Genomic DNA, 144179 nt, shown 5'->3' with positions numbered 1-144179 from the left:
TGCAAAAATAAAATAATAAGTCATTAACATATATGTACAAACAGGGTGGATAACTAAATTTACTGACTTTGGATCAGTATTTTAAACTGATCCAAAGATTTAACACGAAAGGTTTTTGTGGAAGGGAATTCCAGAGTACAACTGTGTATGAAAAAAAAACTGTACTTAAAGTAGTCTGTTCTGGTGCTGAAAGTTTGATATTGTAACGAGTTGGTGAATCTGGTGTTCTTGACTGACTGTGGTGAGAGGTAAAGGTTTAGATCGACTGCTATAAGTTGGTGTGTGATCTTATACACCATTGTTACTCGATTGATGTTTCTGCGAGTTTCCAGTGACTGCCATTTAAGATGGTCAATCATGGAAGTGTCATTGCTGGTGTTATGATACTTGTTGGTGACGTAACGTGCTGCCCTTCTTTTTACCTTTTCAATATTATTATTTTTTGTTTTTGGGTGTTAGGGGACCAAACTGAAGAGCAGTATTCGAGGTTTGATCGTACCATTGATCTATAAGCCAAACTTTTTGTTTCTTCCTGATTAATTTTTTTAAGATCTCGTTTGCTTTAGCTGTGGTGTTGTTGATATTGGTATCCCATGACATATTGTTGGATAAGGTGATACCAATGTATTATGCTGTGTTGACTGATTCTAGAATGTGGCCTTTAGGTACATAATTATGTTTGTATGGTGACTGAGATCTTGTTACAGTTAGTGAGTTGCATTTTTCGTGGTGGAATTGCATACCCCAAGTTTGTTCCCATTTAGCTAGGCAGTCTAAGCCAGTTTGTAAGATGGTAAGATGGTACAATCTTGTTGATTTTTAATTGTTCTGTATAAGATACAGTCATCTGCGAACAAGCGTGTTTTTGATGTTGCTGTTGCAGGGAGGTCATTTAAAAACGCGTTTTGCAGAATCTCGATATTGACGACTTCAAGCCTAAACCTCCTGATTGCACTTGCGCTAGTTCCCAATTCACATATAGTCCTGCTGGCCACGTTATTACCGGTGACCTTAACATTGTTAATAACACTTCTCTACGAAATGTGTTATCGAAAGGTCCGAAATATCGTGAGCTTAAATCCATCAATTGGAAATACAACTTTAAAAATTTTTGATGGATTCTGTCGAGGATTATGCCAGGCAATGGGCTAAACGTGAAAAGGAAGACGTAGACACTCTATCCGAAAGGATTAAGGCAGTGAGGTCGTTAATACAAATCAGAATTAAGAAACTGAATGGGTCCATCAATGCCCATACTACGTCAATCTTTAAAGACCCAAATGTTGATAAACACTTATCCGACCTCCATGATAAATATGTTGTTGTCCCTGCAGACAAAGCCCCAAATAACATCGTTTTTGTCTGTAAAAGTCACTACATTAATTGCTTGATAAACGAATTAGGTATAGATAATTCACTTGGAAACTCAACATATACCCTCACGACACTTACCAAAGAGGAAATCTTGGATAATCATAGGTCTGTTTTTTGTTCCTTTGGTATTTCAACCAAAGATGAAGAACTGGATCTTCCATCACTGTATTGGATACCTAAACTACATAAGTGTCCTTACAAACAACGGTATATTGCTGGGTCTTCCAAGTGCTCCACGAAACCTCTTTCTAAATTATTAATATCTATTTTATCAGCAATCAAAGACGGGCTTCAAAGTTATTGTGAAACTGTCTATTCTAGAGGTGGCGTGAATCAGATGTGGATACTTAAAAATTCCAAAGATCTTTTAGAGTATATACAATCTAACTCTCTTTCATCTTGTAACAGTATTAAAACATTTGACTTTTCTACTCTTTACACAAGTATTCCACATTCCAAACTAAGACAAATTGAAAGAGTTGGTATTACTTTGCTTCATAAAAAAGAATGGCCAACGTAGATACAAGTATCTTGTCTTAGGGAGGGATAAATCATACTTTGTAAAGAATCACTCTGATTCAAACAAAAAATTCTCTGAAACCGATATTATCAAGATGCTTGATTTCTTGATTGACAACATATTTGTAACGTTCGGAGGACGTGTTTTTCAACAGACTGTCGGCATCCCAATGGGAAAAAATTGTGCCCCTCTACTTGCCGACTTGTTTCTTTATTATTATGAGGCTGACTTCATGCAGGAACTTCTTAGGAAGAAAGATAAGAAGTTAGCAATATCCTTTAACTCTACTTTCCGCTATATAGATGACGTTCTTTCACTAAACAATTCAAAATTTGGTGACTATGTGGAACGCATCTATCCCATCGAATTGGAGATAAAGGATACTACAAATATTGACGACTTCAAGTCTAAACCTCCTGATTGCACTTGCGCTAGTTCCCAATTCACATATAGTCCTGCTGGCCACGTTATTACCGGTGACCTTAACATTGTTAATAACACTTCTCTACGAAATGTGTTATCGAAAGGTCCGAAATATCGTGAGCCTAAATCCATCAATTGGAAATACAACTTTAAAATTTTTTGATGGATTCTGTCGAGGATTATGCCAGGCAATGGGCTAAACGTGAAAAGGAAGACGTAGACACTCTATCCGAAAGGATTAAGGCAGTGAGGTCGTTAATACAAATCAGAATTAAGAAACTGAATGGGTCCATCAATGCCCATACTACGTCAATCTTTAAAGACCCAAATGTTGATAAACACTTATCCGACCTCCATGATAAATATGTTGTTGTCCCTGCAGACAAAGCCCCAAATAACATCGTTTTTGTCTGTAAAAGTCACTACATTAATTGCTTGATAAACGAATTAGGTATAGATAATTCACTTGGAAACTCAACATATACCCTCACGACACTTACCAAAGAGGAAATCTTGGATAATCATAGGTCTGTTTTTTGTTCCTTTGGTATTTCAACCAAAGATGAAGAACTGGATCTTCCATCACTGTATTGGATACCTAAACTACATAAGTGTCCTTACAAACAACGGTATATTGCTGGGTCTTCCAAGTGCTCCACGAAACCTCTTTCTAAATTATTAATATCTATTTTATCAGCAATCAAAGACGGGCTTCAAAGTTATTGTGAAACTGTCTATTCTAGAGGTGGCGTGAATCAGATGTGGATACTTAAAAATTCCAAAGATCTTTTAGAGTACATACAATCTAACTCTCTTTCATCTTGTAACAGTATTAAAACATTTGACTTTTCTACTCTTTACACAAGTATTCCACATTCCAAACTAAGACAAATTGAAAGAGTTGGTATTACTTTGCTTCATAAAAAAGAATGGCCAACGTAGATACAAGTATCTTGTCTTAGGGAGGGATAAATCATACTTTGTAAAGAATCACTCTGATTCAAACAAAAAATTCTCTGAAACCGATATTATCAAGATGCTTGATTTCTTGATTGACAACATATTTGTAACGTTCGGAGGACGTGTTTTTCAACAGACTGTCGGCATCCCAATGGGAACAAATTGTGCCCCTCTACTTGCCGACTTGTTTCTTTATTATTATGAGGCTGACTTCATGCAGGAACTTCTTAGGAAGAAAGATAAGAAGTTAGCAATATCCTTTAACTCTACTTTCCGCTATATAGATGACGTTCTTTCACTAAACAATTCAAAATTTGGTGACTATGTGGAACGCATCTATCCCATCGAATTGGAGATAAAGGATACTACAAATACAGTTAAGTCGGCTTCATATCTTGACTTACATCTAGAAATTGACAATGAGGGTCGGTTGAAAACAAAACTTTACGACAAAAGAGATGATTTCAGCTTTCCAATTGTGAACTTTCCATTTCTAAGTAGCAACATTCCAGCAGCACCTGCATACGGGGTATATATCTCCCAATTGATACGATATTCCCGTGCTTGCATTTCCTATCATGATTTTCTTGATAGAGGGTTACTGCTCACAAGGAAGCTATTAAACCTTGAGTTCCAAATGGTGAAGTTGAAATCATCCCTTCGTAAATTTTACGGACGCCATCACGAGTTGGTTGACCGTTATGGAATAACCGTTTCACAAATGATATCGGATATGTTCCTTACGTCGTAACTACAATCCCCTTCCCTTTCATGAATGTGACCTACCGAATTAGACTATTTACCGGATTTGTAATCACATAAGCAACACGACGGGTGCCACATGTGGAGCAGGATCTGCTTACCCTTCCGGAGCACCTGAGATCACCCCTAGTTTTTGGTGGGGTTCGTGTTGTTTATTCTTTAGTTTTCTATGTTGTGCCATGTGTACTATTGTTTTTCTGTTTGTCTTTTTCATTTTTAGCCATGGCGTTGTCAGTTTGTTTTAGATTTATGAGTTTGACTGTCCCTTTGGTATCTTTCGTCCCTCTTTTATGAATATAAGAAAAAGAAGGGGCCACATATCGAGCCTTGAGGCATCCCACTGACCACAGGCATTTGACCATATACCTCCCCATCTTGCATTCAATTATTAAGGAAGGCTGGTACCCAATTCCAGGTATTTTCCCTTATGTCATAATTATCCATCTTCCTTAATAATTTCTTATGAGTTACCTTGTCAAATTCCTGGGAAAAGTCTAATATAATATAATTTGTTTGAATGCCAATATAGAGATAACCGAATAATTCATCACTTAATGTCAGAAGTTGTGTCCACTAGTAAGTTGTGTGCTTTCAGATGTTTTAGTAAGTTACTAACTACAATGTGTTCTAGTTATTTGCAGCATGTTCATGTTAGGGAGACAGTCCTGTAGTTACTGGCTAAGTATTTTTCGCCTTTCTTAAAAATAGGAATTACATTTGCCTGTCTGCAATCTGATGGTACGTCTCCTTTCAAAAAAGATGTATTAAAACTGAAAGTGAGATTTGGTGCTAATTCAGGTGCAAATTGTTTTAGTATTCGTGCTAGTATTTCATCTGGACCTGTGGCTTTAGATGAATCACAATCTAATTAAAATATTGATCTCTGATTACGTTATACTACATATGAGTATAACGTAATCAGAGATCAATATTTTAATTAGATTGGATGAATCACGATTGTTTTTAACGTTTTTATATAATACCATTTGATGGTACGTGTATTTCTGACATGGATGGATAGTTGTGTAAAAGAGGTGGTATTTGTTCTTTGTCATTTTCAGGTGTAAAAACAGAGTGATATTGTTTGTTGAGTATTTCGGCTTTTTGTTTTGTGTCATTTATTAACATGCCCCCAGATCTTAACGGTGCAACCTCTGAACTGTTTGATTTTGTGTACCTTATGTAATTCCATTTTTTTCTGTTTTTGTGATGTTCCTAGGCTTTCGTCATAGCAAACGATGTTTTATAAATATATTTAGTAGGCTTTTCTCGTTTTTTTCTGAAGTATTTTGTTTTGTTTCTCTGTACTGTTTACAAATTTTATTGTGTAAGTCTGTTTTCATTTTTTAAATAGTTTATTCCTTTTTTTTTAATAAGTGATTTTACCTCTTTATTAATCCATGGCAATTTCTGTTTTGTGTTGTTTATCATTTTAGTTGGAATTGACTCTTCCATGGTTTTCAATACCATTGTTTTAAAATTATCCCAAAGTTGATTCATTGTGAGTTCTTCTAGGTTTGCGTTATTGTTAAGAATTATGTTATTTATCTTTTCTTAAATTTGCTCAGTATTTAACTCTAGATAGTTGTCTTGGCATATGTCTAAAGATTGCTGATACTGTTTTGAGTTGTATGCCTTTTGTTTTATGGAGTAATTATTCCAATCGATTCTACCCAGATTAAAGTCACCACCTAACCAGAGGTGACAATTTTCGCTGTGCCTTATTCTGGAGATAGATTTTTCTAAGTGTGTCAAATAGTCCTCCCTAGTTTTATTTGGAGGTTTATAAAAACTACCTATCATAATGTATAAATCAGGTGACCCTATAATCTGAACCTTAAACCATAGTTGTTCACTAGTATCATCAGATTTTAAATCAGGTGGTTCTGAGCTGAAATATTGTATTATTGTTTGATTGTTCAGATGATTTTTGAATAGGGGGAGAAACTGCTGATGGACTCCCTTTATTAGTTAACTTCACAAAAGGATGAATTAGAAGATAAATCAAAGTTACATGTGTTTGTATTCATAATTATTGATGTATCAAATAGACATCCTGAGAAGTTTGGTAAGCCACATTGGCCACATTCCCATAGTACATTATTTAAACCCTTATAAACAAAAGTGACCATACCTATGCATTCTTTATGATACAAAAGGAATCAAAACAAACAGCAGCAGCTTTTCAAGTTACTGCTCCGTTACAATATCGTGAGCGATATCATTAGTTCAATGGTTAATGACGTCTATCTAGTTACAAAATCCTTCTTGTTTTATGGTGGGTTTTTTTATCTAACAAACTATGCAAATGAACAGAGATAAATGATATCTATACTTAACAGGAGTGTTAACTACTGGGCTGGTAATACTTCGTGACCGAACGTCCGAAAACTTGTCAGTCAGCGTTTTTCTTAGATATGTATTTTATTATGTTCCCGTCGTAGGAAAACAAGTGAAAACAAAGATAGGCCATGTAGTTTCTGTTCATGGTCTATGCTTCAAATAAAGCAGTACTGAAAAAAGCCGCTGATTTATTGATAACGTCATTTATGCACAACACTGATATTAACCTGCCCCTGCCGGGAGAAATCCGTTTGCGCCAAAAATGCGTCCTTTTGCTCCACTTGTTTTAAAATTACATAGTATCATTTGCGTCAAAAAAACTATACGATTGGGCCTATTAATAGGAAAATGACTTAACTCTCCCTTCATTTTAAGTCATTAAACAGAATACTTAAAAAAACTATTAACAGTCGGACAACATATATATAGTATTTACATTAAAGGCTGGAATTTGCAACTCATTGCACACACAACGTCTTTGCATATGAGTTCTCCTGCATATTTTAATACTTTTGAACGGCAAATATTTCCTTTACTGAAACGTCCTCTTTTAAAGCGGCTATTCTAGAAATAGTCTCCCCCCCTTATGGAAGACATTCACTGTAAATAATAACATTGGAATTCCAGATTTTTCTTCTTTGTTTTTTATAAAATTCCTACTGGTGCACAAGAATTTCCATGTATTTTCTAAAGGGACGAATAATTTCCATATACGTTTTACTGGTAGTAATTAAAATTTGAAAGCTTTAACTACAGAGTGAATGTAATAATAACTTACAGAAAAACTAAGTCAAATTATAAGTAAAATATAAAAATATTTTTTTTTCTTCTTCTTCAAAATTAACTTCTACATGTGTAGATACCATCTTCTGATCATAAACAAGCTTTTGTCCAAGTGTGGTAGAAATAGTTTCAGAAATTTGTCCATTCAGGTCATTTCATTTCTCCGTTCAGGTACAAGTTTTGGAATTTTGTTTAAAACATTTTATTTTTTATAAATATTGGATTTTTTTATCTTATTTTTAATAAATCGAAAAGTATATCTTCATGTCTATTCATGTCTAATCATGTCCACTTTCAGGTTTTTTAAGTGTAGAAAACGATTGTGTAGGGTGCGAAAGTGTATCCAGCGCAAACGAACCTGATACCAAAATATAGAAACGCCTCAAGCGTTGGTACAACACCTTGAATGGCGCATCCTCTCTGACAGAAGATACAAAATAGAACACAAAAAGGTTGCAATACCTAAAATTAATAAATTAATCCCATAAAAAAGACAAAATAGACATTCAATTTCGAACAGCTTCAATGTTCTACCATGCACATCACAGTACTTACAGAAATTTAATTTGATTAAAGAATCTTTTCCCAAAGAACTATAACTGATTGTAACAAACTACCTGATACCATTATAAATTGGACATCACTAGACTTTCAAAGCACCTATTTCAAAGCATTAATACAAACTAAACTATTACATCAAACTTATTAAACATACAGTTTTTTTTCATTTTTCCTGTAATCTTTTTAATTCTATATATATATATATAAATCTATCATGTCTATGTCTTGTTGTAAGTTTCCTCCTGTAACACAATCTTCAATTTGTTGTAGGCGGTCACTTCATGGTAGAAGTAGAACAAGAAGACTGAAGACCATGATGACAAGATAACTTCAATTTACCTGCTTGAGTATAAGATACTAAGAAAAGAATAAATGATCATGATGATATACCTCTGTGAACTGAACATTTGTCAAATGTAAGTTGTCAGTTAAAATCCAGGAATGAATTTATTGCTTTTATATAAAATGAGGAAAAGTAAAATGAAATTTTGATTTTTTTATTTCAAATTCCTTTTTTGTTTTGTTTTCCTTTATGCTTAGGAGTGTGGATGGATGTGATGAGACACATACTGATTCCTGTGGGAATGCTGTGCAAAGCTAACGCACAATACTCCCTAACAATTGTTATAGAAAAATGGTTTTGAACGTGTGATATATATATATATTCATATATACAAGTCTAAATTGAAAACTACGTTCAAACCTTTGATTGAGTTGGATAAAAACTTCAATTTTTATACGTGTGCATGTAAAACAAATTTGGTTGCAAAAGGGTCTAAATATAGCACAAACAACATTTTCTAAAAGACCAAAAAGGTGAAAAAGTATATTTAAACAAAACGCATTTGACTAACAGGTTGAACAACTGATGTTCTTTAACCCTGCTGACTGCCATTGGTGATTGCCAGATAAAATTGATCACGAGATGTAACTAAATGGATCTTAATATAAATTAAATACTAAACAGAAAACAATAAACTTGGGGCCCAGTAGTATGCCACAAACATAAGGTGTCAATATGTGTTTTGTACACCAGATCTAGATTTCGACAAAATATGTCTCTTCAGTGATGTTAGGGATCAAAACGGTATTTGGAAGACCATGCAATTTACCTTCAATTTCAGATAGACTCTTGAATTTTAAGAGTCAATATAGGATGAACGGATCATATAAACCGGAGGGAAAATATGATACAAGCCCAAAAGAAAAAATATAAAAAAGTCTAAATTGAGAACTACGTTCAAACCTATGATTGTGTTGGATAAAAACCGCAATTTGTATACGTGTGCATGTAAAACAAATTTCGTTGTAGAAGGGTCTGACATCAAAACAACATTTTCTAAAAGACCAAAAAATTGAAAAAAGGATGTTTAAACAAAACGCATTTGACTAACAGATTGAACAACTGCTGTTTTTTTAACGCTGCTGACTGCCATTTGCCATTGCCAAATAAATTTGATCACGAGATGTAACAAAATGGATCTTAATGTAAATTTAATACTAAACAGAAAACAATAAACTTGTGGCCCAGATGTTATGCCACAAACATAAGGTGTCAATATGTGTTTTGTACACCAGATCTAGATTTCGACAAAATATGTCTCTTCAGTGATGTTAGGGATCAAAACGGTATTTGGAAGACCATGCAATTTACCTTCAATTTCAGATAGACTCTTGAATTTTAAGAGTCAATATAGGATGAACGGATCATATAAACCGGAGGGAAAATATGATACAAGCCCAAAAGAAAAATTATAAAAAAGTCTAAATTGAGAACTACGTTCAAACCTATGATTGTGTTGGATAAAAACCGCAATTTGTATACGTGTGCATGTAAAACAAATTTCGTTGTAGAAGGGTCTGACATCAAAACAACATTTTCTAAAAGACCAAAAAATTGAAAAAAGGATGTTTAAAAAAAACGCATTTGACTAACAGGTTGAACAACTGCTGTTTTTTTAACGCTGCTGACTGCCATTTGCCATTGCCAAATAAAATTGATCACGAGATGTAACAAAATGGATCTTAATGTAAATTTAATACTAAACAGAAAACAATAAACTTGTGGCACAGATGTTATGCCACAAACATAAGGTGTCAATATGTTTTTTCTACACCAGATCTAGATTTCGACATATATGTCTCTTCAGTGATGTTAGGGATCGAAACGGTATTTGGAAGGCCATATAATTTACTCTCAATTTAAGATAGACTCTTGAATTTTATGATTCAATATAGGATGAACGGATCATATAAACCGGAGGGAAAATATGATACAAGCCCAAACGAAAAAATATTAACAAGTCTAAATTGAAAACTACGTTCAAACCTATGATTGCGTTGGATAAAAACCGCAATATTATTCGTGTGGATGTTAAACAATAGTTTATGTGAAAGATTTTAACTGATTTAGTCATTAAAAACGCTCCGATTCAAGCTTAAATATGAAAAAGTCTATCAAATATGCCAAAATTCGTCACTTTTCAGATGGATTTTGTCAAAAATGAAAGTGGCTGCATCCGTGTTCATCCTCAACCTTTATATATATTATGTATTATCATCAAATACAACTTACATTTCAATATAATGAATGAACACGAATGCGGCCACTTTCATTTAAGACGGAAACCGTTTAAAATATAACTAAAATGCTAAACTTGTGAAGATTTCAGTAATTTAGCACGATTAATGATGCTAGTACCCGATGTATGTGCATTGTACTGTCAAAGAACAGCCCATATTTGTGTAGCAGAATCATTCTACTTTTCAATAAATATCTTAACGATTACATTTTTGAACAATTTTCTAAAACTGCTATATTTTGCAGCCAAAAAGGGATCTTACCGAACCTACTCCTTTCGTTTTAGAAGGGTCTAACATCAAAATAACATTTTCTAAAAGTCCAAAAAAGTTAAAAATAATATTTAAACAAAACAAAACGCATTTGACTAACAGGTTGAACGACTGATGTTTTTTTTAACCCTGCTGACTGCCATTGGCCATTGCCAAATAAAATTGATCACGAGATGTAACAAAATGGATCTTAATATAAATGTTATACTAAACAGAAAACAATAAACTTGTGGCCCAGATGTTATGCCACAAACATAAGGTGTCAATATGTTTTTTTGTACACCAGATCTACATTTCGACAATATATGTCTCTTCAGTGATGTTTGGGATGGAAACGGTATTTGGAAGGCCATATAATTTGCCCTGAATTCAAGATAGACTCTAGTATTTAAAGAGTCAATATAGGATGAACGGATCATATATATATATATATATAGCAAGTCAAAAAGGGTACAACATCACCATTTAAAAACTATAAAATGAACAAATATTAGATATTTCAGATAACAGATATCCTTCTTCAATAATAGCACGATGTTAAATGAATCATGTAAATATATTCAAACTGAGAAACTTTTTCTAAATCTTTAAATTTATACAATTTTAGCGAACACCACAGACTCTGATACAATTTTAAAATTTCCAAACACGGCGCAAAGATAACAAAGATATGCCAAATGAAAAAAGTTATTTTCGATGTGAACTGGCACCACTCTAAATTTTCAAAGGTTGTGACAGTTTAGATGTTATAACTGCATCAAGGGCAGTCCTCAAACAAAACATTTCAAATTACATATTTAAGCCTCCCAAACGAATAGCAGTCTAATAATGATTAGAAAAATAAGTTTTATCTAATGAGGTAAAATAATTGAACGTGGCTACGTACTTATACATCCACCCGAATGAATAATTTAAACTGGTATTTAAAAAAAAATCGAACTGTAAAGCCAGTACTAAAGCCGGAGTTACTGGAAACAAGTGATGATAGGAAAATGAGGGACTTATTCTATGTTTTTTCATTTATGCCCTCTGCGGAAACTATCCGTAACTTTCTTATCCAATATATTTCCCAAGCGACTCTGTCGACCTTCGACCAACCCTCGTTGTGGTCTATGATTGTGATGGTAAGGTTTTTGAGATCAGCTTGTGTGTGCCCAGGTGATATCAAATGACAACTTACGGGTAGGTCGGGCTTGCAAGTGTAGTCACTTTGATGACCATTCATGCGTTTGTTGAATGGCTGCTCTGTCTCGCCAACATACTGCATGCCACACCGACACTGAAGGAGGTATACAACATTCTGGGTTTTGCAAGTTACATTGCAAAATATAGTGTACACAGACCCAGTCAGACAACGTCTGTTACCACATGACTTGTACCATCCTGCAATTGAACAGCTTTTATTTGAGGAGACGTCAGCTCTAACAAATAAGTCTTCCAGACTTGCTGGTCTCCGAAAAACTAAGACAGGAGGATTGGGAAAGATCTTGGATAATTTAGAGTGTTTGGCAATAGTTTGCCAATTGGCACGGATCAAACGTGAGAGGTTAGTAAAGGCTGAATTGTATGTTAGAACAAACAGGACTATTTTGCTGCGCCTCTTCCGTTTGTACTGTAAGAGGTCATTGCGGCTGTTATTGTTAGCGCGCGCAAACCCCTTAAATATGTCCAATTTCTTATAACCTCGTTTTGTCAAAAATCCGCGAAGTTCCTGTAACCGTTTCGTGACAGCCTCCTCAGAGGAGCAAACCCGCTTGACATTGAGAGCTTGACTGTACGGGATACTTTTTTGTACAGTGTTTGGGGTGACAGCTTTGGGGAGAAAGGTATTGATGTTTATCTGTGGGTTTACAGTAGAGGTCTGTTGATATGACACCGTCCTTTATAGATGTGGATGTGTCTTAGAAAGATATCTAAGAGTCGGAAATTTCATACGTAAATTTAAGTGAATGGTGGGCGTTGTTTGCATGTCTGATGAAATCATCCAGTTTTTGTTGGGATTCAATCCATTTCATGTCAACATCATCAATGAAACGGAACCAAGACAAAGGTTTGGATAAAGATGCTGCAATAATTTGTTTTTTCTAATTTGCCCATGAACAGATTGGCGTAAGACGGTGCCATTTTCGTCCCCATCGCTGTTCCGTTTATTTGAAGATAATGATCACCATTAAAGGTGAAATTGTTGCATTTCAGGACCAGAGTAAGCAGCTGGACTAAACATTCAGTAGGTGGTTCTAAAATGTTGCGCGAGTCCCATATTTCCCTACAAGATTGTATGCCGTCGTCATGAGGTATGTTGGTATATAATGAGGTGACATCTAAAGTGACAAGGAGGGTTTCCGGAGGAAGAGGGTTCATGGATTCCATTTTACGAAGATAATCTGTAGTGTCTTGAATGTGGGAAGGCAGATTTTCTACATGAGATCTTAAATGAAAATCGACTAATTCCGAGATTTTCTCAGTCGGATGGCCGTTTGCGGATACAATGGGTCTACCAGGGTTGTTAACCTTGTGTATTTTGGGAAGATACATTCGACCAGGCTTGGCATTCTCTGGTTTTAAATAACCAATTGTATCCTCATCTATGTGACCGTCATTGTACATGGTTTGTAACGCAGTGATAATTTTGGAGCTAAACTCGGAAGTAGGGTCATAGTCTAGCTTCTTATAAAATCTCTCATCAGAGAGCTGACACACTGCTTCCGCGATGTAGTTAGCTTTGTCCATTATCACAACGGCACTGCCCTTGTCTGCTGGTTTTATCACAATATCATCTCGGTTTCTCAGCGATTGTATGTTTTTTTTCTTGTCAGGAGAGGTGTTATAAAATGACGAGTACTTGTTGCTAGATAGATGAACAACATCCGATTTGATTTTGTCGATAACATCTTCCAGTGTAGCAGATTTACTAGGTTTTGGAATCCATGAACTCTTCTTTTTCAAATGCGGAATTATGATTTCTTTCTCCGAGTCAGACGTGCCTGAGTCTTTCTCATTATCCACCTCTTTATCCTTGTTACCAAAATATTCTTTGAGTCTGAGAGTTCTGGCAAAGTTATCAAGGTCATATCCCAGTTTCATATTATCTATGTTTTTGGGAGTAGGGCAAATATTCAAACCCTTAGACAAGACTTTAGTTTCGTTCTCAGATAAAGAGACTGAGGATAAATTGACAACCGTGTTGTTGGGATTGGTCGGAACTCGAATTTTTCTTTGAAATCTACGATTTCGAGGCTTTTTATTGGATTTTTTTAGAGGGTCTGATTAAAGAGTGGTTAATTTGCACACCATCACGTTGAAATTTGTTAATCTGTTTGACGTTGAGCTTATGTGATTGAATATGGTTGATATCACCAAGACGTACTTGAATTTCGTCAAGTTCAGGATCAGACAATTGTTCACGAGATCGGCAGTGCAAATTATCACGCAGTTTATATAAATAGTTTACTTACTGAATTGCTTCTTGGCGTAAAAGATCCATCAGACTAAAAGAACTGTGGTATAGAATGTTATTCCATCTGTGGAAAAATCTGTTAGACTTTTCTCCTGTTGTAAGTGGGGAGGCTTTTAAAACAAATCCTTTCGGAATAATTCCTTGATCAATGTAGGTTTCTAAATTTGAAATGTGATGTTCTGTTTTGATAATTTTGATAGTAGAAGATCTTAATTTCTTAAAATAAAATTGCAAATGCATGATGGAAAATGCAGTAAGAAAATCGGATCGGGTGAACACACTCGATGCAGACTATCAAAAAGGTAAAAATATAAAATGACTGAATAAATAGTTAACGATCAATCTTACAGGGCGATGGATCATGTAATATGATTCTGTACACTAATAATTATAATATATAACAAGTCAAAAAGGGTACAACATCACCATTAAATAACTATAAAATGAACAAATATTAGATAATTCGGATGACAGATATCCTTCTTCAATAATAGCACGATGTCAAATGAATCATGTAAATATATTCAAACTGAGAAACTTTTTCTAAATCTTTAAATTTATACAATTTAAGCGAACACCACACGCTGATACAATTTTAAAATTTCCAAACACGGCGCAAAGATTACAAAAGTTATGCCAAATGAAAAAAGTTATTTTCGACGTGAACTGGCACAACTCTAAATTTCCAAAGGTTGTGACAGTTTATATGTTATAACTGCATCGAGAGCAGTCCTCAAACAAAAAAATCAAAAATGTTCTAACCGATCCAAGTTGGTATAATATTTCAAATTTGACAACGGTAGGGTAATTGCATCAGAAACTACATATTTAAGCCTCCCAAACGAATAGAAGTCTAATAATGATTAGAAAAATAAGTTTTATCTAATGAGGTAAAATAATTGAACGTGGCTATTGAACTATATGGTTTCACATCCTTGAGTAAAAGAATAAAAATATATTGTTCTTTGCAAAAGAGGGACGAAAGATACCAGAGGGACATTCAAACTCATAAATCGAAATAAACTGACAACGCCATGGCTAAAAATGAAAAATACAAACAGACACAATAGAACACACGACACAACATAGAAAACAAAAGAATAAGCAACACGAACTCCACCAACAACTAGGGGGTAATCTCAGGTGGTCCGGAAGAGTAAGCAGATCCTGCTCCACATGTGGCACCCGTCGTGTTGCTTATATAATAACAAATCCGGTAAATATTCTTATTCCGTAGATCACATTCATGAAAGGGAAGGGGATTGTAGTTACGACGTAAGGAACATATCCGATATCATTTGTGAAACGGTTATTCCATAACGGTCAACCAACTCTTGATGGCGCCCGTAAAATTTATGTGCAAAGATACATCGCCACCTGTTTGTGTTTTTCTTTTGTTGAATGGTATTTTTTTTATGCTGTAAATTCAAAACTTATGCTTTTGTTATTGCAATTTTCAAAAGAGATGGTATAAGGACACAGTTATTGTCCTTTGGTTTTCGTTGTCTACGAATATAGTCCATAGTGTGAACAGTGTTTAACTTGCATTTTTTATTTGATACACTTTCCCAATTTATTTCTCGATATTTAATGCATGAAATATTAAGTTGGAGAATGTAATTACATTTAAAAAAAAATTGAGTGCTGAATCTTAATGTTAAGTAGTGATTTGGTCCAGTTAAAATGGTTAAATTTTATTACGTCTGAAGCTGTCAAACTGAATTTTACACCTTCTAAACACAGAATTGTCAATATTTTGAGTTAAAGCTGGTAGAAGTTTCTATAAATCTGATATTATTTGTCCAACTAGTAGTACACTACACTGCAGTAACAATCTTTTTGAGATAGAGCAGATGCGATTTTTAAATTTGAATTTATTGTCTAAAGACGGAAAGGAAATGTACGACGAAATAAATGTGTTCTCAGGCCAGATGACAAAATGCACTTTGTTTACTATTGCCATTTCAGAAAAAAATTATCTATAAATTTATGTACATAGCATACCAAAATGCATGTTCTGTCTATTGCAAAACTCACTCAGTCTTTATATTCTCTTAGATAATCACAATAACTTCTTAATCTAGTAAATTTCATTGTTCTTTTCTCTATCAAGCTGAAGCAGTTTTAATATGCATCAAATAATAAAATTGAGAATGGAAATGGGGAATGTGTCAAAGAGACAACAACCCGACCAAATAAAAAACAACAGCAGAGGGTCACCAACAGGTCTTCAATGTAGCGAGAAATTCCCGCACCCGGAGGCGTCCCTCAGCTGGCCCCTAAACAAATATATACTAGTCCAGTGATAATGAACGCCATACTAATTTCCAAATTGTACACAAGAAACTAAAATTAAAATAATACAAGACTAACAAAGGCCAGAGGCTCCTGACTTGGGACAGGCGCAAAAATGCGGCGGGGTTAAACATGTTTGTGAGATCTCAACCCTCCCCCTATACCTCTAACCAATGTAGTAAAGTAAACGCATAACAATACGCACATTAAAATTCAGTTCAAGAGAAATCCGAGTCTGATGTCAGAAGATGTAACCAAAGAAAATAAACAAAATGACAATAACACATAAATAACAACAGACTACTAGCAGTTAACTGACATGCAAGCTCCAGACTTCAATTAAACTGACTGAAAGATTATGATTTCATCATATGAACATCAGGCACAATCCTTCCCGTTAGGGGTTTAGTATCATACCATCATAACATATATGAGAAGAACATAACCCGTGTCATGCCAACAACTGTTTTTTAAAAAAATAATTTGTTTAGTTCCGATGCAAAGACCTTATCAGTGACTCAATATTAACGCCAAAATATGCAATCTTTAATGACTTGAAAACAGTATCGTAATTATATCCCTTCTTAATAAGTCTATTCAAAGGTTTTGTAAGTTTCTGAGGTGAATACTGACACCTTTGTGCTTTATAAAGAATATTACCATAAAAAATTGGATGTGAAATACCTGAACGTATTAGAAGTCTGCATGTTGAGTTATATTTACGAATGATGTCTTTATACCGATGATAAAATTTAGTAAATGTTTTGACTAGTTTGTGATATCGAAAACCCTGGTGTAATAATTTTTCAGTAATACATACATTTCTCTCGTTAAAATCTAAAACATTGTTACATACATGAGCGAATCGTACAAGTTGAGATATATAAACACCGTAAGATGGTGACAAGGGAACGTCACCATCTAAAAACGGATAATTAACGATAGGAAATGAAAAATCATCCCTTTTATCATAAATTTTAGTATTCAGCTTTCCATTAGTGATATAGATATCAAGATCGAGAAAAGGGCAGTGGCCATTGTTAGTATTAGCTTTATTTAAAGTAAGTTCAACAGGATAAATTTCATTAATATACATACTGAAGTCGTCATTATTGAGAGCCAAAATATCATCCAAATATCTGAAAGTATTATTAAATTTGTTTATCAGATGTTGTTTCGATGGGTCTTTGCTTATTTTTGTCATAAATTGTAACTCATAACAATACAATAATAGGTCCGCAATAAGTGATGCACAGTTAGTCCCCATTGGAATTCCGATAATCTGACGATATACGGAATCCCCAAAGCGAACAAAAATGTTATCTAGTAAAAATTCAAGGGCATATATAGTATCAAAGCATGTCCAATTAACATAGTTTTTTTGTTTATTGCTACTAAAAAATGACCTAAAAGAGTTTGAACATATATATTCACATTCTGATTTTTTGAATGCCCATTTAATTAGGTGTGTGAATTTTTTCTTAATGAGAATGTGAGGCAATGTGGTATACAGGGTAGAAAAATCAAAACTTTGAACAGATTCAAAATCACCAATATAAGCATGCAATTTATCAAGTACTTCCAACGAGTTCTTGACACTCCAAAAGTAATTTATTCCACTATTTTCGAAGGCCTTATTTGAACAATTTATTATCAGGTTTTTAATTGTACCAAGTGTGCTGGTAAGAAGAATAGACAATTTAGTAGTTGAACAATGGCTTGAAGACGAAATAAATCTATATTTGTAAGGGGTTTTGTGTAGCTTCGGAAGCCAATACATAGTTGGGACTTTCATTGTATTTGGCTCTGCTTGTAAAGCGGTGGCTAAAAGTTTATGTTTGTTACAGATTTCGTTTTCTGAAAATGGAGTCAGTTGGAATGTTGGTGAATTGGTGATTTCCTTTTTCAGAACCTCAATGTAAAATTTACGTCAAACAATAATAATATTATTAGCAGCTTTATCTGCCGGGACAAAAACAAATTCCTTGGCTAGTTCTTTTAGTTTATGTTTGATACGAGAAATAGGTTTATTGTGGTTATTGTTTATAGTAAAATGTTCTTTAAAATGTTGAATACGTATATCAACTATCTTCATTACTGAATTAAAAAAAGAGTCCAAAGACTTTTTGTCAGCTTTTTCCCGTTTTATCCATTTCATACAGTAAGTATGGAGTGAGTCGTGGATGATATTACGACACTCATTCCAATTAATAATTGACGGGGGACGATATTTAGGTCCTTTACTGAGGAATGATTTTAACTCTCGGTCTTGAACGATGTTAAGATCTCCTGTTATAACATGGGAAATGGGTCCATAAATATATTCGGAATTACTGCAATTACATGAAGTAAGTGTATTTTCACTGATATTAACATCTTTACACAATTGACTATAATTAAACACAAATTTTCGGGTAGATTTTTTGTAAATATAACAAATAAGAGGTAGCTCAGTATTGTCAAAATATCCAGGAATTTGTTCTTTAACAGAATGGTCGTTAAATATACCGGCAATATTTACAAAATCAAAGCCTTTATTGACATACTTAATTTTAATAAAATGTTTTTTATGATCTTCAGGGCGATCAATTTTGGGAAATAATTTAGAATAACAATATGCCATAATAATTTGAACAATTTCATACTTAGGACTGCTATATGAAATTGTGTTGCAATCCTCCAAAATTTTATTTAACTTATTAACCGGTAACGAACAGAGTTTTGTTAACAGATAATGTCTGCCGTTGTTTTTTGAAATAGAAATTAGGTCCGAAATATTGGTATGATTGGCCCGAAATTTTCTTTGATTGCGATTTGTTCTACGACCGTGAGAACGTTTTTTACGAACAGTTTTAGAAACTATATCCAAAATGTTAACGGAATTGGTTCTAGATATATTACCAATTCCCATGATATTATCATTTAGACCGAGAGGGTAAACTGTCTGTAATTTTTTAATCCAATTTAATTCAATTATTTTCCGTGATCGTACAAACTTTGAATGCGATTCACCAGGCTGCTTATTTACTACTTCTAAAGGTTGAACTGCTAAATATTTAAAAGGATGGTTGTGCTTCTTAAGGTGTTGGTAAATGATACTTTTGAATTTATTGGGTCTTTTAAAACGATACAGATGTTCTTGAGTGCGTTTAGATAAATATCGTCCAGTTTCTCCTACGTACTGAATACCACACCCCGGTTTGTTTCATGTGAGTAAATAAATAATACTGTTTGTTTTTCAAGTTATATCAGTTTCAAAATTTAAAGAAAATGTGCGACCATTAAACGTGGACCTTACCGTATTGTTGGTGGAAAGACGGGGACATGTAAGTCATTTTTTGGCATGACACTTATCGATAGAAGGGTAACCACGATTTTTATTGTTAAAAATGTTAGCGATGGTAGTATTTTTAGATAACCGATTTTGAAGATTGAGACGTGTGGATACCCTTTGAACAAGTTTAGTATTTAGTAATTTTCCATTTCTAAGCTTCATAATTGTTTTGTTAGTGAATTATATAATAAAGGAGCAAAGATTGGCGTCCAGAATATGAACCAGCATACAATAATTGAAGTTATATAAAATGGATAAATTTGTTCGGCTAAAAATGTCAAACGCTATCAGTATTAAATAGTAGAATGGGGCTGAATATTGAAATACTACTTTTTGATAAATATTCCTAAAGTAATGCATTAGAGCAGTTCTCGCTCGGACACACACTCCATAATCTAGTATATTATAAGAGCATAAACCTGAAGCACGGGGAGGCACTCTACTGCCTCCACACGGCACTAAAGACAAACTCTGTAAAAAATAAAATTGAGAATGGAAATGGGGAATGTGTCAAAGAGACAACAACCCGACCAAATAAAAAACAACAGCAGAGGGTCACCAACAGGTCTTCAATGTAGCGAGAAATTCCCGCACCCGGAGGCGTCCCTCAGCTGGCCCCTAAACAAATATATAATCTACATCAAATAGTGTATAAAGTATTTGGTTTAAAATCACAAAATTAAAATAAATTGAATTTTTTATATAGTTCATAGTGAAGAAAGACAAGGCATTCATAAAAGCATATACATATTTAAAAAACAATCTTTTATATATATGTATGACATTTGTCAGTACATACGGGGCGCCGAATGGGACTCTTGTGGTTTTGTACAAAATTCAATTCTGTCACAACAATATCATTTTTGTCTTACAAAACTATGTGATACAGACTTGTTTTATGACAACTTCAATTTTGTGATGACAAAATTCATTTTTGTAGACAAAATTAATTTTTGTCATGACAAAAGTCAATTTTGTCTAAAAGGTATGCAAATATAAACTTATTTGCATACAAAATTAACTTTTGTTACCTGATATGGAAATTAAAACACAAAAGTCAATTGTGAGAGACAAAATTGACTTTTGTGAGACAAAATTGACTTTTGTGGACAAAATTGACAAAATTAAATTTTGTCTCACAAAATTGAGTTTTGTCTCACAAAATTGAGTTTTGTCTCACGAAAGTCAATTTTGTATGCAAATTTGTTCAGGTTGGATTCTGTGAACTAATTTGCATACGAAGTCGACTTTTGTGACACAAAATTGACTTTTGTGACACAAAATTGACTTTTGTGACACAAAATTGACTTTTGTGAGACAAAATTGAAGCATTTTCTAAAGAAAAAATTAAAATTTCAAAAAGTAATTATAAAACAGTATTTTAATAATATGTCAATATAACATGTATAACAGGCTATTATTCCAACCTGGATTTTTTTAAATTATGGAATTTGCATGATATCATATGCTTGAAAGTTTTAATAAATTTCATGTTTATTTTGTATTTTAATGTTCTGTGTAGCGCATTACACTTTCTATTACAAAGAAAGTAGCATTTGTTCAATATATTTTTTTATGTGGCGCTCAACACCATCTATACAAAATACATTGTATGGAAAGTGTTATCCACTGCTCAAAATATAATACAGAATAAACATAGAATTGATTTAAAATTTCAAGCACAAGAAGATAAGCAAATTCTATAATTAAAAATAATTCCAAGTTTAAATAATAGCCTGTTATATTAAAAATTAATTTATAAATTTGGAGCAATTTCCCTATTCAATTTTTTGGACAACTTCCGCATACCAATTGTCTTGAGATAGCTAAACATCTTTGATAATAGGTAAATATGTTAGATGGAACACTTGATTGATGGAACATATGCATGCAACACATTACATTATCAGCGACATTTTCTTCAGTAAGCATATTACTCAATTTATTTCACTTGACTGGGCGGAGTTTATCCAGTTCGCTCATAATAAACCAGTCCATCTATAGATAGGTGTTTTAGGATACACTCACCAATGCATTGTCCAGTCAATCTTTTGTAAATTCCTTTGAGGTCACTGATAGGTGATTAGAAATCAGTAATACCTATAACGGCAATCATCATAATCACACACATTTTTACATCGACTGTCCTCATGCAAATTAAAACGTAAGCTCCGCCCGATCAGTTGAAATAACATTGGTAATACAAACTTGACATATGGATGTATTATCATTTTAATTATTATTTCTACATTAAAAACAATGGGCAATCACTGTCAACAATAAGACAATTCAAATTTAGAAAGTATCAAGCTTGACTATTGTGTCCAAACTTACACAAACTGTTCAGAGTTTTGACCTCTGCGCTCTGCGAAGCATGTTATTAAGTATGTGATTACTTGATTACCAGACCAAATATTTCATGATTATTTTATCATCTAGGAATGTAGTTTTGATTATTTTGTTTGAAAAAGTAATTAATGATTATGTGAGTGATTATATTGGTAAAACATTTGTGATTATGAGAATACTTGGACACCTTCATTTAGCCATAAGTAACGATATGTATTTATCTAGGTCATGCTATGTTGTTCCGGATGCACAGGTTTGTTTTGAAGTGCATGCTGGACAGTGGTGCTTTGCTTATCGATCATGTTTTGTTTTGCGCCAATTGGCATTTTATTTGAGCCAATTAGCATTTCATTTGCGCAACAACTCACATTTAATTTTGCAGCAATAATACACATCAGTTGAAAACATATGTATCTGTAAGATACTTGTAAAATCGTTGTGTGGCTCATATGGAAGGATACTATCCTTTTTAGCCCACATTATTTTGGTACAATTTGAAATCTGATACAAACATCAATCCTGAATGGTTTGGTGCAATATTTCACAACTATTTGTGTCCTCAACAATTACCTAACTGATACATTACTGACTCCCAATGGCGGTCTATACTAATTTAAAAGCTTCCTTTTTTTGTTGAAAAAAATCACTTTATTTGGTAGGTTATTCCAATAACTTTTAATATGTTGTGAAAAATGTCTTAATTGCAAAGAAGTGTTACATCTAGGTTTCGCTAATTTCCAATTATGCTCATGGGTATTTGTCTGGATAACAGTAAAAAATCTTTTGTAAGATATATCTATATTCCTTTTATAATTTGAAAAGCTTGACAATGTATTATATATCACCTTTTCGCCTTCTGTGAGTTAGAGAAGGAAGTTTAAGTACTTTTGATCTTTCTTTATAAACCAAATGTCTTATATCAGGAATTTATGTAGTTGCTCTCATTTGCACTTTTTCTACTGCATAAAATATCTTTCCTCACATGCAGGTACCATATTGTGTTTCCTTATTCCACGTGCGGTCGTACCAAAGCGATGTAAAGTCCTAAAAATGTATATTGATTTTTAAAAAGCTAAGAGTTCGGTTAATAAGCCAAAGTATACTATTGGCTTTATTTATTTTAGTTAAAATGTGTTGTGAAAACATGGAAAATTTAAGATCATTGTGAAAAAATAATTTCAAGATCCTTTTCAGTCAGGGATATAACTATATAGGGTTATTACAGAAAATATCATTCATTTGCTATTACAGATACTTTAAGGAGTTATATCCATTCTTTTTTTCTTCATTTTGTTTAAAATCTGTAGTAACATATATATGTATGGTTTTTATTTGTTAAATAAATCAAAAATATTTTAATTTTCAGTGGGCACTTGGGAAATCTTAAAACTTAGCTCAGAAACTAAATACATAGTCTTGATACCTAATTTTCAATAAATTAATACATTTTTTCATCAACCATTTGTAAATCAATGAGACAAGACTTTAAACATGTTGTTAAAGGGATAAACTAAGCTGTAATAACAAGGCTTAAGTTATTAAAAGCATGAAAATTATTGTATGAAACACTTGGGAATTACTGGGAAAGCTTGCCCAGAACCTCATTACATGCTCTGATCATTATTTATTACAATTAATAAATTAAAGAACATTGTGATTAAGCATAATGTATGTCTGAGCAAAGGCTTTTAACTGATATAGAGAAGCTGTAATAACACCCTTTAGTCATTTAGTTATTTCATGCATATATTTCTGTAATAACATAGGTGTACTTCGCATGATTGGCAAATTATAAATTGTTCTTTCTTTCCATAGTTTTGTATACATAAAGACAACAATGATATCAATAGAACTTGAATACATTTTAACAAAACAAATGATGTATATTTGCCTTGTTTGCCGTTTGAAACATGTAACATACATAATTATGTTATCACAGTTTATTGATTTTTAGCTCACCTGGCCCAAAGAGCCAAGTGAGCTTTTCTCATCACTTTGCGTCCGGCGTCCGTCGTCGTCCGTCGTCGTTAACTTTTACAAAAATCTTCTCCTCTGAAACTACCGGGCCAAATTTAATCAAACTTGGCCACAATCATCATTGGGGTATCTAGTTTAAAAATTGTGTCCGGTGACCCGGTCAACCAACCAAGATGGCCGCCATGGCTAAAAATAGAACATAGGGGTAAAATGCAGTTTTTGGCTTATAACTCAAAAACCAAAGCATTTAGAGCAAATCTGACATGTGGTTAAACTGTTTATCAGGTTAAGATCTATCTGCCCTGAAAATTTCAGATGAATTGAACAACCCGTTGTTGGGTTGCTGCCCCTGAATTGGTAATATTAAGGAAATTTTGCTGTTTTTGGTTATTATCTTGAATAATATTATAGATAGAGATAAACTGTAAACAGCAATAATGTTCAGCAAAGTAAGATTTACAAATAAGTTAACACGACGGAAATGGTCAGTTGACTCCTTTATGAGTAATTGCCCTTTATAGTCAATTTTTAACCATTTTTCGTAAATCTTAGTAATCTTTTACAAAAATCTTCTCCTCTGAAACTACTGGGCCAAATTGAACCAAACTTGGTCTCAATCATCATTGGGGTAGTTAATTTAAAAATTGTGTCCGGTGACGTGGTCAACCAACCAAGATAGCCGCCATGGCTAAAAATAGAACATAGGGGTAAAATGCAGTTTTTGGCTTATAACTCAAAAACCAAAGCATTAAGAGCAAATCTGACATGGAATTAAATTGTTTATCAGGTCAAGATCTATCTGCCCTGAAAATTTCAGATGAATCGAACAACTGTTGTTGGGTTGCTGCCCCTAAATTGGTAATATTAAGGAAATTTTGCTGTTTTTGGTTATTATCTTGAATAATATTATAGATAGAGATAAACAGTAAACAGCAATAATGTTCAGCAAAGTAATATTTACAAATAAGTAAACACGACCGATATGGTCAGTTGACCCCTTTAGGTGTAACTGCCCTTTATAGTCAATTTTTAACATTTTTCATAAATTTTTGTAGATTTTTCGAAAATATTTTCCACTGTAATTACTGGGCCAAGTTCATTATAGATAGAGATAATTGTAGCAACAAGAAATTTCAGTAAAGTAAGATGTACAAACACATCACCATCATCAAAACACAATTTTGTTATGAATTTATCTGTGTCCATTGTTTAATATGCACATAGACCAAGGTGAGCGACACAGGCTCTTGAGAGCCTCTAGTTGGTTATTATCTTGAATACTATTATTATAATCCTGGTACCTTTGATAACTATATAGATAGAGATAACCTGTTCACAGCAATAATGTTCAGAAAAGTAAGATTTACAAATAAGTCAACATGACTGAAATGGTCAATTGATCCCCTAAGGAGTTATTGTCCTTTATAGTCAATTTTTAACAATTTTCATAAAATTTGTAAATTTTTACTATTATTTTCCACTGAAACTACTGGGCCAAGTTCATTATAGATAGAGATAATTGTAAGCCTCAAGAATGTTCAGTAAAGTAAGATGTACAAACCCATCACCATCACCAAAACACAATTTTGTCATGAATCTATCTGCTTCTTTTGTTTAATATACACATATATACCAAGGTGAGCGACACAGGCTCTTTAGAGCCTCTAGTTAGTCCCTAATAACATATATGCATGTTTTTTGTCTCTCTAAAAACCCTATAGAGTTATATCCCTGACTGATAACTTGGACCAATTGTAGAGTGCGTCTAGATCATTTTCTAAGACATCAGATTAAGAAGTTGGTGCATAAATTTTGGTATCGTCTGCGAAAATTTTATAATTTTATAAACATAGCTTTATTCAAAAGAGACGTTCAATAAAAACTTTAAAACACATTTTTGATTGCATTAAAAAAATTGTTCCTCGTAAATCAGTCATCTTAACCATAATGAAAGAACTTTACACTGGAACGTTCTTAATTAGAGACTTTTCATAATGTTAAAACACAGTTCTAGCCGTTATAAATTAACAAGACTGAGATTGTAAAATCTAATTCCAGGAGTTGAACCGAAAGTTTATTCTGAAACCAGACATGTAAGCAATTGCTCGGATGTACTCATGTACAAAATGTACACTAGCTAACTTGATATGTGTGGTCTTACAAAATTACAGTCTTATTTCCTCTATATTTATAGAAATCAGGCGATGTGGTGTGATTGATAAAGGCAAGTATAGACAACATTTTAAAATAAGAAAACCCCATACCATATAAATGCCTGTAATAACCTAGACATGAAAAATATAAAACAATCCCATAGAGAAAAATATCGGCCTGTTTGTCTCAGAACTGACACTGTCCATCTTGACACACCCAAAAAATGTGAACACTATATAGTCGGAACTCTAAGTTTTTATGCTAGAAAAGAGTATGAGTTCACTTTTAAAATACCCAAGGGGGGGGGGGACTTAAAAAAATATATTCGAATGTAGCAATTAGTATTTCAAACTGTCCCGTTATATGTCACCTGTGACATTGCACAAATGTAGTTTTTATACGAATGCAAAAATTGTTGCGGTTGTATACTGGAATCATGTCGTTGTCAGTGCGTCCGAAGATATTTGGTTTCCGGACAATGACTCTAGTATAAGTAAATAGAGCCTTTGACATTTAAATACAAGGTAAAAACCTGGTTTATAACCACAAAAGGACGGTAGGGATTGATTTAAGGGGTTATGGTCCCAACAGTTTAGGAATTAGGGGCCAAATGGGGTCAAAATAAGTATTTTTCAAGTTTCCAGACAATAACTTGTGGAACAGTGTATGGAAATGAGACTATACGTTTCTTTAACAGAAGGGATTGGTTATGATTGGCTTTGTGGGCTTATGGCTCAAACCGTTTAGGAACTAGGAGCAAAAAGGGGTAAAACAAGGGTTTCCTGGTTAATGGACAATTACTTAAAAGTGCAATGTTGTGTTTGAATTACCTCCCTTACACTGCTTTTAAATTATGTATAATGAAATGTTGTCTTGAGGTGATCAGCTGTCAATTTATTTTTAGAAGTTTTAAATAAAAATGCTGATGTAGGTTTTTTAATTTTAGCCATAATTATGTATGTCACTTTTATGATGTATTAAAATGGGTAATTATGGTTTCGGAAAACAAGGAGAGGGGAGTTAAAAAAATGGGGAGGGGGTAAAAAAGAAAAAATTTTGCGGGCATTTTTACTCCTCAAGACTTCAGAAATTAAAAAGAAAATTTCCCCAAATATATTTTTTTTGTAAAATAGCCAATTATAATCTCTTTGACTACAGTTACATTTTAAGTTCATTAGACCTAATTCATTCTGTGTCAGAAACCTATTAAACGGCAATCATTTTGTTTTTATAGTGTGGAAACCCCCCGAAAAATTCTAGTGAGATTGATGAGAAGGAGGCACACAAATGAATAGATTGACTTTAAACACTTTTATACACATTTCCCTTCTATTTCTACTGAAATTATCGTATCTTGAGCTCTCCCTTACATTATTTACGTTTCTTCACAATCCGTAAAAATCAGTTTTTCGAAATATTCTAATTTAAAACATATCCAATCTCTATTGTAATGACGTCATTGTTGGATTGCCACACTACGTAGAAGCAGGGATATCCTTTACTTATTATTAAAATCATTTAGAATTCGTGTACTAATTTAAAATTGGTATTTGTTTAATTTAAACATAATTATGTTTGCTGTAGATGATTCACACATCAACATGCAATGCTTTAATTTGTAGGTCAACTTGCAACTTAATCCCATTCTTATTGTTTTGTTTGATCTACCGTACTTATTTTTACCTTTTTCCCTTTGATTTTATCATTTTTCTTTCACATTTAAATCCTTTTTTTTTAAATCTATAAACATATGATAGTAACGTCTCATAAAAAGGGATCAAAACTGTTTTAAAATCATAAACTCCAACCTAGGTAAAATCAATTCATAAATGATGTAAATAGCACATAATTTTAAACAATTGTTCTTAAAATTCACAGTTTTACCTGTATATAAGGTTTTTTAAACTTGAGCACCACACCACACTGTAAATATCTGTAAATATTTTAAAACCATATATCCCCAAGTGGGAGTGCTCCGATATATAACGGAGGAATCTACCTGAACAGAACAGAACAGAACAGAATGGGGAAGCAAAAACAGCCCATATTAATGTAGCAGAAGACCGGAAAATTTGTGCGGTCGTATATTGGTATTACGTTGGCGTCGTCGTCGTCAGCGTTCTCCGAAGAAAGATTGTTTCCGGATAATAAATTTAGTATAAGTTAATAGAAATGAATAAAATTTTAACACAATGTTGATAACCACAAAAGGAAGCTTGTGAACGATTTTTGGGGTTATGGTCCCTAAGGTTTAGGAATTAGGGCCCACAACAAGCGTTTATCTAGTTTCAGGACAATAAGTTGTGTACACAGGCACTTGTCTCAGAATTTATTTTCCTAAAGATCTTAATATATCTCTCTGACATTGTACCTCAAAGGTTTAGGAATTAGGGGCCAAAAAAGGGGCCTAAAAAGGATTTTTTGTAGTTGTCAGTCAATAAGTTGTGTATATGTATTTTAGTTGCTCTGTAATTGTACCACAATGTTTAATATCATAAGTAGAATGTTGGGATTTATTTTAAGGGTTATGGGGTAAACAGTCTAGCATTTAGGGACAAAAAGGGGCCAAAACAAGCATTTTCTAGTTTAAGGACAATGACTTGAATGTAGCTGTATGGATCTCTCTGCCATTGTTTCACATAGGTCCATATAACAAAGGGGATTCTTGGCATGATTATGGGGGTTGTGGTCCAAAAGTTTAGGAATACGGGGCCAAAAAGGGGGCCTAAATAAGCATTTTTGTAGTTTCCAGTCAATGTAAGGGAGGTAATACAATATAAATTCCATATATGTTTACACTGCTTGAAAATAATATATTAAGAAATGATGATTGTCTTGAGATAATTAGCTATAAATTTATTTTTAAAAGTTACTTTAAATCAATATTTATTTTAACCATGACTGTATGTCATTTTATATTTCGATATTTTATGATGTATTTAAATGAGTAGTTATTGTTGCAAGCTCCATTAGAAATTTTAATTGAGAGTTTTTTTTGGAATAAGGGGAAGTGGTAGGTAAAACGAAATGGGGGATGGGGTGGGGATGGGAGGGGTACATTTTTTCTCATTTCAGATTTCAGAAATTAAAAAGAATTCAAATGTTTTTTTTTTAGGGAATTAAATAATATAAAGGCATCGTGTAATGCTCAAAAGTAAAAATAAATAAAGTTTAAGTTCATTTGACCACATTTATTCTTTGTCAGAAACTTAATGGGCACGTTGTATATACGTCTCAAGATCGTTTTTTCTTTAATTGGACGTATGAGGGGCGTGTATTTTCCATAGTTTCTGCGCTTCGTGAACGTATAAAAACCACCCTTGGCTAATCAAAAAAGTATTTTGCTATTGAACAAAACTTGTTCTGCTCCTTTCCAAATATCCTAAATGTTATGAAAATTGTTCACAATTGTAATTACCACAATGTTCAGATCAATTACAAATTTAAATAGCCTAATTGTTACCATTTTTATACGCCCGTCAAAAATTTGACGGGACGGATTATGGTATACAAATGTCCGGCGTCCGTCTGTCTGTCTGTCTGTCTTTCTGTCCGTTTGTCTGTTCGGCGTCCACATGACGCACCGTAACTAAAGTACCTCTTATCCAAATTTTATGAAACTTAACATAGTTGTTTTTTATTATGGTCAAACGATCTGTATACTTTTGGTGAAAATAGGATTTAAACTTTTTGAGTTACGGGACTTTATAACTAAAACAGGGTTGTGTATTTTACACATGTCGCGCTGTATCTCAAAAACTAATTCTGATTATTGCTTTGAACTAAACACACTTCTTAATTATATTAATCCAAAGATCTGTATACTGATTCAAAATTTTATTTTAGAGTTATTGAGTTTTTTGTAAGAAAAGGTTTTTTTTCACATGTCGCGCCGTATCTCAGAATCTATTTATGATTATTGCTAAAACTTCTCACACAAGACGAAGGGCGTATCATGCGCTCATGGTGCAGCTGTTTATTCAGTTATGTTTTGTCCCTTTATAACTAATTATATATGATAGACCAGCAGGAGCATCATCTGTGTCCCATGGACACATTCCCCATTTATATTTTTTTTCATTCTCTATAACGTTAGTTTGCCTGAACAAAATGTTAGGAATCTTACACACAAAACACAGATCAAGTTTTAATATGGATGCCTTTTTCAGTTCTTGAAGTCTGCGCCTCTTTATAAATGGACAAATTGCTAAATATTTGGTTTCTAGCTGTTCTCTCATTTAGTTTGTCTCAACCAAATGTAATAAAACTTCAGTAGCCTGTAATTCAGTGGTTGTCGTTTGTTTATGTGTTACATATTTGTTTTTCGTTCAATTTTTATATAAATAAAGCCGTTAGTTTTCTCGTTTGAATTGTTTTACATTGTCTTATCGGGGCCTTTTATAGTTGACTATGCGGTATGGGCTTTGTTCATTGTTTAAGGCCGTACGGTGACTTATAGTTGTTAATGTCTGTGTCATTTTGGTCTCTTGTGGACAGTTGTCTAATTGGCAATCATACCACATCTTCTTTTTTTATATTTTACACAATGCTTATTATCACAAAATGGTCGTAACTAGGTGAATACTGCATCTGTATGTGGAAGTTGACTTGTGCATATTTACAAATGAGGGAATCTGTGGCACATTCTCAATATTTAAAATTTTGAATTTTACTGATAAATGGACTCACTTTTGCCCTTACATCAGCAATTTCAGGTGAAACTCTATGTCACTTGAAACCCATAATGCCATTATGAATTGTTTTACATAATTTATATGATCTCAATCATTTTACCGTAGATACAAGCTTCATATCATGTTTCTTGTGTCAACCCCTGAGGATTCACGCATATTATATTAGTTGAAACTATGGTCTCTCGCAGGAATATTTCGGAAGCTAAATTATAGTTTATTCGAAACATTTATTCTTATTATGTGTATCAGCTTCCTGCAAATAAGAGCACCCCCATAAAGGGTATTTAAGATATTTTAAACGTGGCAATAAAGAGCTTTTCACAGATAGCTATTTCACTTATGATATCTTCTATATGATAATAAAAGATAAAGTTTTCATAAACAGTCAGAGAAAAACATGTATCTGATGTTCAGTATACGTATATCAGTGTCATTTGTTGATGTTGCTCCTAAGTGTTTCTTGTTTTTAATATAGATTAGACTGTTGATTTTCCCGTTTGAATGGTTATACACTCGTCATTTTGAGACCCTTTATAGCCTGCTGTTCGATGTGAGCCAAGTCTCCGTATTGAAGACTGTACTTTGACCTATAATGGTTTACTTCTAAGAATTGTGACTTGGATTGAGAGTTGTCTCATTGTCACGCATACCACATCTTCTTATACCTATATAAGCAGCAAATTAGATGTATAAGCTGGATCAAAACCCATTTATAATGTGGAACAGGGTTTTACTGCACAAACAATGATTAGCAAGTAGCTTTTAGTCGAAGTTTCATGTTCACCAAAAGGTAGCACTCTATTTGGCTAACTTGAATCTGACTCATTTTATTTAGCCTTGTTTGGTAGGAATAAACCTTCCACATTCCATAAAATAAAACTTTGCTCTGAAATATTTTGTTTTTAAAAAGAACCTTGTACCTTGGTTTCTGTTTGCTTCATAACAGCACGAACAGCCAAATATGACAATAATTTTTATAACTAATAGGAAATTTCTATAATCGAGGAACTATACAATGCTAGATATATAGTGAAGGTTACTGGTCCTCGTACCATAAAAATTTGAGCAAAAAATGGGTGCACTAGGGAGCAGATTTTAGCTGTGTATATATATATATATATATATTAAATGACTGAATAAATAGTCAACGATCAATCTTACAGGGCGATGGATCATGTAATATGATTCTGTACACTACAAAATATAATATATAACAAGTCAAAAAGGGTACAACATCACCATTAAATAACTATAAAATACACAAATATTAGATATTTCGGATAACAGATATCCTTCTTCGGTAATTGCACAATGACAAATGAATCATGTCAATTCAAATTGAGACTCTATCAAAATCTTGATTTATACAATTTAAGCGAACGCTGGAACAATTTTAAAATTTCCAAACACACCGCAAAGACTACACAAATATGCCAAAAATAAAAATAGTTATTTACGATGTGAAATGGCACAACTCTAGATTTCCAAAGGTTGTGACAGTTGAGATGTTATAACTGCATTGAGGGCAGTCCTCAAACAAAAAAATCAAAAATGTCCTAACCGATCAAGAATGGTATAAATTAGACAACGGTAGGGCAATTACAACAGAAACTACATATTTAAGCCTCCCAAACGAATATCAGTATAATACTGATTGAAAAAATACTTTTTGTACAGTGTTTGGGGTGACAGCTTTGGGGAGAAAGGTATTGATGTTTATCTGTGGGTTTACAGTAAAGGTCTGTTGATATGACACCGTCCTTTATAGATGTGGTTGTGTCTAAGAAAGATATCTTAGAGTCGGAAATTTCATACGTAAATTTAATTGAATGGTGGGCGTTGTTTATATATATATATATATATACAACTCGTCTAAACATCAACCCAACAATGTTAGATCTGTAAATTTGCTTTCGCAAATTTTTGGTTCTTCCCTCGCCGGGATTCGAACCCATGCTACTGTGATATCGTGACACCAAATCGCCTGCACTGCAGCCGTCCCGCTAATATATATATATATATGTATATTTCAGAGGTACATGTATTTAAAAAGTCCTAGACCAAACTTTCGGTATTTTCACGATAATATTTCGAATAGTAATTGCTGTTTGTATTAATGGATATTTAAGAAAAACAGAATTTCTGGCAGTAACTGGTGTTGGACCAGGCCAGTACATTATATATTTATATACATGCAGTTTTTCTTTTAATTTGGTTTGTGTTAAGATGCAGGAATCTGAAATTTTATCAATAATAAGGTTATGGTTACCCTACAATCTTTAAGATGCCCCTATACTTTATTATTGACAATATTTCTGATTTCTGTGATTTGAGGCAGTCAAATAAGAAATCAAAATCAGATCAAGACAAAAGCTTTTTTTATAATTTTGGCATGTTTTAAAAAATTCAACAACATATCTTCAACAATTATAGTTAACACTGTAAGTACACACATTTGAACTTAATTGTTTTTTCCTTCGATATATCCATTTTTGTTTTATCCATTTCAGGTGGAATAAAGTGCTATTGTCTATCCTGTTTTCCTGTGTACTTGGTGTAAGTATAATTATATTATAACTACTTATCATGCTTAATACTCATGATGGGATTGGAGTGATACATGGTACTGTTAGTTTTTTTTATTCTTAATTCTATTTCATTGATTTAAATCAGTTTTTAGCTCACCTGGCCCTTCTCAGCGTGCAATTCGTCACTGGTCCGTCGTCGTTGTAAACTTTTTACATTTTGAACTTCTCAATGGAATGAAACCAAACATTGCATATATAGGTGCTGACAAGGGTTGTTACTTTTTAAGCTGTTACATTAACCAAGATCTATATGGGACCTTGTAAGAAATACATATTTATGTCTTTTTTTAGGGAACCACTGAATGGAATAAAAGGAAACATAGCATGAATAATGTGCTGTCCAAGTGTTGTTACTTTAAAGCTGATCCATCATTCAAGATGGCCGCCAGCGGGGGACTTAGTTTTACATGGGACCCTATGGACAATACATTCAAATGTCTTCTTTTGGAGAACCACCGAATGGAATGAAACCTAACATGGCATAAATGTTCCTTATGAGGTGCTGACCAAGTATTGGTTAAAGTTTTAAAACAATAAAACATTTTTTTTAGTTATTGACCTTAAACACATAAAATATGTGCTACTCAGGGGACTTTGAAACTCTGTACTTTTATACACTTGACCTTGATATGACTGCTTACTCCAACCACAGTCTTTACCCTTTTTATACGACCGCAAAAATTTGTTTGCGTCGTATAATGCTTCCATGTTGTCGTCGTCGACGCATTGTTTCCGGATAATAACTTTAGTATAAGTAGATAGAAATCAATAAAATTTTGACACAATGTTTATAACCGCAAAAGAAAGATTGGGGAAGATTTTTGGGGTTATGGTCCCAAAGGTTTAGGAATTATGGGCCAAAAAAGGGGCCCATATAAACATTTTTGTAGTTTCCAGTCAATTACTTGTGTTTAAGTGTATAGATCTCTCTGAAATTATACCACAAGTTTCCATACTACGAAAGAATGGTTAAGGGGGGCTCAAATCATTTAGCAATTAGGGGCAAAGAAGGGAAAAAACAAGGGTTTTTCTGGTTAAAGGACACTTTTGACAATTTAAAAAGCAGTGTAAGGGAGGTTAATCCAATTCTATTTAAAGAATTCTATTATAAATGTTTTTTTTTTACCTCCCTTACACTGTTTGAAAATTTTGTACTAAGAAATGATGATTGGCTTGAGATGATTAGCTGTAAAATTATTTTTAGAAGTTACTATTAATTAATATTAATTTTAACAATTTATCTATATCTATATTTATATTATAATATTTTATGATGTATTTAAATGAGTAGTTATTGTTGAAAGCTCTATTAGAAATTTTAATTGAGATTATTTTTGGAATAAAAGAAAGGGGAGGGTAACAAAATTTGGGTGGAGGGGTAAATAACAATTTGTCGTGAGGAGGGATACAATTTTTCTCATTTCAGATTTCAGAAATTAAAATGAAAATTTCCAACAGCATAGTCTATTGCTCAAAAGCAAACATTTTGTTATAAGTTCATTAGACAACATTCATTCTGTGTCAGAAACCTATGATGTGTCAACTATTTAATCACAATCCAAATTCAGAGCTGTATCAAGCTTGAATGTTGTGTCCATACCTGAACCAACTGTTCAGGGTTCGACCTCTGCGACAAATACTAATCCTTGTCTCGTGTAGTCAAAAAGCAGGACTTACAAAAAAGTGTAGGTATGCTGTTTCTGGCGTCGGCGGCAGTTTGTATCAGTTTATGGAGAACCACTAGCGACAGGTCAATGATAGTTGGTATGCAGTTGTATAATCATTGGCACATCTACTTTCAATGAAGATTAATTGGATCCGCCCCATCAGTTCTGGTCTATTTATTGACTTTAAATGTTTTGCATAGTTAAGATGTTAAGGTTTGTGATTAGAACAGTTTCAGAGTAACTACAAATGTAATTATGTTCAGTCAACTATATTTTGTATGCATTTGTATTTGCATCTGCAATTCTCTTTTTCATGGAGAAAATATGGCCCCATCTCTTCATCATGGTTCATTGACTATGAAACTTTTACATAGTTTACAAGTTGAAGTTTGTGTTTTGGTTGATGTAAAGCCACCACTTATGACAAGTCAATGATATTTGGTTTGAAGTTTTATTAGCATTGATCTTTCTCATTTCCATGGAGGTTATTTGGTCCTGATGATTTATCCATGGTTCATTGACCTTTGAATATTTTGCAAAGTTTTCATGTTTAAATATTGCCATTTGGATTTAGTATTTGCTTTATAGCTTTATACCACCAAAATTACAAAAGGTGAGACATATCTATGAATATTCAAGATATCCCCAAAAAAGGCGTGTTTTGAGAAACAGCTGTATTTACAAAGTGCAACCTATACAAACATTTATTCAAATAGAAAACTCTCTAAAATCAGTTTTTCTCACATCAATACTCATTTATCAAAATTATAGCCTTAAAGAAATCACTGTGTATACTCTAAGTTTTTCTTTACTGTACATTTTATACCCCCTCCCCTGTTTCAATTTTTTAAAGAATTTGAAAACAAGATTTTAATTATTGCCAGCTTACCCTATTTGCATATTTTCTGATAAAAAACATGCCTAGAACCTGTTCAAAACTGTTTTGATAACATATTGAAAGCATATCAGAATACTATAAATGTAATGTTTAGCATTCAATCATTACATCATTCAAGATTATATAAAGTATCCAATCCATCCTCTGTATCCTGTCCACATCTTACTATATGCCTATTTGTCAATTAAAGTACACATTTTCTGCCTTTAATGGTCAATTTAGAATTCTTGTCACAACAATATCATCTGTAACCATATATCTGACACAATTTAGTTAATATATATACTAGAAGTGTTCAAACAAAGCCATATTTGCAATAGTTGTATGTATGCAGATACCAGTCTGAGATATAAATTCACTTAAAATGTTATAGAGATGACTGCTAACATCTGATTTTTGCATAACTTCCAAGCATAGTTATTGTTTTCTATATCAAGAACTTTAAATCATAACATCATAGCATTTACAAGTTAAATTATTTGTTTTATGACCCAGGGGGTAGGCAATTTTCTATGATTTTTGCCCCTAGGGCCTCAAATTTCCTAAATCATTCTGCTGTTTCTAGCAATTTAGAATATTTAGTTCATATTCGGGATAGAACACACTATTGTAATTAGTTTTGTTGAGATATTTTTGTTTTTCTAGCTTGTTTTTATTATGCCGTGGTGACAAAAAAGCAGATTTAGGTGTTGCGGCTTACTTTTGGGTTATCAAAAAGGACACAAACACCCAATACAAAATATTCAGGAAGGATCTATGAGTTTCAATGACTGCGAAGAGTAAATATAAGCACTTCTTAACAATTTAAATTACAAATATGCAAAAATTATGAATTAATTTTGTATCCAGGACTTTAAGTAGACTTAATAATGCATACTGTAAACTGTGATTCTATCAATCTTCATTAAATATTTATAAAACTTCATATTTGTGTTAATTTCTTTAAAATCTGTAAAATAAAGCAAATTTGGTTAAATTCTGAATGTTCCCTTTTTTCACCCTATTCAGTCATATATGATGGAGTACAATTTGGAAAGGAGAAAAATTATCATAACATGCTTTATAGCTATATAGCCTACATTTCTTTGTCTAAGCATTATTTAATGATATCAGTAATGTTTTCATGTAACAACTACATATAGGAACAATGTATGAATGTATGTACTAATTTCTGTTTTGATATGTTGTCATTATTGTAGTCATGTAATTATTGGTATTTGTATATCTTCATAATTGCTTGTAATGACATAACATCTAATTTCATGTCTAGTTTTTAAACACACAATTAATGTAACTTAATTAGATACTGATGTTGCAAACTGTTTTGTTTTAACATGTGTAACATAGCTTTTATTCATTTATTTTCAGGAAAAACTGGAAAGCAGATCATTAGTTGAAGTATTTGGAATTATTCATTATTGTCCAGAGAGAATATTATGGGAAGCAGTTGCAAAACTGAAATGTCCAAACAAATCAATTAATTACCAATGCTTACAGCGTTCTGAAGAGGATGAATATAGGGATACATGCAAAGAAAGGAAAGTTACAGGGCCAGGTACACAGATTTCTTACATTTTTATGCCCAACCATGAGTACGATAGAATGGGTCATAATGTTGTCTGGTCTATCTGCATCCATCTTTTCATCTGTACGTCTGTACGTCTGACTTGTATCAGATTACAGTTTTTAAATTAAGGTAATTTATCATCAGACTATAGCCACATCAGTTTGAAATAATAGTATTCATTTTAATTATGATCTGAACTTTTTACAATACTATTTCATTCAAAATTACCATTTTTATACGACCGCAAAAAAATGAAAATATTTTGGTCGTATATTGGTATCACGTTGGCGTCGTCATCTGCATCGTCGTCGTCGTCCGAAGACATTTGGTTTTCGCACTATTTCTTTAGTATAAGTAAATAGAAATCTATGAAATTTTAACACAAGGTTTATGACCACAAAAGAAAGGTTGGGATTGATTTAGGGATTTTTGGTTCCAACAGTTTAGGAATTAGGGGCCAAAAAAGGGCCCAAATAAGCATTATTCTTGGTTTTCGCACAATAACTTTAGTATAAGTAAATAGAAATCAATGAAATTTAAACACAAGGTTCATGACCACAAAAGAAAGGTTGGGATTGATTTTTGGAGCTGATGTCCCAATAGTTTAGGAATAAGGGGCCAAAAAGGGGCGCAAATAAGCATTTTTCTTGGTTTTCGCACCATAACTTTAGTATAAGTAAATAGAAATCTATGAAATTTAAACACAAGGTTTATGACCATAAAAGGAAGGTTGGGATTGATTTTGGGAGTTTTGGTCCCAACAGTTTAGAAAAAAGGGGCCCAAAGGGTCCAAAATTAAACTTTGTTTGATTTCATCAAAAATGGAATAATTGGGGTTCTTTGATATGCCGAATCTAACTGTGTATTAAGATTCTTAATTTTTGGTCCCGTTTTCAAATTGGTCTACATTAAAGTCCAAAGGGTCCAAAATTAAACTAAGTTTGATTTTAACAAAAATTGAACTTGGGCTTCTTTGATATGCTGAATCTAAACATGTACTTAGATTTTTGATTATGGGCCCAGTTTTCAAGTTGGTCCAAATCAGGATCCAAAATTATTATATTAAGTATTGTGCAATAGCAAGAAATTTTTAATTGCACAGTATTCAGCAAGAGCAAGAAATCTTCAATTGCACAGTATTGTGCAATAGCAAGAAATTTTCAATTGCACAGTATTGTGCATTAGCAAGAAATCTTCAATTGCACAATACTGTGCAATAGCAAGTATTTTCAATTGCACAGTATTGCGCAATAGCAAGAAATATCTAATTGCACAATATTGTGCAATAGCAAGAAATTTTCAATTGGAGTTATCTTTCTTTGTCCAGATTGTAGTTGAATCAACTTAAATCATTGTTTTATACAATATACAATGTATATTCACTTTTACTACCAACTGATAAATTAAAACAATCTTTACCATTCATTGATAACAAGCACTTTTTTACATTTTAATATTTTATGATGTATTTAAATGAGTAGTTATTGTTGCAAACTCCATTAGAAATTTGAATTGAGATCAGTTTTGGAATAAGGGAAAGGGGGATGTGAAAAAAAAATTTGGGGGGGGGGGGGGGGGGTTCAATTTTTCTCCTTTCAGATTTCATAAATAAAAAGAAAATTTCTTCAAACATTTTTTTGAGAGGATTAATATTCAACAGCATAGTGAATTGCTCAAAGGCAAAACAAAAAATTTAAGTTCGTTAGACCACATTCATTCTGTGTCAGAAACCTATGCTGTGTCAACTATTTAATCACAATCCAAATTTATAGCTGAATCCAGCTTGAATGTTGTGTCCATACTTGCCCCAACCGTTCAGGGTTCAAGCTCTGCGGGCGTATAAAGCTGTGCCCTGCGGAGCATCTGGTTTCTACATGTTGAAAAAGGATAGTGAATTGGTAAAAAACATACTTTTATGCATAAACATGGATCAACAAGAGCAATTTATGTATCTCCAAGCTAGACAACTTGCTAAAATGGTTATAAAATGCATTTCAAGTGAGATTTTAGAATTCCTATATAAGTATACCACAATTTTTCTTGAAATAAATAATTTACTAAGAAACACAATAATACATGAACACCAAACAATATTTATACTATAACCTAGTCATAATATACAAGTTTCATTGGTTTCAGTGATAGATAATGCAAAAAATAAAGTGTCAGGTAGAATCTTAACTGTGTGCATGCTAAATGACAAAAAAAGGCTAACATACCTTATTGTAGCAATTTGAGGGCTGTAATTTGACACTAACATAATTGCATGTAACATAAAAAAAAATAATGTAACATGATTTCTGACAACATATGTGACCAATTGTCACTGTAAAGGGTTGCATTTATGGCTACTTTGTCTTAAGTTCAAATAAAGTGGCAGTTATTTCATGTCAAAACTGTATCTTATCCTGACTTGTGCTGAAAGAATCAACATACCTTTAATTGCATATTAGAGCGTACTGGTTCCCCGAAGTTTTATAGTACAAAAACAGGAACTTCTGATCTGAACAACAGGCCAAATGTGCCCTCCTATTAAAATTTCATATACTTCTTTATTATTGAAGTAAAACTTTCAACAAGGGTTCTGCAGTGATCCCAAGTCCCCAAGCTTTCATTTGATACAAAAACTACCCAAATATTCCCACTATTGACAAAGATACAGCTATGCGTAGGAACTATTTTGTTTAAAATATGTACTACTTTCTTGTATGTTCTTTCCGACCGGGCTTGAAATTCTTCAGAAATGCCATCAGAATTCAATAAATGTCCCAGATTCTATAGTAACTGGGGTTGATTAATTATAAAACATATATTATACTTATATACTTAAGCCACTTAGTAACATTACCTACTTTTTGGGCCTTTGGTTTGAAACCACAAATAAAAAAAGAAATAGCTGATTAATCAGCTCTCTTCACTTATTAAAACGTAGGTATGGTTAAACATTCAATTTTACAGCATAAGAAAATGAAACAGATGCATTAATGTTTTATGATAGCTGATGCTCAGATCAAATTAATTAAACAAAATCTTTTAATTGTAGGGTCTTATGCTGTCCTGGACTCAATCACGGGTAATGTGGATTCAAAAAAATGTCCTCCTGATAGATACCAACCAAGGCCTATGTTTTCTAATGTTGGAAACAAATGTGTTTATGAAAAGTCAGTTTGCAATGAGGAGGGCCAAGTAGTTTACACAAACGGGTCAAGATCAGAAGACAGAACATGTAGATGTGATTACAATAGAGGCTACACGTTTGAATCATCACCTATGGACAGCTGTCATTGTAAACCGACACAAGAAGACTGTTCCTGTTATCTGAATACATGTAATAACACTTCTAAGCTTAATCAAGGTAATTAAAATTATCAGGTGAGAAACACACGACCCTTGGAGCCTTTAGTTTTTCTCTCTTGAAAATATATTATATTGGTGATTTTTTTTTACCATTATAGATTATACTTGCTTAGAAGAGGATTCAATTCTATCAAAGATTACCTACAGCTGTCCTGTTATACAGTAAGTTAGCAGCCATATATACAATAACTTTTTATCAAAAATTGAGAATGGAAATGGGGAATATGTCAAAGAGACAACAACCCGACCAAAGAGCAGACAACAGTGGAAGGCCACAAATGGGTCTTCAACGCAGTGAGAAAATCCCACACCTGGATGTGTCAACGTATATTTGTTCCGATTAAGATTTGTTCCTGAGGGAAACAATATTATAATAATATTTGTTCTGCGGAAATTATGTCATGGAATAATTTTTCCATATGTATTATATTTGTTCCACTGATATTAGGAACTTATCTTATATGTTGATGAGTATAACAAATGTTCCAATTATGCTGAAGTTTAGTTTACACCTGATTGATTATTATATAAATAAAAAGAGTTTTTAAATGCTGATTATATTCTAAATCAAAACAGATTTTAAATGCTAATTATATGATTATTGATATTGAAATACCCCGGCGGCGTTAAAAATGAACGATATTCATTTGATAACAGTAAATTGGTGAAAAATACACTGGCTATTAACCAATCAAAACCCCGGATTCTTACATAAGGTGTAATTATATGTAAAATGAAAAGTGTTAATGAGTTAGATATATTCACCTGAATGTATACTGAAAAATGGAAGCTGATGAGTATGAGAAAATATTTATGTTCTTAAAGTAAGTAATTATGATAAAAAGTTCAGCTGTGAAATATAAATGATTATTATACTGATGTAATGAGAAAATATCATTTTAAGGTAAAATATGCATACCAGTAATTGTGGATAATTTAGAAATGATTCTTTAATGTCTACAACATTGAGAACAATTATTTCCCATATTCACAATACCTGTTCTGATGATAATTATAAATAGCCAATGTAGAATAAAGAAAGAGGAAGCAATTCACACAGTCAATCTCAGTTTAAAAGACACCCAAGTCCGATGTCAGTAATAAACTCCATAACATATATATGATAAAGATCAACTGCACATTTTACTAAACATCTTATGAAAAAAATACTGGTAAGTCATGAATAATTTAGTATAACTAACAATAATGTTTTGTTGTAAAATATTTTAAGAAAAGAATTCTAGTTTTGTTTATTTCTCAATAGACAATTTCTGTTGAGAATTTACTGTTGAGACTTATACTCTCAAAATCTAAACACTTATATGTTTTAATCTTGATAATGTATACAATGTTCTAATTCACTTCTGCATCTATTATCTGTAAAAAGTGAATATTTAGATAGACATCACATTTTGAAGAAAATATCTACTATTTCAGACCTGTTTTTGATAAAGGAAATTTTGAAAAAGACCAAGACTTTTACTTCAATATTAATGATACACATTATAATATACCAAAGCGTGGTAAGTACAAACTGTTTGGATATGTCAGGGAGGGGAAACATATTCGAGGAACATTCAAAATCATATGCCGAAAACAAAATGACAATGCCATGGCTGAGCAAAACAAACTCACCAAAAACTAGGAGTGATTTCATGTGCTTATGAAGAATTAGCAGATCCACATGTGGCATTTGTTGTGTTGCTAATGATCATGTATGTACAAACCCGGTGAAAATTCAAATCTGTAGGTGGCATTCAAGAGGACACAATTGTGGTTACGACATTTGGAACAAATATTCATCTGTGAAACAGATATTCTGTAACCGTCAACTTACTTATGTCTATTGCTTATAAATACCCCTCTATTGCAATTACTGTTTAGCTGCATCTTTTGTGACAGTGCATCCTTTGAGACCAAGATCAGCAGCAGACTCAAATAAGTTTGTGTTATATCCCTGCTGATAAAATTACTTTTATTTTGAAAAGCACTCCTTTTAATTTATAAAAGCATGTTGGCTCTACATCGATAAGGAACAGAACAGAGAAGGAACACTCTGGATTCATTATTAGTCCCCACCTGACGAAGTCAAAAGGGAGTCTAACTTAAGGTTTGCACTCCCTCCGTCTGTCTGTCTGTCCATCCATCATTTTAGAAAATCAGTTTTCCGTACTTTTTTATGCCCCATTTATGGACAAAAACGATTTTTTCATTTTTTCTGTAAAATTTTGTTTTGAGAATCTTGCTCCAATTCAGGAGCACCTCAATTGATGAGTAGTTATCAACTAAACTAAAAGTTAATGTATCTGAAACACTTAAAATGTGACATTTAGTATATGATTAGTAGTCTTCCATTAAAACTAAATTAAAAATGTTGCATTTTGTAGTTTAAACCTATTTATTCATGAAATTTACAAATATTTCAAAATGTAGGATCTTGAAACAAGCTTCATATTGTTTTTTTATAAGTATCTGTATCCCTGTGATGAGAGTTGTAACTGGAAACTTTATCAATAGAAATTGAAAACTGAATAGATTTTTCAGTCCTAACTTTCTTAAGAAAAAAAAAATCTTACTACTGACACAAAAAATGGAAAGTGGCCCTAACCTGCAGTTCAATGGTACACAATTAAGATTTAAAAAAACACAGAATTCAGTTGAACTTTAGATAATTAAGTATCAACTTTAATCGAATGTTTAGATTAAGAAGATGCAATTCTCTTCCATTGGTCAAAATTGAATCCTAAATTAAGGAAACGAAATTACATAAAACAACAATTGATTTCAATATTGCCAACCTTTCTACATGTTCTATCTTTTCTTTTTTTCATTCTTTATATGAAGACTATCAAAAGATACCCCCCCCCCAAAAAAAAGAGTTAATGTATCTGAAACACTTAAAATGTGACATTTAGTTTATGATTAGTAGTCTTCCATTAAAACTAAATTAAAAATGTTGCATTTTGTAGTTTAAACCTATTTATTCATGAAATTTACAAATATTTCAAAATGTAGGATCTGGAAACAAGCTTCACACAGTTTACATCAATCTTATTGGTTTTTTTTATTAGTATCTGTATCCCTGTGATGAGAGTTGTAACTGGAAACTTTATCAATAGAAATTTAAAACTGAATAGATTTTTCAGTCCTAACTTTCTTAAGAAAAAAAAAAATCTTACTACTGACACAAAAAATGGAAAGTGGCCCTAACCTGCAGTTCAGTGGTACACAATTAAGATTTAAAAAAACACAGAATTCAGTTGAACTTTAGATAATTAAGTATCAACTTTAATCGAATGTTTAGATTAAGAAGATGCAATTCTCTTCCATTGGTCAAAATTGAATCCTAAATTAAGGAAACGAAATTACATAAAACAACAATTGATTTCAATATTGCCAACCTTTCTACATGTTCTATCTTTTCTTTTTTTCATTCTTTATATAAAGACTATCAAAAGATACCCCCCCCCCCCCAAAAAAAAAGTTAATGTATCTGAAACACTTAAAATGTGACATTTAGTTTATGATTAGTAGTCTTCCATTAAAACTAAATTAAAAATGTTGCATTTTGTAGTTTAAACCTATTTATTCATGAAATTTACAAATATTTCAAAATGTAGGATCTGGAAACAATCTTCACACAGTTTACATCAATCTTATTGTTTTTTTATTAGTATCTGTATCCCTGTGATGAGAGTTGTAACTGGAAACTTTATCAATAGAAATTTAAAACTGAATAGATTTTTCAGTCCTAACTTTCTTAAGAAAAAAAAAATCTTACTACTGACACAAAAAATGGAAAATGTCCCTAGCCTGCAGTTCAGTGGTACACAATTAAGATTTAAAAAAACACAGAATTCAGTTGAACTTTAGATAATTAAGTATCAACTTTAATCGAATGTTTAGATTAAGAAGATGCAGATCTCTTCCATTGGTCAAAATTGAATCCTAAATTAAGGAAACGAAATTACATTAAACAACAATTGATTTCAATATTGCCAACCTTTCTACATGTTCTATCTTTTCTTTTTTTTCATTCTTTATATGAAGCCTATCAAAAGATACCCCCCCCCCCCCCAAAAAAAAATAGAAACAAGGGCCGTCTTGAAGATATTGATTTGATAATTATACAGTTTTCTCAAATTCTATGGAAATTTATCCCTTTCAAAACCCATTGTATAAAACATTTAATCAACGTGTGGTTGCCGTGATCAAAAGATCATTGGATGATTTTAAGGTTCATGACCTTTTAAGCTAACTGGATGAATTCAAATATGCTATAATAGTTATTAAAGGTACCAGGATTATAATTTAGTACGCCAGACGCGCGTTTCGTCTACATAACTAAGACTCATCAGTGACGCTCATACAGGTGTTAATGATATTGACAACTTCGTGCAATGTGAAAGGCACTGGAAGGGGATTTTTCGGTTAACAAAAAAAGAATATGTATTTTTTAATCATTAAAGAAACAGATTCTTACATACACGTAATTACTCGTGGATTATCGGATTTATCCAATCTCGATAGTTAAATTATAAATTTTAAAGTCCTCGTCGGATTTATCCAATGAAGATAGATAAATTATAAATTTTAAAGTCTGAGCTTCGGCAAAGACTTTAAAATTTATAATTTAACTATCTCGATTGGATAAAGGCAGATTCCAAATAAGAAAGTTGAAAAGTTCCCAAAAATATATTTAACAAAATCAACTTCAATGAAGTTCTGTTTTGGAATACATGTTATACTTATATAAGTAAACACTTTTTGACAAAAAATATTTCTATTCGCATTATATTTTTTAAATAAAGAACACCTTAAAAAAATGTTGCTAGCATAACAAAATTGACAGACATTTTGACGGAAAATTTTTATGTTAGAAACACAAAAAATCCTGATATTTTCAGTATTATCAAGGTTTGGATGTATATCTTGATTTTATACGAAAGGCAAATTGGAATAAAACATTTCGGAACATCTGCACCAATAAAAAAGGAATTTTAATAACTTTAAAAAAGGATTATCTTTGAGTTGCTAACATAGATTTGATAGACATGAACAATGCTGCTAACATAAAATTTGACAGAAATTAAGTTGTTGCTAACATAAAAATTAACGGACTTTTTTGTTGCTAACATAACATTTGACGGACTTTTTTGTTGCTAATATAACATTTGACAGACTTTTTTGTTGCTAACATAATATTTGACGGACTTTTTTGTTGCTAACATAACATTTGACGGACTTTTTTGTTGCTAACATATCATTTGAAAGACTTTTTTGTTGCTAACATAAAATTTGACGGACTAAAATGTGTTGCTAACATAAGATATTGACGGACTTGTTGCTAACATAAGATTGTGCTAACATAAATAAATTTGACAGACAATATATATTTGACATTTTTAACCAACATTGGAGATTTTATCCTAGTTGAAAGTCATATTAAGAACTCCTGCAAAATACTGCTGCCTGAAATTTAAAAAGATTTCAACCCAGGACAGATAACTCTAATTTGTAGCACATCCAAATGTTGCTAACATAAAATGTCAAGTTTGACAGAAATTATGTTAGCAACAGAATTGATAAAACTATTGATTAAATAAAGTAAATTGAAATTTCAAAAATGTGTATGTTTAATGTACATTATTAAATACAATTTTAACAGGCTTATATAAGTACCTACAATGATGTGGCAAGATTTTATGAACCTGTTGCTATCATAAAATTTATTGATAGACAAGCATCTAATAAGTAATGTATTTGAAATTGGAAAAAATATATATCACAGATGTTTTTAACAAAAGAAAAGCAAAAGATTTAGAAACAGGGATGTTTGAATAATCAAACTACACTAATAAAAACCATTATACCAGTGTCAACTTAAAGCATCGTAAAACATGAACCTTGTGTCAAAAAATTGGAAGTAATTTCCGTCAAACAGTTCAGATTTTTCATCTTGTTTTGATCATTTCTACTTTTAATGGTAACAATCATATCCAATAATTGGTTTTCTTGCTTAATATAACATTCTTATTCAATATAACATTCACACATTATCATTCAAATAACAGTTAGTATTATTTTTCTTAATTTGTTCTTTTTGACGGAATTTTTCATTTCTTTTTGGAATCTGCCTAAATCCAATAATCCACTCGTATCAATGTAAGAATCTATATTTATCAAGACTATGTATAACCATGCAATACTCACAGAATGCTTGTTATTCATGGGATACAAATTTCCATGTATTTTATGTATATGAAGAAACCACAAATTTAAATGTTCAACAAAATATATAAAAATTTAAAAGCTTGATCCACAACAAATACAATTTTCTCAATTTTGGAAAACAAGTACTGTTTAGAAAGGAATGAATCTACACTTAAAAACGTCAAATCTGTATATATTTTTGTCATGCATCCTTAAGTTGCGAGGCTCTAGTTTAAAAAAAAAATACTTTTCACACTTTTCCTTAAAAAAAAACAATGAAGCAAACATAAGATAATTGATATTTATAGATTATCGTTGATTATCTCAACGAGATTGATTTTCTCGCTTGAGCTGGTACAGCGAAAGTGAGAAAAGCAATCGAGTTGAGATGATAAATGATAATCTGTTTATCGCTATTTTACCTATGACGACGTTGTCAATTTCAATGTCAATTTCGTTAGCAACGCCACGTGACCTCCTTAGTTTCTAGCGATAATTTTTCTATCTCAAGCGAGAAGCATGATATGAAAATTATCACAAAAAAAGATCAAAGGAAAAATGCACAAAATAGCGATAAACCTTTTTATCAAGTATTAAAGCTTTGTTTGCATAAATACTTTCTCAGCTGTGTGCAGCAGTAGTACATATGTTAATAACGTGACTATATTTTTCACTCAAAAACTTTTTGAATTTAATCAGTTTGATATTGATCTTGTAAACTAAATCATGGTGGTGCTTATTAGAAAAGTTTATTAGATGTTTTACTAAGTTCAAAAAATAAGATATGTTCATTGTTGACACAGACAACTTGATAAACCCTAAAGGATTTTAAATTGAAGCTGTGGTATAGGAAACATTGTACAGTACATTTACTTGCATATTATTTTGTAGTTACATGGGATATAAAGGATGATTTAACCTGTTATTGAATGATCATTCTACTGCCATATGAATATAACGTTTCAGTATGCTATGAATAAACCAACATCAGTAGTGTTGAAATGATAGATTTAGATTAAAAGAATTCTTTTTATATTTTCAGACAGTAAGAACAGAAGAAATGCCATCTGTGTCATTCTACTCCTTGTACTAATCTACAGTAAGTACAAATTTCAATAATATAAAAGAAGAGCTTCCATGCCTTCATTTAATGGATTAATTTGCAAATTAATGGCTGATGAAATGGGGTACCATTTTAAATCTCCATGTCAGAGCTGCTGGTAATTTTAGCTGGCCACTCCAAATGTTTTGGTACAGCCCGTAACAGAGAAGTATTCGAATTGATGTTTCTTTACCGTCAAAATTAGCTACGTTATCGACAAACTTAATTGAGTAGTGACCGAATTATTGGTACTTTAACGTTAAAAAGATTGACAATGCTGACAAACTTTCATGTGTCGATAATCAAGTTTAATACCGATAATATTGAAAATAATTCTAATAAAAATATGTCCATGCACCATTTCGATTGGGCGAAAAGTAGTCATTTCTTCAAAGTCAGAACAGAAAAAAAAGATTTATGGAAGGACGTCTTGATAGTATTATTTCCTTTACAATTTTACCCAAAACTAAAAGAAATATACTGGTAAAGAATTAAAAAGGTGTTAAATAGGAATGAAGTCCTTTATTTTTTCGGACTACAATGTGTAACGTATGTGTGATGGATTTGAATTCAATCAATAACTTTGAAATGTTTTCTCATATGTATACACAAAAGGGAGGACTGGTATTTGTACTTCTGTTAGAATATGTCTTCGTCCGCAGAGGCGGATTTAGGGGGGCCCAGGGGGCCCGGGCTCCCCCCTTTTTGGGAAAAAATTTGGTTGCTTATATAGGGAATCACTGAAGCATGACTGGAGCTGGAGAGGCCCCCTCTTAGGTCAGTCAGTGGGCCCCACTTATGAAAATTTCTGGATCCGCCACTGGTCCGTTTCACATGGCAAACTTTTTTTTAGTACAATTTAAACGGGAAAATTTTGTTGAGAATTTATTTTGATATGACAAAATAACGAGCAAAACTATTTCTTGCAATGGCACACACAGAGAATATTTGGATTTCTAGTTCGGGTTTGAAAAAGAAATTTCGCCTTTTCTTGAGCCTGTTTTGTACATTTAGTTTAACAGATATGATCCAATGGAAATTTTCACATGGAACCTTTGGTAAATAGGAAAATGAAAAGATATGGGGTAATTTACAGAGAGACCACACTCCATCCATGAGAAAAACGGATGGAATTTAAAAATCTAGTCTAAGAGGTCTCCACAAGGCTTTCAACAAGGGTGGAATCTCACTCCTTCTGAAAAGTTCTAAATCGCCCTAACGTGTACATACGTTTGGTCATCAAGAGATTAATTCTGGTTTCTCTTTTTGTGTGTCATAAACATTCAAGTCGGATTTGAATTTAATTTACCGAAACATTTCCGTACATTAAATCATAGGACGGTCAGAACATTTTAAGGACGCAACAGATCGAAGTACAATTTTAAGTAGTAAATAGATGTGCAATAATTCAGCTTCCTGTACATGTTCATGAAGTTCTAAATTTTGAATGTTGATTTCTTTAAAAAAACACCATTTTTTTACAATGAAAAATCTCAAAATGTCCGTTAACAATGAAAAAAGTTTGACCATGAAAAATCACATATCTAAGAAAAGCAGTCGTTTTAATAATTGATTATAAGAAAGTTTCAGTATATCATGTCAAAGGAGTAGGTCCAGTAAGACCTCTTTTTGGCCCCAAAATATAGCCGTTTTAAAAAATTGTTAAACTTTTAGTTATTTATTGGACATGAGAATGCTTCTGCTACATAAATATGGGCTGTTTTTGACAATACAATGCGCATATATCGGGTACTAGCACCATAAAGTCATGATAAATTACTGAAATCTTCACAATTCTATCATTTTTGTTTAATTTAAGACGGTTTTCGTTTAAAACGAAAGTGGCCGCATTCGTGTTCATCCTTAATATTGAAATGTAAGTTGTATTTTTTGATAATACATAACATATATAAAGGTTTAGGATGAACACGGATGCGGCCACTCTCATTTTTGACAAAAACAATCTGAAAAGTGACATTTTTCGGCATATTTGGTAGATTTTTCACATTTGAGCTTGAATCGGGTCGTTTTTAATGACTAAATCAGTTAAAATCTTAAGTGTTTAAAAAGTGGTCAAAATCTTCAGATGAACCTGAAATTTGAGGCCAAAATCGGTCCTTACCGGAACTACTCCTTTCTTTTATTTGAGAGTTTTCCTTTAGTTACAAATGTAGCTCCATGTCTGATGGTGAAATAAAAATGAATGTCTCAGAAAGTGGTGAATTATTTTCCATAAATGACAGATGAGTCAGGCCAAACTTAGTAACTTACAGTAAACAGACTACTGTAACATTGACGCACTCGTCGAACTGTTTAAAAGATTTGTGTTTATGACCAAAAATTTATAAACAAAATTTCGACAATTTTAAACAGAAGAGATTTGAAAATAAATTTAACTTTAAATAAACACTGAAATAATTTTAATACCTCGAAGGTGTAAAGAATAAACCAACAATCTCAATCTTTAAAAGTGTCTTCCGTGATTGCACTAACCGACGAGTTCATGTTTACAGTAGAAACAGTGGATGTGACTCCAATAAATTCATTATCATTGTAGTCATGAATTTTTATCGCTTATATTAAATTGATAAAGATTTTATCGAGGTCGCACCAACTGTGTCTACAGCTAAGATCAGTTACATGTAACATGATCTATCATGTCGATTCGCACGACGAAGCCATTGTTTAGGACAGAACACACATTCTAGATTATGTATTTTTGTTTCCGTCAGTTCGAAAGTATTTGATCATTTCATAATATGTGTCATGAACAAAGACATATGTTCGATTGAATAATGATTTCCTCGTAACAAATGATAGAAATTTCGGAGATCCCGTATTTGATTCTTTGTCGTTAAAATGAAAATGCCAATGATAGAGGTTGATTATAAAAAATGTTTTACTGTGTTAAAAAAAACTTCGACTTAAACAATGAAATTTTACACGTTGGACATGAAATATTTTGTCGATGAAGAAAATTAAATTATGTCACTAACCACTTCTGAAATAAGTTTGTCGATAACGTAACTTTAATATTCTGACGGTAAAGAAACGCAAATTCGATCACTTCTCTGTTACGGGCTGTACAATGATTTAAAAACCTTTCCTTCCAAAGGCTATTCATGCACATTTTATGATTGATGAATGATGACAAAATGAAGGTTTAATTCTATATTTACGATTTATACTTCTCCTATTCAGGAATTATGTTCTTTGATTGATTGAAAAATTGCACTTTTATGTGAGTACCTTGCAAGGTCCTCATGTCTGTCAGACAGTTTTCACTTGACCTTGACCTCATTTCATGGATCAATGAACAAGGTTAAGTTTTGGTGGTCTTGTCCATATCTCAGATACTACATGTATAAGCAATAGGGCTAGTATATTCGGTGTATGGAAGGACTGTAAGGTGTACATGTCCAACTGGCAGGTGTCATCTGACCTTGACCTCATTTTCATGGTTCAGTGGTTATAGTTAAATTTTTGTGTTCTGGTCTGTTGTTCTCATACTATATGCAATAGGTCTACTATATTTGTTGTATGGAATGATTGTAAGGTGTACATGTCTAGCTGTCAGATGTCATGTGACCTTGACCTCATTTTCATGGTTCAGTGGTCAAAGTTAAGTTTTTTGAGTTTTGGTCTTTTTATCTAATAATATATGCCATAGGTCAACTATATTTGGTGTATGGAAATATTTTATGATCTTTATGTCAGTCGCGCAGGTTTTATTTGATCGTGACCTCATTTTCACGGTTCATTGCACAGTGTTAAGTTTTTGTGTTTTGGTCTATTTTTCTTAAACTATAAGTAATAGGTCAACTATATATGTTGTATAGAAGCATTGTTAGCTGTACATGTCTGCCTGGCATGGATCATCTGACCTTGACCTCATTTTCAAGGTTCATTGGTCTTTGTTTAGTTATCTTGGTTAATGTTAAGTTTATGTGACAGTTGTTATAATGCTTACCGGTAGCTTTATACTTAGGACTATCAACATAATATCAGTGATTAGTATAGAAGGCGAGACATTTCAGCGTGTGCACTCTTGTTGATGAAGTTGAAGTCCGAACAACTTGAAACTTAGTATACATGTTCCCTGTGATATCATCTTTCAAATTTTCGTGCCAAATAAGTGTTTTTATCCCAATATCATAGTTCATTGAACATAGAAAAAAATAGTGCGAGTGGGGCATCCATGTACTATGGACTCATTCTTGTTTTATCTTTAAATAAAGATGTACATGTAATACAGTAATAGCAAAACTATTTATAACTACTATTGTAAACTTTTATTAAATCTGTATATTGAATAATTTGAATATTATTATTTTTGCAGTTGTTACCATGGTTTTGTTTTACTTAGGGAATAGATACAACAGATACAATGGTATGTAAATTTATAAGCCCTGTAATGATCTTTATAACTTTGATATGGATGTAAGTCTAAAAATTGATGTGGATGTTATTCCTTATATCAGGCCCGTAGCCAGGAATTTCCAAGGGTTGGGGGGGGGGGGGGGGGGGGCTGGTTATTTGGACTCATGAACTCGACTTTAACAGTCACAATTTGAACAGAACATTGGCTTTTACAGTCACAATTTGGTTACCCACCTGGCTACGGGTATGTATATCAAACTACTCTTTGTAGTATGAAACCATGGATGACCATATTATATAATATATCTTATTTAAGTTACTTTGATGGTATGGCTCATTCATTGGTCATTGAGGACATTTAATTATCTCTGCTCTGACTTAGTTTTGCTCTTCCCTTAGTACCACAACTTTGGCAACAAGGGGTGTTATAGTGGGTCTTAGGTGATATTAAATCACAATAATAGTAATAGTAGTATCAATTTTGTTGGGAATTTACTTTGCATTTAAACATTTTCTGTTCATGTTATAACAATTGGTCAGTGTTAAAACCTATGAAATACAGCGGTATTCAAAGACTTGAAAAACCTGGAATCTTCAAAATATGGTCAATGTGTATATACTGCAATACAAAATTAAACACAAAGTATTTACTTGGATGAAAGTATTCTAATTTATTTTATCATGCCAGGTTAGAGTACTAAAAGAATTAGATGAGGCTTCTAGATGAAATACTGTTGTTGACTTCCTTTTCTTCTATAATAGAAATTTCGGTGAAAATTAACAGAACTTATGACCAAGCAATCAGTGATGATCACGTTACACTAAAAATTACTATGTGTTATATCATAATTTCAATTGCAGGTGAAACAAATATTGATAGATTGATACACATCATAATTTCTTATTCTATCAAAAAACTTTCAAAACCCTCTGTCAATTTTTCTAACTGTTGGGCTGGACACTCTTTTAAAATTTCTTTTACTTTTTTTGCAGGGTTAAAATTTCAACAACTTCTGTTGTTTATAATTGTAATATGAGATTACACTCTGATTTTGTGGAAAATATGATTATGTCACATTATCATGATTATTGGGGTAAAGTTTGAAGGTGGTCAGAAAAATGGCAATTAATAGGTTAAGCACAATGACTAACTGCAGGACAATTGTGGGCTACTTCATGGTATGGGTTTAACTCATTGTTGTAGACCATAGGATACCCTTATTGCTTACAGTCATTTATTTGATCCCAGGTGGATCATTAGTTGTTTCAATGACAATCATTCTACATCTCTTTATTTTTATAAAATGTATTTCATCATTTTTAACCAGATTTTCAAAGGTTGTTGGTTTGTGGATGAACAGCAGGCAGTTGGGCAGCTCATTTACATGAAAACACTTTGACAACATTTTTGTAAATTTAGATATATGTTTTCTCCTCTGACAAATTAAAGGTTAAGTTCAATTTTCATGGTTTTAGCTTTTCTCCTTGTAGAGTAATTTTATTTTTTTAATAGTCAATAGTGGTACTCCATTGAAGGCCCTTTGAACAGAACTGGTCTATGAAATTTATATAAACTCAAATAAGAAGAAGAAACGAGAAAAAAATCTCCAAACTGATTATGAAACAAAAAATACAGATTTTGCTCTTCTTTAATAGAAATGTATTTTTGATTATCATGTGTTTAGTAATGTGATAACTTTTTGAATTTGAACTTTTGGAAAATATATCAAATTTCTGGGATACTTACCCCCATTTTATGACCCTACAGGCATGACAGGAAAGGAAAATGAAAAAAAGTGCACTGAGTATAAAACCAGCAGTTGTAAAAGGACTGTATATATCTTTGCTTCAGTTTTTGTGTCATGAATATATATGCCATTTCCCTATCTCCATTACTGGTTACCTAATTTGCTCTAAATCAGGATATAAATTTAATGATACACTTTAGCATTGTTATCGATTGTTATAAAAAAGTACAATCTCAAAAAAAGATTTTACAAACTAAGTCTTGAAAATATTTGAATTAGGTAACATTCATTTTTATTGGAAAATTGTTATTAGGAATTTTGTTTCAATTAAAATGTTGTGGTAAGATAACTCACGTAAATTTAAGTTTTAAACATTTTATGATTCTAGAGAGACAATTAAATTTATTTTATCATAAAAAGTCTTTTTCGAAAAAAAAATGTAGGTTTCATTTTAATTTCTCTCTTGAACCTTTGACATAAATTTAAGGTTTCTGGAAGAAAGTTGTGGTTGTAGTGTTTTGTTTGTCATGGCTGCTGTGTGTGAGTGATATGGGTGGAGTTTCAAAGCATACATGCACATTACTAGGGAATCAAGTCGACAAAAGAAATCAATTCTGACACTGCTTAGTGTATAAAAAAATATGTATAAGTAACAGAATCAATGCTGCTGGAGATTAAGGGATGCAGGCAATAACTAAAAACTTTATATCCCTGACCAATAGAATGACTACAGATGGAGAAATATAACAAATGTATTACCGCTTGTAAATCAATGCAAAATTACAAGTGAACAATAGACCAATTATAAAGATTCAAAATTATCAATATAACCATCACTAAGGTACATTTGTTTAAAATATTTCAAACCAACCCAGAAAAATGCACCAACTACTTCATGTTCATAACTCATAATTTATAAGGGTCGGGGCAAGACCTTTTTTGGGACGTCGGGATGAGGTGTTTTTAAGCTGGAGATTTCAGGATTGACCCTTTTGGGATCCAGGAATTTAACCAAACTTGGCAACAATAATCCTTGGGGTATCTAGTTTAAAAAATGTGTCCGATGACCTGGCCATCAAACCAAGATGGCCGCCATGGCTAAAAATAGAACAGGGGTAAAATGTATATTTTGGCTTATATCTTTAAAACCAAAGCATTTAGAGCAAATCTGACATGGGGATAAAATTGTTGATCAGGTCAAGATCTATCTGCCCTGAAATTTGCAAACGATTCGGACAACCTGTTGTTGGGTTGCTGCCCCTGAATTGGTAATTTAAAGGAAATTTTGCAGTTTTTGGTTATTATCTTGAATACTATTATAGATAGAGATAAACTGTAAACAGCAATAATGTTCAACAAAGTAAGATCTACAAAAAAATGAATATTACCATAATTGTCAATTGACCCCTTAAGGAGTTATTGCCCTTTAAAGACAATTTTACACAATTTGTTAATCAAGTTTGTTAACATTTAAAAAATCTTCTACTTTGAAAGTACTGGGCCAATTACCTTTAAACTTTAACTAAATGTTCCTTCGGGTATCTTGTTAAAAAAGCGTATCCGAAGTTTGACCCATCGACAAACATGGCCACCATGGCTAAAAATATAACATAAGGGTCAAATGCAGTTTTTATACGACTGCAAACAAAATTGTGCATAGTATAATGGTATCATGTCGTCTGTGTAGTCGTCGTCCGAAAACGCATTTAGTTTCCAAACAATAACTTTAGTTTTAGGCAATGGATGTCTTTAAATTTTTACCAGAAGGTTTGATACCACTAAAGGAAGGTTGGGATTGATTTTGGGGGATTTAGTCCCAATAGTTTAAGGAATTAGCGGCCAAAAAGGGGGCCCAATATAAGCATTTTTGTACTTTTCAAACAATAACTTGTGTTCAAGTGTATGAATCTCTCTGAAATTATACTACAAGTTTCCATACCATGAATGAATGGTAAGTTATGACTTTGGGGGGGGGGGGGTTATAACTCAAAATGTTTCGGAATTAGGGGCTAAAAAAGGGGAAATTAGGGGCAAAAAAAGGGGTGGAAAATAGGTTTTCCTGACAATAACTTTAGATTTTTTGAATGGATCTCTATAACTTTTTACCAGAAGGTTCAATACCACTAAAGGAAGGTTGGAATTGATTTTGGTTTTTTTAGTCCCAATAGTTTAGGAATTAGCGGCCAAAAAGTGTGGCCACAATAAGCATTTTTGTAGTTTTCAAACAATATCTTGTGTTTAAGTGGATGAATCTCTCTGAAATTATACCACAAGTTTCCATACCATTAAGGGATGGTTAGTAATGACTTTGGGGATTATGGCTTAAAAATTTTTAGAATTAGGGGCAAAAAAGGGAAATTAACGGGAAACTAGGTTTTTCTGATCAATGGACATTTTAATTAAGACAATTTGAAAGCAGTGTAAGGGAGGCAATTCAGAAACAGTTAACATACAATGTTTGGTATGTTCAGATTTACCTCCCTAACACCACTTGTAAATAATGTATAAAGAAATGTCAGGTTTGGGACTTTTTGCAAATAAAAGGGCGGTGGTAGTAGTTTTCATTTTTTTCCCACAAATTTGTCAAATTCCAAATTTTTGAAAATTTGGAAGAAGAAATCTTTGATTGCACATAATTGCATAATAAATTTGTAAAATCTTGATATTTTTTTAGTGTCAGAAACTCATATTATGTCAAGAATTTGATCACAATCCAAATTCATAGCTGTATCAAGCTTAAATGTTGTGTCCATACTGGCCCTAACTGTTCAGGGTTCGACTTCTGAGGTCGTATCAAGCTGTGCCCTGCAGAGCACCTGGTTGGCTTATATCTCAAAAACTAAAGCTTTTAGAGAAAATCTAACATGTGGTATGATTGTTCAATTGCTCAAGATCTATCAGCCCTGAAATTATCAGACAAATCGAACAACCCATTGTTGGGTTCCTGCCACTAAATTGGTAGTTTTAGCTAAATTTTGCAGTTTTTATGCCCCACCTACGATAGTAGAGGGGCATTATGTTTTCTGGTCTGTCCGTCCGTCCGTTCGTCCCGCTTCAGGTTAATGTTTTTGGTCAAGGTAGTTTTTGATGAAGCTGAAGTCCAACCAACTTGAAACATAGTACACATGTTCCTTGATATGATCTTTATAATTATAGAGCCAAATTAGACTTTTGACTCCGATTTCACGGTCCACTGAACATAGAAAATGAAAGTGCGAGTTTCAGGTTAAAGTTTTTGGTCAAGGTAGTTTTTGATGAAATTGAAATCCAATCAACTTGAAACTTAGTACACATGTTCCCTATGGTATGATCTTTCTAATTTTAATGCTAAATTAGATTTGTTACCCAATTTTACGGTCCATTGGACATGGAAAATAATAGTGCGAGTGGGGCATCCGTGTACTTTGGACACATTCTTGTTTGTTATTATCTTGAATTTTATTATAGATAGATATAATGTGTAAGCAGTAATAATGTTCAGCATAGTAAGATCAACAAAAAAGTTAATATGATGAAAATTGTCAATTGAACCCTTGAGGAGTTATTGCCCTTTAAAGACCATTTTACAGAATTAGTTCAAAAAGTTTGATAACACTTATAAATCTTCTCAACTGAATTACAGGTGAGCGATTCAGGCTCTTGAGAGCCTCTTGTTGAATTGTAAAATCCAATATTAATTATTTTCATACGACCGCAAAATTTTTTTGTGGTCGTATATTGGTATCACATCGTCGTTGTAGCTGAGCGTCGTCCGATGACGGATGATTTCAGGATATTAACTTAAGTATAGGTAAATAGAAATCAATTAAATTTAAAACAATGTTTATAACCACAAAATGTTGGGATTTATTTTGGGGGTTATGATCCCATTGGTATTGGTTTAGGAATTAGGGACCCAAAGGGGCCCAAAACATACATTTATCTAGTTTCGGGACAATATGTTGTGTATTATAGTATTTCAATTACTCTGAAATTGTACCACAATGTTCATACCATTAAGTAGAAGGTTAGGAATTTTTTTAAGGGTTATGGGGCAACCAGTCTAGGAATAAAGGGCCAAAAAGGGGCCAAAAAACCAGCATTTTTGAAGTTTCAGGACAATAAGGACGGATGGATTGGAAATTTTGAACACTGGTAACTTTTGAACCAGAGGTCCGATTTAGAAAAATAATAGCCCAAAATGTTCGTCTCAAGAAGCTGATGAAATACAAAATTTGCAATATATTTCCTGTAAATAAATGGGCCTGGGCTCTCTATTAAAGGACAATTTAGACAATTTAAAGCAGTGTAAGGGAGGTAATCCAATTCCAATTAACATTTAAAGAATCCTGTGATATATATATTGATTACTTGATTAACTCCCTTACACTGCTTGAAAGATATGTTAAAGGAAGTGATAATTGTCTTGAGATGTTTAGCTGTAAATTTATTTTTAGAAGTTACTGTCAATTAATATTAATTTTAACCATGAGTGTAAGTTATTTTATATTTTAATACTTTATGATGTATTTAAATGAGAAGTTATTGTTGCCAACTTAATTAGAAATTTGAATTGAGATTATTTTTTGAATAAGGGATTGGGGGAGATGAAAAAAAATGGGGAGGGGTGGGGGTAAAATTTATCTCATTTCAGATTTCAGAAGTTAAAAAGCGTTTTTCTTCAAATATTTTTTTGAGGGTATTTATATTCAACAGCATAGTGTATTGCTCAAATGCAACAAAAAAGTTTTTAAGTTCATTAGACCACATTCATTCTGTGTCAGAAACCTTTGCTGTGTCAACTATTTAATCATAATCCAAATTCAGAGCTGTATCAAGCTTGAATGTTGTGTCCATACGTGTTCTTATTTGTATTTGGAGACAATTGTTAGTAATTTGATAACCCATCATTGCAGTTTTACATTTGATTATGATGAAATTTATCTTGAATATAAAACAATCAAAAGATTTTTTTTATATATCATTGAAACCCGGGGATTAAGATACAAATTCAACAAAAAATAAAGAAAAAATGTTTTATTTTGTTTCAAACATATAATTATAACAAGAATGTGTCCAAAGAACATGGATGCCCCCATTCGCACTATCATTTTCCATGTTCAATGGACCATAAAATTGGGTAACAAATCTAATTTGGCATTAACATAGAAAGATCATACCATAGGGAACATGTGTACTAAGTTTCAAGTTGATTGGACTTCAACTTCATCTAAAACTACCTTGAACAAAATCTTTAACCTGAAACTGGCACTTTCATTTTCCATGTTCAGTGGACCGTGAAATTGGGGTCAATAGTCTTATTTGGCTCTATAATTAGAAAGATCAAATCATAAGGAAAATGTGTACTAAGTTTCAAGTTGGTTGGACTTCAGCTTCATCAAAAACTACTTTGACCAAAAACTTTAACCTGAAGCGGGACGAACGGACGAACGAAGGCACAGACGGACGGAAGGACAGATGAGAAAGCATAATGCCCCTCTACTATCGTAGGTGGGGCATAAAAAAAGAATAAATAAATAATATTTTGCTGTTAATAGTCAGTTTAGACCATTTAAGTAAATTAAAATCTAAACAACATCACTGGTGTATTATTGACTTGCAAGTTGATAATTCAATTAACTCATTTAAAGTCATATTAATACAACTTTTATGTCAACATTGAGAAGTGAAACAAGGGAGTCACCAGGCTCAAATACATGGCCATCTGCAGTCTTCAGTGATCATCTCAATGGATAATTAGATGGTGTGCTCTAAAATATGTAGGATATTTGTAGTAATTTAAATATTGGTTTTAGTATGTTATTTATAAAATATGAGAATTTTGGTTAAATCAGTGAACATGAATTTGACTGCTAATGCCTCTGTAAGTTTTACATCACCTAGCTAAAGAAATGTAACATTTTCTTAATAGCAAACAAGTATTGCCATACAAAGAAAAACTGATATTTAACAATAAACTAGAAACTAAAAAATAAAAATGCATACCAGTAAATTATAACTTTAGAAACCATACTTGAGTTGTGGTACTTTATCAGTTTAAAAGAGAAACTAATAAATGTAATAAATTAATTTGTGCAAGATAAATATTTCTTTTAAAGGTCATTTGAGAATTAAAATAAAAACAGAAGTCTACACAGAATACATTGGCAGTTTTATCACATTAATGGTGGAACTTGTTGAAAATAAAACACTGACTGGGTTCCTTTTTGGATGTCCTGATGTTGGTGAAATAAGATGGAGGAAAAATGGAAATAATATTGACTTGTCTAAGGATGGGGATAAATACAGTATAAGTTCAGATTCAAAGCCTGATTTAAGCATAGCAAATTTACATGTTGATGATGAAGCAAAATACACATGTTGCATAAAAAATAAAGCTGGCAAGGTGTTTTGTTCTAAACTCATTACAGTACTAGTATTGGACAGTAAGTATATGCATATAAGATAATGACTGAGCCACAGCTTAGAAAGGTCTGTATTTGACAGCTACTTTTTGATTGACAGCAAATACATTGTTTTTCTTATTTTGTATGGAATCATAGTGTCATGTTTCATATTAATCTAAAGGGTCTGTGTCTTAAAATTGCTGAAGTAAATGATGAAATTTTAATCAGGAGTATTCAATATGAAAATAATCAATCAAATCTGTTGACTTGAAGTAGATCAGTGAGATAGTAATTTTGCATACACAATGCAAGTGAAGCCAACAAACGCTGTTTTACTCCATGTTCAAAGTATATTGGTATACAGCAATAAAGTGCAAAAAAGACCAGAAGCATGCATCTGTATTGTGCTTCAATTTTGAAAATATTAGACTGACCGCAAAAAAAGGTAGACGTCTTGTTATAAAATTTGAAATAACTCTGGTTGTAATATAGCCTTTTGGTACTGATACCAAGTAAAGCAATCACCTATCAATTAATAAGGAAAAAGTGTTAATAATAATAATCTTTGTGTCTGTTTAGGTAGTGCTATATTAAAACATATTCCAACTGAAGTACAACAACATGGGAGAGAGGCCATACACATGTTTAAAAAGGATTTGAAGACTGGCGTTTGTGAACAAAAGGTTATGGTCCTTATCATTATTGGTACTAAATCTTCTGGGAAAACATCATTATGGCACAATCTACTAGACAAAAGACCAAGCCAAGAGAGCAAGTCAAATGATATCCTAAATAAGTTTTATTTAACAGTGAAGAATGGACAGTGGAAAGTACTTGGTATGTATTTATATAATAAAGAATGTTATCATTGATTTTTATTTGACTGCAAAAAAAATGTGTTCATTTATTGCTGACAATGCCATCATGTAATTGTTGCTGTTTTCTGAAACTATTTGGACATTAACTTTAGTATCAGTGAATGGATCTCTATAGATTTAAAAAAAAAAGGTTCAATAGCACAAAAGGAAGGTTGGGATTGATTTTGAGGGTTATGGTCCAAACTGTTTAGCAATTAAGGGTAAAAAGGGTTCAAAGAAGGCATTTGTCTAGTTTTTGGACAATAACTTGCGTATAAGGTCTAAGGACACAGTTATTGTCCTTTGATTTGCGTTGTCTACGAATATAGTCCCTAGTGTGAACAGTGTATAACTTGCATTTTTTTTTATGCTTTCCAAATTGATTTTTTGATATTTAATGCATTAAATATTAAGTAGGGGGATGAAATAGCATGTTAAAAAAATTTGGGTGCTGAATCTTTAAGTTAAGTAGTGATTAGGTCATGTAGGTCCAGTTAATAAAGGTAAAGATTTAGTACATCTGACGCTGTCAAACTGAATTTTAGACCCTTTCAACACAGAATTGTCAATATTTTGAGTTAGAGCTGGTAGAAGAATCTATAATTTTAGTATTATTTGTCTCAATAGTAGTACACTTCACAGTAAAAAAAAATTGAGATAAGGCAGGTGCGATTTTTTTAATTTGAATTTATCGTCTAAAGGTGTAATACCACCATTGATTTTTCCCTATTAGTCTTTGTTAAATTGGCACTTTTAAAAAAAATTGTATAGTATTTACCTTTATTTCAACCAAAGATATACTTTGCATGTATAAAGTTTAATCCTTTCCAGTGATACAGTGAAAATTTCACACTACATTTCATTGCATATAAGAAAGTAACCAGCACCGGAAGTAAACAACCCAATTTTTACACTGTTATTTACTGGTTACCTGCTTTGGTAACTATGTAACCTTAACGCTCCAAAATATTTTATAAGACCATCAAATAAAAAAAGAATGCTGCTTTCAGACATCCAACATACATATTTACGACTCAGAAAAATTTAAGTGCACTGAAATGCAGGGTTAATTTTCTACAACTGTCAAATTCAAGGGAATATTTTTTATGCCCCACCTACGATAGTAGAGGGGCATTATGTTTTCTGGTCTGTGCGTCCGTTCGTCCGTCCGTTCGTCAATTCGTCCGTTCGTTCGTTCGTCCGTTCGTTCGTCCGTCTGTCCCGCTTCAGGTTAAAGTTTTTGGTCGAGGTAGTTTTTGATGAAGTTGAAGTCCAATCGACTTCAAACTTGGTACACATGTTCCCTATGATATGATCTTTCTAATTTTAATGCCAAATTAGAGATTTTACCCCAATTTCACGGTCCACTGAACATATATTTATATATAAGTCAGGATAAATCAATGGAAAATGAAGAAAAAAAATACCCAATAAAATGTGGTATGGAACCTTGTTGTACAATTTCAGACAAATTCATACACTTATTGTGTACCTCCTACCATATCAGTATTTGTTGTTTCTTTATATAGATACAAAAATAATTTAATTATGTTAGAACCAGCATAGCCTGAATAAGAAAAGTCTCTATTTGGGCTCTAAGTTTGTAAATGATTTAAAAGCCACAACACACAAAATCCAAAATTGACCCAAACCTTGGTATTGAACCTTTTGGTACAATTTCATAGATATCCATTGACTAATAGTTTAAGGTTTAAAAACCGTAGAAACCTTGTTCCTACTCCCCTTTTTGCCCCTGATTCCTGAATGGTTTGGGCCATAACCCTCGAAGTCATTCCCAACTTTCCCTTTGTGGTATGGAACCTTGTGGTACAATTTCATAGAAATCCATACACTTATGACCAGAGAACACAGTTATTTTGTAGTGCATTTCTTTTAGGTGTAATACCACCAAATCATGGTACGTCACATCCGGTTGCATACGAAAGTAGGCCTAAACACGAATGTGTCCTCAGTACATGAATGCCCCACTCGCACTATCATTTTCTATGTTCAGTGGACCGTGAAATTGGGGTAAAATCTCTAATTTGGCATTAAAATTAGAAAGATCATATCATAGGGAACATGTGTACCAAGTTTGAAGTCAATTGGACTCCAACTTCATCAAAAACTACCTCGACCAAAAACTTTAACCTGAAGCGGGACAGACAGACGGACGAACGAACGGACGAACGGACGGACGAACGGACGAACAGACCAGAAAACATAATGCCCCTCTACTATCGTAGGTGGGGCATAAAAACAACAACTAATTATATGGCAGGAGATACAAGTTTAAGAGGGCCTTGAAGACTGAAGTCTGTAAGCAAAGGGTTATGGTCCTTATCATTATTGGTGCAAAATCTTATGAGAAAACATAATGGCACAATCTACTAGACAAGGTGTGTAAATTATAACATATAACAGATTAACTAAGTATTGTGCAACAGGAGTTTTGGTCAATCGCACAGTTTTGCCCAATATTGCCCAATTTCACAGTATTTGACAAATGCAAGAAATATCGATTGAAAGTATTTACAAATCTTTCAACCAATTTGGGGTTCAAAGGTTCCAAATTTTAACATTTTTTTTAACTTCAACAAAATGATATGCTGAATCTGACTGCATTTAGATTTTTATGCCCCACCTACGATAATAGAGGGGCATTATGTTTTCTGGTCTGTACGTCCTTTCGTCTGTTGTACCGTTCGTTCGTTCGTCCCACTTCAGGTTAAAGTTTTGGTCGAGGTAGTTTTTGATAAAGTTGAAGTCCAATCAACTTGAAACTTAGTACACATGTGCCCTATGATCTTTCTAATTCAAATGCCAAATTAGAGTTTTGACCCCAATTTCACGGTCCACTGAACATAGAAAATGATAGTGCAACTTTCAGGTCAAAGTTTTTGGTCAAGGTAGTTTTTGATGAAGTTGAAGTCCAATCAACTTGAAACGTAGTACGCATGTGTCCTTTGTTTTGACCCCAATTTCACGATCCACTAAACATAGAAAATGATAGTGCGAGAGGGGCATCCATGTACTTTGGACACATTCTTGTTTTTTGGTGCCCTGTTTTTAAATTAGTCCATACTTCGGTTTAAATTATGTTTGATTTTTACTAAAATTAACTTTTTTGGCCGAATTTATCATGTTTATGGGCATTATGTTATTGGTCTGTGCATCTGTTCGTCCTTTCGTCGGTTTGTTTGTTTGTTTTGTTTTGTCCGTTCATTTGTCCTGCTTCAGGTTAAAGTTTTGAGTCAGGGTAGTTTTTTTTATAAAGTTGCAGTCTAATCAACTTGAAACTTGAATACACATGTTCCCTATGATATGATTTTTATAATTTAATGCCAAATTTTCACCCATCTTCATGGTCCACTGAACATAGAAAATGATAGTGCAGATGGGGCATCCTTGTACTGGGGACACATTCTTGTTTGGTGTATTTTTATATGCTGATTCTAACCATGTTGTCAGATTTTTGATATCAGACCATACTAGGTAAACTATTGCTTTAAATCTCGAGAAAAAAATCATGGTGGCCATAATTGGACCTTATTTTTAAATACTTTTTATGGTTGGAACCAATATCTATAAGTTATTGTTCTCTTTTTCTAGACTCAATTTTTTCTGTTTGATTAAAGGTTTATGCTGAATTGAAACATATATATATATATATATGGGCAAAGTAAAAAACAAATGGTCCAAATTTATTTCTTTTTGCCAAATTTCAACATTGTTTTAGTGCTTTTTCTTTTATTGTATTTTAATACATATACATTTAAGTTAATAAATCCAAAAGGATATAAATATATATATATAGATTTAAAAAAAATCTTGCATCATTTTGGGAATATCAATCCAGGAAAGTGGAAGGATATTATGTTTACTGGAAGTGGTGTGGCCTAGTAAAACAGCAAACAGAAAGTAGGATAAAAAAAAACTGTTTTGACTTAGGGTAACATAACGTTTTTTTCTTAGTGGCATGACCCACTTTTTTGCCGATTAAATCATAATTTCACATTAGTACATACAAGATATCAATATGATTTTTTTTTCTATGTAGCATTTTTTATTTTTTCATTTGCAAAGATCAGCTGTTTTGCATGTTAGCCTATGGAGCAGTCAATTACAAGACTGCAACCTGAAGTTTCTGTTTTTCATAATTGTTCTGAAACATTAGCATTGATAATATGATAATTCAGGATTTGTTTTTACTTTCAAAATGAAAATATTAATGTTTTGTATATGTTTCAGATTATACAGGTAGGACAATAACTGACTTTATACAATTCAAAATGAATCCAGAAAAGGAAGAATCGAAAGAAGAAACTGATAAAACGATAGAACTAATCATACTAGATGTACCAGGTGAAAAGGAATATTATGCTGCATTTGAACCGTTTGTATCAAGAAAGGCAATATACCTCTTATTATCTGATGTAAATGAAGAATTATCGGAGGAAAAAAAGAGTCATACAAAGAGTAATCTTTGTAATGAAAGAGAACCAAGGATTCATCTGAAAAATAATGGTGGTATGAATATTTTGTTATTTTAAATTTTTGGAACTCAACTACAGAAAAACTGCAAAAAGATAAAAAATGATTAAAAACAGAAACTAAGAAGACAGATAATGGTTCAATAGGGGCACATTAAGAATGACCAGGTTAATGTTGAATTACTCCTGCTCTGCATCTTCATATTTAAATTATTTATTTTCAACTAATCATGCTAATTCTCCAGTTTCTATTGATTTATTTTAATTCATAATATTACCATGATATATATTTACTTGCAGAACTTATTAGAGACTGGCTTGATAGTGTCCACAGTAAGACACTAGCAGCAACAGAGGACCCATTATCACCCCTTACTCCCTCTGTTATATTGGTTGGAACACACATAGATAAATTGAAATATTCAGCACCTGTAAGTTACTTGCATAATGAAAGTTTAACTGTACTTATGTCTTGTCTGGCTAACCACAAATAGTGTATCCACTTTGTATATCTTCAGATGTTAGTAAAGTTAAAGGGATTTAAAACAAAGGGCCATTTAGTGAGCCATTCTCAACACTTGGCGTCCGTCCTCCGTTGTCCTGGCTATTGTTAACTTTTTACATTTGAACTTCTTCTAAAGAATCACTGAATGGAATAGAACCAAATATGGCATGAATGTTCCTTACGAGGTGCTGACCAAGTGTTGTTACTTTGTAGCAGATCCATCATCCAAGAAAGCTTCCAGCTGGGGACCTAATTTTACATAGGACCCTATGGTAAATGCATACAAGTGTCTTCTTTTAGAGAAACACTTAAAGAAAGGAAACCAAACATAGTATGAATGTTCCTTATGAGGTGTTGACCAGATGTAGTTACTTTGTTGTCGATCCATCATCCTAGATGGCTGCTTGTGAGGACTTAGTTTTACATAGAATCCAACAGGAAATACATACAAATATCTTCTTTTAGAGAACCACTGAATGGAATGAAACCAAACATAGCATGAATGTTCCTTATGAAGTGCTGACCAAGTGTTGTTACTTTGTAATGGATCCATCATCAAAGATGGCCGCCAGCAGAGGACTTAGGACCCTATGGTAAATAAATACAAATATCTTCTTTTAGAGAACTACTTAATGAAAGTGAGCCAAACATAGCAAGAATGTTCCTGATGAGATGCTGACCAAGTGTTGTTACTATGTAACTGATACATCATCCAAGATGGCCGCCAGCGGGGGACTTAGTTTTACATGGTAAATACATACACATGTCTTCTCTTAGAGAACCACTCAATTGAATGAAACCAAACATGTCACAAATGTTCCTTGTGAGGTGCTGATGAAGTGTTGCTACTTTGTTGCCGATTTACTGTTCAAGATGGCCACCCGGATTAATTATTTAATTTAGTGTTGTCAAATCGTACAGTTTTGTCTAACTGTTTACTCGAATAATAGTTCGACCGATTGATCGGTTAACCGGTAGTTTAAATTAATGTTCGAAGGTTTATCCATAGTACCCTACAGATGTACATTTTATAATACGATGAATTGAAGTTTGTTCATTAAAAGGCTTGTCTGTAAGGATTCCTAGCGGTTTGACTTTTAACAATCCAATACACCGTATCTACTTGTGCGTTTGTAATACCGGTAGCTTCAGAAATAAAAAAAATAAAAAAAACAAAACTTGATCTCGTTTAAATGAAAATGTCTTATACGATGTTTGTATAATTTTTTCTAAATGTCTCAGAAAATAATGTGGAGTGTTTTAATTTGTAATGATTAAGCCTAATACTCGTACCATCAGTAACAAACGTGTTGATTTGCATTTCACAATTTTCATTTTGTTTTAAAGTATGACAAATTAAGCCTTGAAACATTGAGATTGCATATGCAGATGTAGGTCTACACAATATTTTTAAATCAAAAATAAAATAATGAAGTAAATCGTAAAATTTAATCGGATTACTGATGAAAAGTTCCTGTTTAAAAAAACATGTATTCTAATTATGTTTACTTAAGATCATGCCCCGAGCTGATAGACAAGTTGTATAAGTTCTAATTAATTTTATGTTTTTGGATTAACAATAACAATTAGTAGACTGGACAATTTATTTGTCAAATTAATTACCTTGACGATAATTCTTAAATAGAACAAAACAATTTAATGATTTCAGTACACATTTATATCAAATCTATTAAAATTGAAAAAAAAGTCCGTTTAACCGGTTAGTGTGTTTGGTATTCGGTATTTGGGCCTTCCGACGGTTAACCGTTGACAACACTAATTTAATTACAGTACCAATGTGGGTATATATCTCCCAATTGATACGATATTCCCGTGCTTGCATTTCCTATCATAATTTTCTTGATCTGGATCTGCTTACCCTTCCGGAGCACCTGAGATCACCCCTAGTTTTTGGTGGGGTTCGTGTTGTTTATTCTTTAGTTTTCTACAGCCCGTAACAGAGTAGTGATCGAATTCGCGTTTCTTTACCGTCAGAATAAGTTACGTTATCGACAAACTTATTTCAGAAGTGACATAATTTAATTTTCTTCATCGACAAAATATTTTACGGAAGCGTACGGAAGCGTATTAGCGCCACACATTTTTTTTTTTATTTTTCTTCCTATGTTTGCATTATAACGCAAACATTTGTTTTATCTTATTTCTTATTTAAGATTGAAAGGAAACAGTAGTTATTAATGGAAGTATATAGTAAAATTTATCACCTTTGTAGTAATTGCAAAGTAAACTGCTTGAATAATTAGATCATATCAATGACTAATAATGAGCAGAATAATATAAGAAGATGTGGTATGAGTGCCAATAAGAAAACTCTCCATCTAAGTCACTATTCGTAAAAGTAAACCATCATAGGCCGAATTACGGTCTTCAACACGGAGCATTGGCTCACACTAAACAACAAACTATAAAGGTCCCCAAAAACGATATCCAAGTTACTACTAGTATATATATTACAAAGAAAATTGAGTAAATTGAGGTTATACATAAGAAAAAAATCAACCCTGCTGATATAGCTATAACCGAATATAAATATACTTCCAAAGTAAGCTCTCGTTTGAGAACTGTGTAAAGTAGGTTACATTCAAACAAGCTACCCTTTGGCAATAAATGTATAGAATGAAGATGTTTTATTAATAAAATTATGTTCTCTCTATTCAAATTGCTACCCAAGCATCTTAAAAATACTTCATTATATTGAAATGAAAATTCAATGACTTTCTATCAAAGAATCTTGATCATATTCTGAGATTTAAAAAAAATGTTTCCTTATTAATAGATCTAATTCATTTTAAAGCAGAAAGATCATTTTGTCTATTTGACTTGGAGGTTTCACAATTGTATGACATTATTTTTTATCTTTCAATTTTAATATGACTATATACTAAACTATATCTATTTTCTTGTTAAATTATATACTTTTCTGATGCACAAATCAGTCTTAATTTATGTATAATTGCACTTCAATTATTCCATTATTCCTATGCATATTTATTATAATGATTTGGCCTTGTATGTATGTTTCTTTTTAGCTCACCTGGCCCGAAGGGCCAAGTGAGCTTTTCCCATCACTTTGCGTCCGGCGTCCGTCGTCCGTCGTCCGTCGTCGTCCGTCGTCCGTCGTCGTCCGTCGTCCGTCGTCGTCGTCCGTCGTCGTTAACTTTTACAAAAATCTTCTCCTCTGAAACTACTGGGCCAAATTAAACCAAACTTGGCCACAATCATCATTGGGGTATCTAGTTTAAAAAATGTGTGGCGTGACCCGGTCAACCAACCAAGATGGCCGCCATGGCTAAAAATAGAACATAGGGGTAAAATGCAGTTTTTGGGTTATAACTCAAAAACCAAAGCATTTAGAGCAAATCTGACATGGGGTAAAATTGTTTATCAGGTCAAGATCTATCTGCCCTGAAATTTTCAGATGAATCGGACATCCCGTTGTTGGGTTGCTGCCCCTGAATTGATAATTTTAAGGAAATTTTGCTGTTTTTGGTTATTATCTTGAATATTATTATAGATAGAGATAAACTGTAAACAGCAATAATGTTAAGCAAAGTAAGATTTACAAATAAGTCAACGTGACCGAAATGGTCAGTTGACCCCTTTAGGAGTTATTGCCCTTTTTAGTCCATTTTTAACCATTTTTCGTAAATCTTAGTTATCTTTTACAAAAATCTTCTCCTCTGAAACTACTGGGACAAATTAATCCAAACTTGGCCACAATCATCATTGGGGTATCTAGTTTAAAAAATGTGTGGCGTGACCCGGCCAACCAACCAAGATGGCCGCCATGGCTACAAATAGAACATAGGGGTAAAATGCAGTTTTTGGCTTATAACTCAAAAACCAAAGCATTTAGAGCAAATCTGACAGGAAGTAAAATTGTTCATCAGGTCAAGATCTATCTGCCCTGAAATTTTCAGATGAATCGAACAACCCGTTGTTGGGTTGCTGCCCCTGAATTGATAATTTTAAGGAAATTTTGCTGTTTTTGGTTATTATCTTGAATATTATTATAGATAGAGATAAACTGTAAACAGCAATAATGTTCAGCAAAATAAGATCTACAAATAAGTCAACATGACCAAAATGGTCAGTTGACCACTTTAGGAGTAATTGCCCTTTATAGTCAATTTTTAACCATTTTTCGTAAATCTTAGTAATCTTTTAGAAAAATCTTCTCCTCTGAAACTACTGGGCCAAATTTAACCAAACTTGGCCATAATCATTATTGGGTTATGTAGTTTAAAAAATGTGTCCTGTGACCCGGCGAACCAACCAAGATGGCCGCCATGGCTAAAAATAGAACATACGGGTAAAATGCAGTTTTTGGCTTATAACTCAAAAACCAAAGCATTAAGAGCAAATCTGACAGGGTAAAATTGTTCATCAGGTCAAGATCTATCTGCCCTGAAATTTTCAGATGAATCGGACATTCCGTTGTTGGGTTACTGCCCCTGAAATGGTAATTTTAAGGAAATTTTGCTGTTTTTGGTTATTATCGTGAATATTATTATAGATAGAGATAAACTGTAAGCAGCAATAATGTTCATCAAAGTAAGATCTACAAATAAGTCAACATGACCAAAATGGTCAGTTGACCACTTTAGGAGTTATTGCCCTTTATAGTCAATTTTTAACCATTTTTCGTAAATCTTAGTAATCTTTTAGAAAAATCTTCTCCTCTGAAACTACTGGGCCAAATTTAACCAAACTTAGCCATAATTGGGTTATGTAGTTTAAAAAAATGTGTCCGGTAACTCGGCCAACAAACCAAGATGGCCGCCATGGCTAAAAATAGAACATGGGGGTAAAATGCAGTTTTTGGCTTATAACTCAAAAACCAAAGCATTAAGACTGAGCAAATCTGACAGGAAGTAAAATTGTTGATCAGGTCACGATCTATCTGCCCTGGAATTTTCAGATGAATCGGATAATCGGTTGTTAGGTTGCTGCCCCTGAATTGGTAATTTTGAGGAAATTTTGCTGTTTTTTTTGTTATCTTGAATATTATTATAGATAGAGATAAACTGTAAACAGCAATAATGTACAGCAAAGTAAGAACTAAAAACAAATCACTATGACCAAAATAGTCAATTGACCCCCTAAGGAGTTATTGCCCTTCATAGTCAATTTTTAACAATTTTTCTTAAAATTTGAAGATTTTCAATAACATTTTCCACAGAAAGTACTGTTATAGATAGAGATAATTGTAAGCAGCAAGAATGTTTAGTAAAGTAAGATCTACAAACACATCACCATCACCAAAACACAATTTTGTCATGAATCCATCTGTGTCCATTGTTTAATATTCACATAGACCAAGGTGAGCGACACAGGCTCTTTAGAGCCTCTAGTTTTATCTACTAGTAAATCACATCCGAAATGAATGACAGACGGACATATATACAAAACTTAATGAATAATTGAAATAAAGATGTTTGCGTTATAACGCAAAGGTTTGCGTTATATCAAAGGTTTGCGTTATATCGCAAATGTTTGCGTTATAACGCAAAGGTTTGTCGCAAACATAGGAAGAAAAATAAAAAAAAATGTGTGGCGCTAATACGCTTCCGTAAATACGCTTCCGTAATATTTCATGTCCAACGTGTAAAATTTCATTGTTTAAGTCGAAGTTTTTTTAACACAGTAAAACAATTTTTATAATCAACATCTGTCATTGGCATTTTCATTTTAACGGTAAAGGATCGAATACGGGATCTCCGAAATTTCTATTATTTGTTACGAGGAAATCATTATTCAATCGAACATATGTCTTTGTTCATGACACATATTATGAAATATAAAGGAGTTGAAATGATCAAATACTTTCGAACTGACGGAAACAAAAATACATAATCTAGAATGTGTGTTCTGTCATAAACAATGGCTTCGTCGTGCGAATCGACGAAATCATGTTACATGTAACTGATCTTAGCTATAGAAACAGTTGGTGCGACCTCGATAAAATCTTTATCAATTTAATATAAGCGATAAATATTCATGACTACAATGATATTGAATTTATTGGAGTTTACTGTAAACATGAACTCGTCTGTTAGTGCAATGAAGACACTTTTAAAGATTGAGATTGTTGGTTTATTCTTTACACCTTCGAGGTATTATTTCAGTGTTTATTTAAAGTTAAATTTATTTTCAAATCTCTTCTGTTTAAAATAGTCGAAACTTCCGTTTAAGATTTCTGTGGTAAACTATCTATTCTATAGTTAGGACCATTTTATAATAAATACCCTTTTGTACAAGAATACTTTCTTTATAGAAGTATAGATCTGCTGGTTATAGATTTTTTTTATAACTTTCATTATTGTGCATGACGACGCGCTATGAAATTCAGATTAATTTATGAATGAAGTTGTATATAAATTTTTGGTCATAAACACAAATCTTTTAAACAGTTCGACGAGTGCGTCAATGTTACAGTAGTCTGTTAACTGTAAGTTACTAAGCTTGGCCCGATTCATCTGTCATTTATGGAAACTAATTCACAACTTTCTGAGACATTCATTTTCATTTCACCATCAGACATGGAGCTACATTTGTAACTTAAGAAGGAAAACCCTCAAATTAAAGAAATTTGACATGATATACTGAAACTTTCTTATTATCAATCGACTGCTTTTCTTAGATATGTGATTTTTCATGGTCAAACTTTTTCATTGTTCACGGACATTTTGAGATTTTTTATTGTAAAGAAATGGTGTTTTTTAAAGAAATCAACATTCAAAATTTAGAACTTCATGAACATGTACAGGAAGCTGAATTATTGCACATCTATGTACTACTTAAAATTGTACTTCGATCTGTTGCGTCCTTAAAATGTTCTGACCGTCCTAAGATTTAATGTACGGAAATGTTTCGGTAAATTAAATTCAAATCCGAATTGAATGTTTATGACACACAAAAAGAAAAACCAGAATCTCTTGATGACCAAACGTATGTACACGTTGGGGCGATTTAGAGCTTTTCAGAAGGAGTGAGATTCCACCCTTGTTGAAAGCCTTGTGGAGACCTCTAGATTTTTAAATTCCCTCCGTTTTTCTCATGGATGGAGTGTGGTCTCTCTGTAAATTACCCCATATCTTTTCATTTTGCTATTTACCGAAGGTTCCATGTGAACATTTCCATTGGATCATATCTGTTAAACTAAATGTACAAAACAGGCTCAAGAAAAGGCGAAATTTCTTTTTGAAACCCGAACTAGAAATCAAATATTCTCTGTGTGTGCCATAGCAAGAAATAGTTTTGCTCGTTATTTTGTCATATTAAAAAAAATCTCAACAAAATTTTCCCGTTTAAACTGTACTAGAAAAAAGTTTGGCATGTGAAACGGACGAAGACATATTCTAACAGAAGTACAAATACCAGTCCCCCCTTTTGTGTATACATATGAGAAAACATTTCAAAGTTATTGATTGCATTCAAATCTATCACACATACGGTGCACATTGTAGTCCGAAAAAATAAAGGACTTCATTCCTATCAAACACCTTTTTAATTGTTTACCAGTATATTTCTTTTAGTTTTGGGTAAAATTGTAAAGGAAATAATACTATCAAGACGTCCTTCCATAAATCTTTTTTTTTTTCTGTTCTGACTTTGAAGAAATGACTACTTTTCGCCCAATCGAAATGGTGCATCGACATATTTTGTTTCATATTATTAGAATTATTTTCAATATTATCGGTATAAAACTTGATTATCGACACATGAAAGTTTGTCAGCATTGTCAATCTTTTTAACGTTAAAGTACCAATAGTTCGGTCACTACTCAATTAAGTTTGTCGATAACGTAGCTAATTTTGACGGTAAAGAAACACCAATTCGATCACTTCTCTGTTACGGGCTGTATGTTGTCTCATGTGTACTATTGTTTTTCTGTTTGTCTTTTTCATTTTTAGCCATGGCGTTGTCAGTTTGTTTCAGATTTATGAGTTTGACTGTCCCTTTGACTGTATCTTTCGTCCCTCTTTTAAACTAAATTTGGTCTCAAACATTGTTTAAGTATCTGTGATGACTTTAATGTTTTTATATGATTTCAAAAACCCAAGTAGAGTCAGGTTAGCGACACAGGCTCTTGAGAGCCTCTAGTTGAATTAGTTAAGACATAAATTACTTACAATTCAGATTAGCATAACGGATAGTGTGGTGTAAGTTTCATTCTGATCAATTTATAAATAGAAAATGATACTTTATTCTCTGTCATGGATCGGATAAAAACAAATCAAGGTTCCAGAAATTAGGATTACAGAATAGTATTATTTGTTATATAACCATGATGGAATTAAAATAATAAAAAGAAGATGCTTTCATTGGTCAATTAGAGGTCTAAGGTGTTTGAACAACTGATGGTGTTTTTAAGATTTTCTGTTGAATGATGCCTTCCATTACAAAGCACATATTAACAATTTGCTTAAATGTTATTCAAATAAAGAAAAGGACCAGGATGAAATTTGTTTGAATAATGTTGTTTCTTTGAAGAACAAACAAACAGAAATTAAATGTATACTTGTCAACTCAGTTTGTCTCTCTATTTTGACTCGGTTTGATCAGCCTTTTACTCCTTAACGCTTATTCTTTGCAATGAACATGAATAAGTGAAAAGAATTGTTGGTGGTCCTTGCGATATTTTTAAGGAGTTAGGTTTTCCTTTGATAATACAAGACAGTCACCCCTGCTTCTCCATTAAATGGTTGAAGAAAACAATTTAAGAAATCAAAATTCACATTAAGAACACAAAAATACTAATTTTTCACCAGTTTTCATTCATTTCTATCAATATGAATACCTTATTTACATAGCGTCATCTTGTAATGTAAAATGTTTTTCAGGTTGAGGAAAGTATCGAGAGATATGAAAAAGCTGTTAAAAAATGTGTTGATCAAAAGAGGAAAATCACCAGCAAGCATGTGTCACACAGTTTTGTTCTCTCAAATACAAATACAAATATTTCAGAATTACAAAGTCTCAAAGCAGCAATAATTAATACATCAGACAAAATTCCAGGGGAAGAAATCCCTGTTAGATATAAAATGTTTGAAAAAATACTAGATGATGAAAGAAATACAACAGTGCTTTTGAGTTTTGATGAAATCCATCAGCTTGGGAAAGAATCAGGCTATCCTGTAACTGATAGACGTGAAATTGATCAGTTTCTGACATACCAGCATGATGTTAACAATGTAATATACCACCAGGATATTCCAGAATGTGTTATAATTTCTCCCAACTGGCTGTACAGTGTAATCAGAAAACTTCTAACAGCTTTTCATAAAGAAGATGAGAATTCAGATTACAAGAAGAAAGGGTTAATATCCCTTGACCTTCTGGACAGAACTGTTGGGGACACTGAGTTCAAGAAAAATACCAATCAAGCCAACCAAGATATAATCAGTATACTGACACAATTTGATGTGGTTGCTGTTGCATGGAAAGAAGATGAATATAAAGAGACAAATACATATTATTATTATGTTCCTAGTGTAATTCCAGAAGAACATACAGTAGATTTGGTCACTTTGTTTGAATCAGAAAGAAGAGGGAAAACATCATTCCTGTGCTTTAGTTTTGACTTTTTGCCACCATCTCTTGTACATCATGTGATGGTCAAATTGTTATCCCAGTATTCTATCTGTGTGAAAAATGGATATATAGCACTTTATTATAGAACCTTGTTGGTAAATTATGATAGATACACTAAGCAGAGATTATACTTTCTGACAATCGAAAATGAACTGCTTTTCCAAATTTGGTACTATGGTGTTCAGCAAATTTCATTATGTTTTCAAGGATTGCGTAAGATGGTTGAAAGTACTGTCAGCAATTACAAAAGCAGACACAAATTGAATATTGCCTTTACATACAAATTGAGATGCCCCGATTCAAGACATGCTGCAACTGATGGTTGGGATATTCTTGATACAACTAAAAAAAAGACATTTTATTGCATGGATCATAAGACCAATCATGAAGATTTATACACTACCTGGTTCACAGATTCCAATCAAACAGTGGAGGTTAGATTATAAAATGATAATTACAAAAATTTGAAATGATTTTTAGAACGGTTACCATATTTTTATGCCCCTACTGCAGCAGATGGGGCATTAAGTGTAACCCTTGTCCATCCATACTTCTATCCTTATGTTCCAAAATTGTTTTTCTTCTCCAACTTTAGTTAGCTTAAACCAAATGTATGTTATGAAATTTATACACAATGTTTATTAATATTACACAAAACAGTCTGAGTTTGAATTTGGTTGGTATAATTTTTACTGCTCTGGAGTTGTGAATCTTTATATTTGAAAAAATTCTGAATTTTGCTTTTAGGTTCTCTAATTTCAGTTTGCCTCAACCAAATGTTCTGAAACTTATACACAATGCCTATTATCATAAAACGCAGATCAAATTTGAAATTTGGATGGCTTCACTTTAACAGTTCAATAGTTATGTCACTTTATAACTTTATAAGCAAGAGGGGACATCATTTTATTAATTTATTATAAAGTTATGAGTATTTTGACTAAAAAGTAGTATTCAATTTAGTGGTCCATAAAGCTATTGTTAATAAGTTGATATCTTTCAATAAATAAGATTTGTAAGTTTATTATAAAGGATATTATTCATAAGTTATCATTTATTTTTTTTAATTTCAGCATTCTTTAGGAGTAAATAGAAATCTTGAATTCCAATTCCAAAGGGAGAGCAGACAGAGAGCATCAGGTATCATTTGAAGTTTATTTACAATTGTATTAAATTTGTATCCATAAACATAGTGTGCCAATACACAAAGATATTGTACCAATAACTTTAATTGGTGTACCAATTGATTGTAAGGTTTATATGTCTGTCTTGCAGTTATCATTTGACCTTGTCCTTATTTTCATGGTTCATTAGTTAATTTTTTTAAAGCTTTGTATATTGGTCTGTTTCTAAGACACTAAAACCAATAAGTTCAACTATATTTGGTGTATGGAATGATTTGAAAGAGTACTGTCTTGCTTGGTTTATCTGATCTTGACCTCATTATTACAGATTATTGATAATGTTAAGTTAATATGATGCTTGTAGTAAAACTTCATCTTTTAATAGGACTATCAAATAAGAACAATCATGTTTATTAAAACAAGCGAAACATTTCAGTGTGTGAACTCTTGTTTTGGTTTCGGGAAAGACCTAAGAAGATAGAGAGGAACTGTCAACAGAAAAAATTATAAGCAATACAAGATCAACAAAAACAAAAATTTTGTCATAGATTTTATTCTAGTCTACAATTTTAGAGTATAAAAAAAGAAGATGTGGTATGATTGCCAATGAGACAAATCTCCACAAGAGACCAAAATAACACAGAAATTAACATTTATAGGTCACCGTACAGCGCTTTCAATGAGCAAAGCCCATATTGCATAGACAGCTATAAAAGGCCCCGAAATAACAATGTAAAACAATTCAAACGAGAATACTAACGGCCTAATTTATGTACAAAAATTGAAGAAAAACAATTATGTAACATAAACAAAAGACAACCACTAAATTTCAGGCTTCTGACTTGGGACAGGAACATGTCCATTAATGTTGAAGATGGATAGAGACCTAGGTAGGCTTCAGAACCTTTTAAAACTGGAGTAATTGTTCAATTTCATTGATTTTTCAATTACACATGCAAGGTGTTAGAAAGGAGTTGACTAAAAAGATCAGCACGAAGCACAAAAACAAGGAATATAAAAAAAGTCACAAATTACTGATCTGAACTGTTACTGCAAGCTAATTAAACATGTTAAAAGCAAATTAATTTTAATGCCATAATGAACATCTATGAGAAAAACCATGCAGATGGCTCTCTTAACAAGGTTGTTTGTTTTTTATTAAACGTTGATTAAATGATCAGGTTGACATCATATGAAAGTCATTCAAGTTTGATCCCTTACATGAATGGTAATCATGAAAACGAGAGAACATAGTTGGAATTTTCTTGAGTTCATATGTACAAATACGAATACAAAAGTTTTATTTTGATTTGGTTTACATATAACAATACAAACATAAGCTTTTAAGAGCTTTTTACCGAATATAAAATAACATAAACACAACATTAAAATACGCAGCATGCAGACAAGATATATAACAGCACAGGCATATTGAAATACATGCAAAGCACTACTAATAAAATTGAGAATGGAAATGGGGAATGTGCCAAAGAGACAACAACCAGACCATAGAAAAAAACAACAGCAGAAGGTCACCAACAGGTCTTCAATGTAGCGAGAAATTCCCGCACCCGGAGGCGTCCTTCAACTGGCCCCTAAACAAATATATACTAGTTCAGTGATAATGAACGCCATACTAATTTCCAAATTGTACACAAGAAACTAAAATTAAAATAATACAAGACTAACAAAGGCCAGAGGCTCCTGACTTGGGACAGACGCAAAAATGCGGTGGGGTTAAACATGTTTGTGAGATCTCAACCCTCCCCCTATACCTCTAGCCAATGTAGAAAAGTAAACGCATAACAATACGCACATTAAAATTCAGTTCAAGAGAAGTCCGAGTCTGATGTCAGAAGATGTAACCAAAGAAAATAAACAAAATGACAATGTATAAAATACATATCTAAACAAGCTAAAGCACAACTAAAATTTAAGCACTACTTAAATCAAGCACAAATAAAGATATAACACACATGCAAACGTTTAAGACATACTAGCATGTTAGAGCAACTACTAAAATATGAAAAAGCTTATCGACATGCAGAACAACAACATTTTGAACCATTCCAAGACTGTATAAGGGTCTTAAATTGAGAAAAACTGTTTTTAGTCCTGAAATGGTTAGGTAGGCCGTTCCACAAAGTAACAGCTACAAATTGAAAACTTTTCTTATCAAACTGTGTAGTTTTTAGATGTGGTATATCCAGTATATTACTATTTCTGAAAGAATATTTCCAATCTTTTACATTTAATAAATCATGTAAACAGACAGGTACTAATTTATTGACTACATTAAAAGTTTCAATAGCCATTGATCTTTGTTGTTTAATATGCAGTGTTATCTTAGCCTTTTCAAGCTTGAGCTTGAATGGTCTTTGTACACAAACCTTATATATAATTAGTGCTCTTTCTTGCATTTTTTCTAATTTTTTTGAATTTTTCTGGGTACAAAAGTGCCATGCCAAAGGGCAGAAATTGAAATTTGACAAAATGGAAAACAGTAAGCTTACTTAAGCTTAATTGTTCAAATAGGCTTCCAAACGTTTCAAAATATTTAGCTGCTGAGATGCCTTTCTGCATATTTTACCAAATTATGAATATCAAAATTTAGCTGATAATCTATGTCAATGCCAAGTAATTTGACAGTTGACTCACACGAAAGATCAGCACTTTGGATACGTATAAATGTTTTTTTGTTATTGTCGAGCCTGCAACTTTTGTTGCAGAAAGCTGGACATAGGGATAGTGATCCGGCGGCTACGGCGGCGGCGTTAGCTCACTTCTTAAAAGCTTTATATTTTAGAAGGTGGAAGACCTGGATGCTTCATACTTTGTATATAGATGCTTCATGTTACGAAGTTTCCGTCAGTCACATGTCCAATGTCCTTGACCTCATTTTCATGGTTCAGTGCACGTGACCACTTGGAAAAAAAGTTCAAATTTTTTGTAATGTTGAATTCTCTCTTATTATAAGTAATAGGATAACTATATTTGATATGTGCGTACCTTGCAAGGTCCTTATGTCTGTCAGACAGTTTTCACTTGACCTCGACCTCATTTCATGGATCAGTGAACAAGGTTAAGTTTTGGTGGTCAAGTCAATATCTCAGATACTATAAGCAATAGGGCTAGTATATTCAGTGTATGGAAGGACTGTAAGGTGTACATGTCCAACTGGCAGGTGTCATCTGACCTTGACCTCATTTTCATGGTTCAGTGGTTATAGTTAAATTTTTGTGTTTTGGTCTGTTTTTCTCATACTATATGCAATAGGTCTACTATATTTGTTGTATGGAATGATTGTAAGGTGTACATGTCTAGCGGGCAGATGTCATGTTACCTTGACCTCATTTTCATGGTTCAGTGGTCAAAGTTAAGTTTTTGAGTTTTGGTCTTTTTATCTAATACTATATGCCATAGGTCAACTATATTTGGTGTATGGAAATATTTTATGATCTTTATGTCAGTCGCGCAGGTTTTATTTGACCGTGACCTCATTTTCACGGTTCATTGCACAGTGTTAAGTTTTCGTGTTTTGGTCTATTTTTCTTAAACTATAAGTAATGTGTCAACTATATATGTTGTATAGAAGCATTGTTAGCTGTACCTGTCTGCCTGGCATGGTTCATCTGACCTGGACCTCTTTTTCAAGGTTCATTGGTCTTTGTTTAGTTATCTTGGTTAATGTTAAGTTTATGTGACAGTTGTAATAAAGCTTAGCTTTATACTTAGGACTATCAACATAATATCAATGCTTAGTATAGAAGGCGAGACATTTCAGCGTGTGCACTCTTGTTTACATACAGACTGGAATCTGCTTGTACATGTATTATCATTAATGTGTAGTAATCAACCGGGATACAGTTTACATACTTTATTTACAGAATAAAACATTTTGACCTGTTCATATGTTTATTGTTATTAAATAGTATCACCCCAATGGTATTTTGAGCTTTCACTTTGTTATATTTCTCATATTTATTCAAGCTTTCGCTTTTATCTACGTAATAAACAAATAGATCCGTTTTGACATGGTTCTGGACTTTTCACACACCAATGATCAGCAATCGCTAGACAAAATAGTTCTCCTAAATAATGTCAGCCTTTCTTACCATTTCACCTTAACAACCATTAAAAAAGTATTAATCGGAATTATCCTGACATCTTTTTGATAGATACTGGACTTTATCCAGATTTACGAAGTTTTGAACAATCGGAAATTAGTAAAGGCCGTGCGTATGAATCGTCTGATGACATTGGTCTCCGGTCCTTCTTGATACCAAATAGATCAAAGTGTACCAACACGATGTTCTTAAGGTACTCATAAATCTATTTTTATAACTTTTTTGATTATGTGAAGTAAAACTAAAACATTGTTAGAACAATAAAGATATATAATTAATCGGGGGAAAACTTGATAGTCTTTTCGTTTTACAAACAACTGTTTTTATTATAAGAAAATATAATGTGTCCGTGTTGGTCCACTTTCTACTGGTTATAAGACAGATCGAAATATTGCGACTTGTTTACGTTTCTGTTTCACTTTCTCAGAATAAATGTTTAATTATCGATCTGGATAGTTTAGACTTTGTTACATTTGTACGCATTAATTTGACGATCTTTTCTGCATTACTTGTCAATCTAAACTTCAAATATGTTCAAATAACATAGAAAGGACATTATATTTCTTACTAATCCGTAAGTCCGGTCGGGCTAGCAATAAAAATTTACTAGTCCGATCTGAAAATTTTATACTATTCTGGGGCATTGGGCTAGTGGTTAACGACGCAGACTGGACTCCCGACTCAATCTTTGTTTACAAAGTTACAGCAGCAGAGTCTGTAACAGACTGTATCTGTATGACATGTGAATAAATTGTCGATATCGATGCTGGCTTTGAGAGAGCACCGCTGATTTATTAGCGGGGCGTGAGAACAGCTAGATTTGAAGCTCTCTACATTTGATGCGTGCACAATAGTGTTGTCTAGCTGATTTGAAGTGATCACTATCTTACAAAGGATGAGTTTGAATAATGTACAGTGTTTTACTTGGTTGAATGTCAATACACTCACAGTTAATATTGACGTCAGAGTTATTCTTCACTTGCTTTTCCACAATAATTGTTGCGTGGTATTCTGTGAATTTCTCGGCAGTTATGGTGCTCTTCGGATATGCTTTTTTGAGAAATTCGACTGGTTCAATAGCGTGAATCAGCCCCTCAACTACTATTTACATAAAAACTAATTTTGGCTTCAAGGCTTGTTCGTTCCTGTCTAGAGATCTTGTTGTAGTTTCAGTTTGGCAAGCATTTTGAGACGTATCCATCCTCTCTTGACTTGTAATCTCTGGTGATACATTTTGCGGCTTGACATGTATCCTTTCAAGCTTGTTTATTTTTGTTACCGGGCAAGGGTTGCATACAATGGCTCTATATCAAATTATGAGATCCATTCCTAAAGGTCTAGTTCATTGTTCTAATCTGACACAAATTTCAATAACTGGAATGCCACCCAAGTTGAATATATGGTGACCCACTATAACAGCATAATTACTTGGAATTGTGTTTAATACCATGCTGGTTCAATAGAATAAACTTACATGGAGACAGAAATTTGACATGAAAGATGGTGGGTTAGTGCAAAATTTAAATTTAAATAGCTTACTATGATATATGGTTAAAGAATGAATATCAGTTATATTGGTCATTGGCAGAGTTGTTATAAAATATCAATATGGCAGAGAAGTGGTTTCTAGTTTCATATAAAGCGACCTGACTGACATGAAATAACAAAATCAATGGAGTATACCTATTTGTCTAATCTTCAAGGTGAAATTAAACTAGTATAACAATATTATGCTATTGTGTAAATCTACAGAAACAGAATATGCTTCAAGTAACAGAAATAACTTAACTATGTCACTAGTAACTTATTTAACGAGTATGTGGGTAATTAGTCCTATAACATATGACCTCGGGAGCATTATTTACTATTTCTATTTACTGTTCTGATAAATTTTTTTTACTATCAATATGCCACAATTCGCATTCAAAAAATAAAAAAATAAAAATATCAGTATAAAAACGTTAATAAATGAATAAGAATGCGAAGTCATATGTTATAGGACTAGTGGGGTATAAGAGCTTGTTACAACAGGCTCTTCATAATCATTTGGTTTGAAAAGGATACTAGTAGTCAATGATTCTTGATTTAGAAAAATGTAATTGCAAGAAAAAAATTACACATTACTTCGAATACTTTAGATCATTCAGGTAGTCTATTTAGTATGTACAAAAGAACAGCCAGTAGTCATTGAATATTGTAGATCATTTGAATAGTCTTGACCTATTTATTAGTACAAAAGAACAGCTAGTAATCATTGGATATTGTAGATCATTCCAGTATTCTTGACCTATTTATTTGTACAAAAAAAACCAGCCAGTAGTCATTGGATACTGTAGATCATTCAGGTAGTCTTGACCTATTTATTTGTAAAAAAAACCAAAACAGCCAGTAGTAATTGGATACTGTCGATCATTCAAGTAGTCTTGACTCTTGACCTAGTCAGTTGTCATCTTTACTTCACACACACACATCAATTATATGCTTACGAGACATGTTGCAATGTTAAACTTATTATGGTATGTGAAAATCAAGACTTGCATAAAAATATCCCAATATTAGAGGCAGTGGCGTCATTTTTCCTCAGAGCATTCAGCTCTTTCATTTCAGTTTGTTTATTCTTATTCAAAATCTTTGCAACATTATTCCAGTTAAGGAATATTAGTTAATAGTGAACTACATGTATAACATTTGACAAGACATTGTTTCAAGCTGAGTGACTTTTTGAGAACTTTAGATATATAAAGTGCAGGTTACATTCAAATTTGAGAAAAACATTTTTTCCCCAATAGATATAAAAACAAAAATGAAAGTTGAAAAGATTCAACATGCATTTATTTTTAATTCAAAATCTAAGTCTTAAGTCAAAACAAATTGTTTTACATGTCCATTTTCATCAAGATTTTTAAGCAATTTGGGTACCAAAATAGAATTACCCGGTATTTACTTTATATGTTGTATATTTTCATATTTGCCATAGGGCTATTAGTACTAGTATACAAATGTAATATTAGATGTACTTTTATACAGATATGAATAGTAAACTGCTCATTGCTAGAAAACAAAGATATATCGATGTTATCGTCAAATACGTTAATAAAGTAATGCATATAGACAGGAAATACTAAAAAAAAAATATAAAAAACATTGATTAACAAAATTTTAATCTGCTAATCGAGTCCCTGTGTTGTAGACGTCCATTTAAAACTAATAAAAATATTATTTCCGAGACTAAAGTTTAAGAAAACATACTACAGACTTAGTGTGTAGAGCTCATTAACAGTGACCGTGCAATGCCAACATTTAAACTACATGTTCATAACTGCATTGAATTGAAGGCTTTGAAAAAATAATCAAAGTATATTTTTTCTTCTCTACAGTTTTAGGAATACCTTCAATTGTTTTGGACAATACAACCTACAAGGTTCAAAAAGGTGAAACACTAAGACTCCAATGTCTAATTGAATCAAAAAAATCAATGCCAATGGTTAAATTGATCTGGTGGAGAAAAGTCAATGGTCGTGATGTAAAAGTACCAGTTGAAAATGTTATGAAGTACAGGAATGGAACAAGGACTATACCTTCATTGACTATACTGGATGTTAAAGATGATGACATAGGATTGTACTGGTGTGAAGCAATTAACAGTAATGGCAAATCTATTAGTGAAACTGTGAAAGTAAATGTTGAAGCAGGTAAATAATTTATTATTTTTATAAGGCTTTGGTTGTTGGACATACATGTTGGTACTTCTCTTGATTTATAACCTTTCAGATATACTAGAAAATGATCTGCTCGTCGTCAACATGTCATACAATAACTCAAAAATGATTAAAAAATTTGAATGAAACTTTGGTGAATTGTTTATATCTATTGACATGAGCTCCCTTTTGTTTTTTGTAAATATTAGATTTTAAGTTTCCAAGTTCAGGTTTTTTTCCGTTAAAAAGGGGGGATTTTTTCCAGTGTTTCAGCTACTCAAAATGCAATCAGCAGTTTTATGAAACTTTGGCAAATTGTTTATATCTATTGATGTTAGCTCCCTTTTGATTTTTATAAATTTTAGATTTTATTCATAAAAATGGAGGGATTTTCCAGTTTTTGGACAATGCAGTTATCATGTTACTTTGGTGACTGGTTTATATCTCTTAAAATAACCTCTTTTGAGTTTTTATTGAATTTCTGACATTGAGAAGTTATTGAACTTAATTCTTTGAAATAGCGACGGGAGTATCACACCCTAATGGCACAGCTGTTTATTCTGTGATTTTTTTCATGTTTTTGGATGATACTTGAAGAAAAGATATGGAAATTACAATTAACAAATAAATAATACAAAGTAGAAAATCATAGCTACTAGTAATCAATTAGTTTTAAGAGGTATGCCCTTTGGAAATATTAATTATATAGAAAATTGAGTAACAGTCATTGTTGCCCTTGAACACATAGAATTTGTGAAATGTGGAGGGTATTAAAATTCTATTCTTATATTTATTTTCCTGATTATACAATTTTTAGAATATCAAAGTTAAGAGATGTTAATGTAAAGAATACTCTTTTTTAAGAACTGTAGAAAATATGCAATTTTAGCTGACTTGGACTAAGGAGCGTTTCTTATCACTTAGTGTCTATCATTGTCCATTAACTTTCACAAAAACTTCTTCTCTGAAATTAAAGAGCCAAATTTAACCCAACTGGGTCATAATCATCATTGGGGTGTACTACAAACCAGTAAAAGTCTGAAATGGGCCATATCTGAACTCCACTGTACTGATTTTAACTCAACTAGTCTGAATTTGTCTGATTTTACTTGATATAACTCGTCCCCAATCTAAACCTGTACTTGAACCTTATCTTTGCCATTGAAAAAAGTTTAAACTATTACTCGACCAGTCTAGATGGATATGATCATTATCCTGAAAACCTTAAAAGATAAACAGACATTTAAGCTTAAGGTGGTACCCAACACTTTAACTAAAATTAATTTGGCTCGTTTAATTTTCTTAAAATTTTGACAAAGTATTTACTTTGACCCTTTTACAAAATTATAAGAATTTCAAAAAATTTGAACCAACCGTTTTATCAGATAAATTACACTGGTTATATAGCAGTTTGACAAACACTTATTTTGATCATTGAGAAGCTTAATATTCCCTTAACAACACAACGTAATTAAAACGTTTAGCTGATTTTACAGAGTTATCTCCCTGTAGTGTTAGGTACCACCTTAAACAAATATAAATATCACACAAACTAATACCCTCTGGCATTAACATTGAAACGTTTAAAGTCTACATGATCAGGGTGATTTTCCCCTTTCATTTGTATTTATCTTGAGAATGTTTTCACTATTGCAAAAATGAGCATTATGATTAATTGTGTGTTATGATCTTTAAATTCAAAGTCATGACCTAATCTGATCTTTACTTTTTTGCAACATTATTTATTGCATGTATGGATGTATAGCCTTATAGAAACTGCATGTGTTCTGTTTCAAGATAGATCATTCATTTAAAGAAAGAATGTTAGTTGTCAAAGACACTTTAATACTTAACTGATTAATGTTCTTTTTCATTTTAAGAAGACTAATTTTTAAACAGAATTAATTTAGATTCAAAATAGCAATATTATAATTAAAGTTGCACATTTTATGTTTTTATACTGCATCTAGTCACTCATAGTCCATCATGTCCTTATGATTGGTGAAATTTATGTCAATTATTACTTTCAGAAATATCTTTTAGTATGTTATTGCATTTGACTGTTCTGCTTTTGTATGATTTATAAGGAAATTTTTACTTATATAGTGATGAAACACTGTCTATCACTACCTTCTTCCAGAAACATTATGAAACAAATCTTTAATACAAAGTTTAAGGATCTTTTTGGAAAATAGATGATACCAATCGATTTTGGATAAGAAATACTCAAAACCTCTATCTAGTATTGGAAAGAACTAGCCAATTGGATATAAGACATGCCTAACAGCTGTAGTTTCATGTTTTAATTTCTAATAATTAATGTTGATTAATTTATTCTAACTAAAAGTAATTGAAACGAATTGAAATATATGTAAAAACGTTTCTTTTCAGAAAGACCATCCTTTATCCAGGCGACTAACAATGGTTCAGAGAATCAGATATCAAGATCTAATTATAAAAATAAAATGAATTTAACAGAAGGTGAAATATGCTTTGAGAACATCTTACATGCAATGGCAAAAAACAGAAGTTATGCCAATACTTTGAAAAAACATGCAACAAAAAAATATATATGGGTAAATTCTAAAATTATTCTGTACAGTCCACATTTATATGATTTTTTTTCATCTGATAAATTCCGGTACTTAAAACTTAAAACTATTCAGCATAATCAGAAACATAAAATAGCTGTACAGCTGGTCAGTATAATTGGAGTCATTACCTGTGGATATGGTTAAATCCTCTGTCTTAAATCCACCATGTCTATGTCTGTATCATAATAATAAGCTTATTCCAGTATAATATGCCAGTAGAAATGTTTGGTTCACTAATGCTACTGCATGAAAACCTCAAAGGTCAAAGTTGAATAATTAGAAAGAAACAGCATATATATTCAGTATATATGCCTTGTTTTGTTTTGGTACACAATAGGATTTGACTGTGTTTGTCAAAGGTTGACTCCAATTATGCAAATTATTTGTTCAGTGTGAAGAAATTTCATTTTATATTTCATATATATTCTCATCAAATCATACCATCTTAGCTTACAAGCATATTGTTCTATTTGCATGACTTCCTAACTAGCACATTGCATGAAGTAGATATTGATTATTATATGATTATTATTGATTATTATTTTTCATTTGCATATTAAAAAAATATATATTTGAATATGTTAATGTTCAAACATTCCACAGAAAATATCTTTAGAGTATGGTAATTTTAAATGAGCTTCAATGTAATTACTAATGACTTCTTATACACTTTATTGCTATTTATTCTGATCTGGATAAGTTTTTAAGTTACACAGCTTTTTATACGACCTCAAAAATTAAAAAAATTTTGGTCGTATATTGGTATCACGTTGGCGTCGTCTGCGTCGTCATCGTCCGAATACTTTTAGTTAGCCCCCTAACTTTAGTAAAAGTGAATAGAAATCTATGAAATTATAACACAAGGTTTATGACCACGAAAGGAAGGTTGGGATTGATTTTGGGAGTTGTGGTCCCAACATTTTAGGAATTAGGGGCCAAAAAGGGCCCAAATAAGCATTTTCTTGGTTTTCGCACTATAACTTTAGTTTAAGTAAATAGAAATCTATGAAATTTTGACACAAGGTTTATGACCACAAAAGGAAGGTTGGGATTGATTTTGGGAGTTTTGGTTCCAACATTTTATGAATTAGGGGCCAAAAAGGGGCCCAAATAAGCATTATTCTTGGTTTTTGCACCATAACTTTAGTATAAGTAAATAGAAATCTATGAAATTTAAACACAAGGTTTCTGACCATAAAAGGAAGGTTGGTTTGATTTTGGGAGTTTTGGTCCCAACAGTTTAGGAACAAGGGCCCAAAGGGTCCAAAATTAAACTTTGTTTGATTTCATCAAAAATTGAATAATTGGGGTTCTTTGATATGCCGAATCTAACTGTGTATGTAGATTCTTATTTTTTGGTCCCGTTTTCAAATTGGTCTACATTAAGGTCCAAAGGGTCCAAAATTAAACTTAGTTTGATTTTAACAAAAATTGAATCCTTGGTGTTCTTTGATATGCTGAATCTAAAAATGTACTTCAATTTTTGATTATTGGCCCAGTTTTCAAGTTGGTCCAAATCGGGGTCCAAAATTAAACTTTGGTTAAGCAAAAAATAACAGATGAGCGATTCTGGCTCTTGAGAGCCTCTTGTTTTACCTACTTCTCTCTCAGCTTAAAAAAGAACTTCAGCACAACAAATGAAAACTATAAAAAAAAAAAATCAAAATGTCCTTTCTACTTCAGAAATTTGCTAATGAATTATTTTATAGATATGAAGACAACTAGGACCGAGTGCTTTTAACACTGAGCAAAACTGATACTGTACCCTATATTTAGTGATAAAAAAGCCCAGCATGACAAAATGTGAAACAATTCAAACTAGAATATTAATAAACCCAAAACAAATATTGCAGAAAGAAATTGATGACAAACCCTGAATTACAGGTTCCTGTCTTTGGATAGGCACATAAAGATCATGTTTGATGAACCATGTTTGCAAGCGCTCATTTCTCTGCTTACATAGGAAAATAGTGTTACAACACAACATAAGAACTGACTACAAAAATCATCTGGCAGGGTTTGGACCATCAGAACTGCACAAAGCAGAATCTAAGGGAACCAGATAAATTAATTGTTTTGCCTCAATACTTTGATATTTGATGAAATCCTAAGAGTGTTTATGGCTGATGTATCTGTTAACTTATTCTTTCATAATAAAAGAAAACATAAAAACTTGACAATATGGGTTATAACTCACTTAGAAAAAGAAGAAAGTTTTTTGTTCCCCTCCTTCCGAGTTCGTGTGACGTGGATTACCCGTCTGTGTGTCTATCCATCATGTCCATTTAGCGCTCACACAGGTACAATTCTTGCCAGATTTTTAGCTCACCTGGCCTAAAAGGCCAAGTGAGCTTTTCTCATCACTTGGCGTCCGGCGTCCGTCGTCATCCGTCGTCCGTTGTCTTCGTCGTTAACTTTTACAAAAATCTTCTCCTCTGAAACTACTGGGCCAAATTAAACCAAACTTGGCCACAATCATCATTGGGGTATCTAGTTTAAAAAATGTGTCCGGTGACCCGGCCAACCATCCAAGATGGCCGCCATGGCTAAAAATAGAACATAGGGGTAAAATGCAGTTTTTGGCTTATAACTCAAAAACCAAAGCATTTAGAGCAAATCTGACATGGGGTAGAAATGTTAAACAGGTGAAGATCTATCTGCCCTGAAATTTTCAGATGAATCGGATAACCTGTTGTTGGGTTGCTGCCCCTGAATTAGTAATTTTAAGGAAATTTTGCTGTTTTTGGTTATTATCTTGAATATTATTATATATAGAGATAAACAGTAAACAGCAATAATGTTCAGCAAAGTAAGATTTACAATAAGTCAACATGACTGAAATGGTCAGTTGACCCCTTTAGGAGTTATTGCCCTTTATAGTCAATTTTTAACCATTTTTCGTAAATCTTAGTAATCTTTTACAAAAATCTTCTCCTCTGAAACTACTGGGCCAAATTAATCCAAACTTGGCCACAATCATCTTTTGGGTTAGTAGTTTGAAAAATGTGTCCGGTGACCCGGCCGTCAAACCAAGATGGCCACCATGGCTAAAAATAGAACATGGGGTAAAATGCAGTTTTTGGCTTATAACTCAAAACCCAAAGCATTTAGAGCAAATCTGACATGGGGTAAAATTGTTTATCAGTTCAAGATCTATCTGCCCTGAAATTTTCAGATGAATCGGACAACCCGTTGTTGGGTTGCTGGCCCTGAATTAGTAATTTTAAGGAAATTTTGCTCTTTTTGGTTATTATCTTAAATATTATTATAGATAGAGATAAACTATAAACAGCAATAATATTCAGCAAAGTAAGATTTACAATAAGTCAACATGACTGAAATGGTCAGTTGACCCCTTTAGGAGTTATTGCCCTTTATAGTAAATTTTTAACCATTTTTCGTAAATCTTAGTAATATTTTACAAAAATCTTCTTCTCTGAAACTACTTGGCCAAATTAATCCAAACTTGGCCACAATCTTCTTTTGGGTTAGTACTTTGAAAAATGTGTCCGGTGACCCGGCCGTCAAACCAAGACGGCCACCATGGCTAAAAATAGAACATGGGGTAAAATGCAGTTTTTGGCTTATAACTCAAAACCCAAAGCATTTAGAGCAAATCTGACATGGGGTAAAATTGTTTATCAGTTCAAGATCTATCTGCCCTGAAATTTTCAGATGAATCGGACAACCCGTTGTTGGGTTGCTGGCCCTGAATTAGTAATTTTAAGGAAATTTTGCTCTTTTTGGTTATTATCTTAAATATTATTATAGATAGAGATAAACTATAAACAGCAATAATGTTCAGCAAAGTAAGATTTAAAATAAGTCAACATGACTGAAATGGTCAGTTGACCCCTTTAGGAGTTATTGCCCTTTATAGTAAATTTTTAACCATTTTTCGTAAATCTTAGTAATATTTTACAAAAATCTTCTCCTCTGAAACTACTTGGCCAAATTAATCCAAACTTGGCCACAATCATCTTTTGGGTTAGTAGTTTAAAAAATGTGTCCGGTGACCCGGCCGTCAAACCAAGATGGCCACCATGGCTAAAAATAGAACATGGGGTAAAATGCAGTTTTTGGCTTATAACTCAAAACCCAAAGCAGTTAGAGCAAATCTGACATGGGGTAAAATTGTTTATCAGTTCAAGTTCTATCTGCCCTGAAATTTTCAGATGAATCGGACAACCCGTTGTTGGGTTGCTGGCCCTGAATTAGTAATTTTAAGGAAATTTTGCTCTTTTTGGTTATTATCTTAAATATTATTATAGATAGAGATAAACTATAAACAGCAATAATGTTCAGCAAAGTAAGATTTACAAATAAGTCAAGATGACTAAAATGGTCAGTTGACCCCTTTAGGAGTTATTGCCCTTTATAGTCAATTTTTAACCATTTTTCGTAAATCTTAGTAATCTTTTACAAAAATCTTCTCCTCTGAAACTACTTGGCCAAATTAATCCAAACTTGGCCACAATCCTCTTTTGGGTTAGTAGTTTGAAAAATGTGTCCGTTGACCCGGCCATTCAACCAAGATGGCCGTCATGGCTAAAAATAGAACATTGGGTAAAATGCAGTTTTTGGCTTATAACTCAAAACCCAAAGCATTTAGAGCAAATCTGACATGGGGTAAAATTGTTTATCAGGTCAACATTTATCTGCTCTGAAATTTTTAGATGAATCGGACAACCCGTTGTTGGGTTGCTGACCCTGAATAATTAGTTTTAAGGAAATTTTGCTGTTTTTGGTCATTATCTTGAATATTATTATTGATAGAGATAAACTGTAAACAACAATAATGTTCAGCAAAGTAAGATTTACAAATAAGTCAACATGACCGAAATGATCAATTGACCCCCTTAGGAGTTATTGTTCTTTATAGTCAATTTTTAACAATTTTCATAAAATTTGTAAATTTTTACTAACATTTTCCACTGAAACTAATGGGCCAAGTTCATTATAGATAGAGATAATTTTAAGCAGCAAGAATGTTCAGTAAAGTAAGATGTACAAACACATCACCATCACCAAAACACAATTTTGTCATGAATCCATCTGCTTCCTTTAATATTCACATAGACCAAGGTGAGCGACACAGGCTCTTTAGAGCCTCTAGTTATGAAACTTATACTATAGGTTAACATCAGCAATATCTCAGTCAAGTTCTATAATGGTGGCCAATCATTTTTTTAGGCAAGAGTTATTTATGCCTCTTGGAAATATTAAATTTCTGGAAAATGGCCTTCCTTAATTAATACTCTCTCTTTGTTCAGCCTGTGACTAACAGCAAAAGTAGTCGAAAGTAAAATCACAAAAATACTGAACTCCAAGGATATTTCAAAAAGGAAAGTCACTTATCAAATTGGATTTATAGCTAACCAAACTTCTTGCTTGTATGACCAGTTGCATCAAATTCTATTATATTGACAATGATGTGTGAACAAAACAAACAACACAACAGGTAAAGTGTCACAAATAGGGGTACAACAGTCAACACTGTTTTTTAATCTTAATCACTGTATTAAAAGCAAACAAATATGTAACTAAGAAGCACTAAAAGGCATATATGTATACAAAGCACATTAACAAAATTGAAAGACAAGAATACAAAATTAACAATAGCACAATACATAATGTGTTCACAGAACCCTTAAAAAAAAAATTTTAAGTTAAAAAAAAATTAAGAAGCAAATCATGTCCAACATTTTTAAACTGCCCTTTCAGTTTGGAACAAAGAATACTTTTGTTAAGTGTAGAAAATTGAAAAGTTTGAATACTACAATGTATTTCAACAGCTTTGTTTTGTTTTTTTATTCTCATTTGTCTATCCAGTGTTATGGACTTTGATTGTCAGATTTTGATAATTTTTTCACATAATGTACCATAATGTGAGATTGCTTGGATGGATTGATTGAACAATTTCAATAATTATTGGAATTAGGAAACAAACAAAACTGTATGATTTGATTTAAAAACAGTATTTATGATTAAATGCCTTCAGAATATCTTATTTTATTCTTTCAACAATTTCAATATGCACCATAAGTGTTCCAGTTTGTTCTTTTGTTGTGTTGTAAGCTACAACTGTCCAAGGTTAGGGTTGAGCTCTCACAAACATGTTGTTTGCAGTGCTAGCTCATTTTCTATGGATGAATGGTAACAATGGTAACAATGGATGATGAAAACTATAAGATATTGTAGGAATTAGTGTTTCAATCTTTTGCAAAATATGAATGAACTTAAGGAGTGGTAATTTGAAAGAATTGATTTGGTTTCATTTTATTATCTTGCACAGTTCAGCAATACTCACATTCAATGTTTCTGTATTTCAGACAAGACAGAAATTGCAGATACAAATACTTTGAAAAAAGACACATTTTCTCCTGATGAAAGAAAAAGAACAGGTCCAAGAGAAAGCCCTTCATTGAAAAAAACAGGTAAAAAGTTAAAAAAGAAGATTTTACGCACAGAAGTGCCTTTTTTTTTATTGCAACTAAATGTTATTTTTGCAAGTGAAATGTTTAGAAAGGGTCCTGAATAAAACTGTAGAAATAGCTAGATTTGTAATTGCTAGCAATGGGGGATGGGACCTTTGTCATCCAATTGCCAGGGTAATGAAAGCCATTTAAAAATAAATCCAAAGTCAAACAGTGCATCTACACATGCCAATAAACATTTTTATATGACAGCAAAAATTGAAAATTTTTTGGTCGTATATTGGTATCACGTTGGCGTCGTCGTCGTCGTTGTCGTCGTCGTTGTCCGAAGACATTTGGTTTTTGCACTCTAACTTTAGTAAAAGTAAATAAAAATCTATGAAATTTAAACACAAGGTTTATGACCATAAAAGGAAGGTTGGGATTGATTTTGGGTGTTTTGGTCCCAACAGTTTAGGAATTAGGGGCCAAAAAGAGCCAAAATAAGCATTTTTCTTGGTTTTCAAACAATAACTTTAGTATAAGTAAACAGAAATCTATGAAATTTTAACATAAGGTCTATGACCACAAAAGGAAGGTTTGGATTGATTTTGGGAGTTTTAGTCCCAACAGTTTAGGAATTAGGGGCCAAAAGCAGGTCCCAAATAAGCATTTTTCTTGGTTTTTGCACAATAACTTTAGTATAAGTTAACAGAAGTCTATGAAATTTTAACACAAGGTTTATGGCCACAAAAGGAAGGTTTGGATCGATTTTGGGAGTTTTGGTCCCAATGAATTAGGGGCCAAAAGGGTCCAAAATTAAACTTTGTTTGATTTCATCAAAAAGTGAATTATTGTGGTTCATTGATATGCCAAATCTAACCAAGCATTCAGATTCTTAATTTTTATGCCCCACCTACGATAGTAGAGGGGCATTATGTTTTCTGGTCTTGCGTCCGTTCGTCCGTTCGTCTGTCTGTCTGTTCGTCCGTCTGTCCCGCTTCAGGTTAAAGTTTTTGGTCAAGGTAGTTTTTGATGAAGTTGAAGTCCAATTGACTTCAAACTTGGTACACATGTTCCCTATGATATGATCTTTTTAATTTTAATGCCAAATTAGAGATTTTACCCGAATTTCACGGTCCACTGAACATAGAAAATGATAGTGCGAGTGGGGCATTCGTGTACTGAGGACACATTCTTGTTGGTTCTGTTTTCAAATTGGTCTACATTAAGGTCCAAAGGGTCCAAAAATAAACTTAGCTTGATTTTTACAAAAATTGAATTCTTGGGGTTCTTTGATATACCGAATCTAAACATGTACTTAGATTTTTGATTATGGGCCCAGTTTTCAAGTTGGTCCAAATCGAGGTCAAAAATTATTATATTAAGTATTGTGCAATAGCAAGAAGTTTTCAATTGCACAGTATTCCGCAATAGCAAGAAATCTTCAATTGCACAGTATTGTGCAATAGCAAGAAATTTTCAATTGCACAGTATTGCGCAATAGCAAGAAATCTTCAATTGCACAGTATTGCGCAATAGCAAGAAATATCTAATTGCACAATATTACGCAATTGCAAGAAATATTCAATTGCACAGTATTGTCCCGTTTTCAAATTGGTCTACATTAAGGTCCAAAGGGTCAAAAATTAAACTTTGTTTGATTTCAACAAAAATTGAATATATGAGGTTCTTCAATATGCTGAATCTAACCATATATTTAGATTTTTATACGACCGCAAAAATTAAAAATTTTTTTGTCGTATATTGGTATCACGTTGGCGTCCTCGTCGTCGTCATCGTCCGAATACTTTTAGATTTCGCACTCGAACTTTAGTAAAAGTGAATAGAAATCTATGAAATTTTAACACAAGGTTTATAACCACAAAAGGAAGGTTGGGATTTATTTTGGGAGTTTTGGTCCCAACATGTTAGGAATTAGGGGCCAAAAAGGGCCCAAATAAGCATTTTCTCGGTTTTCGCACTATAACTTTAGTTTAAGTAAATAGAAATCTATGAAATTTAAACACAAGGTTTATGATCATTAAAGGAAGGTTGGGTTTGATTTTGGGAGTTTTGGTCCCAACAGTTTAGGAATAAGGCGCCCAAAGGGTCCAAAATTGAACTTTGTTTGATTTCATAAAAAATTGAATAATTGGGGTTCTTTGATATGCCGAATCTAACTGTGTATGTAGATTCTTTATTTTTGGTCCTGTTTTCAAATTAGTCTACATTAAGGTCCAAAGGGTCCAAAATTAAACTTAGTTTGATTTTAACAAAAATTGAATCCTTGGGGTTCTTTGATATGCTGAATCTAAAAATGTACTTAGATTTTTTATTATTGGACCAGTTTTCAAGTTGGTCCAAATCGGGGTCCAAAATAAAACTTTGTTTGATTTCATCAAAAATTGAATAATTAGGATTCATTGATATGCCAAATCTAACTGTGTATGTAGATTTTTAATTTTTAGTCCCGTTTTCAAATTGGTCTACATTAAAGTCCAAAGGGTCCAAAATTAAACTTAGTTTAACAAAAATTGAATTCTTGGGCTTTTTTGATATGCTGAATCTAAACATGTACTTAGATTTTTGATTATGGGCCCAGTTTTCAAGTTGGTTCAAATCAGGATCCAAAATTATTATATTAAGTATTGTGCAATAGCAAGAAATTTTCAATTGCACAGTATTCAGCAATAGCAAGAAATCTTCAATTGCACAGTATTGTGCAATAGCAAGAAATTTTCAATTGCACAGTATTGCGCAATAGCAAGAAATCTTCAATTGCACAGTATTGTGCAATAGCAAATATTTTCAATTGCACAGTATTGCACAATAGCAAGAAATATCTAATTGCACAATATTGTGCAATTGCAAGAAATTTTCAATTGATTGGAGTTATCTTTCTTTGTCCAGAATAGTAGTTGAATCAACTTAAATCATTGTTTTATACAATAAACAATGTATATTCACTTTTACTACCAACTGATAAATTAAAAGAATCTTTACCATTCAGTGATAACAAGCACCTTTTGTTACATTTTAATATTTTATGATGTATTTAAATGAGTAGTTATTATTGCAAACTCCATAAGAAATTTGAATTGAAATCCTTTGGAAAAAGGGAAAGGGGGATGTGAAAAAATGGGGGGGGGGGGGGGTTAAATTTTTCTCATTTCAGATTTCATAAATAAAAAGAAAATTTTTTCAAACATTTTTTTTGAGAGGATTAATATTCAACAGCATAGTGAATTGCTCAAAGGTAAACAAAATATTTTAAATTCATTAGACCACATTCATTATGTGTCCGAAACCTATGCTGTGTCAACTTTTTAATCACAATCCAAATTTAGAGCTGAATCCAGCTTGAATGTTGTGTCCATACTTGCCCCAACCGTTCAGGGTTCAACCTCTGCGGTCGTATAAAGATGCGCCCTGCGGAGCATCTGGTTTATATTTGGGCCTGGTTATCAAATTGGTCCACATTGAGGTCTAAAGGGTCTAAAATTGAACATTATTTGATTTCATCAAAAATTGAATTCTTGGGGTTCTATGATATACTGAATCTAACCATGTATTTAGATTTTGGATATTGGACCATAATAAGTAAATGTCCAATTTAAAATTTTTAAGTTTTTAAGTTTAAGTTCTTATACCATATTCATTCTGTGTCAGAAACCTATGTTGTGTCAACTATTTTTATTTAAAAATCACAATTTAAATTCAGAGCTGTATCAAGCTTAAATGTTGTGTTCATACTTGCCCCAACTGTTCAGGATTCGACCTCTGCGGTCGTATAAAGCTGCACCCTGCGGATCATCTGGTTGCTAAGTGTTATTAAGTTTGGAGCATTTTGAAATATTTGACATTTTTGCTCTTAATGATGCAGGGTTACAGTGACTTTCCAAATTTCGAAAAGACAGATGCCACATTGGAACATGCCATGTTACATAAGTATTAGTCATAAAGTTTTAAAGATTTGATCAAAAACTCTCTAAGAAAATTATGGGTTTTCCCATAAGGTGAGTGTTTAACTTTCCTCCTGTTTCCATGACAATATTGGCCAATTTTAAAGGGATAATTCGCAATTTTTCACTTTTCATCTTATTATGTTCATAATACCATATAAAACATATTCACCAAGTTTTATTTTGATATGAAAAGTAATAAAGAAGAAAATTGGTAATTATTAATTTTATTTCTTCAAACTTCCTGACTTATGTGACGTAGTTTAAGTCTTTTTGCATGCCGGGAGTGAAATTAATCTCATTTAAGTCTTGTTCGTTAACCATCTAATAACGTTATTTAAAGCGCATCGACGACTTTCGGTGTAGCTATTAACCAACGAAAAATAAGTGATAGCCATGCAACTTTAAAATTAGATTGTAGGATTTATGTGTGGATTTTTTTATACGAATTTTAGTAATTATAGAACAGTTTTATGATTTTTTTTTACAAATACTTTAAACAAACATATGAAACTGACATGATCGATAGTGTATTAAATCAAAGCACTGTAAGCGCTGTAGGTAGTTAACCAAAAACCAAGCCAAACATAATTATAAAAACTGTTGCAATGTTGCTTCAATTTTTTTTTAAAGATTTTTAAAAAGAACAAACATTAAACATTCATATATTGTACATTTATGTTCATTTAATGAATTAATCATTAAGGTAAATAATTCATATTTTGTCAAAGTTTTTAAAAGCAACGCATATGTCAAGTATATTTTTTTCATGGTCATGAGTCTGCAGTGATACAAGTTTGCAATGATTGCAGTTCTTCTAGTTGATAGTTAACGTTGGTATTAGTTGACTGTTAGTAGTTCAAGTTGACTTTAGTACGAGCTTGTAAAAGTATGAATGGACTTGCTTCCCTGGAAAGAAAACTGAGTTTGTGTTCAACAGTACAAAAGTTATGAGACACAAATCAGACAAATGTAAATGTCCCCCACCTTCACCCCAAGTCTATGATTTCTGAGTTTGGAATAAAATGACAGGTAATTATAAAAACAGTTGGTCAAACATTCTTGGGCTTGAAAGATATGTTTTCTTTAAAATGAGCCATATGAAAATGAAAATTTTTATAGGACCAGAAATAATTCAAATAATTATACTTAATTATAATTATTTGAATTATTTAGTATAATTATTTGAATTATTTCTGGTCCTATAAAAATTTTCATTTTCATATGGCTCATTTTGAAGAAAACATATCAAAAAGATTGAATGACATACAATGTCAATCTCATGGGCGTCACATATGCGTGTCATTTTGCTAGACCTAACCAATGTGTACTAGACCTTGTCCAATTTCAGGCGACCATGGGAGCTTTGTTTGGAAGACTTCGTAACAGCATTATGTTACAATCATTTTTTTGATAATTAAAAAATTTTATTGATGGAAAATAATTAGTAGGTTTAAAGAATTTACTTAATTAAAAAATTTTATTATCAAAAAAATGATTGTAACATGATGGAAGTATGCACTGTAAATTTCCTTTAACACAGTTTGTTTTCCCAGTCAAAGTTGTTGACGTTGTGATGATGAGGAAAAAAATGGGCTTGGGAATGAATTTATAATGATTTTTTGGGATATTTCAAAATAGTTTTAGGGATATGGGATATTTGTAAAAAATATTTATTGGGATATTAGGGGTAAACATTATAGGGATACGGGATATTGGGATAAAAACTTAGTGGGATATGGGATATTGATACCCCCCTAAACAAGCCTCAACATTATATTGATGAAAAATTTTGTCCTGCATTTTTAGCTCACCTGGCCCGAAGGGCCAAGTGAGCTTTTCTCACCACTTGGCGTCCGTCGTCCGTCGTCGTCGTTAACAATTTACATTTTGAACTTCTTCTAGAGAACCACTGAATGGAATGGAACCAAACATGGCATGAATGTTCCTTATGAGGTGCTGACCAAGTGTTGTTACTTTGTAGCCGATCCATCATCCAAGATGGCCGCCAGCGGGGGGACTTAGTTTAACATGGGACTCTATGGGAAATGCATACAAATGACTTCTTTTAGAGAACCACTGAATGGAATGAAACCAAACATGGCATGAATGTTCCTTATGAGGTACTGACCAAGTGTTGTTACTTTGTTGCCGATCCATCATCCAAGATGGCTGCTAGCCGGGGACTTAGTTTAACATAGGACCCTATGGGAAATGCATACAAATGACTTCTTTTAGAGAACCACTGAATGGAATAAAACCAAACATAGCATGAATGTTCTTTAAGGGGTGCTGACCAAGTGTTGTTACTTTGTAGCCGATCCATCATTCAAGATGGCCGCCAGCAGGGGACTTAGTTTAACATAGGACCCTATGGGAAATGCATACAAATGACTTCTTTTAGAGAACCACTGAATTGAATGAAACCAAACATGGCATGAATGTTCCTTATGAGGTGCTGACCAAGTGTTGTTACTTTGTTGCTGATCCATCATCCAAGATGGCCGCCAGCGGGGGACTTAGTTTAACATAGGACCCTAAGGGAAATGCATACAAATGACTTCCTCTAGAGAACCACTGAATGGAATGAAACCAAACATGGCATGAATGTTCCTTATGAGGTGCTGACCAAGTGTTGTTACTTTGTTGCCGATCCATCATCCAAGATGGCCGCCAGCCGGGAACTTAGTTTAACATAGGACCCTATGGGAAATGCATACAAATGACTTCTTTTAGAGAACCACTGAATGGAATAAAACCAAACATAGCATGAATGTTCCTTATGGGTGCTAACCAAGTGTTGTTACTTTGTAGCCGATCCATCATCCAAGATGGCCGCCAGCGGGGGACTTAGTTTAACATAGGACCCTATGGGAAATGCATACAAATGACTTCTTCTAGAGAACCACTAAATGGAATGAAACCAAACATAGCATGAATGTTCCTTATGGAGTGCTGACCAAGTGTTGTTACTTTGTAGCTGATCCATCATCCAAGATGGCCGCCAGCGGGGGACTTAGTTTAACATAGGACCCTATGGGAAATGCATACAAATGACTTCTTCTAGAGAACCACTACATGGAATGAAACCAAACATAGCATGAATGTTCCTTATGGAGTGCTGACCAAGTGTTGTTACTTTGTAGCCAATCCATCATCCAAGATGGCCGCCAGCGGGGGACTTAGTTTAACATAGGACCCTATGGGAAATGCATACAAATGACTTCTTTTAGAGAACCACTGAATGGAATGAAATCAAATATGGCATGAATGTTCCTAATGCCGTGCTGACCATGTGTTGTTTCTTTGTAGCCCATCCATCATCCAAGATGGCCGCCAGCATGGGACTTAGTTTAACATAGGACCCTATTGGAAATGCATACAAATGACTTCTTTTAGAGAACCACTGAATGGAATAAAACTAAACATTGCATGAATGTTCCTTATGAGGTGCTGACCAAGTGTTGTTACTTTGTAGCAGATCCATCATCCAAGATGGCCGCCAGCAGGGGACTTAGTTTAACATAGGACCCTATGGGAAATGCATACAAATGACTTCTTTTAGAGAACCACTGAATGGAATAAAACCAAACATGGCATGAATGTTCCTTATGAGGTGCTGACCAAGTGTTGTTACTTTGTAGCCGATCCGCCATCCAAGATGGCCGCCAGTGGGGGACTTTTGAATGAAATTAAACATGTTCCTTTCCTTATCAATGAGGTTGTGTTGTCACTTTTAGCCAAATTTTATATTTTTTCATATGATTTCAAAAACCCAAGTAGAATCAGGTGAGCGATACAGGCTCTTGAGAGCCTCTAGTTTTAAGTTGAAATCTCTATCCTGCGTTTTTATTTTTCACTCTATACAGTCCTGATTTTTTTTTACCTCAATTGTCATCCTGCCTTTTTGATTGGCCAAGTTGTTCATCTGGCCTATTTTCACTCAAAACTCCTGTCCTGCCTTTTTCCTCCAAATTTTACCCCCCTTTAAAAATCAAATGGTAGCTCCCTTACGATATGTTTGGCTTAAACAACTTCTTCGACTAACTTCAATAATACATGTCAAATACCCTAAGTGTTAGGATTTTAATATAGCTTGAAAAAACACGAAATCTAATATTTCAGCTTTTCCTTCTTTACATAAATAGCCAACCCATGGTAAATATAGGCAACAGTAGTCCGGTGGCGGATCCAGAGATTTTTATCAAGGGGATGGGGACTGGCTGCCTAAGAGAAGGCCTGCTACAGTCATGCTTTATTGATTCCCTATATAATCAACCACATTTTTCACACAAAAAAAGGGATGCACGCACCCTGGCCCTCCCTCTAAACCCGTCTCTGTAGTCAGCAACGTTTAATGGTCAAAGTTTGATAAAGAAAATATAAGACCAGGCAACAAGTTAAAACACATCAAAACAATTCCATTTTGAATGTTAACTAAATATAACTAATAAGAAAAAATATTGAGGACATTTGCATATAAGCCTGCTAATTTAACCTTAATGTCTTTTCTTTTTGACAAATATAGCGGTGTTCATTAATGCTCATTTTGTTTACTTTTAAAATCATACTATTTTCAGTAATACCAATATATCGTGACTGATAAATTGGATGTTCATTTAAAGAAAAAATCACATTGTAAATTTTGAGATAAGATCATCTTTAAATAAAAGCAAGTCCAAGTTACGATCATCCATAGACGAAGTTACGATCATCATCGTGTTTTTTTTTATCTGGATTTTCGTTCTTCTGGTTGTTTTTCTATCATTCAGGAAAAACTCATTCAATGGCAATGCTGATTAAGAATTTTTCTTGATATAAAACAAATCTGAAAATAAGCTGTTAAAGTAGAGAAATCGACATTCTAAAATTTCCATAAATTTGTGTCCGCCATATTGGGATGATCGTAATTGCAGTTACGATCATCACGTTGACACCAGTGATATATGGTTTGGGGTGGGGATCTCAACCGTTATCAAGTTTTCAAACAGGTGGAGGTGGGGTGATTCTAGTGACTTCCCCTATATTTCATTTGATTTGTTTTATTGTCCAATACATGAATATATATGGTTGAGGGGTGGGGATCTCATCTGTTTCTAAGTTATCAAACAGGAGTGGGTAGGGTGACCCTAAGGACTCTCCCTATATTTCATTTGATTAGTTCTCATACATGAATATATATGGTTTAATTTAAAGGTGGGGATCTCAACTGTTTCCAATTTCTCAATCAGGAGGGGTGGGCTGACTGCAGGGACTCCCCCTATATTTCATTTAATTTAGATGTGGGGATCCCAAATGTTTCCAAGTTCTTAAACATGAGGGTAGGGTGACCACAGGGACTTCCCTATATTTCATTTGATTTGTTATATTGTCCCATACATGTATATGTATGGTTTAAGATTGGGGATCTCAACCGTTTTCAAATTCTCAAACTGGACGGGGAAGAGTGGCCCCATGAACTCCACCTATATTTCATATGATTTGTTATATTGTCCCATACATGAATATATATGGTTTAGGGGTGGGGATCTCGACCGTTTCCAAGTTCTCAAATAGGAGGGGTGGGGTGATCCGCAGGGAATCCCCCTATATTTTATTTGATTAGTTAAATTGTCCCCTACATGAAGATATATGGTTTAGGGTTGGGGATCTCGACCGTTACAAAGTTCTCAAACAGGAGGGGTGGGGTGACCCCCAGGGACTCCACCTATATTTCATTTGATTATATATATATTGTCCCATACATGAATAAATATGGTTTAGGGGTGGGGATCTCGACTGTTTCCAAGTTCTAAAACATGGAGGGGTGGGGTGATCCTAGGGACTTCCCCTATATTTCATTTGATTAGTTATTTAGTTGATTTGTTTTATTGTCCAATACATGAATATATATGGTTGAGGGGTGGGGATCTCATCTGTTTCTAAGTTATCAAACAGGAGTGGGTAGGGTGACCCTAAGGACTCTCCCTATATTTCATTTGATTAGTTCTCATACATGAATATATATGGTTTAATTAAAAGGTGGGGATCTCGACTGTTTCCAATTTCTCAATCAGGAGGGGTGGGCTGACTGCAGGGACTCCCCCTATATTTCATTTAATTTAGATGTGGGGATCCCAAATGTTTCCAAGTTCTTAAACATGAGGGGTAGGGTGACCACAGGGACTTCCCTATATTTCATTTGATTTGTTATATAGTCCCATATGGTATATATGGTTAAGGGGTGAGGATCTCGAATTTTTCCAAGTTCTCAAACAGGAGGGTCTACAGTGACCACAGGGACCCCCTTATAATTCATTTGATTTGTAATATTGTCCCATACATAAAAATATATTGTTTAAGATTGTGGATCTCGACCGTTATAAATTCTCAAACAGAAAGGGGTAGAGTGGCCCCACGAACTCCACCTATATTTCATATGATTTGTTATATTGTCCCATACATGAATATATATGGTTTAATTTAAAGGTGGGGATCTCAACTGTTTCCAATTTCTCAATCAGGAGGGGTGGGCTGACTGCAGGGACTCCCCCTATATTTCATTTAATTTAGATGTGGGGATCCCAAATGTTTCCAAGTTCTTAAACATGAGGGTAGGGTGACCACAGGGACTTCCCTATATTTCATTTGATTTGTTATATTGTCCCATACATGTATATGTATGGTTTAAGATTGGGGATCTCAACCGTTTTCAAATTCTCAAACTGGACGGGGAAGAGTGGCCCCATGAACTCCACCTATATTTCATATGATTTGTTATATTGTCCCATACATGAATATATATGGTTTAGGGGTGGGGATCTCGACCGTTTCCAAGTTCTCAAATAGGAGGGGTGGGGTGATCCGCAGGGAATCCCCCTATATTTTATTTGATTAGTTAAATTGTCCCCTACATGAAGATATATGGTTTAGGGTTGGGGATCTCGACCGTTACAAAGTTCTCAAACAGGAGGGGTGGGGTGACCCCCAGGGACTCCACCTATATTTCATTTGATTATATATATATTGTCCCATACATGAATAAATATGGTTTAGGGGTGGGGATCTCGACTGTTTCCAAGTTCTAAAACATGGAGGGGTGGGGTGATCCTAGGGACTTCCCCTATATTTCATTTGATTAGTTATTTAGTTGATTTGTTTTATTGTCCAATACATGAATATATATGGTTGAGGGGTGGGGATCTCATCTGTTTCTAAGTTATCAAACAGGAGTGGGTAGGGTGACCCTAAGGACTCTCCCTATATTTCATTTGATTAGTTCTCATACATGAATATATATGGTTTAATTAAAAGGTGGGGATCTCGACTGTTTCCAATTTCTCAATCAGGAGGGGTGGGCTGACTGCAGGGACTCCCCCTATATTTCATTTAATTTAGATGTGGGGATCCCAAATGTTTCCAAGTTCTTAAACATGAGGGGTAGGGTGACCACAGGGACTTCCCTATATTTCATTTGATTTGTTATATAGTCCCATATGGTATATATGGTTAAGGGGTGAGGATCTCGAATTTTTCCAAGTTCTCAAACAGGAGGGTCTACAGTGACCACAGGGACCCCCTTATAATTCATTTGATTTGTAATATTGTCCCATACATAAAAATATATTGTTTAAGATTGTGGATCTCGACCGTTATAAATTCTCAAACAGAAAGGGGTAGAGTGGCCCCACGAACTCCACCTATATTTCATATGATTTGTTATATTGTCCCATACATGAATATATATGGTTTAGGGGTGAGGATCTTGACCGTTACCAAGTTCTCAAACAGGAGGGGTGGGATGAACCCCAGGGAATCCCCCTATATTTCAAATGATTAGTTATATTGTCCCATATATGAATAAATATGGTTTAGGGTTGAAGATCTCGAATGTTTCCAAGTTCTCAAACAGGAGGGTTTACAGTGACCCTAGGGACCCCCTTATTATTCCTTTGATTTGTTAAATTGTCCCATACATGTATATGTATGGTTTAAGATTGGGGATCTCAACTGTTTTCAAATTCTCAAACTGGACGGGGAAGAGTGGCCCATAGAACTCCACCTATATTTCATATGATTTGTTATATTGTCCCATACATGAATATATATGGTTTAGGGGTGGGGATCTCGACCGTTTCCAAGTTCTCAAATAGGAGGGGTGGGGTGATTCGCAGGGAATCCCCCTATATTTTATTTGATTAGTTAAATTGTCCCCTACATGAAGATATATGGTTTAGGGTTGTGGATCTCGACCGTTACCAAGTTCTCAAACAGGAGGGGTGGGGTGACCCCCAGGGACTCCACCTATATTTCATTTGATTATATATATATTGTCCCATACATGAATAAATATGGTTTAGGGGTGGGGATCTCGACTGTTTCCAAGTTCTAAAACATGGAGGGGTGGGGTGATCCTAGGGACTTCCCCTATATTTCATTTGATTAGTTATTTAGTCTCTGACATACATGAATGTATATGGTTGAGGGGTGGGGATCTCATCCGTTTCAAAATTATCAAACAGGAGGAGGTAGAGTGGCCCAATGGACTCCACCTATATATCATATGATTTGCTTACATTCAGGTATCATATAATATAGTTGCACTATTTGTGCCTGTCCCAAGTCAGGAGCCTGTTATTCAGTGGTTGTCGTTTGTTTATGTGTTACATATTTGTTTTTTGTTATTTTTTTTATATAAATAGGGCCGTTAGTTTTCTCGTTTGAAATGTTTTACATTGTCTTATCGGGGCCTTTTATAGCTGACTATAGTGTATGGGCTTTGCTCCTTGTTGAAGGCCGTACGATGACCTATAGTTGTTGATGTCTGTGTCATTTTGGTCTCTTGTGGATAGTTGTCTCATTGGCAATCATACCACATCTTTTTTTTTTATATAAGAAACTTCCAGCTATTTTAAATGACCTTTCAAAATTGAGAAGAAAAAAATACCCCTTGAAATTGCAGTAATATGTTCAACTTTAAAAGCATCTTACATGCATTTCCAACATGTATCACTGATAAAGAAAATTTATACTGTTACCAGGAACATATATAATTAAGATAAACTGTTCCCAGCTGTCACATTGTATTGGATTTTGACATTAAAATTGGTGTACACAATATTTTCTGCTTTTTCTTTCTTTTACATATATGTTTTGGTTTTCAATTCTAGTATTTATATTTCTTTACCATGCAAAGATGTATTTTGTCACCTGTCTGGATTTTTTTAGTTAATAGTCAAAACCCGGGATTACCCTTATCCGCTTCCGGAATCGGATCCGATATTGTAATTGTCTTCTCGCGGCAGGCATTTTGTTTTAATGTTGTTTTTGACAGATAGTGAGATACGATTTTACTCGGATTTACACATTATATGTCGGCGATTTTCTGTATAAAGCTAGCGGTTGAACAAATTAAACATCGCTGTCATAAATAGTAATGATGAAAATAAGTTTGAGATCGTTTATTAGATCGAAACTTTGGTAAAAACGTTTGCAAAGTTATTTTTTATTTTCTTTCAAGGTCCGTCGTGCATGTCGGGCGTAGCTAGTAACCAAGAAGAAAGTCCGACTGCAAAAGTGGAATGTAACAGACCTCGGACAACTGCTAGTTCAAACCCCTGCGTTTAAATTGAAAAGATACGAAAATTTCGTCTTCTAATTCAAAATTGCCGCCAACAGCGTGATCAGTTGAACTTATACTAATAGACTACTGACGTAGTTGACTACGTATTGACGACAAACAATATTCCTACGACTTTTGCAATTTGGGAAATCTTAACTACTTGTCTTTAGAGATTTACGGCGATTAAATATTTCATATATTTGTTCTTTGACATCTTAGCCAAAAGCTCAGGGGATAATATTATAAACTACATAAGGATTCCTAATGTGCTCTACTTCCTATGTGCAACTTCAAAACTTTTGGGAAAATCGACGATCATTTAAGGTTTTTCTGGTCATATTGTTTGTAATCCAGAATGAAAAGTATGAAAAAACTGTCCAATAAGTTATAAATAACATATAGTAGCCAGCTAGATGATAACAATGGCACGTATTTCAGCATTTATTGGGTAGAACACAATTCCAAGGTGCTCGCATAAGGCAGCTTAACTGCCTAAAAGAACATGTTTGTATTCTGACCTTTTTGCTTCATTCCAGCAAACATTTTCACTTGCTTGGAAATAAAATGTGTATTGTTTTGTGCAGGGATGGGGTAATCGTTATCTGTAATCGTAATCGATTGTAATTGATTACATTTTTTCAAGTAATCGACAGTAATCTGTAATCGAAGACATTATCGATTACATGTAATCGTAATTTAATCGATTACAGCAAAAATTTTGAATGTAATCATCGATTACTTTTCGATTACATTTCGATTACTTTAGTAAAATAGTTAGATGAAAAATAACCTATTTCAGAGGAAAATATGTATGTTATCACTTTGTAGTACAGAAAAAATATTATGCATTAACAATACTTGAGATTTAAGCAACTGCCTTATTTCTATCTATTGTCTCTAACTGCATTATGAGTAACCAGATCCCTCCCCTACCTAAATTTACTTTATATCTAGCTTTTGAAACAAATGGATGTATGTGCTTGTCAATAATTCAAGAGCTTTAATATTTAAATAAGAAAATAGATTTGAAAAAATAAAATAGATCTTAAATAAGAAATGTGTCTGTCTTTTGTTAAGTTCTGTACTACATTTTTTAAAAGAAGTAAGCTTATTTGTATTAAATTTCCTGAAAACATCATTTTCAATTTTCAATCAGAGTTGAAATTAAAGCTTAGAATACATAAACAGTTGATTTCTTAAATGTTATGATATATATACATGTATATAAATTAAATTAAAAAAGAACATGAAATCCTTTTAACAATGAACCAATGGCAATGCATAGCAATTCTTTTTAGAAATAGATACATGTATCCCTTTGACACTATAAATATATCTTGTATATAATTTGATTGGAGAAGTTAACAACATTCTTGCCTTTACTAATGAGATGATCAAAGTCTTCTAATCAATAACAAACATACTTTGTTTTTATTTCAATTATCTTATGTCTAATAAAGAAAGAAATTTACAATATTTAGCCACAGGTTATAAATTGTACTCCAGTGGCAGTTAAATAATCTGTAATTAGGGTGGTTAACCAAACAAAATTTTTAAAACATGCATGTCATTATAAAAATTAATTTTGATCTTAAAAATTAGCTGAACTAATTAATTATTCTACTTTTTTTTTTATATTTCCTTAAACATTGAAATTAACTATGCTAAAATATTTTTTTTTAAAGAGTAAAAACAAAAAAGCTAACGTGTCAGTAAGGTAGCACTCCACAGTTAGGTGTGTAGTTTCGCATTTTGGCCCCTGTGGATTTTTCAAATATGAGAGCTAGTGTGCAATAAAATTCATTTTTGGATAGCTGAGTATTAAAATAGCCTTTGTATTGGGTTTATATGAACATCAAGATTATGTAATGTATGTAATATAGGCTGTTTTCTGTATGACAGTCCGTATTTGCATGTCCCTACCATACATTGGTCCGGCAATTATTGCAATGTTTTTTTCCATCTTTTTATCGCACGAACTTTGTGATTGATTTTATGAAAAAATGAGGAGAAAGACACCCATTTTTTATTTGATCATTAGGAAGATTTATGGAAACAGTTTCTAAAAAGGTATCACTCAAAGGCATTGAAATTCTAGTTTGATAAAAATTTTGGGGGGATATGTGACATGTCCACCCCCCTTTTTGCAATATTTTATGGTAAATAAATGCAGAATGTTGCCATGGATACACTTAAAAGGAATTAATTTTCACTCTTTAAACTTTTGAAAATCAAATCTATGGAATATACTGATTACATACATATGCACATGTACAACACAAACAGTTAGGTTAATGTATTAGAAATCCAGGAAAAGGAGATGATAAAACATTTTGTGGCTCATTTTTAATTTTATTTTCTAACTGTGGAGTGCTACCTTATGGCACATCAGAAAGCACAGAAATGCACTTTTTAAGATAAAATTTACCACAAATCTTTAGTCTTTTATGTTCTTGTTTTAGTTCTAAAGGTAAAAAAACTGCTAGGAATGCAATTTATGTTTATTTTATTGTTTACTGTCCTTAGCAACCAAATATACACATTTTGACACTTAGACATGTTGCGGTCTTAAATTTGTACTCAATTAGCTTCACCATTGTAACCAAAGATTGCGCTTTATATGATATCCTCAGAATGTATCGCTTTATAATTTTGAATGCAAATAAGTCAAATAAACATTTTTAGCAGGATTTTAGATTATAATTTGGCATAAATTAAATTTAATGATGCCAGTACTGCTAGAAATTTATACCCTGCTTGAGAGCTTCTAAACCAACTTTTTCAGGTTAGGTAGGCTATTTACAGCAAAATTGTTCACATTTTATTCACAAAACTTTTGTGACACATAGTAAATGTTGAATCTGTAATCTGTAATCTGTTATATAAATTCTGCCAGTGTAGGCACACCTCTTCCGAGTATTGGATTTCACAATATGAATAAAAATATCTTCCACCAATATCACTATACACTATTTACATTGTACAATTTATTCTTGACGATAAAATTGGGCTTAATGTCAATATCATCAACTCATTAAATATTTTAAAATCTAAAATATTTATCAAAAGATATCACTGTTTAAGAGTAGACAACCAATCGTCACTTAGGATTCATAAAATGTTATTATCTACTTTCTTTTCTTTTTCTTTATATCATCTAATTGCAACAGTCTATACCTTTCACAATGGAGATTGTAACATAATCGTCTACATTTTGGATCTATAATGTTCTGTATCACTTTAAAAACTTTTTCATTTCTTAACTGAGGAAAACTTAACATTGTCATGTAAGTAAAGGGATCTATGATCAGTTGTAAAATGTCAAAATGTTCATCTTTCTAAACTCTTCACTACAGGAATTAATTAAATCTTCCAAAATTGGTTTTCTAATATCTTCTAAACTTTTACACGTTAATAAAAAATGTGGTAAAGTTTCTTCTGTTTCATTACACAGTTTGCATATAGACAGTTCTGTATTACTTATAAATTTGGCTCTAACTGTTTGCAGAATGTAACTCCCAGTAGCTATTTTCAATTTTGTAGAAATTCTAATAATTTCCCTTGAATTCATAGTATTTGTATTTGCAATAGGATGACATTGTCCTGGTTTATATATCAACGATAAATATTTTAAACTAGTATAAAGTTTTGCTTGATTCAGTATCTTCTCAATCCAGAATTTTTGAACTTTGGAAGTTATTTCCCTTTTCCATTGGCATTTACTAATTGGATTAACTAAGTATTGTGCAGGATCATTAAGTTCATATTTCAAAAATATTTTCCTCAGTAAACTAAACCAACTATTACTATAAATAGCTTTAACATTTAATTGCCTTTCCGCTAGTTGCCATTCAATAGAATTTTTTCCTTGTCTAGTAATATTTCTATAAAAAGTTAAATTTTTTACATCTATTTGAGCTTCTACAGGTAACATCCCAGAAATCATATATATAGCAGGATCTGCTACTGTTTTTGGTAAAGATAACAATTGTTTCAAGAACTTCTTAAATTGTATATTTAAATTTCACAACGCATGAATACTTCAGCTATTTTAAAAAAAGATGTTTTAAAAAATTTACAGGAAATTTAAGGATCTTCTTGGAATGGATTTGAAAAATTACGAACAGATATTCTTTTCAAGTGTGAAAAACATCAACCAAATTTATTCATTATCGGGAATGGCCTTATTAAAATAGTCTTCGTCTCACAACGTATAATACATTAGCTATTTAACCAACGATGTTAATGTCATCTTTCCCTATTTTTGAGTGTAATTATAAGTCTGTTTTAACTGACAAGAATACCCATAAAGCGGACAAGCAGTTTAATTAGACTATTTACCGGATTTGTAATCACATAAGCAACACGACGGGTGCCACATGTGGAGCAGGATCTGCATACCCTTCCGGAGCACCTGAGATCACCCCTAGTTTTTGGTGGGGTTCGTGTTGTTTATTCTTTAGTTTTCTATGTTGTGTCATGTGTACTATTGTTTTTCTGTTTGTCTTTTTCATTTTTACCCATGGCGTTGTCAGTTTGTTTTAGATGTACGAGTTTGACTGTCCATTTGGTATCTTTCGTCCCTCTTTTATTCTTTAAATTGCTGTCATTGAATATCAAGAAAGAAAATAAATCCCGAAATTGATTTGAAACTTTAATACTCAATAGTTTTCCTGGAAAATATTCACATTCCTTGGGGATTATTAGTGTACGTCCAGTTGCATATATATTACATGTATGTCGGAACAATTGTGATGATGACGAATTTCTTCCTTTATTCGAGAATAATCTAATTGATATATCAATCTGTGACTTTACTATGTCCACAACTTCGATGAACCAAAGCAAGTTATACATCGACCTGTATTTAAATCAAATTGGTTTTCTTCTTCTTCTTTTGGTATACAATAGTCTATCGACATTCGATGATTACATACTGTTGGCATACGTGGACTAGTCTATTTACAAAACTTTTACCCCAATTTACACAATATGTATGTTTTTTTCTTATGTTCATTGTATACATGTATACATTTTAAATTGCGCTATATATATATATAGTTCCGTAATTTTTTACCCAGTCGTATAAACAAATCGTCGACAAGTGCGTACATTTTTAAAATCAAAATTTCTGGTATGTTCCAATCTGTCCTTCACTATTGACAACGAGTATATATTACATTTTCCCAAATTTACCCTTGGAAAAAATATGTTTACAGATTTTTATTTCATCAAATCTTATTTTTTGGGTATTATTTATATTTTTATAAATAATATTTTTTACACCAGAAATGTTATTTATAAACAAGCGTTTGCGTTTAGTAATGACAAGTAAGACATAGATGTATATTATACACCTGATAGTTCAAAATGGAAAGTTATAAGTTATCAGCCGTGTACACTGATCAATACCTTCAGAAGTGAAACGATGCATGAACTTGCGAGCCCGACAGGAAATCGCTTGAATACCTGGACGTGTCACCTCACACCCCTCACAATACCTTTGGGAGTAATACCTTTAGCCATGCTGGTGATCAGACTGAGGGAAGATCAGAATTTATTTGAATAAAGTTTATTACTTTTAAGAATTATGAACAAATTAGATTTTCGAAAACAATTTTCACGGAACACTTATTTATGATTTGAACATTGACTTTTTAACTAATTCCAATATTAACAGTTTAAAAATAACAGACCATGGTTATTTAAAAAAAATAAGAATATTTTCCGTATCAAGTTAGTTAGTCGGATAAAACAACCGTACGATTGACAAGATATCGACACGCAATTACGACTACATCGGTTACTGTAGTTTTGTTCCTTTGTGGTTTATAGACATATCGTTGTCATTAATCAGGAAAGAAGACAAAATGGCCGAACGCAGAGAATTGATACTCTAAATTTAAAATCGATGGTGATCTCTTATCTAGCGGAATAAAACTTTAATATCTATGAATTTGAGCATTTTTATACAGAATGGACATAATATCAATTTTTGATTTTTCCCTTTAAATTTTTCTTTTGGATGTCTGCACATCCAGACTTTCCAGGTAACCCTAAATTTTCATGCTGTTAGGCCTTAAAATGCAAGATTCAGAATTTTGAAATTTTTCCCCATTTTTGCAGTTTCCATTGCGATGGTAGCCATCTTGAAAAAGCCATACATTGATTGCAATATTTCAGTCCGTGCTGTCTGTTAACTGCTACAAAAATCTCCTTTGAAAATACTAGGCCAAATTTAACCAAACTTGATCACAATGTGTCTGATGATGAGATGGCTGACATGGCTAAAAATAATAAAACAGGGGTAAATATGCAAATTTTGCCTATATATGTCTTGTCTTGATTGTGTCAAAAAGCAAGATTTAGATATACAGTGTCCTACAATCTAAGCATCTACAATGTATTTGTTCGTTGTTAGGTCAGTTTACTGTAAACCACTAGTGGCACATATCACTTCCAAGGGGATTTGGCCCCTGCTTCCTTAGTCATAGTCTATTGACCTGGAAACATTTGCTTACTAAACATGTATTAGTTTGTGATTAGGTCATTTTATGGGTAACCCTTTGTAGTAGGTAAATAATAAATTAACCAATTATATATGATGATAAGTCACTGGTATTTGGTATGCAGTTTATAATAATTGGCATTTTTTATTTCAACAGAGGTTATTTGGTCCTAAACCTTAAGTAATGATTCATTGAATTTGAATGTTTTGTATACTAAGCATGTTTAAAATAATGTCATTTGGATTCAATATTCAATATTTGCATTATACAATATTACAAAAAGGTGAGACAATTCAGTGATATAGTTTTTTGCCAAAAGTTTTATTTGTTTTTCTATGCTATAAATAGATCATAGAAGGAAATTAAGTAAAGCGGTATGTAGTCTATATAACAAGTTTGGTGCTGTTATAGATATAGAAACACTAATTCAGGCCCGTTCTGAAAGACAAACAAGAAAGTAGTACATATTTTAAACGGAACAGTTCCTACACATAACTGTATCTTTGTCAATTTTGAAATATTTGGATAGTTTGGGTATCAAATTAAAGCTTGTGAACTTGGGATCATTGGAACCATTGTTGAATATTTTTTTTAATAATAAAAAGGTATTTAGGATTATAATAGGAGGGCACATTTCCCCTGCAGTTCAGTGAACATTGTAAGTATTCAAAATTTATGATTTTGCATTATGAGTTAACAGTTTGACATACTGATATTAATACTTAAAAATCCACGTGAAAGAGTTCTGGTTTATTTTACTTGGTATTTTAATATTTAGTTACTTTTAAGATCGTTTGGTACTTTGAATATTGCAGAAATCAGCCTAAACTTCGATACCTATCTGGAACTTGTTGAAAATCAAAGCTGTTGTAAAATCATCTGACCTTATGACATAACTGTCATGTTAGAAACATTGCAATGTAAACCTTTTTGAGCTATTAGGGGCAATAAAAGTTTGGTTTTTTTTAATTTGAAACTAACAGTGCCAAAGTTGACTTGAAAAAAATTAAGACAGATGTAAAAACTGGAGTGTACCAAACTTATTTGATTTCCTTAATGGGCCAACATGTTCAATGCTAATTAACAAGTGATAATAGTTGGATAGAACAATTGACAGTATAATCGAATATTAATTACTAGATACTGTTTTTTGACACATGCCAAGGAAGATTATAGGTGAATACTGGCATTAATAGAAAAGGGGAATGTTGTCAAAAGTTAAACATTCTCATGGACATTGACATAAAGGTTGTGATGCCCAAAAAAAACATAAGAAACTTTCAACATGACAATGATCGAGAAGTTCTTGACTGACAGCAGGGTGGAGGTTCAACAAAAGGAATTGAAAAAATATGGCCATGTTTACACCACAAAATCTTCTCTGAGTGGGCATTTAAGAATTTTTAAGTTATTGCAGGATCTAGATATATATAGATGTTAAATGTAGTTTCCACAAATATGTGAATTAATGTGTTTTTGGTCATGTTGGTTACTTGTTCTTTGATATTAAAGTTATTCTATAAATAACCACATCTGGTGACATCATTATTATATAATTAAGAACAAATACAACTAAAATTAAATCATCTTCATGTTATTTTTAGCAGACAAAGAAATCTATGATGCTGTTATAGTATGTGATACAGAAGATGAAAAAGAAGCAGATGAATTCTTGCAGCATATTGATAAGTTAGATAAAGAGTGGCAGTTAGATATAAAGATTGGTTTTAGTCGAGAAATATTATCAACAGGTGGTCAAATTAGCAGTCATGAGTACCTTTTTGATGTTGCAAGATATATATTTATTTTTTGTACTAAAATGTCAAGTTCAGAGGTGAGGCAACGTTTTAAAAATGAGTGTCTTTTAGTGAATTCATTATCTGATACAGACAAGGTGTTTCGTGTTATTCCAGTGTCTGTGGATGGACCTGAGTGTATTCCTTTTGAGCTTGCTTCATTAATTCCAATCAACTACTGCAACTATAAAAAGACAAAAAATAAAGGACTTGAAGACAAAGTGTATATTAGGATGCTACAAAGACTCTTTCAAACTGGAAGAAAAGAACATTTACCAATTTAGAACAAATAACAAAAGTGCTGCTTCATATGCAACCTTTATTTATGTATATAAAAACTTAAAAGAGAGGCAATGGCTTCCAAAGGGACTGGTGTTATCAGTGTTCTATAATTATATTGACTTTATTATTGCCTTAAATGATGCTTTGATATTTTTAGTTTTAAACTTTGACTTCACAGACATTCAACATTATTAGTTTAGCAGGTGAGACATTTCTGTGTGTCAATTAAGGAATAACAGTACTGCAGTTGAAGAGTTCCACCGTCAATTGTAGATTTGACGGTAGCAAATACAGTTTTACTGGTAACGCGTAGCGGAGACAGTAAAACGGAGATTTGCGACCGTCAAATCAAAATTGACGGTGGCAACTCTTCAACTACAGTACTGTTATTCCGATTCTAATGCATTACATAAAGAAAAAATACGATAAAACTTGAAAAAATGTCTAAATTTGACAAATAGAAAAAATCTGCAAAAACTTATCCTACATCGATCTTTTGATGTCGTCTCTAAGGTCATGAAGGTAAAAATTCAAGCATGGAAATCTTATACATATTCTACACTTTAAAATGGCAACAAAAGTTGAATTAATAAATTAAACATGAATTATGATGCTTCCACAGTCAATGTTTGTCAATGGAGCTGTATCATCAGTCACGTCAGTTTTGGTGAAGTTGACGGACTTTTAAAAAATTATTGTCTATACAATTAATAAAGCACTTTGATTTTTATGAATATTAAAAAGTGTAAAAGTATCCAAAAAATCACCATTTTCCCCCATTTGTTCACCTAATTTGCTTTTTTTTTAAACTTCTCCTTTAAAACTGCTGAATCAATTTCAACCAAACTTGGGCTGATCGAGTTTCAGATTATCTAGTATAAATTTTGTATTTTATTTCCTTGTATGATATGTAATAAAGCCACATATAGAACATGGGGTTAAAATGCATTTTGTGGCTTTTGAAAAAAAAATATGACAGATAGAAAGAACATTAAAATGGCATTTTTAAGCCACTCATTAATATATATTGACAATCAAAAATAATTTTGGATGAAAGATTTAAGCAAACAAATTCAAGTGAGCCTCTTGTTTTTATTCCGGTCTCATCTGATTATTCAAAAGGGGAAAATATGAATATAAATTTATATCAACAGAACTATTTAAGATCGCATTCAATTTCCTTTGATATACACATGTATATGTCGAAGCCAAAATACCGTCAGCCTAAAAATTTTGAACATGTATTTTCTCATTGCCTTATTAAATAAATAGTTATTTACTGAAATGCAAAAGTGAATGTAGTTTTAAATATCTAGTCATAACATGTGTTCATTTATCTTAGATTCAAACTAATTTAGTCTGAAAATTGGGTACATAAATGTTGATTTCTAGATAATATACAGAACCTTTTTAACAAGAATACACAGGATTTATAATAAAGATTCCAGAAGAATGACAGAAGCTTTTTTTATTTCAAAGCATAAAAATGGTACTTCATTTGTATATTATTTAAGGATGCTAGTCAGGTTTTATATTCTTACAAATGGTATTTATAACTATAAAAAAATCATTCATTTAATTTTATAAGTATTATTTCACCAATTTACTTATGTAACATTCATCAAAGATATGATTCCTATTGGAAGATTATCATGAGGGCAAATGCATTGCATCAGTTTTTTGAAATTTAGTTTTATAACTTCTTACGTGTATAATATCAAAACCTTTATCTTGATTTAAAGGGTGATTAGCTGTTAAATTCATGTTCAGCAATTTGACTCAAAGTCTCATATTTCATTTATAACATACTAAAGCGCATGTCAAAATTACAGAAAATAGATTTAAATGCATTGAGTCGATAATATTAACATTTCTTTTGTATTTTAGTCTAAAAACCATCTAATTAACCATCAAGACGACCTTTGAAGACTGTCAATGTTTATGTAACCCAATATATAAACAAATATAAATATAGATAGATAGCAACCACATGTAATTTGATTTTTCTAGGTCTGTTTGCTTAAATTATAGGTTGAAAAATAAGTTAATCAGCATTTTTACCTTCATAAGAATATTTTTTTGGTGGATATAATCAGTTAACAAAATAGGTTACCCTTGTTTCACTTTCAATGTCAACATTCTTTTCCTTTTAATAGCTGAACATGAATAGCACATGCAAAACCCATCTCCAGCTTAGGTGTTACATTTAATTTCACATAAATACGAATTCACATGAGTTCGAGTTATGCCTTTGTAAGTCAATAATACATCGGTTAAATCGTAGCTAAGTAAAAGAGGGGCGAAAGATACCAGAGGAACAGTCAAGTTCATAAATCAATTCTGTCCTTTAAAGCTGTTAATTTCATTGTTCACCGATTCAACTCAAATTCTCATATTTGATTTATAACATACTAAAACATATATCCAAATTATGAAAAGTCTGCCTTATTCAGACTTTCATCTTTTTTAACATCTATCCAAATTTTGTTCATTTTGAAACAGTCTATGAAAAGCCAAAGTCAAATTGTAAATAAAATAATAGTTACAGGCCATAAAGGTGGTCTTAAGTTGAATCCATCAAAGTCTTATTTTCTGGTGGACATCTAATTATATAATATCATTTGAGTTGAAATCAAATCATATTAACTATACTGCTTGGTGGATATGTCTCCTTGGAGCAAAACAGACATCTACTATACTTTGCCCGCCCACTCTACTTTCTAATAAAATTTGTAACCAGATTACAAAATTATTTTTCTCAACCAGACATCAATTCATGCATGCTACTCTGGTTGCTTTTATATGTATTTACCGAATTTTTCCTTAAAACTGATACAAGTATTTACTACAAAATCAGTGAAATGTGAAACTGATGGAGAATATTTATTTTCTAGACACACTTTTTCTTTAGATTTCCTGATTCTCCTCAGAAAGTCCCTGTTCTCCATGAAATAAAAGAAAGTATATGGTCGGATGCCTGCCAACCCTATTTCAAATAGAAAATTTTTATTTGCTCACCGAAAATATACAAATTTCAAGATTTTACATTTGTATCCTATTTTGTTAAGAAATACCAAAGTATGAATATTTATAATTTCATTCATTTCTAGGGAGTGCATTAAATTGAAATTAAATTCTTCTGGGTGTTTTTATCACATGTAGCATATAACATGTATAAGGTGCTAGGTTTTCAAGCGTCAAAATTATTTTTGTGGTCTTTTATTTTCAATGTTATATTCATCAAGACAGTGTCAATATCATAGCTGGAAAAAAAACTAATACAAACAGTTAGGTCAATACTTTCAAGTCCAATTTAACCTTAGAACATTATTACACACAATGAAAATAAATTGATGAAGCCAAAAGAAAGTAGTCACTTGGATCTGAAAATCGTTTTATGAAACTCATTTTCTTAAGCACTGCTATTTACTTAAAGGTGCTTTTTTTTTTTTTTTTTTTTTTTGAGTAAATCAGTTTTTTATTATGCAAAGACATTATCCTTTAAGGTCACGTTACCTAGAAAAGATATCATGTTGATCAGAAAATAGCTATTAAAATGTTATTATACAATTATACAATGATGCAGTAAACAATTTTTTTTAGTTATTAATATTGTTTATGGTATATTTAAACTGTTAATCATGCACATATTTTTTTTGCAATTTGTAGTCAGCTTTTTTCTTTTATTATATCTTTAATTCTTAGTATTAAAGACACTTGTTTTCAATTTTTAATTGTTTTTTTGTTTCTCACCTATGACGAAAGTTGCAGAAAGTAAGTCATGTGGTTGCTACTTAGGTGGCAACCATGTAAAGTATTGTATAAATCTTTATATTTTAGAAGGTAGAAAAAAATGAGGTTTCATGCATTTTATTACAGATGCCTTAGGTTACAAAGTTTCCTTCTATGCTATGTCCATTGTCCTTGAACTTATTTTTAAATACTTATATATTTTTAAATTTTCATAATACCCCAGATACTATAGGCAACAAGTGAACTGTTTTTGTTATATAAAATATTTGTAAGATGTATTACCAAATTTTTTTCGGCTGATTTGGCGGAGCTTATGTTTGAATTTTCATAAGGACAGTCTATTTGAAGATGTGTGTGATGATGATGATTACAATTACCTATCAGTGTCACAAAACGGATATACAAAATACAAGAAAATGAGTGAATGAAATGAGATCATTAAAATATTTATAAATTTATAAAATATATAGTATATCAGCAAGGTTGATGTACCACTTACAACTTACCCCGTGCCCTCTAACTGCTTACCCAAAAAAAAACACGCTTCCTATGGTTGAGCGATTCGTATGATCATACTAGCCAGCTGATTACTTACAGGTTTAAATCTGTAATATTCGGCGCCACATGTTCTTTATTTATCTTAAATGCAGCATTACTGAAACAATAAGATAAATACAAAACGGAAACTGCATCCACAATGAGGAAGGTATGTTGATAACGTTTTGTCAAGCCTTGAAAATGGGAAGAAAGCTTTTTTTTATATACATATGCACATTCATAGCTCTACAATCTATCGATACCTGTTTCTTGGCATTGCACAAAGTCGTGTTTTTCCGACTGTTTATGACGTCTTTACACAAAATTCATTGCATGTTGGATGTGTACTGATTGATAATTTAACGTTAGATACATATTTTTTATTGCCTTCAACTAGCTGTCAGTAACTGCGAGTACTATGTCTTTTTGTTGTGGGGAAGTATAAGTACCCGTTCATGTCAAGTGTGTGTATTAGATGCAATTATATTTGTATTCATCTGATGAGTTGAGCCCTTTCCTGTATTTGCGTGTCCCAAGTCAATAGCCTGTAATTCAGTGGTTATTATTCGTTACTGTGTCCCATATTTGTTTTTCGTAATCTGAAATCTGCTTGTATTATCATGTGTAGTAATCAACCAGGAACCAGTTTACATACCTCCGGTCCTCCTTATTACCAAAAAGATCGAAGTGTACCAACCAATGTAGTTAAGATACTCATAAATCTATTTTTATAACTTTATTGATTATATGAAGTAAAACTAAAATATTTTTAAAACATTAAAGATATATAATTAATCGGGGAATACTTGATAGTCTTTTCGTTTTACAAACAACTGCCTTTTTTATAAGAGAATATAATATGTCCGTGTTGGTCCACTTTCTACTGGTTATAAGACAGATCGAAGTACCGGAAATCCATCTTTGTTTACAAAGTTACACCTGTAGAGTCTGTAACAGACTGTATCTGTATGACATGTGAATAAATTAATTCAGAAGAAAATACTGTTTAAATAAAAACTTTTATTTAGGCTTTGCAGGTAGTCATAATTATATATACATATGTCAAGAATATAATACAAATGAAATACAAAGTGATCATAGATTATAACTGACAAATAAACTCTGAATTAAAGAACTACTAAGTAGTATCTTAATAAATTTAAAGAATGAAGCATAACAAATTAAAAATTCTATGAAATACAAATGAAATATAAATTTCATACCCGCCTCATACAAACATATTCCACCATAAGAGAATGGGAGGGAGGGTTTTGAAAAAAGAACAAACGACGAAACATAATGTTCTTTAACAAATTAGCTACGCTGATAGAAGTTTCAACGACAAACTAAAACATATTTAAACATAAAAATTCTAAATTATTAAAATGTTGACTACCTGTTTTCTGTTGTTTCTGAAAAGTGAAAATCAATAGTGAGTTCTACTTTTAAATTAAAATGTTTATCCAATATAAATTACTGTACTGCTTGACCAATAAAAAACTGGTTTAAATTAATTTAGAAAGCAGAGCGACTAAACCTTGACCAGAGATGTGCTCACTGTTAAATGGAGTGGGACCAATTGTCCATTTACCAATTCACTAAATTATTTTTCTGATTCCTCATTAATTAATTATTTTTAATCAAAAATTTACAAATTGTCGATATAGATGCTGGCTTTAATACAACGGTTTGAGAGAGCGCCGCCGATTTATTGGCGGGGCGGGAGAACAGATTTGAAGCTCTCTACGTTTGAGAGTGTCGTCATAGCTGATTCGGTGCGATCACTGTCTTACAAAGGATGAGTTTGCATAATGTACGGTGTTTTACTTAGTGGAATGTCAATAAACTCACAGTAAGAGTTATTCTTTACTTGCTTTTCCATTGTTTTCCACAATAATTGTTGCGTGGTATTCTTTGAATTTCTCTGCAGTTATGGTCCGAGAACACAATTATTTCGGAGTGCATTTCTTATAGAACATAAATGAAAATAAAAAAAATCCCACCTGCGCTTTCTCAAAGAAACTTTTACAGTGTATTGTACTACTTTTGGGACAACTTATATTGAAATTATAGAAAACTTCATCGGCTCTTACTCAAAATATGGACAATTTTATGTTTAGGGCGTCTTGAAATCTTTTGACAGCTTCCGAAGTGCTAATTTTCAACCTTTTTCAGCTGGACCAAATCACTACTTTCCTTTAAAATTCTGGACCCAATTTTTTTTACAGTGTAATTTCACCCCCCTACTTGCAATTTGAGGCATTAAACGTGGAGAAATACATTTGGAAGGGGTATAAAAATTAATGGCAAGTAACCCACTGTCAACACTAGGGACTATATTCGTAAATCAAGGGACGACAATTGTGGTCTCTGACCTTGTTGTTCTCTTTGGACATGCTTTTTTGAGGAATTCGTCTGGTTAAATAGCGTAAATCAGCCCCTCAACTACTTTTTACATAAATACTTACTTTGGCTTCAACTCCTTGTTCTTCCTTGTCTGGAGATCTTGTTGAAGTTCCAGTTTGGCAAGCATTTTGGAGACTTATCCATCCTCTCTTGACTTGTAATCTCTGGTGATAAATTTTGCCGCTTGACATGTTTTATTTTGTTACCGGGTAGGGGTCCCATACTATGGTTCCATATTAAATAATGAGATCAATTCCTAAAGGTCTAGTTCATTATCCAATCTGACACAAATTTCAATAACTGGAATGCCATCCAAGTTGAATATATGGTGACCCACTATAACAGCATAATTAGTTGGAATTGTGTTTAATACCATGGTGGTTCAAAAGCATAAACTTAAATGGAGACAGAAATTTGACATGAAAGATTTTGGATTAGTGTAAATTAAAAAATAGCTTACTATGATATATGGTTAAAGAATGAATATCAAATTGAGCAGAGTTGTTATAAAATATCAATATGGCAGAGAAGTGGTTTCAAGTTTCATATAAAGGGACCTGACTGACATGAAATAAAAAATCAAAGGAGAATCCCTATTTGTCTAATCTTCAAGGTGAAATAAAACAAGTATAACAATATTATGCTATTGTATAAATCTACAGAAAAAGAATTTGCTTCAAGTAACAGAAACAACTATGTCACTATAGTAACTTATTTAATGAGTATGTGGGTAATTAGTCCTATATAAACATATGACCTCGGGAGCATTATTTACTATTTCTATTTACTGTTCTGATAAAAAAAAAATTACTATCAATGTGTCACATTTCGCATTCAAAATTAAAAAAAAATAATGAAAATATCAGTATAAAAACGTTAAAATTTGAATAAGAATGCGAAGTCATATGTTATAGGACTAGTGGGGTATAAGAGCTTATTACAACAGGCTCTTCATAATCATTTGGTTTGAAAGGATACTAATCCACTTGTTTTTTTGTCCGTCTGATGAGTTAAGCCTTTTTCAACTGATTTTTATAGTTCGTTCTTATGTTGTACTGTTATACCACTGTCCCAGGTTAGGGGGAGGGTTGAGATCCCGCTAACATGTTTAACCCTACCACATTATTTATGCATGTGCCTGTACCAAGTCAGGAGCCTGTAATTCAGTGGTTGTCGTTTGTTTATGTGTTACATATTTGTTTTTCGTTAATTTTTTTTTTACATAAATAAGGCTCTTAGTTTTCTCATTTGAATTGTTTTACATTGTCTCGTCGGGGCCTTTTATAACTGACTATGCGGTATGGGCTTCGCTCATTGTTGAAGGCCGTACGGTGACCTACAGTTGTTAATGTCTGTGGCATTTTGGTCTTTTGTGGATAGTTGTCTCATAATAGCAATCATACCACATCTTCTTTTTGGGGAAGACGGCTTCAAGCCGTCAATCCCCAATGGGGTTGACCAGAGTGACATTCCCTCACATCATTCATTTTGTTTTTATAGTGTGGAAAACCCCTCAACAAATCTTACTAAGAATGATGAGATGGGGAGACACAAATGAATAAATTGACTTTAAACACTTTTTTACACATTTCCCTTCTGTTTCTCTCGAAATTATCGTATATCGAGCTCTCCTTTACACTATTTACGGAAAAATCAGTATGACGAGATATTCTCAATATATCCAACCTACATTAAATTTTATAGTGACGTCATTGTTGGAATGCCACACTACGCATAAGCAGGGATATCCTTCACTGGTTATTTAAATCATTCTCAAAGATTGTGCACTTATTAAAAAATAGTATTTGTTGAATTTAAACATAATGATGTTTGTTGTAGATTATTTAAACATCAACATGCAATACTTTAATTTGTAGGTCAACAACTTTCAAAGTAAACAGGAAGTCCGAGGGGCTACATGAGATCGGGGAGAGAAACGATCTTTAAATTTTTTTTCTGTAAAACTCTGTTTTGAGAATCTTCCTCCAATTCAGGAGCACCTCAATTTATGAGCTAATTATCCACTAAAATAAACACTTAAAATGTGACATTTAGTATATAAGAAGTCTTTCATTAAAACTAAATTTTGTGTACCAACATAATCATTGTAATAGTTACAAAAAAATTACAAATGGTTTTTTTTTTGCATTTTGTAGTTTAAACCTATTTATTCATGAAATTTTAAAATATTTGAAAATGTAGGATTTGGAAACAAGCTTCACATAGTTTACATCAATCATATTGTTATTTTTATTAGTACCTGTATCCCTGTGATGAGAGATATAACTAGGAACTTTATCAATGGAAATTTAAAACTGAATAGATTTTTCAGTCCTAACTTTCTTAAGAAAAAAATTAAAAATTTTAAGAGTACTGTCACAAAAAATGGAAAATGGCCCTAGCCTACAGTTCAGTCGTACACTATTAAGATTTCAAAAATAATTGTAGTTGTTGTTAAATGACAGAATTCAACTAGTTGAATTTTAGATAATTAACTATCAACTTTAAATGAATGTTTAAATTTAGAAGATGCAGATCTCTTCCATTGGTCTAAATTGAATCATAAACTAAAGAAACGAAATTACATTAAACAACAATTGATTCCAATAGTGTCAACCTTCCACATGTTCTAGTGGTTCTTTTTTTCATTCTTTATATGAAGACTATCAAAAGATACACCCCCCCCCAAATCCCCACCCCAAAAAAATGAAATAGAAACAAGGGCCGTCTTTCCCCTCAGAGCTATTCAGCTCTTTGATTTTTTATAGTAGTCTGTATTCTTGATTTAGAAAAATGTAATTGCAAGAAAAAAATTACACATTACTTAGAGTACTTTAGATCATTAAGGTAGTCTTTATTTAGTATGTACAAAAGAACAGCCAGTAGCCATTGGATATTGTAGATCATTTAAATAGTCTTGACCTTTTTATTAGTACAAAAGAACAGCTAGTAATTATTGGATATTGTAGATCATTCCAGTATTCTTGATCACCTGTTTATTTGTACCAAAAAAACAGCCAGTAGTCATTGGATACTGTAGATCATTCAGGTAGTCTTGACCTATTTATTTGTACCAAAAAAACCAGCAAGTAGTCAATGGATACTGTAGATCATTCAGGTAGTCTTGACTCTTGATCTGTTCATTTGTATTAAAAAAAAAACAGTCAGTTGTCATCTTCACTTCACACACGCATATACAAATATCATTTATATGCTTACGAGACATGTTGCAATGTTAAACTTATTACGGTATGTGAAAATCAAGACTTGCATAAAAAATATCCCAATATTAGATGCAGTGTCGTCATTTTTTTTCTCAAAGCTTTCAGCTCTTTGATTTATTTCGGGACCTTTTAATGTTGATCTTTATATAAAAATTCAAAATATTTAGCTGTAAGTATATGATATCATGATCACACAACTTACACTAGTACTTCTACCATTACAAAAAGATTCCAAATTAGAATAGGTTATAGAAAAAAGTAAAATCACAAAAATACTGAGCTCCAAAAAAATTCAAAACGGAAAGTTTCTAATCAAATGGCAAAATCAAAAATTTGAACACATCAAACGAATGGATAACATCTGTAAAATTCACTTGGTAAAGGCATTTTCTTACATAGAAAATGGTGGATTGAACCTGGTTTTATAGCTAGCTAAACCCCTCGCTTGTATGACAGTCGCATCAAACTCCATTATCTGGCAACGATGCGTGAACAAAACAAACATACATTTAATTAAAGGTATAAAAAATAAAAAAAAAGATAACCGATATTAGTAACATGAGTCAGAAGAGTTTCCATCAAATGTGATATAATTTTTTTCAAAAGAAAGAGCATTGATTTTTATATACCTTATTCAGAAAGCACAGAAACCTTTTGAATTTGAATTTAATTTTATTCCGAACCAAATGAAGATCCGTGTGAAAAATCTGCACAGAGAACAATAGCTATTATATTTTTTCAATGGCACAATAGAACATACAATAGTTTCAATACCTAAACCAAGAGCAAATGACTCTGTAAAAATCTTTCATTTGGATCGAAATAAAAAGAAACGAATATCGTTCATCTTTTCTCGACTTATTTTTATCATTTACATCATAGTTGAATAGTCTCGGACATTGTTATACGTTTTTCGATGTTTATTTAAAACTTCCTACATATTTAAAACATCAAGATTATATTCAAATGTTTTTCTTTCTTTACGAAACATAATCCATACTTGACCAAGAGCAGATGACTCTGTGGAAAACTTTCATTAGGTTCGCAATCAAAGGAAACGAATTTCGTCTATACCTGTTATCGGGGTATATTTATTATTTACATCATATTTGTCAAGTCTCGGGCATTGTTATTCACAAATTCCTACATATTCAAAGCATCAAGATTAGAATCAAAATTTCTTTGCGAAAAACACTGCAGAACCATTTAATGGTATACTAAATTTAGTTTAATAATGTATTACAGATTGTTAAGCTTTCACTTGGACTGTCAAACTGTCAAACTGATCTGCATTTTCAGATGTCTTTTTGCAATCATTTCCAACCCTGTCAATTGGTTCGGAGTTCTTGGTCGGCATATTATATAAGTACTTGTTGATGCGAGATATCCCATTGTTTGTTTAGGGACATGGTTATATTGATTATCCAGCTCACACTGTCATTGGTCTGACCATCTTTGACTCTCTAATTTCAGAATAAGCATTTTCGTCATCTTCGTTTATATGCCGTTTTTTGCCCTTTTAATGCACTGACGACATTTCTAAAATGTATAAATATGTTTAAATGTAAACATCGTATACGAATCTGAATGATATATTTTGATGGAAAGTTTGTTCAAGATAAATTGACATCGAAAACTTAAATTCCATTGACTTGCCCTATATCAAAGTGGTGGTCGACTGCTATATTTTTCGAAATTCATCAGGTTTCAGATGAGATTCATTTTAGTTTAAAACCCTTTTCTCAATTTCCCGTTCGACCCAGTAGTATATATATTCATTCTTTTTATCAATAATGCTACTTTTGAGTGTATAGCTGTGTTTAAATCTGTTTATGACTATTACTAGTACTTGTCTATAGTTATATGAGTGGCCGTTCATGTCAAAAAAGCGATGGTTCCATCTAGATGCATTTTTCATCTAGATACTTCGCATAACTACCTAGACGCACAAGTATCTATATAGTTCATGTTAGTATCTAGATGCTTCGTTGAAGTATCTAAATGCTTCGTTGAAGTATATAGATGGTCGAAAACTCTAGATAGTCATACTTCAAAGCAAATTGAAAAGTACTTGTATTCAGTTTAACTATTTCCATCTAGATAGTTAGTCATAGTAACTGAATGCTTATTTTAACTATCTAGATACTTGTGCGATGCATCTAGATACTACTTGGGCGAAGCATCTACATACTTGTGCGAAGCGTCTAGACACTTGTAGGAAGCATCTAGATACTTGTGCGAATCAACTAAATACCTGTGAGAAGCATTTAGATACTTATTAAAAGTAACTAGATTCTTTCAAGAAATATCTAGATGGTTGTAGAAAACATCTAAATGGAAAAAGGTAACTAGATACTTCGCTAAAATATCTAGATGTATCTTACAACCATCTATATATATCTGTTGAAAGCATCTAGATACTTATCTAGATGCTTGTTGAAAGAATCTAGATGCTTTCAACAAGTATCTAGATGGTTAGACCATCTAGATGAATCCATCGCGATTTTGACCAATAAGAACCAACAAAGTGCATACACCTTACATTATCACAGTATAGCATATATATTTCTGTACTTTAGCTAATTTGTTTTCGTCTATATATATATTCTTTCGTTCCTTCCTTAAACAAATGTCAATACATAGATACTCTACTCTTAAACTTCACAGATTTAAATGGATAAATTTGATAAACTCAACAGAGTTTCAGGTCATTCTTGACATTAAAACATGGACGCCGTGGCATATAATCAAACAAAGATTATCAATTTAAAAGAAAGTCGCGGGAATTAGATTAATAATTAGTTTAAACATATTTATTTATAGTGGATTAGGAAACAAGTTATTACAATGCTTATCAAAGGTACCAGGATTATAATTTAATACGCCAGACGCGCTTTCGTTTTAGAAACTTGATTATAGATGTACCTTGTAGGTCATTGTGTTTTAATTTGATGTTTTGGTTGATTTAGATGCCATTTAAATTAAGGAATGTATCTCCCTCATGCAAAGCTCTGATTCCTTTCACGGATTTGGCTCTTCTTTTTGGACCTTATTATAGCTCATCAACTTTTATATAAGCTTTGGATTTCAAATATTTTGGCCACGAGCATCACTGAAGAGACATTATTGTCGAAAGGCGCATCTGTTGCAGGAAAATTGGTACCGTTATTGTTATTACAAAGATGCTGTGAATGATGGAGGCAAGCAAGCAAAGACAGTTAACTAAGTTAAAAATCTGCATTGTTATATCCACATTTTTTTTATGTATATTCATCAAATGTCTATTGGACAAATAAATATTAGTCAATTATGAAAATAATATTTTCATTTTATGCAACTTTACTTATGTAATTCATTGTGTTATAAAATAGAAATTACAAGGATTCAAAAACAGGAAGACCTTATATCAATCAGTGTCCTAATTAGAGATTAATTCAACTATTGATTTACCTGACAATCTTACAAATTAAGAATTATTCGAAATACCAAAGATTTTCTGATCCCAGGCGTACATTACCTAAGCTGCATTTGGCACAATTGTTTGGAACTTTGGGTCCTCAGTTCGCTTCAACTTTACACTTGTGTGGCTTTTTAACTATTTTTATCAGAGCGCTACTGATGAGTCTTATGTAGACGAAAGGTGAGAACTATTTACAAGATTCGAAAACTGAACTACAAAAAGGACGAGAACGGATTCGCCGACAGGTACATTTATGCGTCTCCTGGCATTCATGCATCCACAATTAGAGTACTCTATGAGAATGTTTCCAGAATAATGCTGAATGGAGAGTTTTGTATATGATGAGAATTAAAAGTTGTTTGGAACAGTATGTGCTCAATCTAAACCAAAACGTGGTTGAAAATGTCCCAGTGATTTCAAAGGATATGATGCGATATGTGTCAAAAACGATTCGTATAAACAATGGACATTGTTAGTTTGTTTTTAAAAAGAATGAAACGATTCGTATAAACAATGTACATTGTTAGGTTTTGTTTAAAAAGAATAACATTTCCCCCTTCCTTCCGTCTAAGTTCCGACATCATAAAAGCAATAAATATAATTCATTAACTTATTAGAAAATTTGACAACTGCTATATGTATTAAATTTCTGGGTACTTAAAAGCAATTTGTCATCTTTTATGAAAAAGAAAATTGAACTATACAAGTATGGTGGATTGTGTTACTTTGAAAAATGTAATCTCAGTGTTTCAAATTTTTCCATGTACAGAAATAGAAAACTCCATTTCAAGCTATAATAGAAAAACCAAAAAAAATGTATGAAATGTTTATGCGTTGCTGTTATATAAAGTAGTCAGCTATAGATTTAACTCGAGTCTGACGTACCAAAATATAAGCCTGGCATCTTTTATGGGTTTCTAAAGCTTCATCCCATTTATAAATATACGGTAAGATTTTTAGAACACCATATTTTAATTGAAAGCCTAGATATATGGACAAATGAAAAAAGAAATATATTACAATGAATATAATAGGAGTACTGGACAATTACAAAAGTTTAAAAGCCCTTACATATGTCTAGTTATCTGTTGTCTTTTCTTTGTTGATAGATAATTTGGTCAAATTATTGGTGTGAGTAATTTTATGAATTAAGTCTTCTCTATGTAAAACAGACACAATCTATCTGTACACAAAGCCCTATCTATTTATTGCTTGATATGAAGTATGATACATTTTATATCATAAAATTGAGAATGGAAATTGGGAATGTGTCAGAGACAACAACCCGACCATAGAACAAACAACAGCAGAAGGTCACCAACAGGTCTTCAATGTAGTGAGAAATTTCCGCACCCGGAGGCGTTCTTCAGCTGGCCCCCAAATAAATATATATACTTGTTTACTTTTCTACATTGGCTAAAGGTATAGTGGGTTGAGATCTCATAAACATGTTTAACCCCGCCGCATTTTTGCGCCTGTCCTAAGTCAGGAGCCTCTTGCCTTTGTAAGTCTTGTATTATTTTAATTTTAGTTTCTTGTGTACAATTTGGAAATTAGTATGGCGTTCATTATCACTGAACTAATATACATTTGTTTAGGGGCAAGCTGAAGGACGCCTCCGGGTGCGGGAATTTCTCGCTACATTGAAGACCTGTTGGTGACCTTCTGCTGTTGTTTTTTTCTATGGTCGGGTTGTTGTCTCTTTGACACATTCCCCATTTTCATTCTCAATTTTATACTAGTTAAGTGATAATGAACGCCATAGTTAACCCCAAATTGTACACATGAAACTAAAATTAAAAATAATAAAGACTAACAAAGGCCAGAGGCTCCTGACTTGGGACAGGCGCAAAAATGCGGCAGGGTTAAACATGTCTATGAGATCTCAACCCCCCCCCCCCCCTATACCTCTAGCCAATGTAGAAAAGTAAACGCATTACAATACGCACATTAAAATTCAGTTCAAGAGAAGTGTGAGTCTGATGTTAGAAGATTTAACCAAAGAAAATAAACAAAATGACATTAATACATGAATAACAACAGACTACTAGCAGTTAACTGACATGCAAGCTCCAGACTTCAATAAAATTGATTGAACGATTATATCTTCATCATATGAATATCAGGCACAATCCTTCCCGTTAGTGGTTTAGTATCATACCATCATAACATATATGAGAAGAACATAACCCTTGTCATGCCAACAACTGTTTTTTTTAATAAATGTGTTTTGTTCCGATGCAAAGACCCTATAAGTGAATTAATATTAACGCCAAAATATGCAATCTTTAATGACCTGACACCAGTATCGTAACTATATCCATTCTTAATAAGTCTGTTTTAAGGTTTTGTTAGCTTTTGAGGTGAATACTGACATTTTTGTGCTTTATAAAGAATATTTCCATTAACAATTGGATGTGAAATACCTGAACGTATAAGAAGTCTGCATGTTGATCTATATTTACGAATGATGTCCTTATATCGATGATAAAATTTAGTAAATGTTTTGACTAGTTTGTGGTATCGAAAACCCTGGTGTAATAATTTTTAAGTAATACATAAATTTCTCTCGTTAAAATCTAAAACATTGTTACATACACGAGCGAATTGTACAAGTTGAGATATATAAACACCGTAATTTGATGACTAGGGAACGTCACCATCTAAAAATGAATAATTAACGATAAGGAAATGAAAAAATCATCTCTTTTATCATAGATTTTTGTATTAAGCTTTCCGTTAATGATATAGATATCAAGATCTAGGAAAAGGCAGTGGTCATTGTTAGTATAAGACATGTTCACCATAAGCCAATACCGAAACCGAAACCGATACCGAAACCAAAAATAGTAGTGAGGTAAATTATAAATGTTCATAATGTTAATTACCTCAACCGTTTTAACTCCATTGTATTGTTTGAAATTTGAATATTACTTCAAAAGTATGAATTAGAAATACTAAGGATTTTCTTATCCCAGTCATAGAATACTTTAGCTGTATTTGGCACAACGTTTTGGAATTTTGGGTCCCCTAAGCTCTTCAACTTTATACTCGTTTGTCTTTCTTACTATTTTAATCTCAGAGTCGCTGATGATTCTTATATAAACGAAACGCGGGTCTGGGATATTACATTATAAGCCTGGTACCTTAGATAACTATGTACTTCAATTCATCAATTCACATGAATCTATTAAAAAATCAAACTTAAATTCAACCATTTTTTAATTACAGTAATGCAAGTATTATACAATTCAAGATGTTGATTCAATTCTTTTATGATGAATATTATTCATAAAGCAGGTATCGTCGTAGGGAAGGAGCAGCACATAGTTCTACAATAGGTGCAATATCGTTCGGACAATGTTTATACCGAGAACCTATTATTTTATAAATTTTCATTCCTGTTATTGAATGTTCTACATAAACTCTTCTTGCACGAATCTTTACCTTGAAGATTTGCGTTGATCGCAGATTTTTAACATTTTGATTGCGTAGCTGCCTTTCAGTATATGCTGTTGCAATATGATGATCAGATGGATATGTGGTATAGCCAAGTAAGTAAAAATCACGATGAACCGGAAATACCTCGTGTGGACCGATCGCATCCATCAATGTGTAAGTCATTGCGTCATTGTTAGTGACCTAGGAAACCAGATTGGATGTATCTTATTTGTTTTCCTATGTCTATGACTTGCGTATTAATACAGTGTTTATGACAATGTCCACTATAAAAGAATGCCTGTATTTTGGTTGTTGGTTTATTCTTTGGTAGGTGCCATCAATAGATCCAAATACCTCTTCCAATTCTCGCCAATTACCCATCATAGATTCCCATTCTTCAGCTGAAGGCCATGTTATCATTAATCTGAATGTTTGATAAATAATTTCATGGAGAGCTTTATGAATTAAAGTTTTGCTAACATCAAGCATCAAAGCAATTTGTTGAAATATAGGGTAACATCTTAACCAAATCAAAATCATGAAAAGTTTATTTTGCTAGCTTATACGTACCGCTAAATTATTCCTCTGTCTTATCCTCTCATTTTTTAGGTATTTTAGTAAATTTGTATCCACATTTAAATTATATATAACTTGCGGTAATATATTTGATATTCAACACTCGTTGAATTTCACTTTGCTACTTTGATAGATTCATGTAAATTCTTAAATTCAAGTAATACTCCATCTAGTGTATTTTAATTTCACACAATATAATGGAGTAACAGGGTTGGATTGATTAAAAATTAAAACATTTACCATTTACCATTTACATGACTTACCTCACTACTATTTTTCGTTTCGGTATCGGTTTCGGTATCGGCTTATGGTGAACATGTCTATTACCTTTATTTAAAGTAAGTTCAACAGGATAAATTTCTTAAGTATAAATACTGAAGTCGTCATTATTGAGAGCCAAAATATCATCCAAATATCTGAAAGCATTATTAGATTTGTGCATAAGATGTTGTCTCGATGGGTCTGAGCTGAGTTTTGTCATAAATTGTAACTCATAGCAATACAAACACAAGTCCGCAATAAGTGGTGCACAGTAAGTCCCCATTTGAATTTCGATAACCTGACGATATACGGAATCTTCAAAGCGAACAAAAATGTTATCTAGTAACAATTCAAGGGCAGATATTGTATCAAAGCATGTCCAATTGACATAGTTTTTTTTGTCGAGCCTGCAACTTTTGTTGCAGAAAGCTCGACATAGGGATAGTGATCCGGCGGCGGCGTTAGCTAACTTTAAAAGGTTTATATTTCAGAAGGTGAAAGACCTGGATGCTTCATACTTTGTATATAGATGCCTCATGTTACGAAGTTTCTGTCAGTCACATGTCCAATGTCCTTGACCTCATTTTCATAGTTCAGTGACCACTTGAAAAAAAAGTTCAGAATTTTTGTAATGTTGAATTCTCTCTTATTATAAGTAATAGGATAACTATATTTGGTATGTGCGTACCTTGCAAGGTCCTCATGCCCGTCAGACAGTTTTCACTTGACCTCGACCTCATTTCATGGATCAGTGAACAAGGTTAAGTTTTGGTGGTCAAGTCCATATCTCAGATACTATAAGCAATAGGGCTAGTATATTTGGTGTATGGAAGGACTGGAAGGTGTACATGTCCAACTGGCAGGTGTCATCTGACGTTGACCTCATTTGCATGGTTCAGTGGTTATAGTTAAGTTTTTGTGTTTTGGTCTGTTTTTCTCATACTTTATGCAATAGGTCTACTATATTTGTTGTATGGAATGATTGTAAGGTGTACATGTCTAGCGGGCAGATGTCATCTGACCTTGACCTCATTTTCATGGTTCAGTGGTCAAAGTTAAGTTTTTAAGTTTTGGTCTTTTTATCTAATTTTATATGCCAAAGGTCAACTATATTTGGTGTATGGAAATATATTATGATCTATATGTCAGTCCCGCAGGTTTAATTTGACCATGACCTCAATTGCACGGTTCATTGCACAGTGTTAAGTTTTTGCGTTTTGGTCTATTTTTGTCGAGCCTTCGACTTTAGACGAAAAAGCGATCCTAAGCGATCCTACATTCCGTCGTCGTCGGTGTCGTCGTCAGCGGCGTCCACAAATATTCACTCTGTGGTTAAAGTTTTTGAAATTTTAATAACTTTCTTAAACTATACTTGATTTCTACCAAACTTGGACAGAAACTTGTTTATGATCATAAGATAGTATCCAGATGTACATTTTGTAAAAATAAAATTCCATTTTTTCCGTATTTTACTTATAAATGGACTTAGTTTTTTTTCTGCGGGGAAACATAACATTCACTCTGTGGTTAAAGTTTTTAAAGTTTTAATAACTTTCCTAAACTATCATTGGTTTGTACCAAACTTGGACAGAAGCTGGTTTATGATCATAAGATAGTATCCAGAAGTAAATTTTGTAAAAAAATAAATCCATTTTTCCGTATTTTACTTTTAAATGGACTTAGTTTTACTGCGGGGAAACATTACATTCACTCTGTGGTTAAAGTTTTTAAAATTTTAATAACTTTCTTAAACTATCCTGGGTTTGTACCAAACTTGGACAGAAGCTTATTTATGATCATAAGATAGTATCCAGAAGTAAATTTTATAAAGAAGATAACTCCATTTTTTCTGTATTTTACTTTTAAATGGACTTAGATTTTCTTCCAGTTAACATTACATACAGTCTGCAGTTAAAGTTTTTCAAAACATTTTATTAGATTCATTAACTATCCTAAATTTTTACCAAACTTGGACAGAAGCTTCTTACAATCATAAGATAGTATCAAGAGGAATATTTTTATTGATTTTTTTCCTCATTTTTGTTGAGCCTGCGATTTACAGCAAAAGTAGGCGAGACACTGGGTTCCGCGGAACCCTTACACTTTTTTCTTAAACTATAAGTAATAGGTCAACTATATTTGTTGTATGGAAGCTTTGTTAGCTGTATATGTCTGCCTGGCATGGTTCATCTGACCTTGACCTCATTTTCATGGTTCATTGGTCTTTGTTTAGCTATTTTGGTTAATGTTAAGTTTATGTGACCGTTGTAATAAAGCTTTATACTTAGGACTATCAACATAATATCAATGATTTAGTAAAGAAGGCGAGACATTTCAGTGTGTGCACTCTTGTGTTTATTGCTACTTAAAAATGACCTAAAAGAGTTTGAACATATATTTTCACATTCTGACTTTTTAAATGCCCATTTGATTAGGTGTGTGAATCTTTTCTTAATGAGAATGTGAGGCAATGTGGTTTATAGGGTAGAAAAATCAAAACTTTGAGCAGATTCAAAATCACCAATATAAGCATGCAATTTATCAAGTACTTCCAACGAGTTCTTGACACTCCTAAAGTAATTAATTCCACTATTTTCGAAGACTTTATTTGAACAACTAATTATAAGGTTTTTGATTGAACCAAGTGTACTTGTAAGAATAATAGACAATTAAGTAGTGGAACAATGGCATGAAGACAAAAAAAATCTATATTTGTACGGTGTTTTGTGTAGCTTCGGAAGCCAATACATAGTTGGGACTTTCATTGTATTTAGTTTTGCTTGTAAAGCGGTAGCTAAAAGTTTATGTTTGTTACAGGATGTCGTTTTCTGAAAATGAGGTCAGTTGGAATGTTGGTGAATTGGTGATTTCTTTTTGCAGAACCTCAATGTAAAATTTACGTCAAATAATTATAATATTACTAGCAGCTTTATCGGCAGGGACAAAAACAAATTCCGTGGCTAATTCTTTTAGTTTATTTTTGATACGAGAAATAGGTTTATGATGGTTCTAGTTAAAAGTAAAATGTTCTTTAAAATGTTGAATACGTATATCAACTATGTTCATTACTGAATTAAAAAAAGAGTCCAAAGATTTTTTGTCAGCTTTTTCCCGTTTTGTCCATTTCGAACAGTAATTTCGGAGTGAGTCATGGATGATATTACGACACTCATTCCAATTAATACTTGACGGGCACGATATTTAGGTCCTCTAATGTGAAATATTCCTTATTAAATTGTGTCTCAACTACCCTGGCTAAAAAATGTTTTGACAGAATGGTATCTAATTTCCGGTACAGTGATGGTTGTAGAAAATAAGAAGTCTCACAATCGCAAATGTTTATATATGTATTTATAAACAAAACTTCATCACATTTATTCGTGATATTGATCTGCACTGGTCGAGTCGGTTGGATCTGGTCAGAAATAAATGAGTCCCATCATCTTTCCGTCTTTTCTATTGGATATGCGATTTTTTTTCAAGTAACCATTTTGTCTTTTCATTTCTTAATCTGGGTTTTAAGTATTTAAGAAACAAAAAATTCATCTTTATAGATTTTAATTTGAATCAGGGAAAACAAAGATCATATATCCCAGACAAAAGTACAATGATCATTTGGCAACAATTCGACTATAAAAATTAGAAAATAAAGCAATTATAGAGTATAACAACTTTAGGTAAAGGCAGCATTAATTTAGATTACCGCTGTTCAAAAGTCATACATTGACTGAGAGCAAACAAATCCATGTTGCAAACTAAATCCGAGGGAAACGCATCAACTTTAAGAGGAAAATAAAGAAACAACAGTATACTGAAGTGCAACAAAAACAAACGACAATGCAACATACATGGAAACGAACTATTAGATAACACCTGCCATATTCCTGACTTGCATCATAAAATTTTAAGAATAATTGGTGGGTTGAACATGGTACAATGTATCAACGCCACAAAAAGTAACCCCATATGTAAATTTCCAAAGAATTGGATATATATCAAGATTAGGTTTCTAATTATGTTATTTGATGTATTTTACAACAATAACAAGAACATTAATATATAATTGTGTTAGTAATGTTAAATAGTATGGCAATGTTTAACCATTAGAGGTTTGAAAGACGTGTACCTTATGATTAAAAGAGAATGATGAGGGAAATTCCAAAGTTAATGTTTTCTAGAGGCACTGTAAAGTAATTTAGGAAAAACACATAAGAAGATTATGATATGTCAAAGCAGCCTTTTATCATAATAGATCGTAGAATTAAACAACCTGATAATTGGTTTGCAGACATTTTCCATGATACAATTGTACTACATTGTATTTCTCAATTTTATAAAAATTGTAACACGATAACATGTGCATTTCCAATCAAAGTGAAAAATATATTTCTAGACCTCTTACGTCAAAACCTGCCTCAAAGGTGGCTTCTAATTTGGTTTAGGGAGCTACCATTTGATTTTTATGAGGGGGCCAGGATGAAATTTGAACAAAATAAGGCTGTTAGTTTTATCGTTTGAATTGTTTTACATTGTCTTATCGGGGCCTTTTATAGCTGACTATGCGGTATGTGCTTTGCTAATTGTTGAAGAGCCGTATGGTGACCTATAGTTGTTAATTTCTGTGTCATTTTGGTCTTTTGTGGATAGTTGTCTCATTGGCAATCATCCCACATCTTCTTTTTTTTTATAGGACAGGAATTTTGAGTAAAAAAAAAGGCAGGATGAATCACTTGCAAAAGAAAAAGTCAGGATGACAATTTAGGTAAAAAAAAGTCAGGATAAACTAAAAAAAAAAAGAAGGCAGGACCGAATAGAGTGAAAAATAAAAAAGCAGGATAGAGATTACAACTAAAAAAAAATGCAGGACAAAATTTTTCATCCTAGCCCCGCCATAAAATTCAAATGGTAGCTCCCTTATGTTTTCACAATATTTGATGTGCCACATAAACAGCAAAATGACAAAGGTCGTGCATTTGCAACTAAGGTCATATCTTAATTATATCTTGCTTATGTGGCAAGAACTAGTTACTTTACAGGAAACCAATACACCTCCAACCACAGGGCTGTAATGGGTGGTCAAACCGTAATATTCATGACATGCTTATTGCATGGATGCGGTACAACGAACTAACAATGGTCAATTGGAATCTATTTCGTCCATACACAAAACCATTCCGCTCTACACAAAGGCATTGGTTTAAATCCTAGGATTTAAGAGTAATGCCTTGCATTATTATTCAGGCAATATACTTAATGCCTAAGCGTTAGCTTATTGCCTAAGATTTAAGTGTTGTGCCTAATTTCACTTATTGCCGTTAACATATGTTTTTCTGTGTGCTCATATCATAAAACATACAGATATACTGAGTAAAACAAATACTTCCTTCGTTTTCGGACAAACCCCTGCGGCGCCTAAAGAAAGCATTGAAATATTTGTTGTATCTAAAATCAATACAAGCAAAAGCCGCAACATTTTGTCAGACGAATTCAGAAAAATTAGGTAAACTCATCACTGATTAAGCTGAGACTGTCGTCATAATTGGATGTTATAAGTATATTGTATTTTTTTTTGTGACTGTGCTGACGAATTCTGTTTCAAGTTGGCGACTATGCAGCACTTACAATTGCCTTTTCGCGTTATCTATGTCGATATCTCTTGTTTAAATACTTAAGGAGGCTCGAGGATACAAAACAATCAGCAAAAGTTTAAACAAATTTTGTTCCTTACAAAATTTATTACACTATTAGTTGTAACTTTATGATAAGGTACAAAAATCAACCAAAGAAAATCAATTAATTTTGGCCCAGATGACTTAAAATGTTTATATCATTGAAAAAGCTCCAAACTATCTCCTTTTGGTGAAAAAATGCCATATTTTTGCATTAGAATTGAAATATCTTTTTACTCATCGGTGACATATTTTTTTTATTACTTTTTTCACATAATGTGTACTTAAACCAAACTATTTTTTCCCCATTAAATATTTAATATAGAATAAAGTTTATTTATAAAAAAAAAATAGCGAAATCCTACATTTAAAACAAAAATTGATTTAGACCCGCGAGCCCCCTTAAGATTAACTAGAATACCTGTAAGGTATTTAGGTCTGTGGTAAATCATGACATTATTATTTATTAATATACATATATTCGGGAAACAATTCTGCATAAATGAATTTAATGCACACAAACGGCATCAACAGGACGTACTAGCAGTTAAATAGAAGAGCTCTTCTATTATTCTATATACGTTAATACAAACTGCATTTTTATAATTTATGATGTATATATATACGTAGCCACGTTTGTAAGATATTACGGCAAAATCTCGAATTATGATTTTTTATGAAATAAATAATTATAACGTTGAAGTTTGAAGAATGCTTTGATCTGTAAATTGTCAGATTGTGGAAATTGAGTTAACCTATTTCTGGCATATCTCATAAAAATGAGTTGAAAGACAACGAGATAATCAAACTCATTAGTCAAAAACAAACTAATAATGCCATGAACTTACCTAAATTATTATTTTTATAATTATAGAATAATTTAGAAACTAAGGTTCAAATTCCATCAGGCAATGTTGAATAATGAATATTGAATAGATTTCGCTTTTTTCTTTTTGTCTCTCACTCTCTCTCTTATTCGTATAGATTCTGACGTGCTTAACTTTTTTCTCATCCCTGTCTTTAATTTATTTTCAAGTCTAACGTTCCTAATGAAGTTAAATCAGATAAAGCACTTTGAACCCACGAAATGAATTAAGTGTTACTTTTTTCAGTGGGTCGATATAACTACTGCATGGTGGACTGTAAGTATAACCGATGGTATCATCAGTCTATCAGTGAGTGTTTCTTTTCCGACATGGTTTTGACTTACTTTTTGTTTTCTCCTTTGATTGAATTTGAAATTAATAATATAGTTCCTGACGTGTTTAATTATTTATCATCCCTGATTTTTAAAATTTTTATATCCTAAAAAGCAATAAACAATGTACATTTTGTAAGAATTAAATAATGTTTCATAGTGTCGATTTAATGTACAAATAAGGGAGCAAGATGGAACAGTCAAACTGGTTTCTGGTAGAATTTGTAGTAACAGCGACTGTGCGCCAAATATAAACAATATCTTCTCGTATTTAAGATAATTTGATGATTGGACAACTCAACGATTAAAACCGAATTCTCTCGCCACTTTTTTCTATGTTGATTTGTACAGATTGTTCCGTTTGTTTGTACTGTCATAAAATAAATTTTACTGATATTCTTTACTTTGCCAATTGTCCTCCAGAGTATTATATGGATGGAGATAACCTTCACTATCCTCAGATGCAACACCACTGGCAACGGATAAGCTGCTATCATTGCTTGATTTAGAAGTTTGAGAGTAACGTACTGTCAGCTTTTCCTTTCTTGATTTTATATTTGATTCTTTAATTATTTGATCTTGGAAATTGGGAATTGAATTATTCTCAACAACGAAAGATTGCAGTTCGTCCCGTGTTTTTGTCTTTACAATACATAAATTGTTCTGATATTCTTCACTTTGCCAATTGTTCTCTAGAGTACTATATGGATGGAGATAACCTTCAGTATCCTCCGATGCCACACCACTGGTATTAGATAAGTTGCTGTCAGTGCTTGATTTAGAAGAGTTACAATAAGTAGATTCGTTCTCTCTTGTTTTTATGTTTAAAGTGTCTAACATTTTGGATTCATCAATTGTTTCATAGTGAGATTCAGGAATAGAATTTCTCTGGAAGTTGAAAGAGTGTTCTTGAAGAGATGATGACTGTCCATTTAACTCAGAAATGACTTCATTGGTGTTGACTCTACGGCCGATACATTGATTTTTGCATAGTACATTTTTAACTATCGAAAAAATTATCAAGAACACCGCGGTACATCCCGATGATACAATAGCAATGATTCCAATGGAAAATTGTCCCTGTGTAACTGCGGGTTTTTGTGTAACTGCGGGTCTTTGTGTAACTGTTGGTCTCTGTGAAACTGTGGGTTTTTGTGTAACTGCGGGTCCTTGAGTAGCTGTGGGTCTTTGTGTAGCTGTGGGTCTTTGTATAACTGTGGGTCTTTGTGTAACTGTGGAAATATTGAGATCTAAAACAGACATTGATCAGTCTTTTGAAATGAAGAAATGCAACTCATTTTCAGCATTTTAGATTTTTCTTTACAATGTTTACTTTTATCAACAAAAGATTTTAAATCCGACTTTTCCATAAAAAAAAATTGTAACGAATTGAATGAATAACTTGAACATTTTCAATATTTGGTAGGGCGCTTTGTACTATGTGGTGCAACAGATATTGTATTAATGTGTGGGAAAACATCATATAAAGTTTTTTCTATTATTATGCTTCATGTTTAAATGCCAAATTATGATTGGCTAATACGAGGGAAACAATTTACTCTATCCATGCTGAGCGGGGGAAATGTTTTTTAATGTCACCCTCTCGTCAAAACCAATAAAAAATCGACAATTAAAAAGACAATGAATTTCATGTACATCAAGTATTTAAAGACAATGCTTAAGTTCTACGTTTTGGCTCAGATTTTATTATTTGACTGTCAAAATAAAAAAATAAATAAAACATATTGCTTCACTTCTGTTATTTTTTTCTAATTTCCGTAACGTTGTTATGAACGTGACGTGATAGAAAATACTTTAAAATAAATGAATCTGTAAAAGACAATAATAATATGTCATTCAGTATAATAAATTAAAAAACAAATAGCTGAGAGGGTGATAGATCAGATTGGTACCCCTAGAAAAAGCATTATCAACCTTGGCTTCGCCGCAGTTGAAATGTTTTCTCGAGATAACAATAAGTTTTATCACCCTCTCAGCTATGTGTTATGTATATAATATTCTATCATAACATAGGTTTATTTTCATTGTGTGTAAAATAAAGGTAAAATGCTGCTTTGCTCTAATTCAAACCTGACTTGGGGTAATTGTAATTGTACTCATCAATCAGCTGTAATCGATTACAATGTTTCAAGTAATCAATGTAATCTTTAATCAGACAAAAATCTGATTACGTCATTTATTTTAATCAATTACTTTTCAAAATGCCTTGTAATCCGGATCACTTTTTGATTACATTCTGATTACAATGAGAGAGAAAATCTTAAAATTATGTGAATATTTTTTGATTGTAACAGTGTTATATCTGGACATACGAAGACAACTTAAAACGTTATGACACATCTTAAGATAATGATTATTTTTATACTGCTGTATTTGAGGTAATTGTTGACAATAAAGACCCAGAGTTTAATTTTCATCAATAAATTAACAGCTCTGGTTATGATAATTTTTAGGTAGGAATAAAAAGCACGTAATGTATCAAATAATTTTTAACTATCATTTTAACCAAAACAAAATCAAACAATGCTACACGTGCTACTAGCAATATGAATCTTGGCTGTTTTGTAACACTGTTGAAAACATCTGTTCTGCATGTGAACGGGCATATCATGCTAATTGATTTTAAAAATTATTGTTTTTAAAATTATAGTTCATTCATTTTGCTTTTCTACTTCAGAAATAGATTACCGTAGCTGTATTTGGCAAAACATTTAGGAATTTTGGTCCTCAATGTTCTTCAACTTAGAACTTTATTTGGCCTTTTTTTAAACTCTTTTGGATTCGACCGTCTCTGACGGGTCTTTTCTAGACGAAACGCGAATTTAATTCTGGTATCTAAAATGAGTTTATTTACAACCACTTGGTCGATGCCACTGCTGATGGAGTTTTAATTCCCCTAGGATATCATCATCCCAGTAGTCAGAACTTTTTTGGATTCGAGTGTCACTGGTGAGTCTTTTGTAGCGTCTGGCTCAAATACCAAATTTAATCCTGGTATCTATGATGAGTTTGTTTGTTAATTTCTTTATTTGGGTGAATTAGCAATAAATGTCAATTAAAGCACTTTAATTCCACAACAAAACTAGCTCACTGTACTGGTCTTATAATAAGAACATGTTCAGTAGATGTTCATATCACTAGAAATGTTATCAGTTGACGTTTGTAGCAGTTGAGAGTCTATGAAGCATGCTCACAAAGGTTCCTTGAATGATATCCCTTTCATACCGGTTCAAACCTTTTTTTTTTACTTTTAGAACAACCCCGAAGGTTACTTTCTTCCGCATCTAGACAAAAACACCATGT

General features: G+C 32.6%; 2 protein-coding genes across 2 annotated transcripts; one reads left to right on the top strand and one right to left on the bottom strand.

Moving 5' to 3' along the window:
- Positions 1-12604: 12604 nt before the first annotated feature.
- Positions 12605-13663, bottom strand: LOC139515425 (uncharacterized). Its single transcript, XM_071304995.1, has one exon. The coding sequence runs from the start codon at positions 13661-13663 to the stop codon at positions 12605-12607; it is 1059 nt and encodes a 352-aa protein (XP_071161096.1).
- A 21755-nt stretch (positions 13664-35418) lies between these two features.
- LOC139515424 (uncharacterized) lies at positions 35419-116581 on the top strand. Its single transcript, XM_071304994.1, has 17 exons — positions 35419-35481; positions 37361-37547; positions 40603-40914; positions 41015-41078; positions 42354-42439; positions 48172-48228; positions 52571-52621; positions 60458-60784; positions 61325-61582; positions 65854-66132; positions 66396-66526; positions 75468-76652; positions 77292-77358; positions 84847-85161; positions 87559-87648; positions 94094-94198; positions 115857-116581. Exons 1-17 carry the CDS (start codon positions 35419-35421, stop codon positions 116330-116332), a joined length of 4053 nt encoding a protein of 1350 aa, XP_071161095.1. The 3' UTR covers positions 116333-116581.
- The last annotated feature ends 27598 nt before the right edge of the window (positions 116582-144179 follow it).

This window comes from Mytilus edulis, chromosome 3 (assembly GCF_963676685.1).
Source record: "Mytilus edulis chromosome 3, xbMytEdul2.2, whole genome shotgun sequence".
Classification (NCBI taxonomy): Eukaryota; Metazoa; Mollusca; class Bivalvia; order Mytilida; family Mytilidae; genus Mytilus; species Mytilus edulis.
Note: the sequence above shows the minus strand (reverse complement) of the source record. Positions and strands in the feature narration are given on the sequence as shown.

Bases quoted from the DNA above. Each gene is read 5' to 3' on its own strand.
- LOC139515424 (XM_071304994.1), top strand. From the start codon at position 35,419: ATGGCCCCATCTCTTCATCATGGTTCATTGACTATGAAACTTTTACAT. The intron at 60,785-61,324 runs GTAAGTATATGC...GTGTCTGTTTAG, and splicing joins TACAGTACTAGTATTGGACA to GTAGTGCTATATTAAAACAT. The intron at 94,199-115,856 runs GTAAAAAGTTAA...TGTTATTTTTAG, and splicing joins CCCTTCATTGAAAAAAACAG to CAGACAAAGAAATCTATGAT.
- LOC139515425 (XM_071304995.1), bottom strand. From the start codon at position 13,663: ATGAAACTGGGATATGACCTTGATAACTTTGCCAGAACTCTCAGACTC.